The sequence below is a fragment of the Ictidomys tridecemlineatus genome, chromosome 11 (genome assembly GCF_052094955.1).
Source record: "Ictidomys tridecemlineatus isolate mIctTri1 chromosome 11, mIctTri1.hap1, whole genome shotgun sequence".
Lineage (NCBI taxonomy): Eukaryota > Metazoa > Chordata > Mammalia > Rodentia > Sciuridae > Ictidomys > Ictidomys tridecemlineatus.
In genome coordinates, this window is record NC_135487.1 from 95,450,054 (window position 1) to 95,594,232 (window position 144,179).

At 39.3% G+C, this 144,179-nt stretch overlaps 2 pseudogenes; one reads left to right on the plus strand and one right to left on the minus strand.

Annotated features, from left to right (window-relative positions):
• The first annotated feature begins 21,315 nt into the window (after nucleotides 1-21,315).
• On the plus strand, nucleotides 21,316-22,933 carry LOC101977632 (polypyrimidine tract-binding protein 1-like; annotated as a pseudogene).
• Nucleotides 22,934-37,824: 14,891 nt separating this feature from the next.
• On the minus strand, nucleotides 37,825-78,151 carry LOC106145479 (endoplasmic reticulum chaperone BiP-like; annotated as a pseudogene).
• Nucleotides 78,152-144,179: the final 66,028 nt, after the last annotated feature.

A 144,179-nucleotide genomic window follows, 5' to 3' on the forward strand; every position in this document is an offset into this window, starting at 1 on the left:
TACTTTCCATTCTTTGAAATTCAGAAAACTGGTCAATTTCAATTTATTGCTTCTTACTCCAAGCTGTACCTAAGTGATTTATATATTTGTCTGCTTGTGGGATTTGTTTGTTTGTTTGTTTTTGCAATTCAGGGGTTTGAAACCACGACCTTGCACACATGCTAGTTAAGCATTCTACCACTGAGCTATAGATCCCCCATGCTTGTTAAAATTTTGGGGCAGGGTCTCGATTTTTCAGGCTGGCCTTCCACTTGTGATCCTCCTGCTTCAGCCTCAGAAGCAGCTGGGCTTGATGGGTAGCTGAGCTGAGTATATTGCTAGGGCCCCTGGTTTGATGCCATGACTTTTAATGTTGGATCTAAACATATCTCCATCAGTAGAAGGTAAAATTCTTAGTTATTTTTTTTAATTATTGGGACTAGCTTGTGATTGATATTTTATGCAATTAAAATATTTTATAGGAATGAATGAATAAATGAATTAACTGGAAAAGAGAATTTTTCAATTACACCCTTTCAGAGGTTATTGCAAGAGAATCTTTGAGATTAAAGAATAATAGTCTCAGCTGAAAAACCTGAAGTTTATGTGACCAAGTCAATATACACTTTAACAAGATATTGTATGTGCTTATACAGGACAGTTAATTGCTATGCACGTAGCAAGATTATTTTTTTAAAGCTTACCCTGCAGAATTTGATTTTAAATATTTTCAATTACGAGTATGGGCAAATTTTAAAAGGGAAGGTGTGATTTTAACTCCTTCTATGCTCTTTTTTACCCTGGGTGACAAGCATTAGATAAAAGGAAAAAAAAAATAAGCCTGTATCAGTACAGGGCTGGGCACTTGGTAGGCCCTCAACACATTTTAATCCCTTTCTTTTTTTCTTTTCTTTACTTCATATTTTAAGGTTCGCGAATGTTGAGTATTTGAAAGAAGTTTTAGTTTTTGGATTTCAATTTGACTGAAACAATGTCACATTCTGACAGTCTCTATTAACTCTGAAACCAAGGGAAAGAAATCGCTGAAAGGGGAGGGGAAGAAAAGAGGAGGTGCAAAAACTGAAAGCAAAGGCGCCCAGTAAGCCATAGAAGGCAGCTTTTTTGGCTGCCTTTGTCTTTTTTTAAGCCAAGAGAGGCGTGATGTGCTAACTGCAGTCGCGGATTCCTTTCCCCCAGGAGACGCCAGCCTTCCCAGAATCTCCCCGCCCTCCAGGTGCCTCCTGCTTCCACCCCGCAGTGCACTGCAGATCGCGCCGCTGGGGGCGCCAGGGGCCTAGTCGCTGAGGTGGAAGATAACGGACCTTACTCTGAGCTTCCCCTCTCAAAGCACTCAGAAGGCTGGAGACAGTGGCGAGGTGCACAACAAAGGGCGCCCTTTCCTTGGGCAAGCTGCAGCACAACCGCTTGCCAAAGGCGGCTTGGGTGCATAACGAAGCCGCAGCCGCGCTCAGGTTCAGGCTGCCTAGAGAGGCAGAGGCTGTGGTCCTGGCCCCTGCTGTTCAGCTGCGCCCCAAGTCTGGGCAGATCCTGGGCTCAGCAGAGCTAAGGCGGCGCCCGCCAGCGCAGCCCGCTGGCCAGCGCCTGGCTCTCACAATGATAAAGAAGTAGTTTAAGGTGAACTTCGAGCTCTAGGTACCCTTCCTCAGTGGGGATCTCTTCTTCAAGATGTGGCTGCTGGACGGAGGCAGCTTCACTGCAGGTAAGGCGCCCTCTGTGCCTGGCGCGCCTCCAGAGCCCTGCCTGCGCAGCTTTGGCTGGTTCATGGACAGGATCCCTTCCCTTGGCCCCTTCATTCCAGCCTGGCAGCCAGCCTTGTGAGCTCCCTGTCCTGCAGGGACCAATCCAAAACCAGTCAAAAATGTATCCATCAGCACAAAATGCTTCACAAATGGGTTTAACTAGGTTGGCCTTGGCTTCTGCGTTCCTGGCTCCAAATGGTTCCTGGTGACAGCTCTTTTCTCCCAATTCTCTAGGAATGGGAGCAATGGCCAAAGGGAGAGAGAGGATGCTTCTTGTTTCCTTTAAAACATTTCCCTATTTGTAAAATACAAAGTGGAATTGGAGCTGTGGTTAAAAACAAAAAGAATCCAGGCTGCTCTGAGTTCTAAGAAAGCCCCCTGTGAACAGCCTGTGCTTGGTTGACACAAAGGGGGTTTTGTTCTCCCAGACTGAGGCTGAGGTAGGCCAGGTTGGCCTTAATTTAAGGCAAGTGCTCCTAGCAAATGAGACAACAGTCCATGAGACTGTAGATTGCATTTCCAGCTCCGAACTTATGCTCATCTAATTACCTGTCTTGAAGTGACCACTGTGAGTCTCAATGTGGGGGACTTAGAACCAGGAGGAGATCCCAAACTCTGTGCTCATTTTGAAATGAGCCTCTCCCTGTGTGCCCTGTGCACTCTCTGGGAGAGACATTAATAGGTTCGAGAATGCATCCAGGTGTGGCAATGTTCCTTGAGTAATTTCAGGGTTATTCACAGACTGACAGATTTGCCCTAGGGTGTTTTTCTACTTTTTTGAAAAGAAAAAAAAAACAAAACAAAAGTTTATCACTGAATTTTTGAGTTCTTGAGTTCGAGTAGAAGGGTTAAGGATCTTTGTTTAACCCAGATATATATATAGTGGTCACAGATTTTATTTTTACACTAAAATTATTGTACTTTCTTCTTATCTATAATCTCATTAAAATTGTAAAAGAAATAATGTTAATGGTTTGTGGAATTGGAGCCAGAAAATTGTCTACTGGGGCAATATTGAAGATAATGGCAGCCTGATAATGTCTGGTTAGCTAAACCAAAGGATGTGTAAAACACTATTGATTCTCAAAATTAATGAATAGTCCACTGAGGATAATTTTAAAAATTAAGTTTGGTAACAAATCTGAGGATATTCAGCTAATGAATGGTGCAAATAATATATGTGTGTTTGTGGGGGGGTGTGTGTATAAAACCAGCTCCCAAGGTTCGGAAAAGCCTATATCAATTCTGAGTATACTGTAGGTGAAAGTGACAGTCTTGTTTTTCTGCTAGGTTCTACCCCTTTACCTGGAGCAGATAGGTGAGTACTCCTGGCAATGGTGACACCTGGTGGTCAGGACACTTGCTGGCTACCTTTTGAATATAATTCCTTAGTTCTTTCTTTTCTTTTCTTTCTTTCTTTTTTTTTTTTTTTGTACAGGGGCTTTAACTCAGGAGTACTGGACCACTTAGCCACATTCCCAGCTCTATTCTGTATTTTATATTTGTACACAGGGTCTGGCTGAGTTCCTTAGGGCCTCACCATTGCTGAGGCTGGCTTTGGACTCACAATCCTCCTAAAATATACTATCCTATTTAATTCTCACAGCAAGCCTAGGAATCCACATTTTGTGAATAAATATTTCAAAGTCCCCACAGATGATATATGTAATGCCGAGATTGTGATACATGTATAACATCAAGCAGGGTAATGCCAGATAAAAGGAGAAAGTGTGTTCTGTGATGAAGAATTTCTAAATAGGCAGCTTCCTAATGGGTTTAAAGTGCAGTGGGTATCATTTGATTTGTCCTCTGCAAGAGATGGAAATAAAAACTATGCTGTGATAAGCTTCACCCTTTCTCTTCCAACTAAAATGTGACTTTAATCAAGGTAAACACTGTTAAGAATATTGCTTGATTTTTTCTTTCTTTTTTTTTTCCTTTTAGGCTGAGCAGAGAATGAGAAAACTCTGATTCTTTATTTATCCCCCCCCTTTATCCTCAATTCCTCTTTAATTTATTTTTGTAGTTGTAGATGGACAGAATGACTTTGTTTATTTTTATGTGGTGCTAATGATTGAACCCAGTGCCTCACACAGGCTAGGTAAGTGCTCTGCCACTGAGCTAAAGCCCCACCTCTCCACCTCAGTTCTTATCATTACAAAATTTGTATTTATGAAAAAAAAATAGTGCTTGGTACAGCCAAACAAACAAACAGAATTTGAGGGAAATGATTCAAAATAAGAAGTATGTGCCTTTGAAGTTAGATAGAGAGAGTTAGCATAAAGCTAAGAACAAGAGTTTGGAATGAGGTAGGTTTAAGCCTAATCCCAGTTCCACCACGGTACATATGGTTGTGGTTACTTAGGCTCTCAAAGTTAAAAATCTGTAAAATTGAAACAGTCACTGACACTTGAGGCGATTTTGAAGATTTAGTAAGCTGATGTGCCTAAAATTTGCCCAACAGTGCTTTGGCATCTAGTTGACACTTAAAGAGGCGATGACAAACTTATTCGAAAAGGTCTGCTTGCTTTAGATGTTATAGTTAATTCCTTTTTCCTGACAAGTACAAAAAAGTTGATTTAAGAAACATTCCTCATTTCACAAGGGAAAAAAGAAATCCAGAAATACCAGTGGTAAGTAAATTATTTCAAAATTGCATAACTCTTACCTAGTGCATGCCAGTCTAGGAATGCAACTGTGAATACATTCTAGGTTTTAATTTCTAAAAATCCATTTGTGGGACCATTTTAAATCAGAAACATTAAACACTATAACATTTCTCCAATAAATATGTGAAATCAATAATATGTAAAAGATATAATAAAGCACACTCAAAATTGCTGTCTTTAAAAAGGTTTACCAGGTCGTTCTTGGCTAGTGTCTGGGAACCTGAGTAGTAAATAGTTCTATACCTGATATAAAACTTCATCTAAATGATAAAAGCTGCTCAATGTGCCTAGACTGCACAAAGTGTGATTCTTGATAAACACCTTCTAAGAGTCATGTATTTGGGTCCATTAACTAAAGGGTGCTAAAGTAACCAACCTAATAAAAGCCTTCATCACTGAGTCTCTAATGAGTTTTCCTAGTAGACAACACATGCCACAATTTGATGCTAAAGAAATTGTGCATGAGTCTGCTTAGTATCCTGTTGCTGTAATAAATCATAGCCATGAAACAACTATATGCTGAGTCCTGTGAGTTCTCCTGAGGAATCTCCAAACCCAGGGATGGTCTTGGGAACCCCCCTACATGAACTAATGTGAAACAATATTTGTTTGTTAGAGAAAAGTCTTGGAGATATATAGAAAATTCTCATCTCTTACACACACATACACACACACACCAAACACTTGGCTTTGTATAAACCTAAACATGCAGATACTTCATTTTTCACCAAATATTAATTGTGCATTTACCAGTTTCTAGCTGTTAGGAATCGTGAAAAGTACAACAAATAAAGGGTCAACAAAAAATTACCTCAAGTTAATAAAAATAATTATAATTATTTGTCAGTAGGAGACAGTATGACTTGCTGCCCTGTCTATGGGTCAGACAATATGTGAGGGTTGTAGAAGTTATAAAGGAAAAGAGTTCATTTACAACTGTACTGGTTACTTCGAATTGTATTTGCATTTCAGTTGAGCATGCTAGGAGGATGAATTTGCATTGAAAAGAAAGTCAGGTGGGCAGACAGCTTGAGCAAGATACTCATATAATTGGTTCTAGATCATCCTGATTCCACAGAGTTCATGTGGAGAAAAAGCAGATTAGAAAAAGCCTTTGAATGTCATTATAGTTTGCTTTCCACTGCTCATAGAATAAAATTCAAGCTAGGATTCTTGAACTGAGTTATAGTATGATTAAAGTGATATTTGAGCTTCCTGGCAGGATTATGCTTTTGAATTTAAGTGATAATAGATGCGATGAGGAGAAAAATTAGGAGCCTATTAAAATAATGTAGGCAGGAGCTAATGAGATCCTAAACTCAAGTTTCTCATATGAGTGATTGATAAATGAAAATGCTGTGATAAATCCCTTTATGCCAGGAGAGAAATAAGAAAGTTCAGATAATTGAATATGGTGTTAGAAGATATGAAGACTTAAGTTGATAGCATGATAACATGATACATTGGGGGTGACAGTGAGTCTGATAAGCAGTCAAAGTCACATTTATATGATATATGTGTTTCTTAATTTCTAGTCTATGGGAGCCATACAAACCTGCTTATTTCTCATTTAGGTCTTCCTTATACTGTTTTGGCCTTTTAGTGACTGTTAGTGAAAATTAATTTTTTGAAGTATCCATTTTCTTCAGGGAATGTTTTCTTAGTGAAGAGGTAAAAAATAAATAAGACTCAAAAGGTATTTATTTGTAATGAATGATGTTGTTATTATGATTTTAGTACTGGGAATTAAACCCAGAGGTGATTAACCACTGAGCCTCATCCCCAGCCATTTTTAAGTTTTATTTTGAGACAGGGTCTTTTTAAGTTGCTTAGAGCCTCACTAAATGCTGAGTCTGACTTTGAATTTGGGATCCTCCTGCCATAACCTCTCATGCCACCAGTCATTGGGATTACAGGGGAGAGCCACTGTATCCAACTATAATTGTTATTGAAATGGTCAGGGTAAATAGTTAGATTTTACATAACCACAATTATTATAACATTTGGAGAATGCCTTGTACAATTATATTAGTCTATTCAGCTGAAGCCAAATTCTTGCATAATAAAATATTTTCAAATGTCTCTTAGACAAAATATTATATTTTAAAAATCTTTTTAGTGTTCTTTTTTTGTAAAAATTTAAATCACTTTTGAAATTTTATTAAGACTGTCAGGATAAATTTAATTGTTCTGTTTAAATAAAGAAGAAATTTTTTCTACATATTTTAGGCCAATTTTCCCTATTTCTTCAAGTGTATGGGTGGGTGGGTGCTAATAGATAAAGTAATTTTTCAGATTTCACATGAGTTTTTGGCAAAAACACATGTGAATTCAGGCAGTGTCCAGGAAGCTATTGAACACGTCTATGTATTGGATTTTTTACTTTGTAAACGAGCTAAAAAGATTTCTCTCTTTTTTTTGTCAAAAACTGTCTTTATATCTTCAAGATATTGTTTTTTTAACTTGTACAACAAATATTTATTATTTTAACTAAATTATTTATTCCAATTTGGTAAACATGATGGCAGAATAAAATGTATTTCATATTACATATATGGAGCACGATTTTTCAAGTCATTGATTGTACACAAAATATTTCACACTGATCATGTCTATGTACATGTACTTAGGGTAATGATTTCTAATTCATTTCACCATCATTTTTACCCCGGTCCCCCCTCCCTGTTTTCAAGATTTTAATTCACTTCATTGTTTATTTCTTTTTAGTAATTTTCCATACTTCAAAAGTAATACAGACTCATGTGCAAAACTTAGAAAAGAAAAAAGAAAAAAACAAAAATTGCATGCAAATGAACAATCCAGAAATAAACACTATTACTGATATTTTGGTGTATGACCTAGGAACCTGTATCAATCCCCACATATAAATACATGCATAGACATATATGCACTCCCCCTCTACAATCATCAGCTTTTTAAAAAAGAGATCATAATGTAATTAATACATTTTTGACATCTATATCATTAAATATTCAATGTTAAAGTGCTTTAAAATTAGCATACTATAGTGATCCATGCATACCAAAGTTTATATCAGTGCATTGCAAAATAGTGAAGTAATGGAACCAGTCTAGGTGCCCATCAGCAGATAAAAGGATAAAGAAAATGTAATATATATAATGGAATTTTACTCAGCCATAAAGAGGGATGAAATCATGGCATTTGTGAAGTAAATGAGACTCAGAAATCAAGGGCAAATGTTTTCTCTCATATGCTGAAGCTAGAGCAAAATAAGGGGGAAAAGGCAGGGGACCATGCAAATAAAAGGGAGACCAAAGTAGTAGAAGAGGAGGATTGAAGGGAAGGAGAAGGGACTGTAAAAGGGAGGATGCACAATAAATCGACCAAATTTATGATCTGTACATATATGATTGTACCATGATGAATTCCACCTTTATGTGCACCTATAAAGCACCAATTTAAAAAACAATAAATACATAGAAGGAAGATCAGCAGAGCAGAGGAAGAAAATAGAGCCAGGCAAGAAGGGAGAGAAAGAGAAAGTATCTGGGACTGAAATGGAGCAAATTGCATTCCAGTAATGTATGATTGTATCAGAATGAACTCCACTATTATGTGTAATTATAATGTGCTAATAAAAATGAAAATGTTTTAAATAGATGCATATCATTCTATTTTATTTATTTTCATAATTTATTGTACCAACCTTTTGTAGCAGTCAGGTTCTTGTTGTTATTTTGAGATGCTGGGTATTGGACATCTACCTCTGGGCCATATCCCCAGCTCTTTTTTTTTCTTTGTAATTAATATTTTTATAAATAAATCATCATAAACATCCATATGGCCCAATTTTTTGCATGATTATTTAGGATTAACACTTAGAAATGGAAATATCTAGTAATGCATGCATGTTTTTAAAACATTTGACATATACTGCCAGTTCACCCTTTTGCATTAAATCAATTGAGTTTTGATGATGAAAAAAACTAATAAATATTAAATATCAAAAGTAACCAATATTAGAAAATGCTCTTTGACCATATGACAGATAACTGTTTACACCCTGGCTCCAGCAATGGCCCTTCTGGGTATATATACAAAGGCATTTAAATCATTATGCTGAAGAGAAGTCTGCACTCCCACATTCATTGCAACATTATTCACAATAGCCAAGACACTGAAATAACCTGTCTGTAACAGATGAATGGATTTTTAAAATGTAGTATATCCAATGAAATAATATTCAGTCTTTAAAAAAAATAAATCCTTTCATTTGTGACAAGGTGGATGAACCTGGAGGACATTATGCTAAATGAAATAAGCCAGGCATAGAAAGTGTACATGTGTAACGTGAAAAAGGCCAACTTGTGGAAGCAGAGAATAGAATGGTGGTCTCCAGAGCATAGGGGTGGAAGGTATAAGGAACTTCTAAATTCTGTTAGAATGAATAAGTCCCAGATATATATTATATATCATAATCATTAGAGTTAATGTACATTTAGAAATTGCTGAGAGTGGATGATAAATGTTCTGAGAACAACAAACAAGTGAATTGGTAAAATTATTAACTTAATTGAACCATTTCACAATGTACACATATATCAAAACATCATTATACACCATGTAATAACACATTATGAAATAATATATAATTGAGTGCATATTTTTTGGTCAATTATGTATTAATATAAATAAAGATGTAAGAAGAACTCTTTATATCCTCACTGGAAATGAAATCATCAATTCACTTTATTATAATAGCTGTGATCTACTAGTAGTTAACACTTATTTTAGCGTTTTCCTAATATATATATATATATATATTTTTTTCAATTAAATTATATGTATAAGATCATGTGTATGTATAAAAGTACAAATTGCTCATTCATTAAACACCTTCTGAATACCTAGTAGGCACCAGACATTGAGAAGGGTGTTAGGAATCTCTAGTAATGATGACAGCGATACTGGGAATTAAACAGCAGACTTTTCTCTGGAGCCTTCTATGAGGTAGGCATAGAACAGGAATCCTCAACCTAATTTAGTTCCCATTTTATAACTGAAGAACAAAGAATTAGAGAAAATGTCTAATGCAAATGATCAGCTTCTCTTGCAAAGTGGTTAACTAAATTATTGTCTGTTAGGCTCAAAAACATATCCAGCTATGTCACACTGTCCTCATAGGGAAGACAGACATACTTTTCCCAAGACCAAAGGTCACAAAGTTCAGTAGATGTTTGGAGAGAGAGGAGAAACCAAGGTACATGCTGTCCTCCAGCAGGAACTTCACAGATCTCTAACAGAGAAGGGTCAGACCAATACTACAAGGTCCATGGATTTTCTCGTGCATATTTTCTCTATCTCCAATGCTTCATTTTTAAGTCCCTTCTTTCTGGGACTGTGAAGTCGACTCAGTCAGGCTGCTCTGGCCTGCAGGTCACAGGTGCAGAGGCTGCAGGACTCGCTGGATGCATGTGACATTAGGCTGCCCTGGGGCCTGTGTAGGGCAGAAGAGCACAAACCTGCTCATAACACCTTCTAGCTGGCCTGCTGAGCCAGTCCAGACTCTCTCATGGTGGGATACTAACAGAATGACCAGGGGTCAGAGAGGATAGAGTCTGTTTGTTCGGCCAGCAGCACCCCAGTGGAATCGACCACTTCTTTCTGCTGATCTCATCTTTTCATCTTTTCCAAGTCCTGATCAGTTTAGTTTTCTTTAAGTTGTGTTTATGTTAGTCACAAGAAGTGGCTGTTGATGAGCAAAGAACATAGTTAACAGAGGGTATCTACGTGCTGGAGCAACCAAGTGCTTTTCAGGGGTCTCTTCCTTTAATTGTCAGCAAAAGCAGATGTGGTAGAAAGGAAATTATGGGCTCTACATGAGAAAGCTGGGGTACAGAGATGTCAGGTCAACTTCTCCATGCCACAGAGCTAGGCAGTAATGGAGCTGTGACTCAAACTAGAGTCTGTCAGACCTCTGAGTTTACATCTGGAGCCTTCCTGCAGTCACCACCTTAGTGAAATGTCAGGTGCACACAGTGCTGTGGGACCAGAAAGATGGATGTAGTCAACCCAGCTTATGGGTCTAGAGGGACCTTGCTGCCCAGCTGAAATCCATCAGATGCATCCACAGAGAGGGGAAAAGTGGGCCAAGAACACTAAGTGACCAAGTTAGGAAGGACATAACAAGCAGAGCGCCTGTCCATGAGACCTGATCTCTTGCTGGTTTTCAAAAGACCAGGAACACGTATGGCCCAGCACTAGGTGATTCGTGGCTCCCCTCTTGGAATGTGGTTCTGCATTCAGCTGGATTCTGACATTTCACCCCAACTCTTGGGGTTCAGGCAAGCATTCCCTATCTTATCCCCCACCTCTAAGTTACCTGTTCTTGTGCCTGCTTTTTCCTGGGAATCCGATTACCTGTTGTCTGAGTCTACCAGCCACCTCTGCCTCAGGGGTCACTGGAACTAGTGCCTGTTTAGGGGGTGTTCATGGAAACCTCACAGGGTTCTTGGGGAGATGGGCTCCAGGTACCCCCATCAGATGGACCATGAACCAAACATGCAGTGCCCAGGGCTCCTTCATGGAAGCCAATGGACAATCCCAGACTCACAGAATAAAGGCTTGTTTGAACCCTTTTTGAAAACACACTGTTTGCTTTCTACACATGCACTGGTGGGAATTTCTCCAGGATTTTGTTCAGTTGATGCCCAGGGTTAAATTTTCAGCTTTGGAATGAATTCAGAGGTGTTGAATTGGAGAAGGTTTTGGAGTTAAACTTCAAACAGCTTCTCAAAGGATGCTTTCTGGGAAAGAGCAGCTGCTTCCATAGGCTTTGCTGTCACATTTCCGGCTCCTCACATGAGCATCTTCTCTTTTTCCTGATGGCTTACCTGACCACCCTTCAGTGCGACATGATGGAGACAGCATTCAGGCTGTCAGCCAGAGGTCTGGACACGGGGGTCAGAGAGCAAGCACTGGAGTTATTTTGGAAAGCTTACCTTGAATAGGCACTTGGATTTAGATGGCCAACACGTTGATCTTGGTTTTTACTGGAGGTCAAAGTCACTAATATGGAGCTGGGAAGAGTCATGTGGATCCCAGGCTTGGTGCTGAGGCCAGCTGTTCTGCTCTCTGTGTTCGTCTTACTCTTGTCCACGCCCCAGAGCCGTGTGTCAGTTGTGCGGAACCTGATGGCAAGATGCAAGGCGGCTGGGCCCGGCTTTTTGGGCAGATCATGGTCCAGAACTCGTGGTCCAACTGCAGTAAGTTCTGCTGATTAGTGTCATCTATGAACATTATTCCAAAGTACTCCTTTTGTTTCAGGTTGAAGTGTGAAGCCACAAGGTCCAGCAGCATTTTTGACAGAACTTTGGGCTAAACCAGCAGCTCCATCCTTCTGACATCCAGGAGCTGCACCTGTGGTGCCTGTCCTCTGTCATCTGGTATACTTCTGCAACCCACACAAGTCCGCAGAACCTGGTGGCAAGCCCGCCGCCGCGGCTCTGTAGACCATCTCCACAGCATGGACACTGTCAGGTTTTATAGGAAGGGGCTTCTGGTTAACAACAGGTCCTCCATGCAGCACATGAACACCGAGGCCATGCTCTTGGCTCCAGCCGGGGTCCCCACTGCCATCCCAAAGCCACCTCCGCGGGCAGCAGTGTCAAGCCTGTTCCCTGCCTGGTCTACAGTGTGCATCCCGGCTGGTTCTGGGCGCCATGCCGTGGGATTGGGCACTGGCCACCCAAAGGCGGCGCTGGCACTGGCAGCCATCGTGCGCACTGCCCGCCCGCAGTGCCCAGCAGGCTGCACTAAACTCCACCAACTCCTAATATATTTTTAAGTTTTTATGTTAATGTTCAAAATAATCCTATGAGGAAGTACTAATATTTTCTCATTACTATTGCTATTATTACCATTGTTGTTGTTATTACTATCATTTTATACCTGAAGAAATAGAAACACAAAGAATTGTTGAAAAGTCAGCTAGTAAGTGCAGAGCCAGGAGGCAGGCAGGCTCCAGGGTCCATTTTTAATCACCAGACTTTAATGCTGCTTATGTTTGGGTTGTCGGCTTTCTCAGCTTTATACTTTAGAAAACCAATACATAAATCTATGTAGTATGATTTTTCCTGAATGTTAGTTATAGGAAATTGGTTCCAATATGTGATACCACTAAATGGGTTAGTAGACCTGGACCATTTACATTTGCCTCAAGATAGTCATATATAAAAGATAAAAAAAAACATAATACTGATGCATATACTCTATTTTTCAAGCTTTCTGGTTCTAAGTCTGCAGTATTCTGTCTCATTACTAGGTATTCATGCCTTGTAAAACTTTTGCTAATGCCATTTTATGCCACTAAGTTAATATTCACCATTATATCATTAAACCATGCACACAAAGCAGGGGAATCTGAAATTCAAAACAAGTTCGATCCTCAGCACCACATATAAATAAAATAAAATAAAGTTAAAAAAAAGAAAAAAAAAAGAAGTAGATCTGACCTTACTGTCACATGAACACAACATGAGGACCAATAGGTGGGAGCTCCAGGGGAGTAGATTTATAATAAACCTAAAGAACACGTCCCAATGCTTTTTACTGACTGGACATGAATGGGTTTCTTTAAGAGGATGGTGGATTCCTAAGCACTGACTGAATAACTGTTTTGGGAAATGTTGAAGAGAGAATATTTGGAAGTTTTTTTTTAAATACTTTTTTAGTTGTAAATGGACACAATGTTTTTGTATGTATTTATTTTTATGTGGTGCCAAGGATTGAACCCAGTAAATCACACATGTGAGTCGAGTGCTCTATCACTTAGTTACCACCCCATCCCAGAATCTTTGCAAGTTGGCTAAGTATTCTGTTCCCCTCTCTCTGCAGTAGATTAAATACCTGTGGAACTCAGAAATGATCATATGACTTTCTCTCACCAATGAGATGTGAGAAAAAGTGATATCTGCCATTTCTAGGCAGAAGGTTTAAGAGAAATGATGCAGTTTGCTGTGTCTCTTTTCCTTTACTACAAACAGCTGTCCATGTGTGGTCAACCTGGACACTAAATGAATATGATATGGTTCAGAACCTCAGGTGACCTCCACTAGACATTAACATGAACAGAAACAAACCCTTGTATGTTTTTTGAACCATTAGAATTTGGGGGTTGCATATTAACTGAAGTACAATGGACCCTATCCTGACTGATACAGACTCTTCTTGATTTAGGTGACCTCTAAAACCAATTTTATACATGAAGTTTTCAGGATGTGATATCATCTGAAGTATATTTTAGTTGTTTACTTCCTGTATTTCTTCCTTATACTTGAGTTGTAATTGTCATAGGTTATAGAGTCAAGAAAAAAAATCATAAATTGTTGGGTTGTAACTCAGTAGTAGAATGCTTGTCTCATCAGCATGAAGGCCTGGGTTTTATCCCCAGTTCACCCCCTTCCCCCACATACACAACATACAAGAATCATGAATAGTCAAAGTTACCCTTGAAAATAATGAGAAATACCCCAAAAACCAAAACAATAAATGCAGTAGTATTTGCATATCTCTGTCAGTATTATACATAAATGTACAATGAAGTTGTTGGATTATTTTTAAAGAATAATATTGCATGACAATACATATCTTTAAATTCTAGAATTATACCTGTGTAGCAAGATGTGCATGTTTTAATATTTACCAGGAAACTAAGAAGAAAGTACCTGAAGAAATTAAAATTGGTGTCTCCCATTTCATGGTGACTGGAGGCTTGAGCTCTCTGAGTGGAGTGGTGGTGGAGACCCTGTGCTCTTTTTCCCCAATATGACTCTATGTGTTATGTTCCCTAAGTTACATGTGCCATGCCATGGTGCAATTGTAAGGTACTTCTTTTCTTCCTTATAGTTTGAGTATTAAGGGCTGGGGTTGTGGCTCAGTGGTAGAGCTCTTGCCTAGCACATGTGAGGCCCTGGGCTCAGTCCTCAGGACCACATAAAATAAACAAAGATACTGTGTCCATTTACAACTAAAAAATAAATACTTCAAAAAAAAGTTTGAGTATTAAAAAGCAGGCTTAGGTCCTGAACCAAAATTTCAGGTGACCACAGATTAGAGGAGACCAACAAATTTGGACTATATGTTCTTGTGTCATAACACATTTATTTTTAAAAAGTAACAAGAAGCTTAAACTAAATAGAAGTTTATTTCTCTCTTATATAAAGTCCAAAGTGGAATGGTAGTTCTGTCTTGTCAAGTTGTCAGGGGCCTGGTCTTTCTTATCTTGTTTTCAGGGTATTGTGCTTATCCACAGGGATTAACTTGGCTCACCCTACATCCAATTTCTAGTCCCAACCTTTGGGAATGAGGAAAGGGGATGAGAAGGTCCCTTTTGCTCACAGTCCATTGACCAGAACATAAGCAGAATGTCATATTCAATTGTCTTGAAAGATAAAAAAAATGTAATTATTGCTGGGTTCCATATACCTAGAAAAAAAAATCTAATTTCAATAAATGGAAGGGACAGCACTTATCAGGAGACAATTAGTTTCTGTACACCTCTGTTTTAGAGATGAGAAAGTTGATCCTCAGAAAATAATTTGTTCAAGGCCTCACAAAACTAAGATATTTGAAAAACTGTCCCAATAAGAGAACACAGAGTTATGCTGGGTACATCAGAAGTCAGAACCAGGACTGGTAGGGAGATGTTAAAGGAGGCATGTTTCTATACAGTTAATATTAGAACGAATAATTTTCAACATTTAGAAGAGTACAATAATGAAGTGGCTACCTCAGTGCTATTACCAACTGAATGGCCTTATCCATTTGTCAGGGATGTCATTCTTAGCTAGGCACCATGCCTGTAATCCCAGCACCTTGTTTGAGATGGGAGGATTGCAAGTTTGAAGCCAGTCTCAACAACTCAGACTCTCAGCAACTTAGTAAGACTCTATCTTAAAACTGAGAGAGATATCGATAGATATATATATAGATAGATAGATAGATAGATAGATAGATAGATAGATAGATAGATAGATAGAAAAAAAGAAAGTTATATCATTCTTCATTAGGAAGATGGGTCACTTGGGTAATTCTTAAATCTTTTCTAATTGCAAGTGTCTATAATTGAGCTTTCAGTTTTGTCTTCTAATACCAGTGATCCTAAACCTTTTTTTTTTTTTAACCAGGACCAGTCAGCTTATATTAGCCAAATATGTATGTGTTTGTTTCCTTGGTAACCTATCCTTTCCCTACCTCTCCTTCAAGCTTCTTTCAGTTAATTCATGTTCCAACCTTTCTTCAACATCTAAATGTAATTTAATGTCTCATCAGTTTGATTGCCACACCTGTCCCAACCTACAGCCTACCCACTTGTTTTTCTGCAACCCTTGGTGTACATACTAAATATGTTATTAATATTTTAGTTATTTGTTTAATGAATGAAGAAACTTCCTCACCATCCTACTTTGACTTCTCACTCAGTTGTTAAAATTCTTGTTCCTACCAGTCCCTTCACACCAAATTTGTTCTTCAAATTACCTTTATTGATAATTACCATGTCGTGTAAAAATTGCAGTAATACAAATATTAAGAAGGAAGAGGAGGAGGAGGAGGAGGAGAAAGAGGAAAGTAAGAAGTATTTGCTTTTTTCCCTTTTTTTGTGGAGGGGATTTAGGAGACATGGAAGAGATTTCTTTAGCAAAGTTTTTTTTTTTTAGTCTAACTGGAGGAGAAAATAGAGTGGCAGAAGGAAGAGCATACACAGCATGAGCAACATGGTATGTTGAGGCCACAGTGGTATTTTACTGATGCCACAGAAAGATAGGGAGAGGAAGTGGTTATTTCAAGGAATCTAGACTTTTGTGCATACTGTATTTAGGGAGTCAAAAACAGAAGAGTGACTTAAACAAGGTGATAGGTTGGCATTAGAATGAATTTGAAGGAAATTCTCATGTGACAGACCACCTTAGCTTTCTTAGCAATCAAGAAAGGTAGACGAAGGTACAATAAAATATCAGTAAAGCTTCTACAATTGATAGAATGGGAAGGAGAACAAAGGCAAGTCCAAAAAGCCCCACTGAAATTTTAAAATATGAATTTTAGTAAGAGTAGCATGCACATTTGTACAGTTTTCTTCAGCAATGCTCAAAGTTTAGGTGTAGGAGAAAATGGATGGTAGGATTGATTCAGGTTTAGAAGTTGATAGCTAGAAGGAAAGGTCAAAAGGCAAGGGATTAAGAGTGTTGAAAGAAATTTAAGCAATCAATTATGGGATTCAAATTGCATAAGAAAGGAAACCAGGACAGGAAGATAAATCTGGAAAGTATAGAATGTTTGGAAGATGAGGCCTCAGTGATGTCAAAGAAGGTGTGTATTTAAGCAGTAATGCTATGATGCTTGATTAAGCTGGAGGTGGGGTAGGAATTAAATAGTGGGACATTAAAGCCTGAGTTTCCTTCAGTAAAGCAGTGTAGAGTGGGCAAGGTCAAGGGTGTGGGTGTTGCTAAAATGGCATGAAGGCTTGGTCAAGACAAAAAACGCTGAGCCTAGGGTGTTAGGTTATTTGTCTAATGTTAAGGTAGCTAGTATGATTGCAGGTGTTGGGGTGAAGAGAGAGATTGCAAAACAGATATTTCAACTGTAGTATCAACTAGGAGAAGAGCATGACGTAACCAGACATGTTATACCTTCAGATTTTGAGTCTTAAGTTTGAAAGTAGAAGGGTGACAACCTGAAAGTGACAGGGTGCTGCAAAGTGCTGGTGATGCCTCCGGACCTGTGGAAGATGGAGGTGGAGAATTAACCTCCTACCAGAAGGGGCATAATTCCAGTGGTATCCTCTTGAGGTAGCCAGGTTTCAGTTGGGCAGTAAGTGGAGATTAGTGAAAAGACTGAGAATGTGAGGGTTTGTTGAATTCTGGAACAAAGGTTTCAGGTGGTGTGACAGAATGAGGGGAAAGAAATTTGCAACAAGAGAATGAATCAGAGTGAGGTTAGGTGTAGAAGAAAATGGATGGTAGGATTGATTCAGGTTTAGAAGTTGATAGCTAGGTGGAAGTTTCAAAAGGCAAGGAATTAAGAGTGTTGAAAGAAATTTAAGCGATCAATTATGGGATCCAAATTGCATACAGATGGCAACCATGCCAGGGAAATTTTTTAAATTCCAAAATAAAGAGTGAGAAAAGACAGAGCAGATTGGTAACTAAAAAAGAATAGGTTACCAGGACTTCCATTTTCATCTTCTCATGTGTATTGTGGGGATGAAATACATAGGTAGAACTGAGAAGCCTGAGGATGTCCAATATGGACATGAAATAGTTTATATCAAAGGCCCCGGAGATACAATGTGCCTCTCTCACCCCTCTATTTATGGACTCAATCCTCCTCATCATCTGCCTGTTAGCTCTCATTTCAGAAAAATAGTATTCCTACTATTCCCTGCATCTCTATATCTTTGACCCAATCCACATCTTATTTCCTTATCTTTGTTTTGGTATTCAATTCTGATTTAAATTCTGTGAAAAAATAATCTACAATTCCTATCTCTTAAGCATTCCTTTTCTCCCTTTTAACCCTTACTCTGAGTCCTGCTGTACCATTTGATTAAAAATATTATTTTGCTAATATCATCAGTCATCTCCAGTTGACATAACTAATCAATATTTTCTCATTTGTACCTTTGTGCTCTGCTCAGAACTTTATTATTACCTATTTTTTGAAACTTGAGTATTTTGGTTTCATGAACCATATTCTCTACTTTTACCTCTCACTTCTTTATTTCCTTTACTAAATTCTCTGAGGGTGTTCTCCCCATTTTTTAGAAATCAACTTTATTTTAAAAACAATTACATAGTTTCCATATACCTCCTGTGCTTCCACTCAAAGAGCCTTCCCCACCATGGTCATCCTGCGTTAGTTACAGTGGCATACTTGTTACATTCAGCAATCCACACTGACACCTCATTGTTCCCTAAATTGCATAGTTTCCGTTAAGGATCAATCTTGGTGTTAGGTATTGTATGAGTCTTGACAAATGTACAATGACCTGTATCCACCATTGTATTATAATAGTCAATAATTTAACCACACTAAAAATCCTCTGTAGGTTTCCTATTTTCCCTGTCTCCCCAACCACTAATCATTTTACTTTCTCCATAATTTTTCTTTTTATCATAATATCATGTAGTTAGAATCGAGCAGTATGGAGCCTTTCAGATTGGTGTCTTAGTAATATGCATCGAAGCTTCCTCCATGTCTTTTCACGGCTTCCTAAGTATTTTTGTTTTTTAGTGCTTAATAATATTCTGTTATCTAGAATTCAATTTATTTGTTTTAATCAGAACATCTTGATTGCTTTCAAGTTTGGGAAGTTATGAATAAAGATGCTATAAACATGTATAGTTAGGGTTTTATGTGGATATGTTTTCAATTCACTGGATTAAATACCAGAGAACATGACTGCTGAACACATGAGAAAGTGTTGTCCACCCTTTTTAAAGGCAAATGGTCCACAGGAGGCCAGTCATTAGTATTCTGCTTTGTAAATAGGTAACTTAAGGTCAAAAAAGTTAAATTACTTACCCAAGGATGTGTACAGTAATAAGTGATAGAGTAGGTCTAAACTTTGGGATTTCTCCCTACTGGTCCAAGACTTTTTACTATCTTATTGGCTTTCTCATTACATAACAGAAAAAATGTTTGAATTTCTTACCCAGGGGTCTAAGTCTAAAATTATCACACAGCTCAAAAACACTACAGTAATGTTGTACCTAGAACTGGGTGGGGAAAAAGTACAAGCTAGAAAAGTATAATATTTTAAGGCCTTTAAAAGTGATAATGATATTAAAGTTTCTAAAAAACCTAAGAGTTTTATTTATATTAAAACATGTTTAGATGATAGTGAAATAGCAACTTATAGGAAGGAAGAAAATATTTACAAATCACATATTCCATTAGAGTTTAATATTCAGAGTTGGGCTGGGTTTGTGGCTCAATCATAGGGCACTTGCCTAGCATGTGTGAGGTACTGGTTCAATTTCCAGCACCACATAGAAAAGTAAATAAAATAAAGTTATTTGTCCAACTACAACTAAAATATTTTTTAAAAATACCCAAAGTAATGGGCTTGAGTTGTGGCTCAGTGGTAGAGTGCTTGCCTAGCACGTGTGAGGCCCTGCACCACATAAAAATAAAGAAGTAAAATAAACATATGTGTCCAACTAGAACTAAAATATATATATATATATATATATATATATATATATATTTTAAAATACAAAGTGAATAAAGAACTCCTTTAACTCAACAACAATAAAACTTGATAAAAAATGGGCAAAGGACTTCTTCAAAAAAGTTGCACAAATTACCAATAAGCACAAAATTCACAGCATCACTTATCATTAGGAAAATGAAAATCAAAACTACAATAGGAACCACCTCAGACCCATTAGGATTGGCTACTATTAAAAAATAATAACAAGTATTGACAACAGAATGGAAAAATAGGAACCCTCTTGTGTTGTTGTTATATATTTATTAGTAAATAAGCCTGATTTAGAAAGTTAAGAAGCCAGTAACAAAAAGACCACATATTGTATGATTCCATTTATATGAAATATTTGAAATATTTTCTTTCGTAGAATGAAGTTTGACCAAAGAAAGGGCAAAAAGTGGGGGAGGACTCCTGTGAAAATAGAAGGGAGATCAGTGGAGCAAAAGAAGGGGATAGAAGAGGAGGGAGGAGGAACAGGAAAGGAGAGGAATAATGGAATGACATTGACCAAATTGTGCTATGTACATGTGAATACACCATAGTGAATTTTACTTTAATGCTTATATATAAAGAACAAATTTTTAAAATTATAAAGAAATAGAAGGAATATCAGTAGAGTAGAAGGGAAACAGGAGGAGAGAGAAGGAGGGGAAAAAGGGAAGTACTGGGGACTGAAGTGGAGGAAGTTTTATTCTATGATGTATAATTATGTCAAAATGGGCCCCACTCTTATGTGAAACTATAATGTACTAATAAAACATTCAGAAATTTAAAAAATATGCTGTCTTGATACAGATTTACTACTGAAATACCACTCTTTAAAATGCATTTTTTAATTTATTTTTAAAATGAGAGTGCAATACATTACAATTAGTATTACACTGATAGAGCACAGTTTTCATATCTCTGGTTGTATATAAAATATATTCACACTAATTCGTGTCTTTATATATTTACTTTGGATGATTATATGCAAACATAAGTCAAAATGTTATTCAAGTCAAAATGTCTGACTTTCTGTCATCTCATTTTCCCTTTTGTGGTTGAGTCCTTTCGCTCCTATTTCAAAACTTAGCTAACGTACCACTTTTTCTAAGTAGTCTTCTCTAATTTCTCAGCCAGAATTAACAGTTCCATTCTTTCTTTGAACTTAGACTGAACCAGTAAGAGGAAAGAGCATATGACTCAATAAGTCCCATAGGTATATATGCAAGAGAAATGAAAATAAATGTACATAGGAACTTGCATATGAATTTTATATAGCATTATTCATAAGAGCCAAAAAATATTTAAATGACCCCAGGATCTGTCAGCTGAATAAAATGTGGTGTATCCATAAAAGGGAATATTATTTGGCAACAAAAAGAAATGAAGTATTGATACATGCTGCACTGTAGGTGAAACACATTTTAAGAAGCCAGTCACCAAAAGACCACATATTGTATGATTCCATTTATATGAAATATCTGGAAAAATCAAAATATTAGAAACAATTGATGGATAAATGGTTGTCACTTGAGTCTGAGGGGTGGGAGGGAGGTACAGAATGACTACTAATGGGTTTCAAGTTTCTTTTGGAGGTAATAAAAATGTTCTAAATTTCCGGATCCTCCACTCCATCCCCTTAGGGTCTGCTATGTGTGCCATACACAGCATGGTCCCAGACATAGCAGTTGGCATTAAGTGGTCTGACGAGCTTTTCTCTACATGTGTCACTAATGGACCCTCTATCATGAGCAGCAACTCTGCTTCTGCAGCAAATGGAAATGACAATAAGAAGTTCAAAGGTGACAGCAGAAGTTTAGGAGTCCCCTCCTGCATGATCCATATCTGCAAGCTGCCCAGCGATGTCACAGAGGGCGAGGTCATTTCCCTGGGGTTGCCCTTTGGGAAAGTCACCAACCTCCTGATGCTGAAGGACAAAAACCAGGTTTTCATTGAGATGAACACCCAGGAGGCGGCCAACACATGATCAACTATTGCACCTCGGTGACACCCGTGCTGCAGCCAGCCCATCTACATTCAGTTCTCCAACCACAAGGAGCTCAAGACTGACAGCTCCCCAAACCAAGTGTGGCCCAGGAGGCACTGCAGGCTGTGAACTCAGTCCAGTGGGGGAATCTGACCTTGGCCACCTGGACCGCAGCTGTGGATGCTGGGATGGCAATGACTGGACAGAGTCTGGTGCTCAGGATCATCGAGGAGAATTTCTTCTACCCTGTGATCCTGGACATGCTGCGCCAGATCTTCTCCAAGTTCCGCACAGTCCTGAAGATTATCACATTCACCAAGGACAACCACTTCCAGGCGTTGCTGCAGTATGCCAATCCTGTGAGCGCCCAGTGCGCCAAGCTGTCGCTGGATGGGCAGAACATTACAATGCCTGCTTCCCGCTGCGCATGGACTTCTCCAAGCTCACCAGCCCAATGTCAAGTACAATAAGGACAAGAGCCACGATTATAGGCCCAGACCTGCCTCTGGGGACAGCCAGCCCTCAATGGACCAGACCATGGCCACGGTCTTCGGTGCATCTGGTTTAATCTCAGCCTCTCCATATTGCAATTCCTCCAGCCACAGGTCTGCCTGTTCCTAACACGCACGGAGCCCTGGCCCTATTGGCCATTCCATCAGCTGCAGCTGCCATGGCTGCCCGTAAGCCAAATCACCATCCCAGGCCTGGTGGGGTCTGGGAACTCCATCCTGCTGGTCAGCAACCTGAACCCGGAGAGAGTCACACCCCAAAGCCTCTTTATTCTTTTCGGCGTCTATGGGGATGTGCAGCTCGTGAAGATCTTGTTCAACAAGAAGGAAAATACACTGGTGCAGATGGCAGATGGCAGCCAGTCCCAGCTGACCATGAGCCACCTCAATGGGCACAAGCGGCATGGGAAGCCCATCCGCATCAGCTGTTCAAGCACCAGAACATACAGCTGCCGCCTGAGGGCCAGGAGGACCAGGGCCTCACCAAGGACTACGGCAACTCCCCCCTGCACCCCTTCAAGAAGCCGGGCTCCAAGAACTTCCAGAACATCTTCCTGCCCTCGGCCCCCCTGCATATCTCCAACATCCTGTCTTCCTTCACGGAGGAAGACCTCAAGGTCCTGTTCTCCAGCAACAGGGGCATGGTCAAGGCCTTCAAATTTTTCCAGAAGGACCACAAGATGGCGCCGAGGAGGAGGCGGTGCAGGCGCTCATTGACCTGCACAACCATGATCTGGGCAAGAACCACAACCTGTGACCTGTGAGTCTCCTTCTCCAAGTCCACCATCTAGGGGCCCAGCCCCTGGCCGGAGTCCGGAGGCACTTCTGTCATTCCAGAGAAAAGCCACTTTAAGAAGCAGCTGAAGTAACCTTAACAGACCAGAGATTTTATTTTATTTTATTTATAAAGTGAAATCAGTTTACCTGTTTATTTTTTTTTACTTGTAGTTGGACATAATACCTATATTTTATTTATTTGTTTTATTTTTTTATTTTTTATTTTTTTTATTGTTGGTTGCTCAAACATTACATAGTTCTTCATATATCATATTTCACACTTTGATTCAAGTGGGTTATGTATTCCCATTTTTACCCCGTATACAGATTGCAGAATCAAATCAGTTACATTTCCATTGAGTTACATATTGCCATACTAGTGTCTGTTGTATTCTGCTGCCTTTCCTATCCTCTACTATCCCCCCTCCCCTCCCCTCTTCTCTCTCTACCCCCTCTACTGTAATTCATTTCTCCCCCTCTTATTATTTTTCCCTTTCCCCTCACTTCTTCTTGTATGTAATTTTGTATAACCCTGGGGGTCTTCTTCCATTTCCATGCATTTTCCCTTCTCTCTCCCTTTCCCTCCCACCTCTCATACCTGTTTAATGTTAATCTTCTTCTCATACTCTTCATCCCTACTCTGTTCTTAGTTACTCTCCTTATATCAAAGAAGACATTTTTCATTTGTACTTTAGGGATTGGGTAGCTTCACTTAGCATAATCTGCTTCTAATGCCATCCATTTCCCTGCAAATTCTATGATTTTGTCATTTTTTAATGCAGAGTAATACTCCATTGTGTATAAATGCCACATTTTTTTTTATCCATTCGTCTATTGAAGGGCATCTAGGTTGGTTCCACAGTCTTGCTATTATGAATTGTGCTGCTATGAACATCGATGTAGCAGTGTCCCTGTAGCATGTTCTTTTTAGGTCTTTAGGGAATAGACAGAGAAGGGGAATAGCTGGGTCAAATTGTGGTTCCATTCCCAGCTTTCCAAGAAATCTCCATACTGCTTTCCAAATTGGCTGCACCAATTTGCAGTCCCACCAACAATGATGCACTAAAAAACAATTCAACTCCTACACGAAAATATAGGATCAACACTCCAGCATATAGGCATAGGCAATGACTTTCTCAGTAGGACCTCTAAAGCTCAGGAAATAATGCTAAGTGTTAATAAATGGGGTGGCTCCAAATTAAAAGGCTTCTGCACAGCAAAGGCAACAATTAGGAATGGAAAGAGAGAACCTACAGAATGGGTGAAAATCTTTGCTAGCTACTGTTTTGAGAGAGAATTAATATCTAGAATATATAAAGAACTCAAAAAAATCAAATAACCCAATTAATAAAAATAAACATACTAATGTATTAAACAGACACTTCTTAAAAGAAGAAATACAAATGGCCAACAAATATATGAAAAACATGTTCAACATTAGCAATTAGGGAAATGCAAATATCACAACAGTCAAAATGGCAGTCATCAAGAATACAAATAATAATAAATGCTGGAGAGGATATAGAGAGAAAGGGACACTTTTACACTGTTGGTGGGATTGTATATTAGTACAACCACTTTGGAAATCAGTATGGAGTTTTCTTAAATGTAACCACCATATGACACAGCTATACCATTCCTCAGTATTTATCCTAAAGAATTAAAGTCTTCATACTATAAGGATACATGTATATCCACGTTTATAGCAACACAATTCACAATAACCAACCAATGTATCTAGCCTTGGTGTCCATCAACAGATGAATGTATTAAGAAAATGTGGTGTACATACACAATGAAACTTTATTGAGCCATAAATAAAAAATATTATGTAATTTGCAAGAAAATGAATGGAACTAGAGACTATTATGTTAAACAAAATAAGCCAAACTCAGAAGATCAAGGGTTGTTATGTTTTTCTCTGATATGTAGAGGCTATAAAGAAAAAGGAAAAAAAAAGTTGGGGTGGATCTCCTAAAAATTATTGGGAGATCAAAAGAGGGAAGGGACCAGGGAGTGGGAGAAGGGGAGTGAGGGAAAAGTGCTAAGGAGTGATATTGGCTAAATTATATTTCTATAAAAGTGCATGCATAAACATGTAACAAAAAATTCCATAAATGTGTGATAGCTATGATACCCCAATAAAAATATCAAAAATAAAATTCAAGACACAAAAAAGAAAAAAAAACTATGCCACTAAACTATGCCACTAAAGAAATACCCCAACATGTGTGCTCAGTAAAGGCCTTTTATATATAGCCTCCTTGGAATCTCATCCTTTTACATTTGTGTAGATAGAGCCATTCCTGCCTCCTCCCCAGACCTTCCTTCAAAGTAGAGCTAGCTAGTAGTGTTGCTGTTTATTTGATGGTAATTTACTTCACCTGCAGGAGTTTGTATCCTTGTGATATCATTATCATAAGGATAACCCAGACAGCCAGAATGGACCTTCACACTAAAGTTTGCAGCACTCTTTGTGCTGTTTTGTTATGCTCCAATTGTCTCATTAGCTCTTTTACTCTTAATCTCAATAATGTCAAATTTTGCATTCTTCTCCTTATCTGTCTCTCCAAGAATGTCTTGGTGGCCTATACAGGCTTTTTTGACTTCACTACTTAATAATCCTTTTACAGAAACCCACATACATTTTACGCCTCTAGAATTATGTATTTTTCTTTTGATAAGAACTTTTGTGCTAATACCAGCAGAATACTTTCATAATACATATAAAAATTTCATTAAACTTTTATCCCTTGCTCCTGTATCTTTTCTTTACTATGCACCTACTACATACCTACATGTAGAAGATTCCAGGAATTTACCAGAACAAGAGAAATGTTTTAAGCAGGGACATAAGAAAATCTTTGGAGTGAAGTCTTAAAACAAAACATTTTGTGGTTTATGTAAAGCTTTATATGTATCTATAAAAACCAGTAAATATTCCTACTTAAAATTTTATTTTTGATTAATAAACTACTCACATATGTTTATGGGGTACCATGTGATGTTTCAGATAAATTAGCATATGCATCACCTCAGTATTTGTTATTTCTTTGTGATGAAAGCATTTAAAATTCTGTCTTAGCTATTTTGAATTACACATTATTGTTAATTATAGCCCTCCTTCTTTTTAACTTAGCCTTGTGCCTGTTTACCAAAGTCTCCCCTTTACCCCAGCTACCCTACTGGCTGACTCCTGCCACTCTGCCACACACATGAGACTTGGTCAACACCATTCTACTCTCCACTTTTATGATTTTGACTCTTAGATTCCACATGTGAGAGTGTACGTTTTTTCTCCTACTACTTGGCTTATTTCACTTAACATAATCTCCTCACTTAACATACTGTCATCCATATTGTTGTAAATGACAATTTTTTATTTTTGTAGGGTGAATAGTATTTCATTGTGGCTATATACCACCATATCACCATTTAAAGAATCCCTTCATGTGTTGAGGAACACTTAGGTTATTTCCGTATTTTTGCTATTGCAAGCAATGCTTCAGTGGACATGGTGGTATATATACACTAAGAGCCGCATGTTTTTTGAGAAAATTGCCCATAAAATAATAAAATATGTGATTATAGAAACTGCACACAGCTATTATTTTCACCTGTGCTTTTATAGTATTCACAAAGCAGCAAAAAGTCTTTTTGTTCAAATATACAGTACTTTTAAAATAACAGACAACCTCACTTTTTCTTAATTTTTAAGACCTAATTATTTATTTATTTTTTATGTTATTGTACATTTCTTTGTCTTATTCAGAAAGGTAATAGTTCTATGCATCTCTGGAAAACATTTTTACCTTCTTCTGAAAGGCATAGTTTGGACTAGGTATAGATGCCACAGTTCACATCACCTTCCGAGTTCTATATTCCCTTGTTGCTTTCTCCATTTTTTTTTATAATTGCAGGACTGGGATTGAACTTCGCACGCACTTCATTGTCCTTCATGCACAAAGCTAGATTCTCAATCCCTTTAACAAGTGTGATGAGATGTATCTGTCATACAGTACCATGCAGAATGTATCCACCATCCAGTACTACTACGTAGTGCCAGATAGAATAGTTCCATTGCCCTAAAAATCCACTATGTACCAGCTCATTTTCCTTTCTCTACTCAAACCCTGATTCCTTTCACTTTCTTTTTAGTTTACCTTTTTCAGAAGGTCACAGTTCATAAACTGTTTTCAATTTCCTATGTCCTTGCAGGATTTTTAAATCTTACTGAAATTAGGGTGTTTTGCTTGGTTTTCTAGACTGTGGTGTGTGTTCTCAAAATTTCATTATGAGGTCTTTTCTTGAATTAATCTAGGAGTTTTTCATCTTACTTTTTATTGTGTCTTCTGCATCTGTATTTTTCTTTGTAGAAAGTGTGGAATTGATGAATTTGTATAGCTGTAGCCAAATAAATTTATTTCATTTAATGAGTTTGACTTTTAGATTCTATACAAGTGAGATCAAGCAGTAATTTTCTGTGTCTGGGTTATTTCACTTGGCATAATATGCTTCAGGTTTATCTACATTGTTGCATATGGCAAAAAATCCCCCCCATACCTTGTTTTTTTAAACTTGAATAGTGCTCTTTGTGTATTTGTGTGTGTGTGTGTGTGTGTGTGTGTGTGTGTGTGTGTGTGTGTGTATACCTGACATCACCTTTTCTTTCTTCATTCATCCCTTAAGGCAGTTTCCCTATTTGGGCTATTTCAAATAATGCTGAGGTGAATATGGAGTTGCTGTTGTCTCTTCAAAATGTTAATTTTATTTCCTTTGGAAGAATACCCAGAGATAGGGTTGCTGGATAATATTATGGTTATATTTTTAATTTTTTAAATGGTAATGGGAATTTAATCCAGGGGTACTTTACCAATAATCTTAATCCCAACACCCCCCTTTTTTTAAATCAGGGATTGAACTCAACAGTATTTGATCACTGAGCCACATCCCTAGCCCTATTTTGTATTATATTTAGAAACAGGGTCTGAGTTGCTTAGTGCCTCTCTGTTTCTGAGGTTAGCGTTGAACTTGTTATCCTTCTGCCTTAGCCTCTCAAGCCAAAGGGATTACAAGCATGTGCCACCGCACGTGGCCCAACCTTTTTTATTTTTTATTTTGAAACTGGTCTCATTAAATTGCTGAGGTCTCATTAAGTTGCTCATACTTGTAATTATTATGCCTCAAAACCTCAAGGCTGGGGTTGTTTGTGTGAGCCACCAAACCTGGCTCCCAGCCCTTTTGAGACAAGTTTCACTAAATTGTCCAAGTCAGTTGTGATCTTCCTGCCTGAGCCTCCCAACTAGCTAGAATTATAATTGTTCAGCACTGTGCCCAGCTCTTTTTTATTTTTTGAGTAACTTCCATACTGTTTTGTTTTTTTGGCCATACCAGTTACATCCCCACCAATACTGTATAAGTGTTGTCTTTTCTCCACATCCTGGCAAGAACTTATTCTATTTTATCTATTTATAATTGTTGCTTTAATTGTTATGGAGTATTATCTCATTGTAGTTTTAGTTACATTTCACTAATGAATACTGTTAAGTTTCTCTTCATATTCCAGTTGGTCATCTATGTGTCTTCTTTTAAAAAAAAGTTTATTCAGATTTTTAGACCATTTTTAATTGAGTTTTGCTTTTTTTGGTTGTTCGTTGTTGTTTTCTGCTATTGAGTTGTGTGAATTCCTTATAAATTTTGAATATTAATCCCTCATCAGAGAGTAACACCTTCTCCTACCCCAGAAAAGGCATGCTATTTAAAAAATTTTTATCATTAGGATTTGTGTGATTCAATTTAAATATTTTCTTATATGAAGCTACAAAGATTTTTGTAAAATTATAAGACAATATGTATCACACCAACATTTGAGGACCTGCTACATGCCAAGTAGTGCTATGCTGTTTTTATGAAAGTTTTCATTAGAACAATTCTGGGCAATGAAAATTCAATGATAAATTTTACTATATCAAATCTTTTTCTTTTCTTTTTATTCCTTATAATGAAAAAGGATACATTCACCTGTCAAGCACCCATTCTCCTAACTGTCCTCTAAATCCCTTCCCTCTGACTTTCTCAGGACTTGATCTCCTCCATTATTCATCTTCATCTTTTTCCCATTCTGGTTCTTTCCCACTCCTATTACAGCACCCTTAATACTCTTAAATGTTAAAATGAATTCCTTCCTTTATGTCATATCCCATCTTGCTTCCACCCTGAATTCTCTCTTTATTACTCAAAGACTTTAGATGAGTTGTCTGTGTTTCCTGTCTCCATTTCCAATGGTCATCTGGCTTACACCTTTTCACTGAAACTACACTCACCAGTGTTATCAGTGACTTCCTTGTTGGTAAATTCAGTGTGCCCTCTTTAGTTCTACCTTACCTGACCTCTCTGCCACACTTGATAATGTTGAGCAATGCTTTCTTAAAAATATTTTCCTTTGGTTTTGGTGATAACCAAATCTTTGCTTCTTCCTCTGTTGACGTTTTAGTCACCTCTTTCTGCGCACCTTCTCCAATACCCAAAGTATTGGTGTTCCTTGGAGTTCTAGGCTTTCTTTTCCATTTCTGCTCTGTCCACTGTTCCCAAATGGCCTCACCCATTCCCATGTCTTCAGTGACCATTTACATGATTAGGACCTTCACATTTGTATTTTCAGTCCTCACCTCTTCTTTGAGTTGTAGCACTATATGTCTGCTGCCTACTAAACATTTCCAAATGAGCCACTTCAAAATCAGATCTATTTCTCTCCCTAATCCCACTAGCAAAATGCATCAGTGAAAAAATAAATAAAACAAAATATTTTTGTGTTCAGTTTTTCCCAATGAAGGATACTGCCTTCTACCCACTTAAGTCAAATAAAGACACCTCTGGATTTGACAGATTAATTTAACCTTAATGTTGCAATTAAGAACTACAATTTTACTTGTTTTTGCCTCCTCCCCAAAGGTTTCTTTTCTCTCTGTGTCCCAAGAAGCTACATCTCTTTTTACACAGAGATCTTAATTAATGTTGAGGAAGAAAATTCTCTTCTTACAAATTTGTCCATTGTTTTACTTTAGTGGACAAATTTAAGTGGACTTAGAACTACTCCACATATTCTTGATAACAGCAGCTTCTAAGATTTATATTTGAGACACACTATAAGCCAGAAACTGTTATGAATACTGTGTAATTATATTTCATTTCTCCAGATACCTTCTCTGTTCCTTAGAGGAGAAAAATTGAAATATGGGGAGGTTAGAGAATGTGTCTAGTGTGAGTGACAAGGGGCAGATAGCAGAGGCAGGATCTGAACCTGGCTCCGGGTATGATCTTTTAACCTTTGCACAATGCTACCAGGCAAACATCTTCATTCCTCATAGCAGTTTTTTAAAATTATTTTTTGAAGTTGGACATAATACCTTTATTTTATTTATTTTTATGTTGTGCTGAGGATTGAACCCAGGGACTTGCACGTGCTAGGAAAGCACTCTACTTCTAAGTCACAACCCCAGCCCTCAATGGACTTTTTTTTTAATCACTCTTTTAAAATGTTTAAAATACTTTGAATTACTAAGATATGATATAATTTGAAATGTGTGCCAAGAGTATACTTTTGCATATTGTTCTGAGAATAATAATGTAGTTTGCTGGTAGAATAAATAGTCACAAATGTTTGGTTCATAATTTTTATTCTATTTTAAATTACTTTTATTTTTAACATCTTTATAGATTTTATTTTGAGTGTTTTGAAATATAATCAATGGCCATAGCAACTTTATCTTCTGAATTCTTTGCTGATTTTACATCACTTACAGAAGCTGTATCATTTCATCTTATAAGTAACTAAGTCACTTTCTGAGCTGCCTACACGAGAAGTTTCTGGGAAACCATTTGAAGCAGAGTTTCTACATCTGCCATTGACAGCAAAGATGTTGTGGTTCCTGAGCCAGGGGAGTACTCATGAAGAAAATGTGGCATTTACCTCAGGTTTTCATACTGCCTTGACTGTATTTTCTGGAAGTACTGTAAATCAGGATGTCTGCATATTTAGTAAAAGAAGATTTAGCACTTATCCCAACTAAAGATGAAAAGGGGGAAAATTCTGATAGTGAAGTTTACTTGAGTAGAATCCTGATAGTGAAGAGAGATCAAATGTTTCTTGAAACTGTCTCCCTGACCCAAAGGTTTTTGATAGCAATTTGAGCAGTGTGGTTATCACCTGGGCCCCCTGAGGCTGTGACCCAGCCCTGAGAACTTTGCTATGTGTGACTCAGGCCAGAGAAGCACACAAAGGGAAAAATCTTGAAGCTGGTAATGCTGGAGCAGTTTTTGCAATACTACTCAAGGAAGCACAGAATTGGGTTCAAGAGTATCATTCAGAATACAGAGGGGGCAGGGACTATGCTGGGGGATTTGAAAGTGAACTGGTTGATCCTGAAGAGCTGATTCTATCCAATGATGGGAAGTACTAGTAGGAGGTAGTATCCCTAAGAGAATCTCAAAGAATATTGAGTACTGAGCTTCATGCTGTGGAAAACCAGCTCACATATGCATCCTGGACATTCTGTTCCCTGCGGCACTGTGATGATGACACTAGGCCTGAAATATCCCTCTTTGTCTTTGATAGTGCTTCTTTACTTAAAATCTGTTTTATCAGATGATAGTGTAGTTAGGTGAGCTTTTACATTGAGAGTTCCAAGTTTCTTTTTCCATCCTTGTACAAAGTAACAAAAAATTTGGTGATTCCACTTGCAAAAAAGGTCAGTAAAACAGGCAAAATTGAATACTATGTTTATGGAAAATTAAAACAAACAAACAAACAAAAATAATAATACTCAAGATAATGTCTGGGTGATGTGGTGCACACCTGCAGCCCCAGCTACTTGGGAGCTAAAGCAGGAGGATCTCAATTTCTAGGCCAGTTTGAGCAAGTTAGAACCTGCCTCAACATCAAATATAAAAAGGGCTGGGCTTTTAGCCCAGTGGTAAAATGCTTGCCTGCTATGTGCAAAATGCTGGGTTAACTCTAGCACCCCCTAGCTCAACCATTCACAAATGTTTACCCTGGTGGGGGAAGAAACAGGCCTGTGATTAAGGAGGGATGTAAGTTACTGATTAACAATCTGTTAGGGATATATGGTTAGATAAGATTTTATTTTATTCTTTTTCTTTTTTTTAGGTGCTAGGTTTAAACTGGCTGATTGTAAAGACATTTTAGAAAAGCATAACATATATGGTTTACTAATTAACTTATCACTATTACTTGAAATTTGTTACAGTCAAAAGTATAATCATACTTTATTTTATACAAATTATTTCTAAAAATGTAATAAATACATGCTTGTTTAATTATTTCTGGTAAATATGTATAACCATTGTTTTTTTAAACTTTCCTTAGTAAACTCAAAATTCAATAAATGCTCATTTTCAAAAGATAGTTGATTTGTTTTTTGCCTCTCTCTAGCAAATGATAGGGACCTAAGATTCCAATGGTGGGCTCATCAAGAAATTCCTTGGGGCTAAGAGTTCAATTAGTGTTGTCTGGGCTGCTGTAGTAGAGGTTATGTTTCAAGTGGCATTTCAGGGATCCATGTGGACACAACCAGTACAGCAATGACTGAGGACTGGATTTGGCATATTTGAGACCAAGCAGAATGAAGGAACAGTTGACCTTGTCAGGAAATTAAGGGAAAAAAAAGTATTTAGGATTAGAGAAGCCAGATTGGGATGTCTTCAAGCATCCCAATCCAGGAGAAAAGGGATTTACAAATATGGAAAGGTAAATAGTTGAAATCCCAAAGTATCAAAGAAGAACATTTAAATATCAGTGTGAACTCAAGGTTTTCAAGGTTTACAATGTATGCTTACATGAGAATGCACAACAATGTGTTTGTGTCTATATGTGTATATGTACAAGTTTGTCTCCCAATAGGTTTAAGCTAGTAACTTCCTAATTAGCTATGAATACTTCTCCAGTCTTGGATTCCATATACCATTCCCCACTTAAAGAAAACAGTGCTCTTTTGAAACTGTCTAATCTAGATCTGGGGTAGGAAAAAGCACAAGATGACCTTGTAACATTTTGATGTACCCAAAATAAGGAAGAATCCAAAAAGACATGTAGACATGTAAAAGGGACTTAGAAGATAGTGTAAAAAGATTCCCACAGACAAAACCTGGGAAATTTTCAGCATGAAAATAAATGATATATTATCAGCTATTTAAGTAAAATGAGAACCCAGAAGCCTAAACTGATCTAAATGAATAAACACATAGAGAAGGGAAGGTTCTTATTTACTATAGGATATCAAAGCAGAAGTGGTTGACTCACCACCTGGCAATCAAAATAGAAACTGATTCAGGAAAGAATTGTCAACAGACTCAAACTAGCTGTCAGCAATTCAGTAGGAATTAGAACATTTCATGGTCTCCAGGAATCTCCTAAATTACTAACTTTACAATGAAAAAACTTTGTAGATACTACCTAACCTAGTGGCCAAAGACCACATCACCTGTAAGGGGGCAAATAAACACTGTACATCTTCCAGTACAATACAATGAAAAGAATCAATCATAATTTTGGATATTTATGACACAAATGTATATCCCAACTCTAACCATGAGAAATATTACAGAAACCCAAACTGAGCAAGCAACACTCACTATATAAATTGGCTTACGCTCCTCAAGTGTCAAGGTCATGAATGAAAAGACCAAAAAAGTATTCCAGATGGAAGGAGACCAAAGAGATAAGACAACAAAATGCACCATGTGATCCTAGATTGAGATGCTTGAAGACAGCAGCATTATTGGAGCAATTACCAAAATGAGAATTTAATCTGTGGGTTAGATGTCACCATGTTAATGTCCGAGTTTGATGTGTATACTATGGTTAAAAAGGAGCATCACTGTTTATGTACACACTCAAGTGGTTAGAGGTAATGGAGAATTATGTCTTTAATTTTTAAATGATCCAAAAATATTTTGGATGGGATTATATTGAATCCATAATGTAAGTTACATGAATGTCTTTACAATATTGAGGCTTCTAATTTCTGATGTGGTGTATAATTTTATACCTTCTTATTCTTTTTTCTAAAGAGAGAGAGAGAGAGAGAGAGAGAGAGAGAGAGAGAGAGAGAGAGAGAATATTTTAATATTTATTTTTTAGTTTTCGGCAGACACAATATCTTTGTATGTGGTGCTGAGGATCCAACCCAGATTACAAAAATACCATGGTAGATACCTTAATTCATTCTTCTTATAAGCCTGTTTATCTGGTCTTCCCTGTTGCCAGCATCTCCAACTTCTACCAAATGAGTGGTCTTTTCTTCATTCCACCTCGTGGAGAAGAAAATTTTAAGGGCCACAGGAAGTTACTTGCTACTTTGGAGCATTTTCCAACAGTGTAGATCTTATGAATCAGATCTTCCATGCAGATGATGCCATATTTACCAAGAGATCGAGCAATCAAAGTGTTATCTGTCAAGGCAATTCATTTCTTATTGATTTTGCCATATCCACGCTTGTAGATTAGTTCATTCACTGATTCCATTTTTCATTTCATTATTAAAGAGATCTTAATTTCTGTTAGTGGCCCATATCCAGGAATAGGACAGACTACTCCATACTGATGGTGAAGGAAACTTTGCCAAACTACTGATATGCACTTAATTGTCCACATATTTATTTATACCAACACTGAACATTAAAAGTAGTTTAAAATACTCATAAATTCTCATGAAATTCTCAGCATATAAAATAGGCTCATGAAAGGAAATACTTCTCATAAACACGAACAATATCATTTTCACAAAGCTTTCTGGTGGCCTAGCAGCTCTAAAAAAAATCTCCATGATTTCCTTTCCCCTTGCTCACATCTGTTTCCAAGTATCCTAAAACAACTTTCCAATGAACAAGTTCTACCACATTATTGGTAGCAGGGCACTGTGTATGCTCTGGGTACTCTAGAAACAGCAACTCATTCTCCAGAGACACTTTGCTTCAGTGCCTTCAGGAAGCTGGAACATTCAGGCTGAAGGCTCCAAGCTGAACAAAATCCCAAGAAGGACATGAAAGTGCAACTTTATTTGTGAGGTTTGACTGGGTTGTATTCACATCTTTAAACTGAAGGAATTCAAATGTAAGTAAATTTTCTCACAGGATGATGAATAAGTTCTGGAAATGGACCCTTGAGTATAGTTGCAGAATTATGTGAATATAATTAGTGAACATATCAAAATAGTTAAAATGGCTAATTTTATGTGTATTTTACAATAAAATCATCGAAAGATGCATTTCCTAACATCCAGTGTTTCCTGCTATTATTTAGTAATCACATTCATTAAGAGCACTAACCACCTGGGCATACTGGCACACACCTGTAATCCTATTGAGAGACTGAGGCAGGAGGATTAAAAGTTGAAGGCCAGACTCAGCAGAAGCAAGGTGCTAAGCAATTTAGTTAGACCCTGTCTCTAAATAAATTATAAAATAGGATTGTGGATGTGGCTCAGTGGCCAAGTGATTAAGAATTCAACCTCTGGTACCCCCCCCAAAAAAAAGAAGCACTAATCAAAATTTGACAGCCCTGTATTTGAGATTTGGATCTGCTTGCTGCATCTCTGGAAACTATAGATATATCTGTTAGCTAAGTCTCAGTTTCCTCACCTGTAACACAGGAATTATAAAATGCTTACTTACCCATTATAGGTTGCTGTGAAATTTACACTTAGTAAAGTCTAAATTCTCAAAAGAAGCTCAATAAATGCTAGCTCTGATTTTATTTTTAAGTTCAAATCAATATGATTTTTGTACTTTGTATAAAGAAGGCTAACAAAATGGCTTTAGTATAAAAAACGCCATTTGTTCATTTCTCCTTAGTCCTTAATTTTATGGAGAATTATAAGACAACATGCCCTAAAACTCATTTCATATTATAGTCAAGTGATAAGCCCATGTGTTGACCACTGAGTCAATAGTTAATAATCTTAAGGTATCATACTCCAAGAGGCAACAATTTCAGAGAAGCAACAATTACTTGATATACTTGAAATAATTTACATATAATAATGAGTGTATAAACCTGTACATATAATTTTTTATCAAGTATAATATGATCAAACGAAAACATTGACTCACAATATAGTTCAAACATAGAAAAGAAGGCTATTTTATTTTCGTCCCTTTTACATCCTATTTTAGGTAAGATGATAAAACCCAGAAAATAACAGGAATGAATTAGTTTATAAAAACTGGGTATTTTATAAGTGAAACAAATTCAGTAATCTACATTTCTCGAATTGCAAACAATGAGACTTATTATACTCTCAAAATGAACTTAAATAAATTATTGCTCCATTCTAATGACATAAAAGTTTTCACTGGTTTATAGTCCAGGTAGAAAGAGTATGTAAAGTGATTTATAAGTAAAAACATTTCATTCAAAACGATTTTTTTTTGGTACTGGGAATTTAACTCAGGGACACTGAAACATTGAGCTGCATCTGCAGCCCTATTCTGAATTTTATTTAGAGACAGTGTTGCTAAGCACCTTGCCATTTCTAAGGCTAGCTTTGTACTTGAGATCCACTTGTCTCAGCCTCTGGAGCTACTGGGATTACAGGCATACATCCCTGTTCCTGGCCAAAAGGAATGGTTTTAAAAAAACCCACATGATCTCAAGAGAAAATACATAGAAATATTCATATAACATTCTCATTTATATTAATTTATATGATATATATTATTATTTTATTATGTATACATATATGTAAATTATATATATATAAATTAAATATATATAAATTATAATTACTAATATATAATTATATTGTTTTACATAATTTATATAATAATGTAAATTACATATAATATATACTATAAATTATATTATATGTTATATATTCATGTATTTATATATTATATATTTATATAAATTATATATAATATATTTATATACTTATATATAAATTATATATTAATATGTAAATATATATATATGTAAAGCATATATATGATATAAATCATATATTGTATAAATTTTATGTATTTCTATGTAAAATATGTATGATTTATACATATTTAATAAAAATTATTTGTAATATATGAAATATATATTTTATATACACATATAATAATATATAAACTAAATATAAATATATATTATTTTATTTTATATAACATTATTATCATATATCTAAATTTATATTAATTTATATTACTAAATATAGTGTAATTATATAATAATATAATTTCTATCATTAATAAGATAATTATATGATTATTATATTATAGTTTAATTTATATTAATATAATATATAAAATATATGGATTCTATTATAATTATATATAAATTACTTATAATATATCATGTATACATTTAATTCTATAATATGTAATATATAATATATAATACATAATACATAATATATTATATATAAATATAATTTAAATTATATAGTTTAGTTATTTGGTTTTACATGATTTTAATGCTTCTGATAGTGTTTTTTTTCCCTAGCTTTATCTGTATAAATTTTTATTTAATGACAGTTCCAAACTTTTAATACTTTTTTAAATAACAAACATTTATTGGTGTGACTTATGGTAGAAAAACGTTCCTACACTAGATGTGCATCACCAAATCATTAAATAGAACATTTCTGAGGTGAACACACATCCTAAGCCACGTTTTTATATCCAGTTTTTAAGATAGCCAATTCCTCCTCTCTCTCCACCCCAAAACATGTGAGCAACTGCTAATGGAAAGCAGTAAACAGCCACTTGGGTTACAACATTTTCAACTCCACTCTGAGGTGAAGATTCCCAGTACATTCGAGACTTAAGTTCTCTCAATTGTCCTCTAATCAAAGTTCCTGAGTCCAGTATTCACAATATTACAGCACTAGTAGATCATGGTCTACAACTCTTCTCTTTCTGCTGTATCCTCTTCACCAGCCTGGGGAGGGTCTGCACTTCCATAGAGTTTGCTGATAATTGGCTAAACAATTTCTTCTAGTTCCTTTTGTTTAGCTTTGAAGTCTTCAATGTCAACATCTTGGTGGCTTTCCAGCCATTTAATCTTCTCCTTTACAGCTTTTTCAATGGTCTCATTATCTTCAGAGAAAACTTTGCCTCCAAACTTTTCTTTATCTCTAATCTGATACTTTAGAGAGTAGCTCTTCAGTTATCCGTCAATTTTGGTCATTGGTAATTGTAATCTTAATTTTGTTCTCTGTACACTTGTCTTCAGCTGTCACCCCCAAAATACCATTCACATCTATCTCAAAAGTGACTTCAATCTGAGGGACCCCCTGGAGAGCAGGAGGAATTCCAGTGAGATAAAATGTACTCAGAAGGTGGGTGTCTTTTTTCAGGGGTTATTTACCTTCATAGACCTTGATTGGAACAGTAGGTTGCTTATCAGAAGCTGTAGAAAAGATCTGAGACTTTTTGGTAGGTACCACATTGTTCCTTGCTATCAGCTTGGTCATGACACCTCCCACAGTTTCAATACCAAGTGTCAGGGTACATACTTCAAACAGTACTAGGTCGCCTGCATGTTGATCACTGGAGAGTACTCTAGCCTGGACAGTGGCACCATATACATCAGCCTTATCTGGTTTTATGCCACAGGATTGTTCCTTGCCATTGAAGAACTCTTTAACAAGTTGCAGAATTTTTGGAATTTGAGTAGAGCCACACACAAGAACAATCTCATCAACATCAGGCTTCTTCAAGTCAGAATCCTTCAGTACTTTCTGAACAGGCTTCATGGTAGACCGAAACAGGTCCATGTTTATCTCTTCAAATTTTGCCCAAGTTAGGGTTTCAGAAAAGTCTTCTCCTTCATAGAAGGACTCAATTTCAATTCTTGCTTGATGTTGAGAAGACAGAGCCTGCTGGGCCTATTCTACTTCATGCCAGTGATTCTGCACAGCTTTGTTGTCTTTCCTAACATCTTTGCCAGTCTTCTTTTTGTACAGCTTTATCCATAACATGCTGGTTGAAGTCTTCTCCACCCCATGTGTATCCTTACTAGTGATCAAAACTTTGGAGACACCATTGTCAATGGTGAAAAGAAGCACATTGAAGGTTCCACCACCCAGATCAAACACCAGGATGTTCTTCTCTCCCTCCCTCTTATCCAGGCTATAAGTAATAGGAGCTGCTGTAGGCTCATTGATGATTCTCATAACTTTCAGGACAGCAATAGTTCTAGCATCTTTGGTTGCTTGTTGCTGGCCATCATTAAAATAGGCTGGTACTGTAACAACTGCATGCGTAAACTTCTTTCCCAAATAAGCCTCAGCAGTCTCTTTCATTATAGTGAAAATCATACCAGAAATTTCTTATGGAGCAACTAAGTTTGCCCACCTCCAATATCAACCTGAATGTATGGGTTTTTTTTTTCAACCACCTTGAAAGGCAAGAACTTGATTTCTTGCTGCACAGATGGGTTATTCCTAGTGTGAATGAGAGCCCCATGGTATCAAAGACTGTGTTCTCAGTATTGAAGGTGAGCTGATTCTTGGATGCATCACTGATCAGACATTCCCCTAAAGGGGTGAAGGTCACATAAGATGGCATGATGAGGTTACCCTGATCATTGGAGATGATCTCCACGTGGCCATTCTTGAGCACCCCAATACAGCAATAAGTGGTCCCCAGGTGGATGCCAACCATGGTACCAACGTCCTCCTTATTGTCTTCATCCTCAGCCAGGGCTGCTGTGCAGCACCCCAGCTACCAGAGAAAGCTTTATCTTGCCTTAGCTGTTGGCCACTTGCTCTTTGTCAGCAGCCAGAAAAGCAGACATCCAGAAGACACAGGCCATCCAGCAACAGGCCACAGCTAAGAGAAGTGAGGTTACGGGTCTGTCACACTGAGACACCTCAACTCTATCCATCTGTGTTGTCTCTGCCAATATCTCAAACTTTTTAGTATTGAAGTGCATTTTATTTCTACAATTGTATTGGCTACCATATGTAAAACTTGACAAGTAGTTAAATATAGATTCACAAGCATTTTGACCACTATGTAAATATTAAAATGTTAAGTGAATTGCCAATGCTTCCATACATACTATAACAACACAAGTGGTCAAAGATGCACTAGAACATTACGTGGGAAGAAATATATTCATACCCAATCAACATTTTTCAGGTACTTGCATTCAGAAGCATTTTATGAATCAGCACCTTATTTGCTCCAAAATAAAACTCATTTTCCCATAATGCCCCTATTTGTTGAGAACAATACCATACATTAAGGATGCATTTACATGGATCATTTTATAGAGAAAATCATTTGAAATTTAAAATTATAATACTTATTTTATGCACAATTTCAAAAACACAGAATTTAAAGACAATACCAGTGAGGCACTATAATTCTATATGACTAAAACACTACCATTTTATATAACTAGCAAACACAACACAAGGCCAAAAGGCAAAGTACACACTTTTGCCATCCTATATAAAACGGTTCTGTCACAACATTCTTTCCTAAAATAAACACAATACCAAAAAATAAAACAAGAAAAAGAAAAACTGAATTTTGTCAACCCTACACAAACTGTGGCATTTCAATTTCAAGGTTTTGTAACTCTTCCATTTCTTTTAGCCTGAGCCCTTGGCATATTAGATTCGTGTCAGGCAGGCCAACCACCTCAGAGTTCTCTTAGGCTCAGCAGCTAGCTTCAAAGCATAAGCTTATGTGCTGTCTGCTTCTTAAACAGATTTCTCCACATGACTAAGGGGAGTAAGGGCTGTGCTAGGAGGCACTGCTGCTTAAGCTGAAGCTGGTCTCTCCTCAGTCCCCTTGACTTTGCTGGTCAGAGAAGGTGGTTTGTAAAATGTTGTCTCTAGATGGGTCTTCAATATTCTGGGTGCTCTGAAAGGAGCAAGATGGTGAAAATGAGACGAATGTCTCTCTGATGCCTCTCTCTTGCTGAACTGGCTGGTGTGTTGGCCTGTGTGGCATCACTGGAATGGTCACCACTAACCCTGAAGCTCATTGTGACTTTTTCCTGGAGTGCACTTGGCACAATCACTGCACTCATGCCAGTTAAATTCTTTGGTTCACATTGTTGTTCCTGAGATTTTGTGGAATCTGCTGATCAAAGCCATTAAATTGGAAACCAGCAGTAGTAGCGGTATCTTTTCTATTAAGTACTTCAAAAGTAAGATTCCTGCAAAACTTGTCTGAATTCACATTTCCCACATTTCTGCTGTTTCTCTCATTAGGAGAGCTGCAATATGGAACCTATCTATAGGCAAATGGAAATGTCTTCAAATATTTTAAAATTATTTATTGTTATTACTATACCTACCTACAAATCCAATTTTTTTGGACATCGAAACAAGGTAACATTTAGGAATGAGACAGGATGAGGTTCAAATCCTGAATCAGCAATAATTTAGGGACATGACCCTTGGCATTATTTACCTTCCTGAGACTGTTAACTAAGGCTTAAATGAGGCCAAAATTCATAGCACAGAAATGCTAATAAGATCAAATCAGATAAATGGAATCAGTGAGTTCTGTGCTTTTCTTTGCAGAGGTAATGTAATGTCTTTGTTTTCAGATTTTATCAGGCTACTCATTAATATTTCATTAATTTAATATATTAAATTTAACATTTATGGGTATATGTTGAAAAATTTGGATTTAGCTCTACTAAAACAGTAATGAATGGAAGGTTTTCAACCCCCTTACCAGAAACCATTCACTGAAATAAAATGATCAAAAAATAGTGAACAAAAAGACTGGAGCCAAGAAAATGGGAGACATGTGTGCTTAATGTGCTAAAGGTAGGCCACAGGTAAAGGGACATAAAAAAACTTTAGGAGTCTATTTTTTTTTTTTTAGTTTCAGGAGTACAGCTTTTTTCTCCTTTGACTTTAATTGATTACAAAGAAGTAAAGGTGAAAACAAATTTCAGAAAAAGAACAGAAATAATTTATGAATTTCAAAATATCTTTCACAAGAAAGAAACAAAGCATGATATTCATCTCAATGATATTCATTAAACTTTCTTAATGGCTAGCAAAATTAACTAATAAAACCTTGAAGTTTTAACCAACCTCAACATAATTAACCTTTTTTTTAAAGAATGAGAATTGTAGATGGACACAATATTTTTATCCTTATTTATTTGTTTTTATATGATACTGAGGATCCAACTGATGGCCTCACACATGCTGAGGCAAGCATTTTACCACTGAGCTACAACCCCAGCCCTCACCTTGGTTTTTAATCATAACTTCTTGGCAAGGTTTGAAATATGCAAACATATATGTTACATGACCACTCACCAATAAGTCATGCATCCCATTTTTCCAATGCATTTTGCTTGCATTCTGATTCCTCAAATAATCTAGCCAATTCAAAATTTTCAATTTCAATATCTGCATTGTGGATATTCTATTGATACAAGAAAAGTGTTAAACTAAAAGCAAAACACATCTCAAAACAAAAAGTTCAAAGACTATTAACTTGTTAACATAAACATCACAAATTTTATGCAATTCTATAATGGTCAAAACTCACTTGCTTTGTAGAAAAATATTGTGACTTTGTGGAAAGTTCTGTTGATATTACAGGTTTGGAAGGAGGGCTTTTACCCACCGAGGTTCAACAACATAAGTACTACATGGAACATTTTGTGTCTCTAGAGACCCATTGAAGATCATCTGTGTGTTGGTAATGAGGAACTCTACCAACAGGGCCTGAATTGCATATGCAAAAAGGGAGGAGGAGATGGTACCAGGAGTCGTTGTATGCCTGGGCCTCATAAGACAGGGTCCAAATACCACCCCCATTTTTTTGAGTTCATCAGGTTTTCTTTAAAATGGTCTACAACCCTGAAAAGAAGAACACATAAAGTGTATTATATTTGCCTAAAAGAGGTCCTTAATGATAGTTTACTATGACTTGAGAAGGGTCGAGAAAACTAAGGCTGTAGAGGACTACAAAGGGTTTGTCAAGGGTCAAGTTTGGTGGGTCTAGAAAAAGAATCCTTTGTTTCATTATGATACTTACCACACACAAAACTGAGTTTCAGAAGTACTATATTAGGATAAATTCATGTAAGTAGAAGGAACTTCTGAACTCTTAGTAGGAGAAGGAAGAAAAATACCCTGAAAAATTGCTCCATCTTTATATGTGGGATATACTCCCCATTTCTTATACTGGAAACTGAAACAGCACTGTCAATTTCTCTCTCACAGCCCAGTTAGTTTTCTTTTTTTTAAAAAAAATAATTTTTACCTAGAGATGGACACATACCTTTATTTTATTTATTTATTTTTATGCAGTGCTGAGTATCAAACCCAGTGTCTAATATGTGCTAGGCAAGTGTTCTACAACTAGCCACATTCCCAGCCACCACAGCTAGTTTTCTAGCCTAGATGACTCATTCTCATGAACATTTCTCTATTCTATGGCCAACATCAATATTCTGGTTTTACTTCAAACACTGTCAGCTTGTTATTTCTATGACTATCAAAAAAAATCTGTCTCCACCTTGTTTAGCTATCAGGATGATACTAGCCTTATGTATGGGTAAAGAAGCTGTGATATATATAGTGAATGTGGTAGTTTTGCTATTTTTTCTTTCAGAGAATTCATCACTGATATATAAAAATGCATTTGATTTATGGGTATTGATTTTATATCCTGCTACTTTGTCAAATTCATTTATTATTTAGGAAGTTTTATCATAGAGTTTTTTGGATCCTCCAACTATAAAATTATGTCATTGGCAAAGAATGATAGCTTGAGTTCTTCTTTTCCTATTCCTATTCCTTTGAATTTGTTTTATCTAATTGCTCTGGCTAGAGTGGCAAGGATTATGTTGAACAATTTTTAGATGGAATGCTTCCAATTTTTCTTCATTTAGAATGATGTTAGCCTTAGGTTTAGCATAGAGAGCTTTTACTAAGTTGAGGTATATTCCTACTACCAATAATTTTTCTAATGTTTTGAACATAAAAGGATGCTGTGTTTTGTGAAATGCTTTCTCTGCATCGATTGATATTATCATAGGACTCTTCTTTTTAAGTTTATTGGTGTGATAAATTAAATTTATTGATTTCTGTATGTAGAACCAACCTTGCAAGCCTGGAATACACAACTTGATCATGGTGAATTGTTTGTTTCATATGCTTTTGTATGTGATTTGCCAGAATTTTATTGAGAATTTCTGCATCTATGTTCATCGGGGACATGGATTTGAAATTTTCTTTCCTTGATGTGTTTCTGGCTGGTTTTGGTGTTAGGGTGATACTAGCTTCCAGAATGAGTTTGGAAGGGTTTCCTCCTTTTCTATTTCATGGAATAATTTGAGGCCTTCAACAGATGAATAGATAAAAAACTTTGGTATATATACACAATGGACTCTTACTCAGCATTACAAGAGAATAAAATAATGGCATTTACAGGTAAATGGATGGAGTTGGTGAATACCATAAAATAAGCTAATTCCCTCAAACCAAAATCCAAATATTCTCTCTGATAAATGCTTATCCATAATTGGGTGTTTGTTGCTGGAGGAACATTTATTGGCCACAGGGGAGAGAAAGAAGAGGAGGGGTATGTGGTAGGAAAGACGGTGGAATGAGACAAACATCATTACCCTAGGTACATGTAAGATGGCACATGAGATGTAACTGTACATCATGTACAGAGAAATGAATATTTCGGCTCCATTTGTGTACAATGTATTAAAAATATTCTACTGTTATATATAACTGATTCAAACTAAAAAATAAATATTTTAAAAATTTTTATTTTATTTATTTATTTTTATGTTGTGCTGACCTTCGAACCAGGACTTTGCACATGCTCTACCTCTGAGCCAAACTCAAGCCCCCCCAAAATAAATTTAAACAAAATCTTAAAAAAGAGATCTGAATTGCTGTCAGAAAGGTCTAGCAAGAAAATCTGCATATGTAAAATTTCTGATGCCAAGTTCTTTAGTGAGTACAGAAACAATATGGTCAACTCATCTGCCAGGAAGGTAAGATTTTCTTATCAGACTTCTAGGAATGGTAGCACAGTTCCTGCTACTGTTTGCTATATTGTATCCTAATGAAATCAAATTTTCAAAATGCAAAATCATTTCTTGTCACTCCATGTCTGTTACCCTCTGCCTAGTATGCTGTTCTGCACATTCTCTACCAAATCATCACACAGTTTTTAAAGTTGAATTCAAGAGCTTTTGCCTCTTTTGCTCTATCCCTATCCCCAAAACTTTCTATGCATTCCTACAAGCTGTGCACAGCTAAAAGAAAAAGGATGATGATATACTGTGGTTATATACAGGTCTGTTCCCCACGATGATGAGCCCACAAATAGTTGAAACCCTGTGTTTTCATCCTAGTTTTCCCAGCCATAGCCTGGCACACAGGAGGCATCTAAGAGAACCATGTTTGCTGCATATAAATATATTCAATGTCTCCCTTTCCAAATACATAATAAAAACATCCTAAAAATCATTTGAAAATTATACCACAACAATATATATGTACTGAATACTATTGCCCTGTACAATTAAAAATGGTTAAGATGGTATAAAAATTCTTACCATTTAAGATAGACAACAAGGTATTGTAGAGTGTTAAAATTGGATGGTGGCAATTTTCTTAGAAGATCCTTGGTTTTGAGAAAAATTTGGTTGATTTCCATACACATATTTGCGTATGTGTTGTCTTCATAGTTGTCCCTTTTTGTGTCCTGTTCTTGGTTAATCTGTTAAATGACATTTGCAAGCTCCATAAATTCCTGGTACCATTGGAATAAAACCAATGGTTCTGGTAGCTAAAGAAACAAAATTATATTAAAAATACCTTTAGGCTGCGATTGTAGCTCAGAGGTAGAGCACCTGCCTAGCACATGCGTGGACCTGGGTTTCATCCTCAGCAACACATACAAAATAATAAATAAAATAAAAGTATTGCATCCTGCTACAACCAAAAAATAAATATTTTAAAAAAATCTGTTTTTTTTTCTTATAGTCAACTGTAAGTGAGAATTACTCAAATAATTTAGCATGTCCCTTTAAATTAACAAAATCTAAAGACAATCTGTATTCATTTATATCTTCTTCAGTACTGGGGGTTGAACATAGGACCTCAAGCATAATAGGCAAGCACTCTAGTACTGAGCTTCATGCCTTCCCATAAAATATATGTGTTTGGTAGGGAATTGACTTAGAAAGCAAATCAAAATATTGACTATAAATTTTATTTATGGTAGTAACAAATTAATAGATAATGAGTGAAATTCTAAACTTTAAATGAATTTTAAAATTTAAGCTTCATGATAGGATTTTAAAAGTCTTCATCATTATCCTGAACACATTATACTCACATTTGCCCCCAAATAGCATGATCTTCAGCTATTTTACTGGAACAAACATAGGATAGTGCACAAAATTAATAAAATGAATCAGAAAAGGCATGGATTTTATGACTAAGGGTTAAAAATATCAAAGTGCTTCATGGCCCAGATTTTACTTGGGCATGAATGAAGATCAGCACAAGATAATATGACCTACAAAAACATACTGTCAACATCTTATGAATCTTGAAAACAGGCTTATTTGCCATGAATAGATCAAAAGAAAAAGGTCTTACAACAAATATCCACTGCCATAAGAATTTCAATGTTTCTACTGATCTATAATAGAAAATTCAGTGAACCTTTAGCTACCTGATATCCTATAATATCTGTGGCAATTTAAGGTGTTGCTCCATGATCAGTTTTTATCTTCACAATTCTGAGATATGAAGCAAGTCACTTTACCTTTTGGAGCTGTTGGTCAATGAGTCAAATAAAGGCTACTCTCTGACACTATTGCAAGAACTGAGAACACTTTCCCAAATGAAAGTCTTAGACATACAAAATTTCTCAACAGAATGCAAGCTTATTATATTGGACCCTATTCATCTCCTCTCCCTGACTTACTAAACAAGATTAAGGATGACACATTATGAGACTTACAGTCATTCAAAGGTATCAACCTCCATTTCTCAGTTGATGTGTCTGTAAAATGTGATTAAAGAGTTATCAATGCTTTCCTGGGCTATCATTGTAGACCCAGCAATTTATACTTAATTTCTTTTCCTCCTTCAACACCACTAAGATACTGTAGGCTCATAAGATATAGGAAATAGAGAAAAATAAGCAACAAAATTCACAAGTAGAAGAGCAGATGAACAAGTCCTGATGCAGCATTTACAAGAGAGCTGACCCTTTGTCACTTAACATGATTTTCAGAATCCTAAAGGGACATGGACATTTACTACCAAGTTTAGGTTAGGTTGATCTTGGGTTAGGGTGCAGGTAGGCTAGCTGAGAAAGCTTAGCTCTCTATAGAATCTTGTCTCTACTTGATGTACTAGAGCAATATCTTTCCTAAAACTCTGGAAATTTTTTCTCTAAGCAATGTGATACAGAGTCTCTCTGAATTGAGGCAATGCCAAACATAAGGCACAGAGAGGTAACTGTCTTCCAATGGGGATTTGTTTCATATATGCACCCTGAAATCACAGATCTTACAGTCATCTTAGGCACCCTGGCTTCCACAGTATTGGTACTGTATCTCTAGGCAAGGAAAAAACCCTTTCCTGGGAGACTGGGGTTGTGGCTCAGTGCTAATGCACTCATCTGGCATGTGTGAGGCACTAGGTTTGATCCTCAACACCACATAAAAATAAATAAATAAACTAAAGGTATTGAGTCCATATACAATTAAAAAATGCCTTTTTAGAAAGATCACACCAGTGCCAAAGCAGGGAACTAAAGACATGTAGTTAGGCATATAACAAACAGTCCACCTAGACCACTTATAGTAAAGTTCAAAGTTTTTAAAAAGCCTTGATGTGTTCAAGTGCTTTCAAAGGGATTTAAAGTCAAAACTTTAACGTAAATAGATACCATGAAAAACAAAAATCAAAAAGGGTAGAAAAAAAACAAATTGAATGTCTAAAACAATGCTGTCAATATTCTGGCAACCAGTCAGATATGGTGAAAGAGTAATGGAAATGCAACTGATCTAAACTGAGATGTGCTCTAAATGAAAAATAGATACTAGATTTAAAAGAAGAAGAGCTGCAACACAAATAAATCAATAAAAGAAATGCCCTATAATTTAAAACACTAGATATTCAAAATGTTAAATGATATATTAAAATTTACTTCACCTAATTTTTAATTTTTTTGTGGCTATAAAAAACTTAATGTTATATATGAGGGTGACATTGTTTTTTTACAGAGGTTAGAGGCTAAGTAGAGAAAAGAACACTTAATGAGAAAAATTAATGAATTTCCACAGTAAAAAGCATAATATAATCTTTTAAAAAACTTTATCAAAGAAAGAGAAATTCAGAATTCTTGAAAATTAAAACATGATCTCACAAATGGAGTAATTTACATTAGTCAAGAAGAAAAAGACAAGGAAATGTCTTAGAAAGGTTTTGAAGAAAAAAATAACAATACAGGAAAGGTAAGGGAAGTAGAGAACATGTATGCTTGCCAGGCAAGTGCAAGACCCTGAATTTTTAATTTCCAAGATTACAAAATCAAATTTATAAATATTTATATATATTTATACACACCCACACATCTCCAAAAAAGAGCTTCATGTGCAAATTACAAAGAGAGAGGGTGGGTGGGGAAATGGGCAATAAAAATAAAGAAAAGTTCCAAGAACTAAAGTGCTCACAACTGACAGAGCTCATAGAGTGGCCAGAATATGGGATGGAAATATATTCACATCAGAGTAAATCATTAAAAAATCTTAGAATAATTGGGGGTGCAATATTTATATGAAATATAAAATATTTTCTCTTTTTATTTGATGATAGGTTTAGAATAAAAATTTAACCTGTTATAGGTGTAACTTTAACACTTCACAGATGTTATGTGAAGTAAATTGGGAGAGATCTACTAAATGCCTATTGTTTTCCAGAGCTTGACACAGTCTTGCCATTTTTGCCTTATTGCCACTGACACAATAAATTCCTTTGAAGAGAAAAGAAAATCACTATGAAATATTTTACTTTAGTACAAAGGGCTAAATAGAGACATCTAAACAGAGTTGATGGATCTACTTCAATTTTTTTGGTATTTAAAAAAATACAAGTTGAATCAAATAAATAAACATTTTCTAAAAAAATATAAATAAATTCAGTTATTACAAAGGGAGAGTGCTGATTTTTTTGAAGTCTCTTCTTCATTAAAACATATCAAAAAGATATTTATGTTTTTAGAGTGTTAAGAGTTAACAACATACTTCTAAACACAAGGCTGTCTTTTCAATCTCTGTAGAACACATTTTTTTTATTATGAAAAGAATGCCATCTTGCCCCTTTTGGCAATGCATGAGAATCCTGCTCCAAATAAGTGAGTTTTCCCCTGAAGTTTCTGATGTCTGCAATCAATGGCTAAGTTTCTCATGCATTTTTTATGGCAGACAAGAAGACACTAAAAGAAAATGATTTTTGAAAGATGATTGACACATCTTAAAATTATTCATATCTAAGCAAAATAGAGGCCGACTAATAATGACATAAATAAGTTAAGAAGTACTACTTGTGGTTCTTGAATTACATTTAACAGAAAAACAAAGTATAAAACTAAAAATAAACTGTGGGACTTTATTAAAAATGTACTGGCAGAGCCAGGTGTGATGGCATATGCCTATGATTTCAGCTACTTGTGGGGTAGAAAAAGAAGATCACAAGTTGAAGGCCAGCCCAATCTAGCAAGACCCCATTTCAAAACACAATTTTAAGAATGGGTAGAGTGCTTGTGTGGCATGTGCAGGACCCTGAATTTAGTTCTCAGGAGTACAAACAATATATATATATATATATGTGTGTGTGTGTGTGTGTGTGTGTGTGTGTGTGTTTGTGTGTATGCACACACACATCTCCAAATAAGTAAGATCAAAACAAAATAGTATATAGCAAAATTAAAAATTGTGATTCCAAAAAGACCTTACCACTTTGCATTTCACACCACAGAATATTACAATGCATTCACAGTATCTATATCTTCCGGGAAATCTCCATTTTCTGAACTTATGGGTGGCAGCTTCTTTTTCAATAATGGTTGCTAAGATTTTCCAAGGAAACTGGGTCCTTACAACAGAAATGTTAGTATGTAAGAATGGTTAAATGACAAAAAAACATATACCACATGATATTATACTTGGAATAATGTTTAGACTTTGAAATTTTTTATATATTACAAAAAGCTATTCTTTTGCATTTCTAATATAAAAAAAGCATCTCATTTATTGATCTCTTATAAAACACACATTTTTTCTTTTTTATTTACTTATTACAGTGGAATGTATTATAATTCATTACACATATAGAGCATAATAGTTCACATCTCTGGTCATATACAAAGTATATCCATACCATTTTTTGTCTCCACACATGTATTTAGCACAACGATGATCATCTCATTCCACCATGATTTCTAACTCCATTTTTTCTGCCTTCCCCTGCCACCCCTCTCCTCTAGTGTTGGTCTACGCCTCCCTTGTTCTCCACTCCCTACCCCACGATGAATAAGCTTCCTTATATCAGAGAGAACATTTGGCATTTGTTTCTTTGGGTTTGCTTAACTTTACTGAGCATTATCTTCTCCAGAACCATCCATTTATCATGATTTTATTCTCTTTTATTGCTGAGTTTATAGGATTTTGGAAAAACCCTGTGTGTATTTATGCAGAAATTAAGAAGTTGGTTCTAAAATTAATATGAAAATGTTAAAGATATGAAAGAGCCAAATAAATTTTAGAGAATTTAGACTGCTTAAGATTAACTTTAGACATACAGGATTTAAAATTTGAGATATTGGCCTAGAAAGAGACATGCAAATCAACAGAATAAAATAGAATCCAAAAGTAGAGACTCATGTATATAGAGAAGCTATTTCTTTTTTAAAATTGATTTTATTTTTTAAAATACATGACAACTGAAATGCATTTCAATTCTTACTACACATATACAGCACATCTTTTTGTATCTCTTGATATAAAATATGTTCATGTCAGTTTATGCCATTACACATGTACTATTTTTTTGCATTACAATTCTTAATGCACATATAAACAAAATTATTTTAATATCTCTGCTTGTATATAAGCTATGTTAACACCCATTTAAAGTCTTCATATATGTACTTTGTATAATGATGTCCATCACATTCCACCATCTTTGCTATTCCTCTTCCCCCTCCCTTTCCCTCCCAACCCTCTTCCCTATCTAGAATTAATCTCATCCTCTTATGCTCTCTCTATCTACCTAACTATGAGTCACTCCTCTTATATCAGAGAAAACATTCATCATTTATCTTTTGGGAATTGGCTAACTTCATTTAGCATTATCTTCTCCAAAGCCATCCATTTACCTGCAAATGCCATGATTTTGCTCTTTGTAAATGTTGAGTAATATTCCATTGTGTATAAATGCCACTCTTTTTTTTATCCATTCATTGATCAAAGAACATCTAGGTTGGCTTCACAGTTTAGCTATTGTGAATTGTGCTGCTATAAACATTGATGTGGCTGTGTCCCTGTAATATGCTGTTTTTAAGTCCTTTTGGTAAAGTGCGAGAGGATAAATAGCTTGGTCAAATGGTGGTTCCTTTCCCAGATTTCCAAGGAATCTCTATACTGCTTTCTCAACTGGTTCCACCAATTTGCAGTCCTACCAGTAATGTATGAGTGTACATTTTCCCCCCATATCCTCGCCAACACTTGTTGTTTTTCTTCATAATTGTTTCCATTCTGACTGGAGTGAGATGATATCTTAGAGTAGTTTTGATTTGCATTTCTATGCTTTCTAGAGGTGATGAGCATATTTTCATATATTTGTTGATTGATTTTATATCCTCTTCTGAGAAGTGTCAGTTCAGATCCTTTGCCCATTTATTGATTATTTGTTTTTTGGTGCTTAGGTTCTTAAGTTGTTTATATACCCTAGAGATTTGTGCTGTATCTGTTGTGTGAGGGGTAAAAATTTGCTCCCAGGATTTATACTCTCTGTTCACTTCAAAGATTGTTTCTTTTGCTGAGAATAAAAATTTTAGTTTGAATCCATTACATTTATTGATCCTTTTTAAAATTATTATGCTATAGGAGTCTTATTAAGGAATTTGGGGCCTAATCCCACATGATGAAGATTAGGGCCTTCTTTTTCTTCTATTAGAAACAGAGTCTCTGGTTTAATTCCTAGGTCCTTGATCCATTTGAGTTAAGTTTTGTGCATGGTGAGAGATAGGGGTTCAATTTTATTTTGTTGCATATGGATTTCCAGTTTTTCCAGAACAATTTGTTGAAGATGGTCTCTTGTCTCCAGTGCATGTTTTTGGCACTTTTGTTTAATATAAGATAATTGAAAGTTTGTGGGTAAGTCTCTGTGTCCTCTATTGTGTACAATTTGTCTAGTGGCCTGTTTTGGTGCCAATACCATGCTGTTTTTGTTACTATTGCTTTGTAGTGTAGTTTAAGGTCTGGTATAGGGATACCACTGGCTTTATTCTTCCTGCTTAGTATTGCTTTAGCTATTCTGGGTTCCTTATTTTTTTATGAATTTCATGATTGCATTTTTCTATTTCTATGAGGAATGCCATTGGGATTTGGATGGAAATTTTGTTCAACCTGTATAATGCTTTTGGTAATATAGTCATTTTGATAATTTTAATTCTGCCTATTCATAAACAAGCAATGTAGATCTTTCCATATTCTAAGGTCTTCTTTTTATTTTTCTCTTCAGGGTTCTGTAGTTTTCATTGTATAGTTCTTTCACCTCTTTTGTTAAGTTGATTCTCAAGTATCTTTTGTTTTGGGGGATGTTGTGAATAGAATAATTTTCCTCATTTCCTGCTAAGAGGATTTGTCAATGATATACAGAAATGCTTTTGATTTATGGGGATTGACTTTATATCCTTCTACTTTGTTGAATTCATTTAGTATTTCTTGAAGTTTTCTGGTGGAGTTTTTTGGGTCTTCCAATTATAGAACCATATCATCAACAAATAGTGCTAGTTTAAGTCTTTTTTTTCATATATTTATTCCTGTAATTTCTTTCTTCTGCCTAATTTATCTGGACCAGTGTTTTAAGAACTATGTTGAATAGAAGTGGTCAGAGAGGGCATCCCTGACTTTTTTCAGATTTTAGAGGAAAGTTTTTCAGTTGTTCTTTCTTTAGAATGATATTGGCCCTGGGCTTAGCATAGATAGTCTTTATAATCTTGAGATATGTTCCGGTTATCCCTAGTTTTTCTAATGTTTTGAACATAAAGTGGTGCTGTCTTTTGTCAAATGCTTTTTTTGAATCTATCAATATGATCATATGATTCTTATCTGTAAGTCCATTCATATGATGAATTACATTTATTCGATTTCTGTATTATGAAACAACCTTACATCCCTGGGATCAATCCCACTTGATCATGGTGCACAATCTTTGGATATGTTTTTATATTGGATTTGCCAGAATTTTTCAAGTATTTTTGAATCTATGTTCATTAGAGATATTGACCTGAAGGTTTCTTTCTTTGAAGTGTCTTTTTCTGGTTTTGAAATTAAAATGATATTGGCCTCATAGAATAAGTTTGGAAGTATTCTCTTTTTTTTTCTATTTCCTGAAATACATTGAAGAGTGTTGATATTAGTTCTTCTTTAAAGTTTTTGTAGAACTCAACTGTGTATACATCTGTTCCTTGGCTTTTTTGGGGTTGGCATTCTTTCGATTGCTTCTTCCATTTTTTCACAGGATATTGGTGTGTTCAAGTTGTGTATATCTTCCTGACTCAATCTGGGAAGATCATATGACTAAAGGAATTTATCAATGCCTTCACTGTCTTCTATTTTATTAGAGGATAAGTTTTCCAAATAATTTCTAATAATCTTCTGTATTTCTGTAGGGTCTGTTGTGATATTACCTTTTCATCTTGTATGCTGGTAATTTGAGTTTTCTATCTCTTTCTCTTCATTAGCCTGGTTAAGAGTCTGTCAATTTTATTTATTTTTTTAAAGAACTAACTTTTAGTTGTGTCTCTTTTTTCAATTGTTTCTTTTGTTTTGATTTCATTGATTTCAGCTCTCATTTTAATTATTTATTGCCTTCTTCTGCTTTTGCTGATGATTTGTTCTTCTTTTTTTAGGACTTTGAGGTATAATGTGACGTCATTTATTTGTTGACTTTTTCTTCTTTTAAGGAATGAAATCCATGCAATGAATTTTTCTCTTAGTACTGCTTTCATAGTGGCACAGAGATTTTGAAATGTTGTGTCTGTGTTCTCATTTACCTCTAAGATTTTTTTTTATTGTCTGCCTTAATGCCTTCTGTAATCCATTGTTTATTCAGCAACATATTGTTTAGTCTCCATGTGATGCAGAATATTTAATGTTTAGTTTGTTGTTGATTTACAATTTTATTTCATTATGATCTGATAAAATGCATGGAAGTACCTGTACTCCTTTGTATTTGCTAAAAGTTGCCCTGTGACATAGTATATTGTCTATTTTGGTAAAAATCCACGGGCTGCTGAGAATAAAACATATCTGCTTAATTCTGGTTGATATATTCTATATATGTCAGTTATGTGTAAGTTATTGTATTATTGAACTCGATAGTTTCTTTATTTAACTTTTGTTTGAAAGATCTGTCTAGTAGTGAGAGAGGTGTGTTAAAGACACCCAAGATTATTGTGCTGGGAGGAAATTTTGACTCTTGAACTTGAGAAGAGTTGTTTGATGAACATTTTTGCACCATTGTTTGTGGCATATATATTTATGATTGTTAAATTTTGTTGGTTTATGGTTCCCTTTAACAGTATGTAATGTCCACTTTATCCCTTGTGATTAGCTTTAGCTTGAAGTCTATTTTATTTGATATGAGTATAGAGACCCCTGCTTGCTCCCTCAGTCTAGGTGAGTGGTATGATTTTCCCAACCTTTTACCTTGAGTCTGTGTATGTCCTTTCCTATCAAATGAGAATCCTGTAGGCAGCATATTCTTGGATCCTTATTTTTTAAATCCAATCTGCTAGCCTATGTCTTTTGATTGGTGAGTTTCAGCCATTAACATTGAGGGTTACTACTGAGATATGGTTTGCATTTCCAGCCATATTTGTTTATTTTTGTTACTTAACTTGTCTTGGTTTCCTCTTTGATTAGTTTTTCATTTAGTGTACTACTGCCCTCTGCTGTTTTTTATGGTTGTTTTTCATTTCCTCTTCATGAAATATTTTGCCAAGGATGTTTTGTAGTGCTAAATTTTTAGGTGTAAATTATTTTAACTTTTGTTTACTATGGAAGTTTTTCTTTCTTCTTCAAATCTGAAGCTTATTTTTGCTGGATACAAAATTTAGTTGGAACCCATTGTCTTCCAGAGTTTGAAATATATTGTTTCAGGATCTTCTAGCTTTCAGGGACTGTGTTAATAAATCTGCCATTATCCTAATTGGTTTCCTTTTATATGTAATCTGATTCCTTTTTCTTGTGGCTTTTAAAATTCTCATATTTCTGAATGTTTGGCATTTTCATTATAATGTGTCTTGGTGTGGGTTTTTTGTGATTTTGCATTTTAGTCACCCTGTAGGCTTCTTGAATTTGGATTTCCATTTTATTCTTCATTTCTAAAAAGATTTCTGATATTATACCATTGAACAGATTGCTCATTCCTTTGGTTTGCACCTGTGTGTCTTCCTCTATCCCAATAACTCTTAAATTTGGTATTTTTATGCTATCCCATATTTCTTGGGTGTTCTGCTTGTGGTTTCTAATCATTTTTGCTGTGCTGCTACATTCTTTTCAAGATGATAGACTTTGTCTTCCTTGTCTGATGTCCTATCTTCTAAGTTGTCTACTCTCCTGGTGATGCTCTCATTTGTGTTTTTAATTTGATTTATTATTTATTTCATTTCAAGGATTTCTTTCTTTTTTTCTTTCTTTATTTTTTTAATACTTCAATATCCCTGTAGAGGTGATCTATTGCTTCTTGGATTTGTTTATGTAGCTCATTGTCAAAGTGATCTTTTAATGTCTGAATTTATTGTCTAATGTCTTTGAGATTCCAAAACATCTGAATAATGTTAATCTTGAAATGTTAATCTGTCATTTTTTTCTGCTGTTTCTGATAATTCTTTTAATGATGTGTGTCTTCAATAGTTTCTGGTATTTTCTTCCCTTGTCTTTTAATGTTGCTGGAATTTCTTTCCTGACCTGTGGGACTGGTGTTATTTCTTTTATCCTATATATTTGTAGTGCTCTTGTATACTCTAAGATCCTTCCTTTGTGAGGAAGGACAATGTTGACAGTTCTCAATATCAACAATATATCACCTAATTGTAAATTATTGCTATTAAGACATTCATAGTTAGTCTCAATGTCTAGTAATGTTGGTTTAAGTTATAATTTAAGATATAATCAGTAATTTCATAGAAGTTGTACACTTTCTGGTGGTGGACAGAGAACTGGGTGTGAGGTGTCTGATGATATGTTAACAGGGAAAGATGTGAGGGCAATGGGGTTAATAAAATTTAGAAAATTTGGAGGAGACCTCTAATCAAGAGTGTTAGTAGCAGGAGAATAAACAGGAGGTAATTTAGGGGAGAAAAGTAAATGGGAGGACAGTAGAATACATAAAAACAAACACATATATGTATTTAGAAAATTACAAAAAGTAAAAATTAGGAGGTTGAAAGAGGAAGAGAGAGAGAAATAAAAATAAAAAGAAAAAAGAGAACACAGAGAGAGAAATATAAAAGGGGGTCTTATGCAATTCCTCTATATGATATTATTCTGGTAACTCAGTTCTTAAAGTTCCATTTCATACAAAGGTCTTGGTTGCACATATGTTGGGGTTGTGAGGACCAGAGGAGGAGGGGTAGAGGAGAAAGAAAGAGGATAAAATGGAAGAGAAGAAAACAAAAAACAAAACAAACAAACAACAAATTACTCTCAGAGTTCCATTTTATTCTCTTCTCTTTCAGTAGGTGGAGTTGTCTATTCCAAGCATGAGTCTCTGCCCTCAGCATGGTGCAGGCAGTCCATCCTGAGGTACTTTGAAGTGAGCTGGGTGAGCAGCAACTCCTGTTCTTCTAGGGAGTTGTCCACAGGCACACGGACCTGAGAGGCAAGCAACTTCCTCATGTTCCTCATATGGTCCAAAAAAGGAGCACAAGCATCCAAGGTGGAGGATGCCCAGAAGCAGTGCACTTCCACCTTCTAGATACAGTCCAGCTGCAGCAGTCTCAGGACCTTCCTGGTGTGGCCAGTGGTTTTTTCAAAGATCTTCAGCCTCTTGTAACACAGGTGCTCCATGTCCCTTCTCTGTGTGACCCACAGGAACAAGTGGGTCAGGAATTCATCCAGGGGCCTTTCTGTGAGGCACAAGTCTATTACTACCTTCAAGTGTGGCTTAGCTGCCATTGCTGGACCATGGTAATTATTCGATTCTTCTTCATGGCCTCTGATGAGCAGGCATCGACCATGGCTCCAGACCAAGTCCTCCAGAAGTTCTGAAGAACATTCCGTAAATCCAGCACCTGCAGTTTCCACCTCCTTCGGGGATGAAATCAGAGTCTCAGCCCTGAGGCTTCTTTCTTCATCTCTCAACTGCTGCTCTCTGCTCCACTTCTTCCTTCTATCTCACTCTTCTCTATACCTTTCCCTTCCAATCCAGCATAGTGTCACCCCACTTCTACAGGCTGAGGAAGGGGCAGGTACAGCCTCCATCATGGGTCACCATAGCTGCCACAAGCACCTCCACATCCAGAAGCCACTCCCAGATGGGGCTCAACATGGCGAAGGTCTCTTCACCCCTCCTTGCTTGCAGAGTAGGAAACCCTTGGCCCACCCTTCAACATCCACTTTTCCTGGATCCATCAGTCATGGTCAGTTTCTTGGACCCCCAAGGTGTTCCCTTCCAGGTCACCTGGGTCCCCCTTACCTGGGGCTATCCTGCTGGGAAAGCAGAATGTCCAGCCCATCCAGTGCCACTTGGATCATGTCAAGATGTGGCTTCCTCATTAGGGCCCCCAGGGGCAGGCAGGTGAAGGGCTAGGCCTGCACCATTTTCTTCAGGACCTCAGTGTGTAACCTGCTGAAAGCCTCCACAAAGAGTGGTGAAAAGAGCTCTATGGGCTTGTCCTCCAGACCCAGAATGGCCCTAGACTTGTTGCTCAGCAGGCTGCTCCCTGCCAGCTCCAGCAGCATGGGAGGGGACTGGATGCTCAGCCTGGGGAGTGTGAAAGAAGAAAAATCCAGGAAAAAGGCCACTATCCCATCTCTTGCCAGAAACTGGGAAGGGGGTACCGGGGAGTCTAAAAGCACTCCTCACCCTTAAGGGAGAAAGCCTTCTATTATTATTTTGTCCTTGTAAAAGTGAAATTGGAGTTTCATGTGACCTAAGGCAGTAGGCTCCTCAGTTTCAGCAACTACCATGGCTGGCAGAGGACATGCCCTCACATGGGTGACATTAGTTTTAATTTTAAAAGATTAAATGAGCAATTGTAAAAGCACATGCCCATACCATCACACCCAGCAATAAAGTATCATTTTAAAGGCACACAAAGTAAATATCTTAAATATCAAAAAATAGAATTCCAATCAATTAGAATGATAGAGAATTTCAATCATTCTCCTTGGTTAAGAAATATTAAAGTGGCTTTGGCTGAAGCTCAGTGGTAAAGCTGTCACCTAGCAAGTGTGAGGCCCTGGGTTTGATTTTTATCAGCACATAAAAATAAATATATAATTGGCAGAGGATATAGCTCAGTTGGTAGAGAGCTTGCATCACACACACAAGGCCCTGGCTTTATTTCCTAGTACCACCTAATACATAGATAGATTGATAAATGTATTGTGTTCCTCTCAACTAAAAAAAAAAAAAGATTTGGGCCTGTTGCAAATGCTTGTAATTCTAGCAGCTAGGAAAACTGATAGGAGGATCACAGTGGGTTCAAGGCCAGCCTCATAAGAGTAGGTACTAAGAAACTCAGTGTGACCCTGTCTCTAAATAAAATACAAAATAGGCCTGGGGTTGTGGCTGAGTGGTTCAGTGCCCTGAGTTCAATCTCTGGAACAAAAGTTGAGAAAGAAAGAAAATTTAAATCAACATACACTAAAGTGGAAATTCTAATGTTCAGCATAAAGATAAAATCACACTGAGAGGAAAAATCTGTCTTAAATAAGTCAAAATTGTTCCTGCCTCCGCACATATGAGATGGGAACATGGTAGTGCTCAGGTTGGTGATTGGCTTACAGGATCTGAGCAGATGGGCCAGGCTGGGATCCTCAGCATGCCAGAGTTGGACTGCTGGGCTCCAAGACTCTAGTGTTTCTCCTCTGGCTCTGAAGAAGCTTTTATTGACCTCCCTGACCACGCCTCCAACTCCACCTTTTGACTAGCATGTAATCAGAAAGCCATATCTGATGACATTCCCCAATCTCCACGCATATAACACTGATTGGATTTTCATTCTCTAGATTAACTGATATAGTCAGATTTTCATGCATGAGCACAGAATCAGGGAGAGTAAGTGTCAGGGATGCCTCTGTCCATGCATTTCATGGACTGAATTTTGCTCATATTTGACCCTCCTGTTTCTGCCTGTGAGACATAAAAGCCCTTAATCCCTAAAATAATAAAAACTAAAACTCCAAAATATCATTGTAAAGGAAACCTTGGCCATATCAAAATGATTTAAAAAATAATTTTAAAAAAATTCCAGAGAGAAAAAAGGTTTTTGAAGACAGTAGCATCACCCGTGAAGAAAACAGAATGGACACCAGATATCCAACTGCCAACAGTCACATAGGTATCCAGTTACCGTGCAGCATATCTAGGCCCACTAAGAGAGGAGGCATGGACAAGGAGGGTGGAATTAGTCTTCAAAGCTTAGGAAAAGACTTCTTCACTTTTTCTCTTTGTACTGGAGATTAAACCCATTGGTGCTCTGTCACTGAGCCAGATCCCCAGCCATATATGTATATATAAATTTAAAGACAGGTTGTCACTGAATTGCTTAGTTCCTCACTACATTGCTGAGGCTGGCCTCGAACTTGCCATCCTCCTGCCACAGTCTCCTTTTAGTTTTTTAAAACAATGTAGGTACTGATTTAATTTTCTTTTTCTTTGGCACTGGGGATAGAATGCAGGGGCGCTGTACCTCTGAGCTACATCCACAGCCCTTTTCATTTCATTTCAATTAACTAATTAAATTATTTATTTATGTAGTTTTGGTACCAAGGATTGAACCCAGGGGCACTGTACCACTGAGCTACACTGCCAGCCTATTTTATTTGTATTTTTTTAAAAATTTTGAGACAGGTTCTTGATAAATTGCTGAAACTGGCCTTGAATTTGAGATCTTCTGGCCTTAGCCTCCTAAGTAGATGGGATAACAAGTGTACATCATCACACCCCATTTCAAATTAAAAATTTTAAAAGGTACAGCATTTGCTTAGCATGTACAAGGCCCTGGGTTTTATCCATAGCACCAAAAATAAATAAACCTGTAATCCAAAACCTGTGTTCAAGTATACTTGTTAGAGGTTGTTTGTTTGTTTGTTTGTTTTTCAAGAATCTGATTGTAGTTACTTTTAGGAAAAAAAATCCAAATGGTAATTCATATGATAAACACTTAGAAGAGTCATGGTTAAAAATCTGTTGGTAATACGCTGTAACCAGTTATTAACAAGGTGATTTGGTTGTTTTAATATAGTGTCCAGAAATATGTCTGACAACATGTTAGTATTTTTAATGAATATAGTGCAATTTTGAAGCAAATATTAAGAAACAGCCAAATAAATATAACTTAAAAAAGTTATGTCTTATTTCACAGGGTTTCCCATTATATCAAATTAGGCTAATTGGGTTAACGTCTCTCTTCTAGAAATCCCTTGAGAATTTCTGGAGCCCTCTGTAATATCCCAGTGTTAGCTAAAGGTCAAGTGACAATGTAGAATTTGATCTTAGAGAAGTTAGTCAACAATCTCAAAAAGTTTAAAGCACTTAGTGAAAGTAGGATCTTAGAGCATTATAAAAGATAAGTCATTTAGCCAGAGTGATGAAAGATTTTGAAAGCTAATACAGAAAGTTACGTCATAGAAAATAGTACTTCAACTTTTATCAGAGATGACTAAGTTTTTTCTTTTTCTCAAGTAATCAGAGACCTTGTTAAAACCAACCTAAAACTCCAGAGGCTGAAGGTTCAAAGCCAACCTCAGCAAAAGCAAGGCACTACTAAGCTACTCAGTGAGACCCTGTCTCTAAAGAAAATACAAAATAGGACTGGGGATGGAACTCAGTGGTTGAGTACCCGCCCTGAGTTTAATCCTCACTTTGTGCCCCACCCCCCAATAAACCTAATCTGAAGCATAAAAAGTTACCTTCCCCCAGTACTGAGCATTGAACCAGGGGTACTCTACCACTAAGCCACATGCTGAGTCATTTTGGTTTTATTTTTAAATAGGCTTGACAAATTGCCAAGTCTCATCTGAATCTTGACATCCTTCTGTGTCAGCCTTCTGGGAAGCTGGAATTACAGGCATGGCCCACTTCACCTGTCTTGAAATGCACTTCTTAGAGTGCAGCTCTTTGACAGCTGTTTATATGGAACATTCACATGAAAGCCATCACAATTTTTAATTATCTTTGATATCATTTGCCCACCAATTTCAAAATGTGCTTGAGAATGAACCATAATAGTCTTGGCTGGAGTGCAGAAGAAAGGCTCTCCTGGAATTTCTTAGAATTTGTGGGTCCCATTCTGTGTTTTATTAATCTCTTGAGAATCAAAGACAAAATCTTATTATCTTATTTTAAAAGTCAGGGGTTTGGAAGCATTTCTTTTGGATAAGGTGATGGTTTTGGCAGAGTCCTCCTGAAAGTTCCTTTGATCAAACTATCAAGCTTAAGACCTTCTACTGCATGATCTCTTGGCCTCCATTTTTGTCATGTTTTTGGTACAAATAAATTCATTTTGATTTGCAGACTTTCACAGTAGCAGCATCAGCAGGGACACTATGGTCATGGAATATTCTAAGCCATGGTCAGTGTTGGCTTCCTTGACTTGTGTAAATGTGATGGCAATCATTTGGTACACACATGGTTTCAGGACTGTTTGTGTGTGTGTGTGTGTGTATGTGTGTTTGTGTGTGTGTGTGTGTCTGTGTGTGTTGGTACTGGGGATTAAACTTGAGGTATTTTACTACTGAGCTACATCCTGAACACTTTTTTTTTAATTTGAGAGAGGATCTCAGTATGTTACCCAGGCTGTCTTGGAATCTTTGATCCTCCTGCCTCAGCTTCCCAAGTTGCTGGGATTATAGGTGTGCATCTTGCTACCTGGCCATAGAGCATTTAAAACCCTTGAGAGACTACATTGCACCAGTGGGCAAGTACCATACTTATAAGATGAATAATAGCCTTGGACTGCAAAATTCCTCTGGATGAAGCTTCTAGGGAACCCAGATTTATCCTGCTGAATATGTCAATGATGTAGGGTGTGCTCATTGATAAAAGGCTCTCATTTCTTCTTAAAAACATTTAGATTTTTATCAGAAATATCACTTTTTACTAGTTAGAGCACAAGTGACTTCCTGATGAACAGCAGGACAAAGAGATCACTTCTCCTCTGGAGTCCTCCTAGGCCAAATCCCTCTCAGATTGCACTGCTAGTAGACAATTCAAGGTGTTTCAAACTTTTTATAAAAGTTTCTAAAATATTAATAAGTGATTTCCTTTCCAATTTAGAGATTTCTACCTGAGGTACAATTTCACTTACAAAAGAATGAAATCCTGAGCCCTTTCTGGTCATAGGTACATTAATCCATTTTCTGTTACTGTTATAAAATACCTGAGACAGGCTCAGTTTATTTTTGTAAACAGATTTATTTATCCCACAGTTCTGAAAGATGCAAAGCCAAAATCAGGCAGCCCTGTTGGTTTGGCCTGTAGGAGAAAACCAGAGCAAAACCTGGGGCTCAGGCTCAGGCTTCTAAACAGTTCTCAGGAGGACTGACTCAGCATCCAAGGAGAGCCATTCCTTTCTAAGAACACACATCCAATGACCTTCCAGGAGATTCTGCCTCCTAATATCACCACAATGAGGTTGATCTTTCTAATACATGAAACTGCACCAAACCAAAGCATAGGGATACAGCTTGATGTGATCTGAGCCATCTCAGTCATAATGCTATTTTACCCACCAGTTAATCCTGACATATATCCCAAGCCCTGGAGGCTAACAAAGTTGTTAACAATCACAGAAACATGTTGTCCCAGTCTCTGATTTCCAGACCTTTACTTTTATTTCGCCATTTATTTTGTACTGGGGATGTAACCTGAGGGTGTTTTACCAACCATCACTTTTTATTTTTTATTTTAAGACAGGATCTCACTAAGTTGCTGAAGATCTTTCTGAATTCTCCAGATGTCCTTGAGCTTGCCATCCTCCTGCCTCATCCTCCTCAGCTGCTGGAATTACAGGCATGCCCCCACCCAGCCTGGCTGGACCTATTTCTTAATATCTATTGACATGTCAGACACATTATTGTTTTTGAGAATGTCCAGGTATCATCCCAGTAGAATTCCAGAATCATGTAGATGCCTGAGACATGCTTCTCTCTTTAGTCTCCAATAAATAGCACTGGATGCAATCTTGGGTCTATCTGTCCCTAGCATTGGTCTCACAGACCCACCTTCCTTGGGAAGGTTACATAAGTTGTTTTGAGAAAATTATCAAGGGCCACAAGTGTCCTGGAGTATAGTACAGGGCCATATTTCTCTGAAGCACACAACAGTTGGGCTTAGGAACACATTACAGACTAATCAGAGGTCATTTCATGTAGGACCTAAAGTTAGGGTTGTCACCAGCTTTTTAAGAGGCATCTCTGGCCTTTGCAGGTAGAAGACAGGATGAGCTACTGGGCTCTACCCACATAGGTGGAGAATTATATTTTATTTTTATTTTTTGTATGTGTGTTGTTGTCACACAAGGTGAATCATCTAGCATTAATGAGAGAAAGGGTCAAAGTGAATCCCATTATCAAACCCTTGGTGGTGGTATGATGTCACAATCCTTACCACATCTGCCTCTGCATATTGACAGGAGGAATGTATAGTTTAAGTTAGATACAAACAAAATTTTCCATGAATTTTATAAAGTAAATCCCATATACCATCTCTAATTAAGCATGATTGAGTTCCTCTTTAAATATACCATAAGCATCTATTTTTGAACCCTTATGCAAAGAAAAGACCACCAACTCCAATTTTAAAATTAATTAAAGCAAGCTTTTGTTTGTGTACATGATGAGACTGATCAGTGGCTGTCTCTCGCAACACAGGCTAAAGACCAGCCCCTCAGCACTCCAGGAACAGGGTTTTACAGCACAAAAAGTTGAAAAGGGGATGTCTTGAGAACTTACAGCTAACAGTATTTTGACAAGTATAATACAAAGGTAGATATTAGGTTAATGTTATACATGGCATGATATTTCAAAGTAGGGAGTAAATTTAAATCCCAATATTGGAATTTATGAGGCACCACTGAGGTTTCTGAGAAGGTTGTTATCTGGTCAGGGAAAGCCAGGTATGGGTGATATCAAGGCACAGGCAGAAATTGCAAACCAGTTTAGAAAATTACAGTAATTTATAGTAAAACAGAAATGAACTTTTCATGGCTTTGTGATGAGATGGTTCTCAATTTTAAGATGAAATCAGGCTGAGTTCATCACTATCCATCCCATACAAAAAACTATAATTTATCTTATAAAGAGAAATTATATTTGCCTCTAGAATTTCTTTTGAACCAATGTCTAGTTGTTAGTTTTCTTATGTGTGGTTGACAATATCATGGTTATGTTTTGATTTTATTTGTATTGTTAAATATGAGGGAGAAATGCTAATTATCAGAATATACTTGGAAAATACTTGAGTGTGCTTGGAAAATGACTAATTAATCCATTGGATGGATTAATCCACTGATTAGATTACAGCTCTCTTGATTTGATCATTTCTGCTCTTGCATTTATACAGCAGCTGTTTTTTAAGTTTAAAAAGCATTTATTACAGTGTATTTTTACATACTTATATACTGTAATAAATTGTTCTATTTTGGTTATCGTTGTTTTCTTATGGTGACTAATGTATGAAGCACACTTCCTCATGGATATGTGTTTGCAGGAAAGAACTCGGGGTTGCTGCTATCTGTGGTTTCAAGCATCCACTGGGGTCTTAAAGTGTCCCTTGAGGATACAGGAGAGAGACTGCTTTACTGGGATATGCCATCTCGGAAATTTTTGACAACAGGAGACCAAAGAATTCGTCCCTTGAATTCTCAAGTTTCTATCCATTTACTTAAAGAATTTACGTGGATATGCCAATATTATACCAGGGACACTGTGCAGGAATACGGTTGAGGAAGGCCAAGTTTGGCTCCATAAAATAAAAAAAGTAATAAAAAAATAAATAAAATGCAGGAAGGAAGAGAATTCCACGGTCGGGGGAAAAAAAGCCTAAATTATTTGAAACATTTTATTTCGGCTGGAGGCTACTTTACAGCGGCATGGTGTTCTGGGGCTATCGTGCGCACATATTCTATCACTGGATCTGCATCAACAGCCCTGTGCAGTACTGACCCATCAATTATGAAGAAGCAGACTTGGAGAAGGCCCCCAGCCTTTCCACCATTTCCTACATGGTTACTCCCAACCTCGTGGAGGCAAGGGGAGGGCAACCAGGACTTCTGACTCTAAAATGTTTGCTTTTTGCTAATGGCCCCTAAAATTGTAAGTAAATCTTATGTAATTTTTTTCTAATCAAACAAAGTGAGCAAGGACTTGAGGGGAACACCCAAACCACAGCGGGAACAGATGAGAGTCCTTGCAGGTAGCTTTCCTCCCAGGTGCGCTATCTGTGGTGTGGTCCTTGGGTTCCCAACCAGCTCTCCCTGCAGATCTGGACGTTCTGAAGTCAATGGCTGGCTTTCGCAGGCAGCTGAGGAAGTCTGTGCCTCCTGCAAGGACCTACAGCTTCCCCATCTGGACAGAAGAGCACTTCCTCACTTTCCACCCAGTTTGCTCCGACCCCTCCCCGGACCCGCCAGCTTTTCTAACTTTTTCCACACTGCCCTAGTCCGAGGGATTCAGGGTCCTTCTAAGGTCTTGTTCCAAAAATAACAATGCACAAAAAGAGCTTGTGATGAGGTGGCTCCTGCATTGCCCACCTCGAAGGAAGTGGGACCCCCAGGAGCAGACAGGGCAGTGCCATCAGGGGAGCCATCAATGCTGACAGCACCGAGCCCCTGGGAGCTGCTGGACACGTGAATTCTCGGTCACAGACACTGAGTCTGTGAGAGTAAGACCCAGGAATCTTTGATGAACAATTTCCTTCGTGGCTTTTCAGGCATGCTAAAATCTTGGGGACCAAGGCATCTCGCCAAGGAGTGGGCCATAGAAAGCACCTAAAAGCTCCTAAATCCTACGCCCAGGCAGGGAGACACTGGGATCCTCTGCTACTAAACACTGAAGTTGCTGAGGGGGGTTGATGACTTAAAGGGGCCTCTGGGATTTCTCAGTGACTTTGGATTTCTCAGTGACACGTCCTTTCCACATAAAGGGTGAGTAACCCTTCTTAATACAGCCGCTTTTAAAGGACACCTTATACCCAAACCATGACTGGGACACATGCTTTTGACCCATGTACACTTCTCCCCAACTTCTCAAAGAGCTTATAGAGACTGGACTCTGCCTGCTAAAGTCCTCTGACAAGACTGGTTTTAGCTGGGGTAATGGCAACTCACCACCTTGAACTAGGGAGAGCTGGGAGGTGGGGCTGGAGAGGTGCCCCCAGGGCAAAGCTTGCCAAGAGGCAGTTGGCAAGCTTGCATAATGTTTCAACATGGCCTGAGGTCGTTTTCATTTCCAGAAGGCTGTTGAGAGGATCAAGTTCCCCAGAGTGAATTAACAGGAAATAGGGACACTATCATAGGACTCAGTGGCACCAGTTAGGAAAGACTGGCTTGCACTTGAGTGACTTGGCACCCTGGGCAACTTGACTGAAGGCTGATGATTTGCACTACACAGAGGAGTAAAGCTTATTTTGGGTCAGGGATATTTCTGTAGTGACAAGGGTAGCAAGACTGGCCATTAAGGCAGATGGGAAGTTGAGGCCCTGGGTTCCCAGAGATGACATGAGGCCAGGCTCTGCCTGCAGCAGGAGTCACAGGATCTCTAGTCCAGGAAAAGCAAAACCCAGCAGGAAAGCTAGGTTCACAAGCAACTAGGATCCAGTTTTCCAGTTTCATCTACCTAGCAACCTCCAAGATGCCCCATATCTCAGGTGCAGAAAACAAGGTCTTAGGGCCAGCACCTTTATATCTAGCTGACAAAGACCTCAAAGTGAGCCCTAAAAGACTCGAAGGCCAACATTAGTTTGCATTCAAGTTCAAGCTCCCCAAGCATCAGGACACTACCCAGGGGCACCAACAGTGCTTCTTCCCCCACACACTGCCCAATAACAAAAAGAAACAAGCAGAAAATCACTTTCTGCGGTAGGGAAGATCTAGTTTTGAATTAATTTTCAAGTCTACTCTCCAGAGTCAACACCAAACACAGAAAAATGAAATATGAAGCCAGAGCCACCTGTAAATCAGCTACTAGGAGGCAGTCTTGTCCCAGTGCATTCCCTCTCCCCCAAGCAATTTTCTACTGCTGGGTTATAGAGTCAGATTTCATTGTGCCCAGTAGAGGGAATGGTCAGCTTGTGGGTGGACTTTGCCTCAGGTCTGGGTTGTCCATTTTCCCTTAGCTGGTTTATTTTTCTGTCCCTTATTCTCTTCCACCTCCTTATTGTTTTTTTGCCACTCTTTCTCCTTCCCCTTCTTCATCTCTTTCTTTCTTCATACTGGCATGAACTCAGGGGTGCTAAAGCACTGAGCCACATGGCCAGCTCTTTTTATTTTTTGTTGAGGCAGGTTCTCACTTAGCTACTTAGGGCCATGGTAAGTTGCTGAGCCTGGCTTTGAACTCATTATCTTTCTTTCACAGCCTCTGAAGCCACTGGAATTACAGACACTTGCCACAACATTTGGCTCCCAGCCATGTTTTCTTTTAAGACAGGATCTCACTGTTTTCCAGACTAGCCTCAACCTCATGATCCTCTGGTTTCAGCCTCTTGAATAGCTGGATTATAAGCAGGTACCACCATGCTCAGTTTAAATGTAAGCCATGCTAAAAGCCACATAGATATTTGAGAGCATTTGGAAATAAGAAATGAAAAATGTTAATTGTGAGATGAGGCTCGATTGTCATGTGTATCTTGTACACATGACAGTGTGCCACTGTGGAGTGAAATCCAGGGAAAGAAATAGATCAGAAGAGTCCAGCCTATTAAAAATATTGTGTAGTACCAGGTTTGGTGACATGCCTCTGTAATCCCAGCTACTTGGGTAGTTTAAAATGCCCTCTTCCTAGCACCTCCCCCCAGCCCTGTTTTTTCAGAGTTTGACATAGAGTGGTGTCATTTGGATGAAAACTTTCACCATTAGCTCCACCTGTAAGTACACAGGAGTTCACGGCTGATAGACATCCTCAGCAAGGATACAACCAGTGTTGGTTTCCTTGAGTTGTCTGAAACTGATGGCAACAGTTTTGAGTGTGTGTGGTTATAGGTGTTTAAAACCCTTTAAAACAAGGAAGGCAAGCATGGAGACTATAAAAGGAATAATCGCCAATGGCTGAGAGATAGGTATTCTGATCCAGCCTGTTTGCCTGATTATTTATTTATTTTTAAGATTGAAGATTGAACCCAAGGGTACTAAACATGTGTAGTAAAAGGTCGGTCTTCCCAGTGTCAATCCAATAACCAGGACACAGTTTTCAGAAAAAGGAAAAAGAATGTTGTTACTTTGCTAGCAAAGGAGAAACATAAGGGACTCCTGTCCCAAAGGCTGTGATCTGCCCATAAGCAGGAACAGGTTGTTTTTAAAGAGGTGTTTCGGAGAAAATGAGATTAGAAAGGAGAAACCAGGGAGGAGAAAATCAAGGAAAGGAAGTTCAGGGAGGAGAAGGTTAAGGGGAAACAATTAATTTTCAAAGCCACAAGGGATATAGTGAGAGACTAATATGACTCCATTTTTGAGAAACCAGCCTCTACCCCAGAGCAAAGCCTGTCCAAGGAAGGGGGCATGACCCTTGTCCTTGGAAAAACCCACAGAGCACTCCTAGGCACATACCCACCGCGCTGAGTTGTTTATCTACACATAACAGAAGAGATCTGTGGTGCCAGGTGTCCCTGACTCAGTTAGGCTAGGTGAGGACCCATAGCAACCCCCTAGCAACCACCAATCAACATGAGACAGGGAAAATACCTGGGATGCCAGATGACCCTTCCAGTAGTTTATGGTGATTGATAATATGTTGGAAAACCATGTAGTCCAGCACATACTTTCCTCGTGGCTTAAAGAAATCAGTTCAAAGGAATCCCCCTCTTGTACTCACCAATCACACCTACCCAAATTGTTCCCAACAGTGAATGTGCTAATCCTGTTTTATATTTGTTTTATGATTTTCTCTTGGCATGTGATGCTTTGATAAGAGATGCTATGATGTATTTGAAGTCCCTGCCTTCCCCAAAGAGTGTATAAAAAACTGCTCAAACCCTGGGCTCAGGGCCTCTCAGTGTCACCAATTGCTGTGTGCACAGAGGACCCAGCTAGCTTGCAATAAATGCCTCTTTGCTGCTTACATCGATGGCACTCTCTGGTGGTCTTTTGGGGGTCCCAAACTAGAGCATAACAATAATAAAATAGCATCAAGCGAAGCCCTGTTACACATTCCCAACCCCCTCTATTTTCGAGGAACTGGGGATTGAATGCAGGGTTGTTTGATTACTGAGCACATCCCCAGTTCTTTATTTTTTAATTATGAGACAAAGTCTCAGTAACTTGCCCAAATTGTCCTTAAGCTTGCAATCCTCCTGCCTCAACTCCTAAGTTGGTGGAATTACAGGTGTGTGTCACTGTGTCAAGTACAACCCATTTTTTTAAACACCCACCCCCAAATTTTATTCATTAAAGAAGATAACACAAGTAACTTTTTTAAAGAGAGAGAAAGAGAGATACTTATTTTTAAGAGAACAAGTTTTATTTAAATGATAGAACAGAAACAAACTTCTTTCATCACAACATCATACATGTATTCGTTAAGAGAGAGAATTTTTTAATATTTATTTTTTAGTTTTCGGTGGACACAACATCTTTATTTCATTTTTATGTGGTACTGAGTATTGAACCCAGCACCCTACACATGCCAGGTGAGCGTGCTACCGCTTGAACCACATCCCCAGCCACAAGTCACTTTTTTCTTTATTTGTCACCAGGGGTGAACCCAGGGACAGTTAACCACTGAACCATATTTCTAGTCTTTTTCAGTTCAGTAAATACAACCTAATGGAAGAGATTGAAGTGTAAGTTAGAAGTAAAAGATGGAGACCAGGCAGAGATATATAAGGGAGTTTATTTTTCATACTTGACAAGGAAAGGCCATCTCTCTATGGAGAGAGGACAAAATAGGCTTGAGTTCTGGGTCTTCTATGGGGGAGGCTCAGGAATCAGAGCTAAGTGGGTCCCAATGCTGGTGGTTAATGGTCAGATTGGAATGAGGGGGTGGTGAGCCTTTCTCAGAAACACCCTTGGGTGGGAAAGTGAAGCTTTTTCCTAAGATGGCAGCTATCAGTTAAGAGGGCCATCCAGGTACTCAGAAAGGACTTTATATTCCCTCTTTTTTTTTTTTGTTGGGCCCCATAGGGAACAGGAATGTAGGTCAATCCTCTCTAACTGCTTCCTGCTGGGAAGAGGCAGTGTTTGAATCATTAAGACAATGAGGGAGGTTCAGTGGTAGTGGAATGCTGTCCCAGGTGGCCCAGTTTTGGTGAGGGATTGGTATTCCTTCAGCAGACGAGAGCTGTGTTTTTCTATGTTCAAGGTCTTGCTGGAGTTGTTTTATCTTGTCCTTTACTTACCAGATTGATTGACATGTTAGTAGCATTCCTCCTGTAGCTTCAGATAAATCCACCTTTTTTGGCCATAAAAAGGTCAAGGCCCCTTTGATTCTGCAGAGCCACAGCAGCTAAAGAATCAAGCTGCCATTGTATGGCTAGTATGGTCTTCACAAGTTGCTGTAAGTCTCCTGGAAATTGGAATGGTAATCCCTGGTGGTGACACCCCTGGGAGGTGAGTGCAGAGTACGAGAGGAGGGCAACAATGAAAAAGGAAAGGATAGCACTCATGGTTCTGCAGTGTTCTTGTGGTCCTCAAAGACAAAATGAAGATTAGGGGTTGTTGTCTTGGAGAGACACAGAGAGAGCAGAGAGGACTGTCTTAAATGCGGGTTAGAAACTCGATATGGAATGCCCTCAAGGTGGGCCACCAAAGAAGTGGTAAGAATGACCTGATAAGGTCCAGTCCATTTTGCAGAGAAATGAGAAGAGGAGGCAGGGTTTTTGAGGGTGGTAAAAGTACCAGGTCACCAGGAGACAGAGTGGGAGAAAGAGAAGAGGCAGAATTGCTTTGCCAGAACACCATCCCTGTGTTGACAAAGAAGGTTCCTAATGTATGCAGGAAGGGGCAAGAAAAGATGAGGAGCAAGGGGTAGTGGAGAATCAAGGGTTTTTAGCTGAGCAGGGAGGTGGGCTGTCCATATAAAAGCTCAAAGGGGAGATGTTGAGTGGCTCCTTTGGGAGGGCCTGTGACAGAGAAAGAGCCAAGGAAGGAGTTTAGCCCAATGTAAATGTAATTCAAGGGACAGCAGATAATGAGGGAGGCTCCCTTTACCAAAGTGAAGGCTCTGATGAGGGCAGCAAGTTCAGCCTGCAGATATTGGGAGTGTAGGCTGTTCCACAACTGAGGCTAGAGACACTATTGCCTACCCTGTTCTGTGAATTCCCTCCTGAAGGAAGGAGGAGCCATCTGTAAACCAAAACTCAGAGTGAAATTGCCAAGGGGAAGGGATGGGGAGGTCAAGAATCTTGGTGCTGGGCCAAGATCTAAGTTAACTTTTGCGTCTCAAGAGGAGACTTGTCACTGCCATCTCTAGGGTGTAGACTTGTGAGGAGGAGGGGAGGAGAAGGGTAGAATCACTTCCCCAAGGAAACTGGTGTGTGGATAAAGAAGAAGATCACTAGGTGAATAGAAGAAGAAGGTGTGTGGTCCTTGTCCTGGTGAGAAAAGTTTTTGTTAACAAGTCTGCTTTTCAAAGAGAGGGATAGCATCAGCAAGGAGGGAGAGCAGGTGTTGTGATTGGGCAGAAAATGGAGGAGGTTTTGAGACAGATGTTAACCGGCTCATGATGTGAGGTGATAGAAGGACTGAGAATGTCCACCTCAGCAGTGGGTCATGGCAAGGCACTGGCCAATAGAATAGGAGATGGTCCTAAGGTAAGGGTGAGGGTCAAAAGAGCAGCAGGTGAGTCTGCATGGAAGCCTCTATGAGGGGAGAAGAAGAGCATAGCCCCCAACTTTGTGAGGATGTCCCTTCCCATAAGGGGAACAGGACACTGTGGAATGATAAAAAAAAATGAGTAAAAATTAGAGAACCACAAGCACAAACAAGGCTAGGTTACTGTAAGGGTTGGTAGTCAGCCCCCAAAACACGTTAAGGACTGAATATGTAGCCCGGTGTCTAGGAGGTAGGAGGGGCCTATTTGACATGTACAGTGTTACCCTGTTTTTCCATGGAGTGATGGTAGTTGTTGGGTGATGGGGACCTGGATCTTTTCAGCCCTCTGCAGCCAGTCCTAAGAGTTAAAAAGAGGAACTGAAAGGACAGATGTCTGGGGAGCCCCCATGTGCTCAGGAAATGTGAACAGCCCAGTGTCCCTCTTGATAACATTTAGGACAAAAATCCAGAAATTATGAGGCTTGGGACATACACAAGCCCAGTGACCCATCTGACCACATTTAAAACATGGTCTGATTGGTCCTGAGGGACCATCCCATGGGCCAGTGATACCAGGGACAGATGGCTTGAGCGAGCATCTGATATCTCAGCTTTCAATCCTTCTCATCTCTCTCATTATACACCTTAAAGGTCATGTCCAGAACCTCAGCTTTGAGATTTAGAAGCCCCTTCTCAAAGCATGTGTCACAAGGAGACAAAATTGCAATGTATGCAGTCCAGAGAGAGAAATAAAGAATGTCCACATTCTTCTGCCCCTTTCAGTGCTATGTTCACTCAAATGATTCAAGAAAATTTCACTCTATAGGTTCTTCTTTTTAATATTTATTTTTTAGGTGTAGATGGACACACATCATGCCTTTATATGTATGTGGTGCTGAGGATTAAACCCATGTCCTGCCCATGCTAGGTGAGTGCTCTACCACTGAGCCACAATCCCAGACCTCTATAGGTTCTTAATCAAGAAAATGACAATCCTTAATGCTAGGCACTGAAATAGACAATCAATTCACAGCAAACAATTCTAGATTAATTTTAAGCACTGAAAACACACTTAATCATGACAGGCTAATGACAGACATTCCCTCTGCATGCTTATTCTTCTCAAGCCTGCTTGCTGAGCCAGTCCCGCCAAAATACCTTTTACCTTGTAGGGGAACCAAAAATGCTTCTCCCTCTCTGTTCTCATGGGTAGGTTTTAGGAGTCTCTGCTGTGTCTCTAACAACTCTCTTCCAATTTTTGTCTTTTCTTTTTAGTACTTATAAGGTTCTTGCTTAGCACCTGGATGACCATCTTAAATGACAGCTGCCATTTTAAGGAAAACATTTCACTTTCCTGCCCAAGGGCGTTTCTGAGAAAGGCTCACCACTCCCTCATACCAACCGAACCCTTAACCACCTGCATTAAGGCCCTCCGAGCTCTGATTCCTGAGCTTCCCCCATAAAAGTCCCAGAACTCAAGCCTGTTCTACCTCTCTCTCTCCTACAGAAAGATGGCCTTCACTTGTCAAGTCTGAAAAATAAACTCATGTGTATCTCTGCCTGGTCTCTGTCTTTCATTTCTTGCTTATCTGTCTTTCATTCCTTGCTTTCCTTTCACCCTTATCCCAGGTTTTCAGTTTTTTTCTTTTTGGAAAATAATGTTTAAAGACATTAATTTTACAATCCAGTGTATCCAATTAAATGTATAAAGTATAAATACAAATTAAAGGATGTATTTCATTGTGTTCCTATGGGCTCTGATTCTCCTCACAGGTATACAATTTTCTTCAAATTAAAACTTCGCCCTGGGGTCACATCAATATTGGATTTATTTATTCATTTATTTGTTTATGTAATTTTGTGGTTCTGGGGATGGAACCCAGGTCTTTCTACATGCTAGGCAATTGCTCTGCCACTGAGTTATATCCCAATGACACCAGTTAATTTTTATTAGTTCACTCATTTCTGTAGAAAAGCATAGGTTCTGGGTTCCTAGATTGTACAGGTGAAATTAGCCAGATTTTCAGAAGGGGATCTAGAATCTTGATGTAGATGAACAAAAGAAGATGCATTGTTTAGTAGTACTCCAGGGAGTGGAACTCAGTCCCCTTCTGACCCAGCCACCCTTATACACCCAGTCCTGTTTATCATAACATCCTACAGTTGTGGGATGTCTCACAGCATAAATAAACCCAGAGTCAAAAGATGAGGAATTCAAAGAGAAATCTGGGTGCTTTATCCCCAGGGCTGTGTGGGGACACATGCAGCTCACAGTCCTCAATGAGTCTGGACACACCAGAAGGTCTTCAAATCCCTTTTTGGTCATGAAAACCCTTAAAACAACCAGTGACGACACATCTCATATTGCAGATCTCCCTTGCCTTTACTTGATCTTAGAATCCAGCAGCAGAGCAGAATGAATGCTGTTCAGAACTTTCCCCCCACCATACATGCAAGTTAGACATAGAGCCAGAGGAAAGAAAGTGTCATAAATAGGGGTGAGGCACACAAATAGCTGTGTGGGTGACAGATGGGCTGGCTTTGTAGGACCTGGACTCTGCTACCTGTTCAAGAGTGAGCTACAGTTTACTTACACATCCAACTGGGTTCTAGTTCACTGTGTATAAAGAAGCCTTAAGGCTTAAATAAGAACACATACACAGGCAATTTTAGGATAACTCAAAAGAAGATCTGGTGGACCTTCTTGCATGGGAAGGCAAGGCTAAGGTTACTGCATAACCCCACCAGCCTGAGTCCTGAGCAGGGATTGTTATTTAGGGGATCTCAGTCTAGGACCAGGCAGCATAGGCAGGGCCACCTTTTTTTCCATAGCCATCTTGTCCATACTCATCCTCTGATCATCTGCTGATTAAAAACCTTGTGTCCCTGAGTAGGGAGAGATGGGAAGTGTTAGGGGAAGATCTGTCCGTTATGAGCAGCCTTCTCCCCCACCAGAAGGTGATAATTTATTAAGTTTAGTTTAGAAACAGTTGCAAGTGTTATCTACCTATATAATTCTACTATTTTGATGAAATCTAATTTGGATGGTTTCACTGGCCATGACTACATTATTTCAGGAAAGACTGGGTAGCAGGATGACAGGCAAGGTTTTGTAAGGCCCAGAGACCCTATTTTAATCTCATTGCATCCAAAGGCCAAGATGCCAGGTTTGTAGGTCTATGTGGAGACCCACAAGGTTTTCATGACCAAAAAGCCTTGAGGGTCTGGGTGGCACTGAGATTGCCTAAAAAGGGCTTTTTGAAATTTTACTGTCTACTTAGAATTTTTCAGGCCTCCTGTGTTCCCCTACATGGATTATGACACAGTGTAGCCACAGATAATGACCTTATTTCAATTTGATGCTTTGAGTTTCTGGGAATGAACTTCATTGATTACCAAGTACTTGGTGGTATTTCTCCATTAGCCCCTGGACTATTCCAGTGTCAAAATCAGAAAACTAGGTAAAACCATCATGGAAGATGTCAGAGGACTAATCTTGAGATTCTGTTCATTTAAGACTATTTTTTTATGGACCCTCCATGAAACAAAATAGTTTCTTCATGCTCATGAAGCATATAACCCATTACAAAAATCCAGGTCCCTAGTTATGACTCTATACAGACACATATGGCTCTATACAGAAGGTCCAATCTTCAGGGGCTTCCTTCCAATGTAGCCCCCAGCATCTGATTTTTTTCCCCATCCACACTTCAGGCAGTGTCTGAAATGCTGGGCTCTGAGTTTCCTTCATGATCCCTCTACATCCTGGTTATACATCCAATTGCATATAGGGCAGCTTTTTATACACACTCAACAAGGCAGCTGTTCGACAGGAACAGTAAATGAGGCCCTGGTTGTAGAGAAACATGCAGCCACATTGAGGACATGAGACAGTACAAAAAATAAGGACCTTTGGCTGCCTAAAGTCCTTCAGTATTGCTGTGATCTCAGCACAGTGTTGGGAACATCTCCTGGGGTGGATGGCATCCTCGGCATCATAGCTCTCCAGAGGGGCAGGGTATAGCTCTAGGTTCAACTGGTTCATTATGGCAGTGTGACACAGTAGGTCCCTGTGGACCAACATAGAGATGTGATTCTGAAAAAAATCACAAGGCCCTGAGCTGGGAGCAGTGGCTCATGGCAGGCAGGATGGCTTGGACCTGGGAGTCTGTGATCTCACAGGCTTCCAAGTCCAGGTTCTTCAGGGTGGCTGCAACAGTCTCCAGAAGAAATTTGAGGGGCTCCAGACTAAAATTGGTCAGTTTGATGCCCTTTAGATCCAGATGTCTCAGCTGGCTGGTGTTTGGGCATCAGGAAAGATAATTTCAGTCTGAATCTGACAGAGGGCAGTTGTTTATTGCAAGGTCCTTCAGGGGCATCTTCAGGTGCCTAAGGAAGAACCAGGCAGTTAGTTCTGAGGGAGAAGATGAATTGGCCCAAACTCAAGATCACTGTGACCATATGAACATGGTTGACATTTTGTAGAATCTGCTCATTCAGGTCACTCCATTTCATCCTGAACTTTCATCACTACTTGTGTTACCAGGTGAGTCCTCCATCTCTATAAATGTCATCCTCAATGATAAGCAGAAAGCCACATATATAGCCACAGGAAGTCAGGAAGAGTCATGTATGAAAGACAATTCCAGGAAAAATGTGGAAAAACACACTGGGGTTAACCCCTGCAGGGCTCACTCCCTGTCCTCTCAGCAAGGTCACACTCCCTGCTCTTCACTCACAACCCCTGAGTCATTCCCTGGAGATGGTTGTAGAGAAACATGCAGCCTTCCCAGGTGGCCATTAGAAGTGGGCTCCTCTGCTCCCAGATAGAGGACACAGAGCTTCCTTGTTGAACAGGTACAGGTGTGGGGGCTTCCCCTTCTTCAAAGTCCTCACCTCTACCCTGCTTTGTACCCCTGTCACTGGACAGGCCTCCCATGGAAGGAACCTCACACCCACCTCACTAGCTTCTGTCCCTATCAGCTGGCTTCCCAGTATAGTGGCACTTCCAAGACCATGGACCTGGTTTACCCCTTTGCTCTAACACAGGTTAGGAGATCTAGCTTCAGGATACAATAGAACAGATGATGGGTTATTCACCTTCTAGTGACTTGTTCACCATGAGAGTGTCAGTGGCTGGCACACAGTAAGTGCCCTTTCATATTTACTGATACTCATCTGCAGAGGAAGCTCACCCTCCTTACTCACCTCAGCACCTGTTCCAGGTTGCCCTCGAGGAGAAGGACAGCATCTACGCAGAACCTCTGCAGGCAGTTAATCCTGAGGAACTTCGAGGTGAACTGGGCAAGCAGCCACTGCTGCTCCTCTGGGGAGGCGTGGGCAGATATGAGGACCTGGGAGACAAGCAGCTTCCTCAGGTTCCTCATCTGGCCCATGAAAGGAGCATAAGCAGCCAAGGTGGAGGGCACCTAGGTGCAGTGAACTTCCACCCTCTGGACAGAGTCCAGCTGCAGCAGTCTAAGGACCTTCCTGGTGTAGCTGGTGGGTTTCCCAAAGATCTTCAGCCTATTGCAACACAGGGGCAACCTGTCCCTTCTCTGTGTGACCCACAAGAACAAGTGGGTCAGAAAGTCATCCAGGGGATTTTTTCTGAGGCTCAAGTCTATGACTACCTTGAAGGGTGGCTTAGCTTCCATTGCTGGACCAGGTTTCAGTGTTTGATTCTTCTTAATGTCCTCTGGTGAGCAGGCATCAACCACGGCTCCAGACCAAATCCTGCAGAAGTTCTGGGGAACATTCTGCATATCTAGCACCTGCAGTTTTCACCTCCTGTGGGGACAACAGCAGAGTCTCATCCCTGAGGCCCCTTCCTTCACTTCTCAGCTGCTTCCTCCTGCTCCACCTCTTCCTTCTGTCTCACTTTTCTCCATTCACTTCCTGTCAATCCAGCCTGGTGCCCCCACTTGTACAGATTAAGGCAGGGGCAGGTACAGCCTCCTTCATAGGTCACCATAGCTGCCACAAGCACCTCCACATCTGGAAGCCTTTCCCAGATGGGGCTCAGTATGGCAAAGCCTCTCTACCCTCCTTGCAGGCAGCACAAAAAGCTTGTCATGCACAATTCAGCACCCACTCATTCTGCCTATACCCATCTTTTCACTGGCACCCAGGGTGCTCCCTTCCAGGCCACCTAGGTCCCCCTCACCTGGGGTGATCCTGCTTGGCAAAAAGCATATCCAGCCCATCCAAGGACCCTCAGATAATCTCCACTGTTGGCTTATTCATCAGGGCCTTCAAGGGCAGGCAGGTGAAGGGCCAAGCCTGCACAATTTTCTTCAGGACCTCAGTGTGTCCTCTGCTGAAGGCCTCCACAAAGAGTGGTAAGAAGAGCTCTATGGGCAGGTCCTCCAGATCCAGGAGAGCCCTGGACTTTTTGCTCAGCAGGCTGTGCCCTGCCAGCTCCAGCATCGTGGGTGGGGACTTGAAACTCATCCTGGGGGGTCTGAAAGAAGAAGGATCCTAGAAAATGGTCTAGGGTAAAGACCACTATCCTATCCATTGCAAGCCACTGGGAAGCCAATACTCGGGAGTCCAAAAACTCACTCCAACCTTAATGGGGGGAAGTCTTGGATAATTATTTTGGCTTTATAAAATGAGAATTGGCATGTCATGTGACCTAAATGGTAGGCTCCTAGATTCAACAACTATATAGCTGGGAATGGACTTATTCTCACATGGGTGACATTAGTTTTAATTTAAAAAAATAATGAGCACTTATAAAGCATGTGCCCATATTAAAAAACTCTTGGAAATTACAAAAAAGTCTCATGGATATCTGTTACACATGTGAGATTCTGCCATCTTAGGAGAATGTTGAACAAACAGAGAACAAACAGATCAGAACAGAGTCTGTGAACTGTTGCATGAGGTCATTTGAAGTTTTTGGTTTAATTTGTTTAAACAAATTATAATAGTACAAAACCGCATAGGCCATACAGTATACTCTTTTAGGTGCCCATATTGGCGACTGAATTTAAGACACTCAACCACTGAGCCACTTCCCTAACCCTATTTTGTATTTGAGATGGATACAGGGTCTTACTGATTTGTGTAGAATTTTGTGTTCTGAGGCTGACTTTAGACTCTATTCCTCCTGCCTCCTCAAACTCTTGAGTGGGCGAGATTATTGGTGTGTTCCACCACACCCAGCAAAAGAGTATAATTTATAGGCACACAATATAAATATTTCCATCATCAGAAAATAGAATTGCAATCAATTAGAATGAAATAGGTATCCAATCTTCTTGGTGAAGAAAGTGGCTGGGGCTCCAACTGGGCTTGATCCTCAGCAGCACATAAAAATTAATAAATAGTGACCTGGGGATATACCTCTGTTATTAGAGTGCTTTCCTCACATGTACAAGGCTCTGGGTTCAATCACCATACCACCAAAAGAAAAATAATAAATAAATAAATAAATTATATTGTACATATAAATGTTAAAAACCAACAACTAAACAAATGAATATAATTGGGCATTTGAGCCTACACCTATAATCCCAAGGGCTCTGGAGACTGACACAGGAGGACCAAGGGATCAAAGCCAGCCTTAACAAGAGCACATGCAAAGAAACTTAGTGAGAACTGTCTCTAAATAAAATTCAAAATAGGGTTGGGGATGTGGCTCAGTGGTAGATTGCTCCTGAGTTCAATATTGGGTACAAAAAAAAAAAAAAAAAAAAAAAGCAAAGAAAAGAAAATTAAAAGTGGCTTAAACCAAATTGGAAATCCTAATATCCAGCATAAAGGCAATACCACCCTGAGAGGCAAAATTGAAGTTCAAAGTTGGTTTCTGAGAAAACAGGTACAAAATTGTACCTGAATTCATACAGGTGAGGAGGGAAGGTGTTGGTCCTTAGTACAGTAAGGGACTTAATGGATATGGCCAGGTGTGCAGGTGCTCTGAACCTCAGCAGGCCAAGATGTCTCCCTGGGCTGCAAGACTCTTGTGCTTCTCTTCTGGCTCTGCAGAAGCTTTTATGGACCTCTCTGGCCACCCCTCCATCCCCATCTGATTGATCAGCATCCAATCAGAAACCAGTATTTGATCACCTTCCCCAATCTCCACCCACTTAATCATGATGGGATTTTCTTCCTTGCATTAGTTCATTGAATCTTATGGTCATGCAAGAGCACAGGATCTGGGAGATGTGAGAGTCAGTGATGCACTCCCCACCAAGGACTCATTTTTTGTTCATATGTGGACCTCCTGTTTCTACTGTGAGACATAAAAGTACATAATCCCTAATGTAAAAAAAACATTACTGGAAAATACCTTTCTACAGGGATATTAACCATATCAAAATTCTTCAAAAAAAAATAATTTTCAAAAATATTTTGAAAATTCCAGAGAGAAAACAGCTTTTTGAAGACAGTAGTGTCATCCACAATGATTAAAAAATTGAAACAATGTTTCCAACAGTGACACAAGTGTCAAGTTAACTTGTAGCAAATCTGAGCACACTAAGAGAGGTAGATCACACAGGAGGGTAGAATCAGTCTTCTAGACTTAGGGCAAGATTTCTTCTGTCACCTTGTATTATGGATAAAACACAATTGCCCTCTCCCACTTAGCCAAATGCTCAGCCCTTTTTATTTTTTGATTTTGTTTGGAGAAAGAGTCTCAAAAAACTGCTTAGGTCCTCCCTCAGTTGCTGTGGCTGGCCTCAAACTTTCCATCCCCCTTCCTCAAGTCTCCTGAGTTGCTGTGATTACAGGCACGGGCCACCATGCCCCATCAGATTTGGAAAAGTCTGAAGGACACTGAGGGTGGAAGCAGTGGGCAACTTGGGATGTTGGAGAGAAAGACACAGGGTTGGACAGCAGGTGTCCTTGACTTCATGGAGGCCACCAATTACAGAGCCTTCCTTCAGAATCAGGGACTTCCCCAGGACACATCTCCCAGAAAACCTTGGCCACAGGCACTTTCCAAGGCCTTTAGCCTGGAAGAAGAACAGAAGCAAAGGAAAATTTCAAGACTCTGAGTAAAATGAAATTCTAAAATTGAGGAAGAAGGGACAGAAAGAGATGGAATGTTTGAATAAGCCATGTGAGGTGAGCACTTCCAGGAAATACGTAGAAGGAATGGTTTGATGGGTGGTGGTTATACAATTGCATTTCTGATTTTTTGGTCTGTCTTTGTTTTAGTCAGCTTTATGGTGCTGTGACTAAAAGACTCAATGACAATAACTACAGAGGAGGGAAAATTTATTTGGGTGGCTTGTTTTCCGCAGCCTCAATCCAGAGACAGCACTTCCAAGTTGAGACTGAACATCATGGCAGAAGAGTGTGGCAGAAGGAAGAGGCTCACATTACCAGAAAGGAAAGAGAGAGAGAGACAGATGGACACTTGCACATACAAACTCTACACCCATATTCACACCCCAAAGATCAGCTTCCTTCAGCCACAGCCCACCTCCCCCAAATATCCTCCAGATAATTCCACCAGGAATTAATTCACTGGCTAGGTTAAGGCTATAAACCAATCATTTCTCCTCCAAAAACTTTGTCACATGTGAGCTTTTGGGAGACAGCATCTAAATTGTGATGGTCTTTTGGGGTATTTTGTTGGAAAATATCCCTGCTCACATCACATAGTCATGTTAGTAGGATACTTACAATTGGCTAAGGTTATATTTGGTTTCTATTTCACAAAATAAATTACCACAAATGAAACACATTTAATTTCATATGTGTGTGTTCAGCTATATAGCATTAAGGCTACATCCAACACTGTCTCTGGTTTTTATGCTCTACAACATATGAAATCTACTGTCTGATTTAATTTTAAGTTTCTCTGGAAATTGTGTGTCAACAGCTGAAAGGGTGACTTCATGCCACATCCCTGGCTTCTCTTATTACCCCTGACTTGGTGCATAAGACAGGTCAAAATTAAGTCACAACAGATAGTGGCTCTCCAAAGAACATGTGTAGTCAGACATAATAGGGCAGGAATGCAGGACACCTAATGAAAGATAAGTGAGAGCCCCATCCAGGAGGCAAAGGGAGACAGGGTGACAAAGCCATCTTTGAATCAATTATCACTAGCTCCACAATAATGTGGGTGACCTCTGTTCATGGAAAACAGGTGGCTACTCGCCAGGTGTCCTCCTAGACATCAGGGGGTGCATGTTGGGGTGGATTTTATTCACAGCTGAGGTTGGGGCTTACTGGTTTGTGATAGTTTCTGCCATCAGGAAGGGCTGCCCAGGAACCTTCCCTTTGCAGCACCCTATTTCCCCTTCATCAGGATTTGACACAGTTACTGCCTGTTGATTTGAGCACCATTTATGTTTCCCCCTTGGGAAGAAGATTTTTTCTCTGAATGCATCACATAATGGTTAGGGTTTGATTCTATCTCAGTGCCAGGATGAACTTTTCCTGGTTGGTCTAGTCCCTCATTGGAGGGAATTAATAGATGACTAGGAATCAATGTTGAAACTCATTGAGCCACATTTGAACAACCACTGAGCTACATTCTGAGCCCATTTTATAATTTTTTTTTTGTTTGTTTTGTTTGTTGAGACAGGTTCTCACTAAATTTCTGAGACAGGCCTTGAATTGAGATCCTTCTGCCTTAGCCTGCTAAATAGATAGTGTTATGGGGAGTCCCTTTAGAAAGCACTCTAAGTCTGAATTTCAAATCAAAAGAGATCTTTACTTACCTGACTAGGGACTGTCACCCACCACAGTGTCTCAGTCTCTGAGAGAGGACAGCAGCTTCCTGATCCATCCAAAGACATTATAAGCACAAAATCCACGACTCAGTGACTTGCTTATCCTCATGTAAACTAGCCAATCAGAGATATTAAAATAATAATAAGTGAGACCTCTGGGCTATAGGCAGGATCTAAATTTTCTATTCAGCAAGCCAGCACATTAGCTTTGCAGTGTAGTTGACCCCAGTCCTGGGTTCAAGCAGGTGTTAGACAGTCACATCCTGAATTTTGGTGGGAGTCAGTGGAGTGAGAATCTACTTTAAAGTCCTGTAGACCCACAATAACATTCAAACCCAGGATGTAGCTCTCCAGGACCACCAGTGCATCCTGAGTAGGGTACAATTTGTAGGATACAAAGTACAGAGATGCATTTGTTTTTGAATAAGAAAACAGCTTTCAATTCAGTTTCTCAGAAACAGCTCTTATAACAATTTTTCATAAGAGGGAGAATAGGCCTCCTCAGAACAGTTCTTGCTTTATAATTGTGTTATCTCACTTTTCAAATTTTATATCCATCATCTGTATTTTTTACTAATCTGGAACATATAACTGACAGGCATATTGATTGTATTTATCACTTCACACCACAGAACATGAGATTAAAAGTGTTCACCACCATACCCTGTTTTGAATTACAATTTTGAAAAGATAGAGCATTTGTCTAGCATGCATGAGGCACTGAGTTTGATCCCTAGCAACAATAAATAAAGAAATAAATAAATAAATGCATATATATATAGATAGATAGATAGATAGATAGATAGATAGATAGACAGATAGATAGATGAGAGACTTGGGTTCAAGTAAACTTGTTAGTGGTTTTTTTTCTTCTTAATCAATTATTTTTTTTAGTTATGTTCAGGGAAAATATCCAAATGATAACTCTTGATGATAAACATTTAGAATAGTCATGGTTAAAAATCTGTTGGGAATTTATGATAACCAGTTATTAACAAGGTGATTTGATTGACATACATTTTAATATAGTGTCCAGAATTATGTCTGAAAACATGAGATTTTTTATGAACTTTTGCCATTTTAAAGCAAATGTTAATAAAATATTCAAATAAATATAACTTGAAAAAGTTATGTCATGGGGCTGGGGTTGTGGCTCAAGCGGTAGCACGCTCGCCTGGCATGCATGCGGCCCCTGTTCGATCCTCAGCACCACATACCAACAAAGAAGTTAAAAATTCTCTCTCTCTCTCCTCTCTCACTCTCATAAAAAAAGTTATGTCATATTTGACAGGACTTCCCTGTTGAATATAATATCATATAATCTTAACTCCTTAAATTTCATAAGGTAAAATATTTGAGCACTGTTGCTGATTTCATATATTTGTAAATATAAAAAAAATTTAAAATTACTTTATGTTATCACAATAACTAGGTTACTAAAAGTTAAAAGTCTCAGTGGGTATAATTCCATATACAAAAATTCAAGAGGCTTCAACTGCATTTCAATTAGAGTACTATAAATATATTCCCTCTTATTTAAATGGACTAATTTATCTAAATTCAGAAATTGATGAGGGTTATTTTAAGGTATAAATAAAAAAGAGGATCCATGGGTTAAAATTTATTAAAAGGTTCTAAATATAAAAATATATTTCGTAAAAAAAAAAAAAAAACCATGTTTCCAGGTAAGAAAGCCTTTATATGGTAAAATCTAATTATAATACATCTAAGTAAACAATAGGTTCTAAGTAAGTAATATAAACATCTTAAATAAAAGATAAATATAAAAATTTTTCTTTATACCTAAGTTGTTTATATATGTAACACAAGTGTTAAAAGTATTCAAGGTTATTCCCTAAGAACAAATATTAATCTGCTGATATAAACCAAAGTTTGATTTACATATTAAAATGACAAACACTTCTTAAGATATTATTTACATTGTATCTTTTAAGTTTTATTTACTAGAGCAACTAACTGGACAAATGAAGGTTTGTACATCTCTGGTGAAACAGCAACTGTTATTTTAGAGTATTGTTCCCCATTTCAGAGTCTAAAACATGGTTAATATAAATACATAAATAAAATTGTACTACACTACTCTTCTTTACATATTAAGTGTTCTTGCTTACATTGGCTAGACCCCTAATCTCCTCTTTTGTGTGTTTTTTTTTTGGCTTAAATATGAGGCAAAAATGAAGGAGGTTCACCACTCTGACCATCTCGCTTTTAGAGAATAGAGTGTCTGCTGCTGGTTGGCAATAAAGGCTTAACTGGAATGGCAAAGTGTGTGTGGCCTGAGAGTTATTTAAGGGTCTTGGAATCTGTATAACATTCATCCAGAGGAATTTTTCAGTCTGAGGCTATTATTCTCCTTTTAGTTATGGTACTTGCTCCCTGGTGCAATGTAATTTTTTGAGGGTTTTAAATGCTCTGTGGCCAGGACCAATGTGCACACTTACAATCTCAGTAACTTGGGAGGCTGAGGCAAGAGGATGAGAGGTTCCAAGCCATCCTGGGCAACCTAGTCAGACCCTGTCTGAAATAAAAATATAAAAATTGTTGGGGGTGTATCTCAGTAGTAAAGTGCCCCAGGTTCATAATTTTCAGTACTGCACACACACACACACACACACACACACACACACACACACACACACAAAGACACACACACAGTCAAGCATCCACATGCATGCCAAGTGATTGTCATCAGATTCAGACAACTGACCATGTCAGCCAACACTGACCATGTAAATGCTGAGGATATTCTATGGCCACAGTGTCCCAGCTGGTGATGCTACTGTGAAAGACTGCAGAATCAAAATGAAATTATTTGTATGAAAACCTCACAAAAGTGGAGGATAGGGGACCATGAAGGAGAAGGTCCTTGAGCTTGGTCATTTGATAATAGAGGACTCTGCAAAAAACACAACATTACACACACACACACACACACACACACACACACACACACACAAAACAGAAATACTTCCAAACCCCTAACTTTCCAAACAAGATCATAGGATTTTTATCATTGGCTCTCAAGCGATTAATAAAACACAGAATGGGATCTGCAAATTCCGAAGAAACTCCAGGAGAGCCTTTTTTCTGCAATGCAGTGGAATCTATTATGGTTCATTCTCAAGCACTTTTTGAAATTGATGGGCAAATGATTCCAAAGACAATTAAAAGCAGTAATTACTTCCATGTGGAATGTTCCAGATGAACATCTCTCAAACAGCTGCACTTTAAGAAGTTCATTAAAGCCAGGTGAGGTGGGCTATGCCTGTAATTCCAGATTCTCAGGAGCCTGAGGCAGGAGGATGGCAAGATTCAGGCCAGACTTGGCCATTTGGCAAGCCTGTTTCAAAATAAAACAAAGAGAACTGGGCAGGTAGCTTAGTGGTAGAGTGCCCTTGGTTCAATGCTCAGTACTGGAGGAGAGAAGAGTAAGTTTTTAGGGTTCAAATTGGTTTTATCAAGTTCTCTGATAACTTGGGAAAAAGAAAACTGAATCATCTCTGTTAAAAGTTGAAATATGGGTTGAGAATGACGATCAAGTAGTTACACGCTCGCCTGGCATGTGTGGGGTTCAATCCTCAGCACCACATAAAAATAAATAAAGATGTTGCGTCTACTGAATACTAAAATAATAAATATTACAAAATTCTCTCTCTCTCTTAAAAAAGTTGAAGTATCATTTCATAGGACATAACTTTCTGTCTTAGCTTTAAATATCTTTAATCACTCTGGTTAAATGAATTATCTTTTATAAAGATCTAGAACAGCAGGTTTCATTAAGTGCTTTAAACCTTTTGAGATTATTGATTAACTTCTCTATGATCAAAATCTACATTGTCATTTGACCTTGAGCTAACATTGGGATGTTCCAGAAAACTCTATAGTTGCTTAAGGGATTTCTAGAAGAGAGACATTAAGGCAATTAGCCTAATTTGATATGATGGGAAGTCCTGTCAAATATAACTTTTTCAAATTATATTTATTTGTATATTTTATTAATATTTGCTTTAAAATGGCAAAAATTTATAAAAAATCTTATATGTTTTCAAACATAATTCTGGACACTATATTAAAATGTATGCGAATCAAATCACCTTGTTAATAGCTGGTTATAGTAATATCCTAATAGAGTTTTAACCATGACTATTATAAATATTTATCATCAAGAGTTATCATTTGGATTTTTTTCCTGAACATAAATAAAATCAGATTAATGGGTTAAAAATAAAGAAAAAAAAAAAACCTCTAACATGTTTACTTGAACATAGGTCTCTCATCTATCTATCTAACTATGTATTTATTCATTTCTTTATTTATTGATGCTAGGGATCAAACCCAGGGCCTCGTGCATGCTAGGCAAATGCTCTACCTTTTTAAAATTGTAATTCAAAACAGGGGGTGGTGGTGAACAATTGTAATCCCATCTGCTGTGCTGTGAACTGAAAAATACAATCAATAAGTGTGTCAGTTATAGGTTATGGATTATTAAAAAATATAGGTGATTTACATAAAATTTTGAAAAGTGAGGTAAGACAATTATAAAGCAAGAATTGTCATAGGCAGGCCTGAGATTCCATTTTGCTTCCTCCTATTAAAGACTGTTACAAGAGCTGTTTCTGAGAAACTAAAATGAAAGCTGTTTTCTTATTTTTAAAAATTGCCTTTCTGTACTTGTACCCCCAAAATTGTACCCTACTCAAGATGCAGTGGTTGTCCTGGAGAGCTACATTCTGGGTTTGAATGCTATTGTGGGTCTACATGACTTTGAAGTAGATTCTCACCCTGCTGACCCCCACCCAAATTCAGGATGCAACTGTCTAGCACCTGCTTGAACCCAGGACTGTGGTCAACTGAACTTCAAAGCTAATGTGCTGGCTTGCTGGATGGAAAATTCTGGTCCTGCCTATAGCCCAGAGACTCCACTTATTAATGTTTGAATTTCTATGATTGGATAGCTTACATGAGAATAAGCAAGTAACTGAATTGTGGATTTGTGCTTATATTGTCTTTGGATGGACCAGGAAGCTGATGTCCTCTCGCAGAGCTTGAGTCTCTCTGGTGGGTGACAGTCCCTAGTCAGGTAAGTAAAGATCTCTTTTGATTTGAAATTCAGACTTAGAGTGCTTTCTGGGGGAACTCCCCATAACACCATCTATTTAACAGGCCAAGGCAGAAGGATCTCAAATTCAAGGCCTGTATCAGTAATTTAGGGAGAACCTGTCTCAAAATAATTTAAAAAATGGGCTAGGAATGTAGCTCAGTGGTGTAGTTATCCTGCATTCAAATCTAAGCACCCAAGCTGAATAAATGAATAATTTATTTAACTATGTAATTAATTAATAAAAATGAAAAAAAAAATAGCTGAGGATGTAGCTAAGTGGTAAAGCTATCCCTAGTTCAATCCCCAGTGCCAAAAAATTTAAAAAAAAATTTAAAAAAATGAATTCAGGACCTAAATATTTTTAAAAGTGAAAATTTATACTCATAAAATTTTTGCAAAAGTCTAACTCTTTATACAATAGTAAAGGCCAAAGCTTGGAGATGAGATACCCAGGCCTAATTAACAGGCAAAATTTAATTTAGCAGCAACTTCTTGGTGGAGCGATGCTGAGAGCCACTTCCTCCAAACCCATCTTGTTGTTCAAATGTGGCTCAATGAGTTTCAACATTGATTCCTAGTCATCTATTAATTCCCTCCAATGGGGTCTGTACCAACCAGAAAAAGTTCATCCTGGCACTGAGATAGAATCAAACCCTAACCATTATGTGAAGCATCCAGAGAAAAAAAAATCTTCATCCCAAGTAGGAAACATAAATGGTGCTCAAATCAACAGTCAGTAACTGTGTCAAATCCTGATGAAGTGGAAGCAGGTGCTGCAAAGGGAAGGTCCCTGGAAAGCCCTGCATGATTTTAGAAACTATCACAAATCAGTCAGCCCCAACCTCAGCTGTGCATAAAATCCACCTTAACCCTCACCCCCCCACACACATTTTCTAAGAGGCCACCTGGGCAGTCGCCACCTATTGTCCTTGAACTGAGGCCACCCTGGGTACTGAATCTGTGGAGCCAGTGATAATTGATTCAAAGATGCCTTTTACACTGTCTCCCTTTGCCTCCTAGATGGGGCTCTGACTCATCTTTCTTTAAGTGTCCTGCATTCCTGCCCTATTATGTTTGACTACACTTGTCCTTTGGAGAGCCACTTTCTGTTGTGACTTAGGTTGACTGTAAGTTTGACCTGCCTTGTGCACCAAGTCAGGGGAAATAAGAGATGTCAAGGCTGTGGCAGAAAGTCACCCTTTCAGTTGATGACATACAGACAAATTCCCGAGAAACTTAAAATTAAATCAGAGAGTAGATTTAAAATATTACAGAGTCTAAAAACCAGAGACAGTGTTGGATGTAGCCTTAATCCTATATAGCTACACACACACATGAAATTAAATGTGTTTCATTTGTGGCAAGTTATTACGTAAAACAGAAACCAAATATAACCTTAGCCAATTGTAATTATTTAACTAACATATGATTATGTGATGTGAGCAGGGACATTTTCCAACAAGATATCCCCAAAAGACCATCACGGTTTAGATGCTGTGTCTCCCAACAGCTCACATGTGACAATGTTTTGGAAGGAGAAATGATTGGTTTATAGCATTAACCTAGCCAGTGAATTAATCCCTGGTGGGATTATCTGGGGAATAATTGGGGCAGGTTGGCTGTGGCTGGAGGAAGCTGATCTTTGGGGTGTGAATATGGGTGTAAAGTTTGTATCTGCAAGTGTCCATCTCTCTCTTGCTATTTGCTTTCTGGTAATGTGAGCCTCTTCCCTCTGCCACATGCTTCTGCCATGATGTTCAGTCTCAACTTGGAAGTGCTGTCTCTGGATTGAGGCCGCTGAAACCTAGACACCAAAATAAACATTTCCTCCTCTGTAGTTGTCGTTGGGTCTTTTAGTCACAGCACCATAAAGCCAACTAAAACAAAGACAGACAGAAAAAACAGAAATGCAATTGTCTAACCGACACCCATCAAGCACTTCTACGTATTACCTGAAAGTACTTACCTCACATGGCTGATCCACGCATTCAATCTCTTTCTGTCTCTCCTTCCTCAATTTTAGAATTTCATTTTACTCAGTCTTGAAATTTTCCTTTTCTTCTGTTCTACTCCCAGGCTAAAGGCCTTGGAAAGTGCCTGTGGCCAAGGTTTTCTTGGAGATGGGCCCTGGAAAAGTCCCTGATTCTGAAGGAAGGCTCTATAATTGGTTGCCTCCCTGAAGTCAAGGACACCTGCTATCCAACCCTGTGTCTTTCTCTCCAACATCCTAAGTTTCCCGCCCCTTCCACCCTCAGTGGCTTTCAGACTTTCCCAAGTTGATGGGGCATGGTGGCCTGTGACTGTAATCATAGAAAGTCAGGAGACTTGAGAAATGGGGATGGCAAGGTTGAGGCCAGCCTCAGCAACTTAGGGAGGAGCTGAGCTATTTAGTGAGACTCTGCCTCCAAATAGAAGCAATAAATAAAAAGGAATGGGGATGTGGCTCATTGGAAGAGATTCAAAGTGTTTCATGCCCAGTACAAAGAGACACAAGAAATATTTCTCTAAGTCTAGAAGACTAATTCTACCTTCCTGTGTCCTCTACTTCCCTTAGTGTGCTCATATTTGCTGCAAGTTAACTTGACACTTGTGTGACTATTGGAAACATGGTTTCCATTCTGTAATCTTTGTGGATGACACTATTGTCTTCAAAAAGCTGTTTTCTCTCTGGAATTTTCAAAATATTTTTGAAAATTATTTTTTTTTCAAATAATTTTGTTATGGTTAAGATCCCTGTAGAATGGTATTTTTCAGTAATGTTTTTTCTTACATTAGGGATTAAATACATTTATGTCTCACAGTAGAAATAGGAAAGTCACATATGGACAAAATGGAGTCCATGGTGGGGAGTGTATTGACAAAGGCATCATTGACTCTCACATCTTCCAATTCTGCTGCTCTTTAGGACCATCAGATTTAATGAACTAATGAAAGGAAGAAAATCCCATCATGATTAAGTGGGTGAAGACTGGAGAGCGTAATCACATACTGCTTTCTGATTGGATTCTGATCAATCAGACGGAGGTGGGGGCGTGGCCAGAGAGGTCCATAAAAGCTTCTGCAAGCCAGAAGAGAAGTACAAGAGTCTTTCAGCCTAAGGAGACACATCCAGACCTGCTGAAGCTCAGAGCACCTGCACACGTGGCCACATCAGTAAGTCCCTCATTGGCCTCAGGTACAGTGCCTTTCCTCTTTACCTGTGTAGTTTCAGGAACAACTTTTTTCCTGTCTTTTCTCATAAACAAACTTGGGCCTTCCATTTTGCCTCTCAGTGTGGTTTTGCCTTTATGCTGAATGATTTCTATTTAAGTTTACGTCACTTTCAAATTCCTTTTTCTTCTTTTCTTTCTTTTTTTTTTTCATACCCGATACATGAACACTGGAGCACTCTACCACTGACCAAATTCCCAGCCCTGTTTTGTATTTTATTTAGAGACAGGGTCTCACTAGTTTCTTAGCACCTGCTCTTGCTGAGGCTGGCCTTGATCCCTTGATCCTCCTGTGTCAGTCTCCAGAGCCTCTGAGATTATAGGTGTAGGCTCACATGCTCAACTTTTTTTTATTTTTTTTTTGTTTTTTAAGATTTATATGGACAATATAATTTATTTATTTATCTGTGTATTTATTTGGTGGTATGGTGATTGAACCCAGGGCCATGTACATGTGAGGCAAGCCCTCTAATAACAGAGGTATATCCCCAGGTCACCATTTATTAATTTTTATGTGCTGCTGAGGATCAAGCCCAGCCACTTTCTTCACCAAAAAGATTGGATTCCTATTTTATTCTAATTGATTGCAATTCTATTTTCTGATTATGGAAACATTTATATTGTGTGCCTATAAATTATACTTTTTGATGAGTGTGGTTGCACACACCAATAATCCCAGCAACTCAAGAGGTTGAGGAGGCAGGAGAACTGAAGTCCAAAGCCAGCCTCAGAGCTGGAAATGCTACACAAATCAGTAAGACCCTGTCTCCATCTCAAATACAAAATAGGGTTAGGGAAGTGGCTCAGTGGTTGAGTGTCCTAAATTCAGTCGCCAATATTGGCCCCTAAAAGAGTATACTGTATGGCCCATGTGGTTTTATACTTTTATAATTTGTTTAAACAAATTAAACCAAAAACTTCAAATGATCTCATGAAACAGTTCACAGACTCTATTCTGATCTGTTTTTTCTCTTCAACATCCCCCTAAAATAGCAGAATGTCATATGTGTAACAGATATCCATGAGACTCTGTTGTATTTTCCAAGTGTTTTATAATATGGAAACATGCTTTATAAATGCTCATTTTTTAAAAAATTAAAACAAATGTCATCCATATGAGGGCAAGTCGACTTCCAGCCATATAGTTGTTTAATCTAGGAGGCTACTGTTTAGGTCACATGACACTCCAATTCCCCTTTTAAATGGACAAAATAATATACCAAAGCTTTCTCCCATAAGGGTGGGTCGTGCTTGTAGACTTCCAAGTACCCCTTTAAAGAGGCTTCCAATGGATGGGATAGTGACCTTTTCCCTGGACCATTTTCCAGGATTTTTCTTCTTTCAGACTCCCCAGGATAAACATCCAGTCCCCACCCACGCTGCTGCTGGAGCTGGCAGGGCACAGCCTGCTAAGCAACAAGTCCAGGCCTCTCCTGGATCTGGAGGACCTGCCCATAGAGCTCTTCCCACCACTCTTTGTGGAGGCTTTCAGCAGGGGACAAACTGAGGTCCTAAAAAGAATGATGCAGGCCTGGCCCTTCACCTGCCTGCCCCTGGGGGTACTGATGAGGAAGCCACAGCTTGAGATGATTCAAGTGGCCCTGGATGAGCTGGACCTGCTGTTTGCCCAGGAGGATCACCCCAGGTGAGGGGGGCCTAGGTGTTGTAGAAGGGAACACCCTTGGTGCCAGGGAAGGGATGGATATAGGCAGGAAGAGTGGGTGCTTAATTGTGCATGACAGGCTTTCTGTGCTGCCAGCAAGGAGGGGTGGAGAGGCCTTGGCCATACTGAGCCCCATCTGGGTAAGGCTTCCAGATGTGGAGGTGCTTGTGGCAGTGGTTGTGACCCATAAAGGAGGCAAGTAACTTCCCCTGCCTCAGTCTGTACACGTGGGGGAACCAGGCTGGATTGGAGGGAAGTGGATGGAGAAAAGTGAGACAGAAGGAAGAAGTGGAGCAGGAGGCAGAAGCTGAGAGGTGAAGGAAGGGGCCTCAGGCCTGAGTCCCTTCTGTCATCCCCGCAGGAGGTGAAAACTGCAGGTGCTGGATTTGAGGGATGTTCCCCAGGACTTCTGGAGGATGTGGTCTGGAGCCATGGTTGATGCCTGCTCACCAGAGGACATTAAGAAGAATCGTACTTTGAAACTTGGTCTAGCAATGGCAGCTAAGCCACCCTTCAAGGTAGTCATAGACTTGAGCCTCAGAAAAAGAGCCCTGGATGACTTCCTGACCCACTTGTTCCTGAGGGTCAGAAACAGAAGGGACAGGCTGCACCTGTGTTACAATAGGCTGAAGATTTTTGGAAAATCCACCAGCTATTCCAGGAAGGTCCTGAGATTGCTACAGCTGGACTCTTTCCAGAAGGTGGAAGTGCACTGTGCCTGGGTGCCCTCCACCTTGGCTGCTTGTGCTCCTTTCATAGGCAAGATGAGGAACCTGAAAAAGCTGCTTGTCTCCCAGGTTTATGTGCCTGCCTACACCTCCCAAGAGGAGCAGGAGCAGCTGCTTGCCCAGCTCACCTTGCAGTTCCTCAGGATGGACTGCCTGCGGAAGTTCTGTGCCAATGCTGTCTTCCTCCTCGAGGGCCACCTGGAACAGGTGCTGAGGTGAGTAAGGAGGGGGTAAGAACCCTCTGCAGACCAGTTAGAGGAAATTTGCACCTACCAGCCACTGACACTCTCATGGTTAATAAGGTACTGGAAGGTAAATAACCCATCCTTTTTTTCCTATTGGATGCTGAAGCTAGTTCACATAACATGTGTTGGAGCAGATTCCTTAAGGAGGATCCATCGTCTGGGAAGTGCCACCATGCTAGAAATCTAGTTGGGAGAGACAGGAGCTAGGGATAAGATTGATGTTCCCTCCGTGGGAGGCCTGTCCAGTGAAGGTGGTGGAAAGCGGATAGAGAAGAGGGCTTGGAATGAGGGAAGCCCCCACACTGACACCTTTCAACAGGGAAGCTCTGTGCTCCCCAGCTGGGAGCAGAGGACCTGCCTCTATACTCACCTGGAGAAGGCTGTTCTGAACTTCAGGGAGTGATCCTGGGTGTAAGAGTCAGAATCAGGGGAGGAAATCTTGCTGAGGATATAGGGTGTGAGCCTCTCAGAGGGTTAACCCCAGTGGATTTTGTTACATCCTGCCCAAATTTTTCCTGCATACATGACTCCCCATGACCTCCTGTGGCCAGACCTGTGACTTTCTGCTTGGCAGTGAGGAGGTGACACAGAGATGTGGTGAAAGGCTCACCCTGACATGGGGCGATGTGAAGGACCAGATTCTGCAAAAGGCAGCATCCTAAGTGTGGACCATTGTCAGATCACCAGGGTGACTTTGGGTTTGGGCCAATTTGTCTTCTGCCTCCATGACATTGGTCCCCAGCACTAACTGTATGGTTTTTCCTTTAGCACCTGAAGACCCCCCTGGAGACCCTCTCAATAACCAACTGCCCACTGTCAGATTCTGACTGGAATTACCTTTCCCGATATCCAAACGCCAGACAGCTCAGACACCTGGAACTGAGGGGCATCAAACTGACTGATTTCAGTCTGGAGCCCCTCCAAATTCTGCTGGACAGCACTGCAACCACACTGAACATCCTGGACTTGGCAGCTTGTGGGATTACTGATTCTCAGCTCCAAGCCCTCTTACCTGCCCTGAGCCGCTGCTCCCAGCTTGTGATCTTGAGCATCCATGGGAACCGCCTCTCTATGTGAACCCTGAGGGACCTGCTGCTTCACACTGCCAGGCTGAGCCAGTTGAGCATAGAGCTCTACCCTGCCCCTCTGGAGAGCTATGATGCCCGGGGCACCATCCACCAAGGGAGATGTTCCCAACTTTGTGCTGAGCTGACAGAAATAGTGAGGGACTTTAGGCAGCCAAACATACTTGTGTTCTGTACTGTCCTCTGTCGTCGTTGTGGCTTCAAGTTAATGTATAACCAGGGTCTCATTCACTGCTTCTGTCCAATAGCTACCTAGTTGCGTGTGTTTCCAAAGGGTACTTCTAGGCAATTGTAGATATAACCAGGATGTAAGGTAACCTTAGAGAGAACACAGAGCCCACCATTTCAGACATTTTCTAAAGAGTGGATGGGGAAAGAAAAGCACAGCAGGGGTCTTAATTGGAGGTAAGCCCCTGGAGGATAGGACCTTCAGGACATGTGTCTCTATAGAGACATACATAGGGACCTGGATTTCTAGATTGAAATTCAGGCTTGATGGGCACAGGAAGATGCTACTTTCTTTCATGGCTGGACCATAAATCATCAGAAATGAACAGAATCTCAAAGTTAGTCTTCTGACGTCCTCTGCACTGGATTTACCTGGCTTTCTAATGAAACCTTGGGATTCTCCAGGTGCTGATGGAGAAAGAAGGCTTGGGGTTCTTGGTGAACAATGAGGTTCAGCCCCAGGAAGTAAAGGTATCAAACTGAAATCTGGTCATGATGTGTGGCTACTCTGTGGCTTAACACATGCAGGTTTACTCAGGTGGATTGGAACATTCTATGTTTGCACTAAACATGAGCCATTGCAAGAAAGCCTCTTCTAAGTGGACCTCAGTGCCACCCAGACATTCAATGCTGTTTCTTCCTCATGGGTCTCTATGTAGACCCAGAAAACTCAGGTCCTGGTCTCTGGGAGTGCTGGGCAAGGCGTTCTGTGATAAGACAGAACCCATCGTCCCACTCCCAGTGCTGCAGAAAGTGTCCATGCTGCACTTTATTAGAGCCTCTTGGCCTTACCAAACTATGCCTGTCATCCATTTAGGTAGTGTTTCCACAGTTAAACCTTTGGTGCCCCTTGAAGGACCCAAATTTCCTTTCAGCAAAATAGTAGAATCATATAGGTAGATAACACTTGTAAATATTTCAAAATGAAACTGAATCAATTACAAGCTCTGGTGGGTAGCACACAACTGAGAGATAGTTTCCTAACACTTCCCTCCACTGAGGACTTGGCTGATGAGGTTGTGCAGCAACCTTAGCCTTAGTTTTCCATCCAAGGATGAGAATGAGTCCACCCAGTCAGTCTTCATTTGAGGTATTCTAAAGCTGCCTGTGGAAGTTTTTAATTATGGCTTGAATAATTCTCCACACATAGTAAACTGGAACCCACTTTGATGTGTAAGCAGACTGCTGCTCATTTTTTGAACTGGTAGCAGATTCTAGGCCAAAAACAGCTGGTCTCTCTGTCACCCACAGAGTGATCTTTTTTCCTGGCTCTATGGCACTTCTATTTTTTGGGCTATAAGTCTAACTTGCACATGTGGGGCAGGTGGAAGGTTCTGAACGGCATTCATTTTGTTGGATTCTACGATCAAATAAAGTCAAGGAATATCTGCATAATGAGAACTGTCATCATGTGTTCTTGTAAGAGTTATCATGACTAAAAAGGGACTTGAAGATATTCTGGTGCCTCCAGACCCCTTGAACTCTGGAAGGATTGTGAGGGCGCTTTGTTTTCTCAGATGCCTGGGGATAAAGCACTCACCTCTCTTTAAGTTTCTCATCTTTTGACTCTAGGTTAATTTGTGCTTTGAGCCAGCACACAATTGTAGGATGTCATAACAAACAGGACCCGGTTTGAAATAGTGGCAGGGTCAGGAAGTTGACTGGCTTTCACTTCTTTGCTACTGAAAGATGCAGAGTCCTTTGTGCACCTGTATCCAAAGACTGTACAGCCCCTTCTGGAACACTGTCCAACTTTACCTCCACAATCTAAACACCAAGAATCCATGCTATTCTAGAGAAATGAGTGAACTTCATCAAAGCTAACCCAGGGAGCTGGGGACTTTTCTCAGTGGTGGAGCACTTGCTAGCATGTGGAAGGGCCTGGGTTGCATCTATGGCATCACAGAGATAAGTAAACAAATAAATAAATCCAAAAATGATGTGACCACATTGGGAAGGTTTAATTGGAATAGAGCTGTCTTTCTGTTAGAAATATTCAAAAAGAAAGAACCACAACCCACATGAAAACAATGGAATGCATTCTTTAATTGGTTAGGACAGGTGGGTCAAATTGATGTCCTGAAAGATTCTCTTCCAAAAACAACTGGAAAAGCTGGCTTGGTGGTGCTCAGCTGTAGTTCCAGCAGCTCAGGGGGTGAGGCAGGAGGATGCTGAGTTCAAAGCCAGCTTCAGCAATTTAGTGAGGTTGTAAGCAAATTTGTGAGAGCCTGCTTCAAAATCCTACCTGTAGATGGGGCTCACTGGTGTGGCACCTTTGGGTTCACTGCCTGTTCCCCAAAACAAAAACAAACAAGCATGAAAAGCCGGTTGCAGTGGCACATGCCTGGGATCCCAGCTACTTGAGAAGATTTATGATTTTTATACCTTCTCCCAATATTACTAACTTGTGCATGACCCATTGTCATTTTTTCTAGTTCCTTGAGATGCAATATTGGGCCATTTAATCGAGATCTATTTTCCTAATGAAGGTATTTTTTTGTTGAAGACTTCCCAGTTAGCATTGCTTTTGCTGTGTCAGCAGCTTTGACTATCTTGTGTGGCCCTGTTCATTGGTCTGCAGGCATTTTACACTTTCTTTTTTTATTTTTCTTATTTCTTACATACATGACAAAGTTTTGATTTCTTCAATGACCATTGGTTGCTGGGGAACACGCTGAAGAATTCCCATGCTTTGTAACTGTCCAGGTGTTCCCCCTGCTATAGATTCAATTCTTATTAAATTTATGAAGATTTATTTTGAGAATAAATGGAGAATGTGTCATGTGCTGTTTGCTCTGAAGAGGTTGGGTTAAATGGTCTGTAAATGTCTACTGTGTGCAGAGATGATCTGTCCAGTGCTGAAAAGGGGAGTCGAAGCCCCCACTGTTCTTAGTGTGTTGTAGTTGACTTCTTCATTTATATTCCAGTAATATTTCTTTTACACATGTGGGTGCTCAGGTGTCGGGCACATGTATGTGTAAAATTTCTGTCTCATGTTGCTCAATTGACTCTTTTATCATGGTGTGATCACCTTGTCTCTTTTTAATGTGTTTTAATCTGCAGTCTACTTTATCTGTCAGGAGACTAGCCATTCATTCTCTAGGTTGGTTTTCTTCCTGTGGAATATCTTTTCCATCCCTTCACTGTCACTCTGTGTGTTTCCTGAGGTGAAATGACTTTCTTGTAGACAGAAGGTTACTGAGTCCATTAAAAATAGAAAATTCATTCAATCACTTTACATCTTTAAATTGGGGAGTTTAATCCCTTTAAATTCAAGGTTTTTGATTGAAAGATACAGAATTATTTCTGAATGGTCTTATTTGTTTTTAGTTTCTTTTTCTGATTTCTCCTTATATCTTTTTTCTCTTTTTTCCTCCCTTACTCTCTAGTCTGTTTCTGTGGGTTGGTGTTTTCTTCTGGGATAAGTTTGGATTTCCTTCTTTGTCACTTGTGAACATGCTGTCATTTTTTTTCTTTTGGCTTCCTCTGGGATTTAGAAAATTTTTACAGTTACCAAAGAGCATTCTATGCTGAACCGAACCTTCCTCTTCTCTGCTACCAGTACTCTGGATTCCGTCTTTTTCCTTGTAACTTGTGCTTTGGTTGCCTTAGTTTTCTTCTCCTGGTTTGATGCATTCCTTAACCTTTTACTTTGGCCATGCTTATCACTCACCATTTTGTTTTTAACTTTTCTATTAGTTATTTGAACATTTAAATGTCTCTGATATGTAAGCCAGGTGCACTGTTGTATGTATGTAAACCCACAGGAAACTGAGGCAGGAGGATTGCAAATTGAAAGCTATCCTCAGCAACGTAGCAAGGACTTAAAAAACTTAGTGAGACTTCTCTCAAAATAAAATATAAAAAGGGCTGATTTCCCATTAGACCCAACCCATTCAAGAGCCTGTACTCTCACCTGTGCCCTGCACTGGAAGATATGCTGTGTTTCCTTCCTGCAGAAAGCTAGCTGTGAGATACACCAAGAAACAACAAAGCACAGAAAAAAATTTGAAATTCAAGGGCAGGCTAGTTCTGAGATCTTAAGAGTGCTGCTTCCACACTGGAAGGAGAGAGTGAGTGTGTGTTTTTATTTTTCTATGGGAGATACACAAAGGCTTTTCCATAGAATATGATTCACCAATTAAAGCAATGGATAGGCTGTCCCAGGCAGACAGGTAACACCCAACCCCAGAGCTACAGAGAAGTCTCTACATCTCCATCATGTTTCCCTTCTCTGAAGTCTCAAGAACTCTGGGAAGGGAGGCCAGCAGGACTCTTCAGGGGTAATAGAATAAGTTAGGGATGGTGCATACACACATATAGAGATAGGTATTATGTGTTAGTTTGTTTGTAGCTGAGGTGTAGTTTAGTTGGCCTCTGAATGAAAGCCCTTTCTGTATCAAGGAATTCCCCACCCAACCTGTGAGTCTCCAAGTAAGGCAGGTTCCATCATCACTTGATAGGAATGAAAAAGTCAAATGTATTTTTCTGCCTCCTGATGTGGTTTGGGGTTAATGCCTAAGGTATGACCTGTGTCCCCAATGTGCTATGTCACCTGGCAGCAGGTCCTAATCAGTATGTCTGTGGGGGCTCCAAGCTGTGGTCCAAGCTAGCTGTAAGGATGGCCTTAACCTAAAAATTGTCTAAGCCTAAGTAATTCCAGTTGAAAGTGAACCTGCAGGTTTACCAGGAACAGGCTCCTGAGCCCTCTAGCATGATTCAGGAATAGCCTGATGAAGACAAGTCTCTGTACACAACCCAGAAGAAACTCAGAGTGTAGTCATGGTCATTTGTTTTCACCCCGATGGGAGTCAGAGGTGAGAGGTCAGGGCAGAAATTGTCAAACCAGTGGTCATTACCTGAGAATGTATGACGTCACTAAGAAACAGTAATAGCAGATAGGGACTTAAAAGGTGAGCAGAGCCCCTAAATTTAGTAGAAATTATGGAGAAAGTGAACAGACATTCAGCCAGCTGCACTCATGGCCACATGCTGGAGAGCCTGTTAAGGTACTGCACTAATATCCCAGCTCTTGTCATTATCTGCCTGATCTGTGCATCGTCCTCACTGCTCTCAAACTCTACAGCTTCATCTCAACCCTGGTGAGAATGGTGACTTCCTCTTAAGACTGTCTCCTCAACCAGCTGTCACATCCAGCCAAGGAGAAGCCTCCATCGGTTCTTGACCTGATCACTGTCATCTGAGTGAGTGAGAATCTGCTGGACTTCAACCCTTAGACTTGAGACTCTAAACCTGGCACTTGAGCTGAACATGCAGAGGGAGTATTTGTAATGAGTCTGGCATGATTAAGTGTTTGCTGTGCCCAGAGTTAACTTAGAATTTTTAGTTTTTAATTAATTATATGTATTGCAGTGCCCAACATTAAGGATTATGATTTTTCTTGATTAAGTACCTATACAATGAAGTTGTATTGAGTGATTTGAGTAAATAAAGCATTGGAAAATGCATTAGTGTGTGAATATGATTTATTTCTCCCCTCCACTGCAGATGTCACACCTTCGCCCATGCCAACACTAGGCAGGTTTCTTTGGTCCCTGCCCACTTCCACAGCATTGTCCTAACTTTGCCAATAATTTTGTGGGCTTTACAACATGCTTACTGTACATTCTCTCTGCTTAAATTTACCTGGGTTAGTTTTGATACTAAGAACCATGGTTGCCAGTCACAGTGGCACATGCCTGTAATCCCAGTGGCTTAGGAGGCTGAGATAGGAAAATGAAGGGTTCAAAACAGCCTCCACAATGGCAAGGCAGTAAGCTCATCAGGGAGTTCCTGTCCCTAAAATATATTCACTATTTTGCTGGGGAGGTGACTCAGTGTTCGAGTGCCCCTGAGTTCAATTCCTGGTTCTCACCGCAAAACCAATGATTGTTTATGTGTGAAAATATGTAGGGTTCAAGTGACCTAGAGAGTAAACTCATATGGGAAAATTTTACTCCCTAGCCCAAGGCCAAGTATGGCATTTATTCAGTATCCACAGTGAATTTATTCCAGGACACCCCTCCCCCACTTTGTATACCAAACTCTCAACATGTTAAAGGTCTAGGTATAAATGATGAACTGTTTGAATATAACCTATGCAAATCCTCTGATGTGCTTTAAACCATTCAGAGATTCCTTATAACATTTAATACAATGGGAACATTATATACCAGTTTCCATTTTGCTGTTTAGAGAATAATGACAAGAAACAAGACTCTACACATTCAGCACAGATAAACTTATGTTCAACCATGTTCAATCCAAAGTTTATTGAGTCCAAAGATGCAGACCCTACAGCCTCAGAGCCCAGATTAGAGATGCAATAGCACAGAAGTTTGAGCAGAGGCAGAAGCAAACAGAGACATCAGATACAGAAGATGACCAAAGAACCAGGAAGAGCATCCTTGAGAATTACAAGCACCACAGCTCTGACATCTGCTGAGTGTTGGCACAAAAATACCTACACCCCTAGGGCCATAAAGGGCATTTCTGAGAGACAAATAAGACTAGAAAAATGCACATGGTAAATTATATTCAGTGCCTAGGTTTCAATAATGAAGGGAATTGTGTCTTTATTAATTTTCAATGAAACAGTTCAATGTTTCATCTTACCTGAAAGCAATAAGCTTCAGAAATTAGGAACTGAACTAGTAGGAAAGGCCTAATTTCCCAACATGTTGTATAATTAAACTATTCATTTCCTATAACTTGCATTTACTGAATTAAAAAAAATGCTAGAACTGTGGCTCAGTGGTTTAGTGTCCTTGGGTTCTACTCCGGTACTAATGGGGGAAAAAAAGAGAAAAAGAAAAAGTGACTTGGGAACCTTGTACTTTTACTGAATAAAATTTTGGGTGAAGAATTTTAAAAATGTGGAATTTTGTGGACACAGTTGCACACCCTCTAAGTCCACCAACTCAGGTGCTGAGGCAAGAGGATTGCAAGTTCACGGACATCCTGAGGAAGTTAGTGATAACCCTTCTCATTTTAAAAAATAAAATGTACTAGGGATGTGGTTCAGAGTGAAAGTACCCCCTGGGTTTTATCCCCAGCTCCTCCATAAAAGGGGGATTTAGGGTTCTGGTTCAGTGTTTAACAGGGGTTTGCTTGATGCTTTCACTAAATCCCTAGTGGCTTTGAATCTTACATATTTTTTTTTTCTTTTTTCAAAGTCTTCTCCCCAACTTCCTCCTCCCTGATCTTCTTTTCCCTTATGTTCTCCTTCCTGGTTTGTTCTCTCTAATCTAATTTTCTCAGAATCTCCTCTTTATAAACAACCTATTCAGCAATAATCTCTAGGGTATATAAAGAACTCAAAAAGCTAAGCACCAAAAAAACACATAATCCAATCAACAAATGGGCAAAGGAACTGAACAGACACTTTTCAGGAGAGGTTATAGAGACAATCCAAAACATATGAAAAGATGTTCATCATCTCTAACAATCAGAGAAATGCAAATGAAAACTACTCTAAGATATCATCTCACTCCAGTCAGAATGACCCCTATTATGAAGAGAAACAACAATAAGTGTTGGAAAGGATGTGGGGAAAAAAGCACACTCATATATTGCTGGTGGGACTGCAAATTGGTCCAGCCAATTTGGAAAGCAGTATGAAGATTCCTTGGAAATCTTGGAATGGAATTACTATTTGACAATGTTATTACTCCCCTCAGATTATACCCATAGTACTTAAAAACAGCATTCTACATGTACAGAGCCACATCAGTGTTTATAGCAGCACAATTCACAATAGCAAAACTGTGGAGCCAACCTAGATGCCTTTTAGTGGATGAATGGCATATATACACAATGGAATTTTACTCAGCATTAAAAGAGAATAAAATAATGGCATTTAAAAATAAATGGATGGCATGGAGAAGATAATGCTAAGTGATGTTAAAAAATCCCCCCAAAACTAATGCCAAATATTTTCTCAGCTTTCAGACGGCTGATTCATAGTGGGGTAGAGAGGAGGACAATGGGAGAAATTGATGAATTCTAGATAGGGAAGAGGAGTAGGAGGGAAAAGAAGGGGGCAGGGGATTAGCAAGGATGGTGGAATGGGATGGACATCATTATACAAATACATGTATAAAGACAAGAATTGGTGTCAACATACTCTATATACAACCAGAGATATAAAACATTGTGCAGTATACATGTAATAAGAATTGTAATGCATTCTGCTGTCATTTATTTTTTTTAAATCAATTAAAAAAACAACAACCTTTTCCTCTGATAGTCATAATGACAGCCTTTGGGAAGAAGACCTTCTGGTTATTTTTTTTTCTACCAAAATAGTAAACATTCCCTTTTCTTTTTCTCAAAACTGTGTCCTCATTGTTACATTAGCTTCAGGGATGAGAACAGAGCATTTGAAAACAAGTGATTTAGTGGTATAGGGCAACTGAGCTCAAAACAGAACCTTTAGAGCATCTACACTCAGACAGTTTTCCCTGGTGACCTACACCCAAGGAGTGGTAGCACATGCCTGCAAACCCAGCAATGCTGGAAACTGAAGCAGAAGAAGCACAAGTGGGAGGCCAGCTTCAGCAAGCTAGCAAGATCCTTTCTCAAAATAAAAAAAAAATTAAAGAAGGTGAAGATGTAGCTCAGTGGTAGAGCACCACTGGTTTCAGTCCCCAGTAGCAAAAAAAAAAAAAAAAAAAACACAAAATGGTGGCACATAGTTTGTGATGCAAAGAGAATATCACACATTTTTTTCTCTTCAAATGACCAGAGGACTGAACTTAGTGTCTCTACATGTAGTTTCCCTTCATCCCAATAGTTTTGATTTCTGCTTTGGTTTAGATCACATGAAACTTCTTTCCTTCTGTTTTTCTTTTCCTTTTTCTGTTGTATTTTTTGTTTGGTTTTGGTTTTGGTTTTGATTCTGGGAATTGAATCCAGGCACACTACACCACAGAGCTACATCTCCTTTTCATTTATATATTTTCAGTTTGAGACAGGGCCTAATTAAGTGGCTTAGGGTCACATTAAATTGCTGAAGCAATTTAATCCTTCCTTAAGCAATTTGATCCTCCTGCCTCAACCCCAAGTCATTGGGATTACAGACATGTGCCACCACACTGTGCTAAATTTCTTTATTTCCCCATTACAAATATGTGTGGGTGTGTTTTACCGGGTATTGAAGCCTAGGGATGCTCTGTTATAGCTACATCCCAGGCTTTTTCATTTTGTATTTTCAGACAGTGTCTTGTTAAATTGTAAAGGAAATTGCTTGAACTTATAATCCACCTGCGTCAGCCTCCCAGGATGCTGGGATTACAGGTGCAGGACACCAAACTTGAAATGACTCCACTCCAAAGTGGCACTATGTCACGTGTACAAGAAACACATGACAATGGAGCCTCATCAAAGAGTTAGCATTTTCCATCTCTACTTGCAAATGTTCTCAAATACTATATGTGGCTTTTAGCATTGCTTACATTTAAATGATGCATGTGGATACCTGTCTGAAATCCAGCTATTCAAGAGGCTGCAGCAGGATGATCATGAGTTTGAGACTAGTTAGTTTGGAGAACAAAGTGAGTTCCTGTCTCATCATAAGACAGGCCTGGAACCAGATGTGGTGGGCCATGATTGTAATACCAGTGGTTTAGGAGGCTGAGGCAGAAGGATCACTAATTCAAAGCCAGCCTCAGCAACTTAATGAGGCCATAAGGAGTTTAGAGAGATATTGCCTCAATAAAAATTGAAAAGAGCTGGAAATGTGTCTCAGTGGCTAAGTACTCTTAGTTAAAACACCAGTAACTAAAAAAGAAGAAGATGATGAATGGAGATGAGAAAGAGGGGTAGAAAGAGAATAAGAAGGAGGCAGAGAAGAATGAGAGAAAGAAAATAAAAACAGCTAAGGGCAAATGGACAACCCTGACTAATGACAGAGTCCACTGACTAGCTTCCCATTCCCTCCACTGGGCACAATGACATCTGGCTCTAGAACCCAGTAGTAGAAAGTTACTTGATAGGAACAGGGACACACTGGGACAAGCCTGCCCCCTATTGGCTCATTTGACACTAATTTTTAGGTGGCTCTTGCTTCAGATTACACTTTTCTGTGATTGGCGCTGACTGTGGAGAGAACAGACATTAAAATTAATTCAAAACCAATCTCCCCAACCCCCAAAAGTGATTTTCTGTTTGTTTGTTTTTGTTATTGGACAGTGTAGGTGCTGGTGGTGCACCTGGGTAGAGGCATCTTGGAGGGCCCTGGGGAGATGAAACTAGAAACTGGACCTGGTTGTTGGTGAATCTAGCTTTCCTGCTGGGTGTTGTTTCTTCTTGGACTAGAGCTCCTGTGAGCCCTGGTGCAGGCAGAGCCTGGATGCATGTGACCTCTGAGAACCATGGGCCTCAACTCCCTAACTCCCCCCAAGGCCAGTCTTACTACCCTTGCCATTGCAGGTTTTTTCCCTGCCCAGGAGAAGCTTTACTCCTCTTTGTGATGCAAAAGAGCAACCTCTGGTCAACTTGCCCTGGGCCACCTCCAGGGCCTGCCAAGCTTCCATGGTCACTCAAGTGAAAGCCAGCTTTTTCACCTTGGTTGCAATGATTCCTCTGATGATGCCTCTGTTTCTTGTTAATTCGCTCTAGGGAGCATGGTCCTCTCAGCAGCCTTCTGGAAATGGAAACAGACCTTAGGCCATGTTCCAACTCTTCCTAAGCCTGCCTATTGCCACTTAGCAAGCCCTGCCTGTGGCCACCTCTCCAGCCCCAGCTCCCTGCTCTCCCCTTGTTCTAGGTGATGAGTGGACTCCTATTGCCTTCTGTGGGCACCTCCCAGCCAAACATTCTGGTCATCCCCCCACACCTTCTTTGACTCCAGTGGCTTGGGTCATAAGATTATCTCCAGAGTCCTGACAAGGTATCAGAATGAAAGACTGTAGGATAGAAAGGACAGGACTCTTTGGATTTGGAAAAAGCCTTGGACAAACAAAAACTTCGGAGAAGACCCAGGAAGACTCCTGAAGAGAAAATTTGAATTTGTTCTGGTTGGGATGGCACCTACCTGGGTTATGAAAACCCTGCTAAAACCAGTCACTGTTAGAGGACCGTAGCAGCCAGAGAGTTCTTCTGAATCTGCATTTTGTTAATGATTATTTAGGATTGAATACATGTTAATTATTAAAATACCCCCCCACCACACACACACTCACACACAGAGAAATATATCCATTTGATGCATTAATCCACTGATTGGATTATAGTTCTCATGATCTGATCATTTCACCTCTTGCATTAACACAGAGGCTTTGGAGGACAAGTTATATCCAAACCATGTGAGAGACACTTGCCTTTGACATATATCTTCTGCTCCCCAACTTCCCAAAGGACTCACAGTTTCCACCTCAGGGGATTATGGAGACTGGACTCTCATATTTAACATACAATGGGACCCAAACCTGAGTGTTGAGGTCCTGAGAAGACCAAGGGAGTTCCTCTTTGGTTAATTTCCTTTAGGGAAGAATAAGGCCCTGTCATTTGTCTATATTCCATTAATTTTTTTCACCTTTGATTAGCAGGACCACCTCAGGAAGAGGGCCAGGAAGGTTTGAAAGTCTATATTCATTAAATTTATAATTTTTATCTGATATGCATAGGTTAATATGTTTTTCTGATTACATTCTGATTTGTTCTAAGGCCAATTTACAAGGGTTAATTCTCAGTATAAAAGGTTTTAACAACTACCGACAAGGCTTTTGTTTGTCTGCTTTGTGTAGGGACACCAGTGTACTGTCCATCTACATATATTGCCATGTCTACATATGTTTAGTACTAAAAATTGACATATGAGCTCATAAATTTAAATTTAAAAAATGGATACAAATATCTTTGCTTTATATGATTTAAAAGATTCAATTGAAATTTGGTGAATAAATAAAAGTAAAAATGTCTTTAAAGTTACTAATGCACAGTTTTGTTTCTAGGTGGTCAAACAGTAAATAAAATGTTAATGTCTCTTAAGTGTCAAATATCCATTGTCTCTAGGATTTTTCTTCAATGGGAAAAATTACAAATGCTATTCAATGCACTTTTCTTATACATTTTTTTAAAAAAATATAAATTAGATTTGACCTATATGAAATTAATCATTGATGTGTTTGTTAGAGACATCTGATTGGTTTACAAAATTTAAATGTTAACTGTTAAATGTAATATGAAGTAATCAAATTTCTTAAATTCCATAAGGTAAAATATTTAAGCAGTGTTGGTGTTTATATATATAGGTAAATTTTAAAAATTTAAAATTATATTACGTTATCACAAAAACAAGGTTACTAAAAGTTAGAAGTCCCAGCGGGTACTATTCTATATACAAATAGTCAAGAGGTTTCAACAGCATTTCAATTAAAGCACTATAAATATATTTTCTTCTATTAACATAGATTAATTTATCTAAATTCAAATTTAATACGGGTTATTTTAAGGTATAAAAAAAGAGGGATCCATGGATTAAAAATTATTAAAAGCTTCTCAATATAAAAATATATTTAGTAAAAAACATGTTTCCAGGTAAGAAAGTATTTGTGTGGTAAAACATAATTTTTATACATCTGATTAAACAATAGAGTCTAAGTAAGTAATATAAACATCATAAATAAAGGATAAATATTAACATGTTTCTTTATTCCTAAGTTGTTTATATATGTAACACAAATAATTAAAAGTATCCAAGGTTATTCTCTAAGAGCAAATATTAATTTACTGATATAAACCAAAGTTTGATTCACATATTAAAGTGACAAACACTTCCTAAAATATTAATTACATTGTGTCTCTTAAGTTTTATTCTCTAGAGCAACTAATTGGACAAATGAAGGTTTGTACACCTCTGGTGAAACAGCAACTGTTATTTTAGAGTATTGTTAAACATTACAGAGTCTAAGACTTGGTTAATATAAAAACATTAATAAAATTGTAGTACACTACTCTTCTTTACATGTTCAATGTGCATGCTTACTTTGGCTATACACCGAAATCTACCTTTTGTGGTGTTTTTGCTTAAATATGCGGCATAACTGAAGGTGGTATGCTACTCTGACCATCTCGTTTTTAGAGAGTAAGTGTCTGCTGCTGACCAGCAATAAAGTCTTAATTGGAATGGCAATGTGTGGTCTGAGAGTTATTTAAGGGACTCGGTATTGGTATAACACTCATCCAGAAAAATTTTGCAGTCTGAGGCTATTATTCTTCTTTTAGAAATGGCACTTGCTCCCAGGTGCAATGTAATCTCTTGAGGGTTTTAAATGCTCTATGGCCAGGTATTGATGTGCACACTTACAATTTCAGTAACTTGGGAGGCTGAGGCAGGAGGATTGGAGGTTCCAAGCCAGCCTGGGTGATGTAGTCAGACCCTGTCTCAAATAAAAATATAAAAGGTATTGGGGTGTATAGCTAAGTAGTAAATTGCCCCAGGTATATAATTCCTAGTGCTACACACACACACACACACACACACACACACACACACACACACACAGTCCAGCAGAGACATGCATTCCCTAGCACTTTCAAAGAAAAATTTATATGGGATTGAGCTTGGTATAAGGGATTGAGACTGGGGAATTTGCCAATGAGCTACATCCTCAGCCCTGCTCTGAGGAATAGAATATGAATATGCTGGAGTGCTGCTGAACTGGGACCTGGAGAGGAACCTAACACATCTGGCAGGCTGTGCTTTCTGCCCCTTGGAAGCCACTATCATGTAGGAAGCTAAGCCCTCCTGAGACCACCAGGCTGAGAAGTGCACCCAACAGGGGGAGGCCCTGGTTGGAAACAAACCAAATACAGAGAAGACCAGAGGGCACTGTGGTACATAGCTGTATTCTCAGCAACTCAGGAGGCTGAGGAGGGAGGATCACATGTTGGAGGCCAATCTTTGTAACTTGAGACACTGTGTCAAAATAAATAATAAGGACTGGAATGTAGCTTAGTCATAACACTATGTATTAAGCACTTGTGTGGCTAGTCAGAGGGGTCAGGTAGGGTCCACTTGGATGAAGATGGCAGGTGAGTCAGTCTCTGGGACTGGCCACCTATAAGAAGCAAAAGTGTGCAATATGGCCAACTGTGATCCATTCCTTATATTAAACAACCATGAGTGGATGACGGAGTGTTCAGGGAGGACCTCTGAGGTGATGTCAACTGAGACCTGGAGGAGGAACCAGTATAGTATTGGGGAATAGGGGATATATGGGGACAGCAGAGAGCCCCCCTGCCTGCCCATTTCACAGCCAGAGCCAGGCACCACAGCGGTTGAACCCCTACTCCAGCTGCTACTCCTGCCTGGCAAGTAGCAGATTTTCACCCCAAGAGGGAGAGAGAGAGCCAGTCTGCATGAAGGAGAGTGACTTCAGCAACATGCTGTGGCTGCAGAAGGTGACAGCACTTTGATTTTTCTTGACAGTCCTCCCAAATTGCGACCTGGCTACAATTCTACATATCTGAATCCCCTTCAGAACTCTTGTCCACTTATTCTGGAAGCTGCAGATGCTTGAAGCAAGGAGAGAGTTATTTGATCGCAGAAAGAATAGTTGATAAATGGTTTGGTTAAATCCACCAGAATGGGGTCCAGGAGTGTCCTGCTTCATTGATCACACTGGGCAGATTGTCAGCAAATGACAAAATAAAAAAAAATCCATTTTGAGCTCCTACCAAACAGAAAACACTCCTAGTCTTGAATCTTGTTCCTCAGTTATGCCAGAAGAAAGCCTTGAACCTCCAGTGGTGTCTGAATTAGGCAACTGGAACGTTTTAAAAATAGCCTTGTCACATAGTGTAGATTAAAATTTTAAAGTACCTATGGTTTCTATCCTCTGACCTTGGCTATGGTTGTCTGATCTTTCAGAGTTAACCTCCCCTTTCACTTCCCTGAACAAATCTGATGGCAGCACCAGGCTTGCAAGACTGCTGGTCTGTCTTTGTAGCTCAGATTTGGTTCTTTGTCCTGAGCAGAGGCACACACAAAAAAACAGGGCTTCAAACCCAGCAAGGAGGGTATGGCAGTTATGTTACATGCTTTTAAAGGATTACAAATTAGCAGCCAGGTGTGGTAGCACACACCTGTAGTCCCAGCAGCTTGGGAGACTGAGGCAGGAGGATCAAGTTCAAGGTTAGCCTCAGTAACTTAAATATGTCCTGGGCAACTTGGAACCTGTCTTAAAAAGGGTTGGAAATGTGGCCTAATTGTTGAGCACCTTATGATTCAATACCCACACACACAAAAATATCATCATAGCATTGAAAATTTAGTATATTTTTATTATGGAATAATAGAGCCCCAAACCAACTAGCATAATAAAATGAAGGCCCTGATACCTATCTTCCTGAAGGCCCGTTTTTCAGGGGTACTGGGGATTGAAGCCAGGGCATTTGTCCAGAGTGACATCCCCAGCCCTTATTTTGAGATGGTCTTCCTGAGTTGTCAAGACTCAAATTTGAGGCCATATGGACACATGAACCCCATTAGACATTTATAAGAAACATTTCTTGAGGTTCTGGAGATCAAACTCACAGCCTCATGCCTGCAGGGTGCACTCTACCTGAGCCTCACCCCCAGCCCAAGAAAGCTAATGTGATGTGCATGTCAATAATTCCCTGCCTACTGAATTGCCACTGGGTTTAAAGCAATAAAATCTGTATGTTTGAGGTGAAGAACACAATCATAAAAATAAATCTTGATGTCGTGGACAGGCCTGATGTCCTTCACCAGCTTCATCAACTCCTTTTGAACTTGGTCAAATTTGGTTGATCTCAGTCCAGAAACCCCAGAGGATTTTATCAAAGCTCTCCAGAGGGGCAGAGTACTTTGCTTGTTCCAGCGGCAGGCTAGCGGTGTGGCTCAGCAGGTTCTTAAGAGCAGTCAGGGAGATTTGGTTCCAACAGAAACTGAAGGTTTTGAGCTTCGAACAGTGACCCACAGCTGGTGAGATGGCATTTAGCTGGGACTTTGTTATCTCACAAAATTCTAAGACCAGGATCTCAAGGGTGTGTAACTTCTCCAGCAGGACCCAGAGGGGCTCAGGACTCATATCTTTCATGGAAAAAAAGCTGAGATCCAGACACTTCAGTTGATCAGTGCTCAGACACTTGGACATATGCTTTAAATCCTTCTCCTTGAGCGGACAACCTCTCAGTGAGAGTGTTTTCAAGGGGGTTTGACTCAAAGAGAGAAAGCAAAGAGTTACTTCTGGTGAATTAAGGAACCAAGTGGATATAGTGGGAAATGGTAGAAGAGAACTGTTTAATCTCAAACCCAAGGTCGCCCTGTTCTTCTGATGATGGTGGACCCCCATGACACTGTGGGTTGCAGAATCTGCTCCTAACCATCACCCAATTTCAAGGTGAGCCTTTCACCACCACTTGAGTGACCAAGTGAGTCCATCATCTCTAAGGCTCCTCCCCAAGGAGGAGCCAAGCCCAAGGCCACAGCTCTGGCAACAGGAGGTCAGGAGGAGTCATGAAGGACAAACCAAGGCAAGATGAAGAAAACCAACCAGGGTTATCCACCTGAGAAGCTGACACCCTGTACCCTCCATCCCAACTCCTCACCCTTAACTCCAAAATCACCACCTGAGGCTCAGAGCAGCCTTCCCCAGAGGGGCATTGGGGGCGGCTCCTCTGCTCCCCTCTGGAGTGCACAGAGCTTCCCTGTTGCAAGGTGCAGGTGTGGGGGCTTCCCTCCTCCAACGCCCTCTCCTCTGCCTTGTCTCTCACCTCCTTCGCTAGACAGGCCTCCTAGGGAAGAAACCTCATCCACCCTCACTAGCTCCTTTCTCCCCCAGCTGGCTTCCTAGCATGGTGGCACTTCCCAGACCATGCACCACGGTTTAGCCCTCTGCTTCTGTGTGGGTGGTGTTGAGACCCTCCTTCAGGAATGAGCAGGGGACCAGACCTGGATTTCACTGGGTCACTCTCCAGCATCTTCTTCCCTGACATGGCCAGTGGTCGGGACACAAGCCCTTTTAATGCTCGGTAAGCAAAAATTGCTTTTGCTGCAATGCGAACCCCTCGGACTTACAGGAGGATTTTGTGAAGCGCTTCGTAGAGGAAGAAGACGTTGTTCACATAGAGCTCGTGGAGTTTTTTCACCTTCCGCAGTTGAAGGCTGAATCTGTGGGAAAACCACCTGTTTACTGAGTGGCTGGTGAAGACCTGTGGGCTCAAGTCGGAGAGATGGAGGATGCAAAGTTTCCTCATCTCAATCAGGCAAAACCGAAAATGTTCCATTATTTCTCAAGTCTACTGCTGAGCATTCACCTCCAGTTCCTGCATGTAGTACAATGGCAGAGTTCTCAGGAATTTAGAGAGTTTCAAGTAGAAACGCCCGATCTGCAGCTTCTGGCAGTATATAGGGACCAATCTCTTTCTCTCCTCCACCCACTCCCTGAGGCTGCCAAGGAATCATTGGAAGACTTTGTCCAGATCAAAATCTATGAAGATCTTCAAGTGTGGCTTCACTACTCTTTGGGGAGTGAACCAAGGGCTGAATGCATGCCTTATCACTGATCCCAAACCTAAACCTCACTTAGGACCCCCTTAAAGAGAATAGAAATGTCAGAGGGCCAATGCCCAGCTTGGTGGCACAAGCCTGTAATTCTAGCAACTTGGGACACTGAGGAGAACTACAAGTTCAAGTCCAGCCTCAGCAACTTAACAAGACCCAAGGCCCTCATGAGAGAACCAATCAGAATAAAAAATTAAAAGGGCTGGAATGTGGCTAAGTGGTAAAGCACCCTGAGTTTAATCCCCATTATCAAAAAATATTTTTTTAAAAAATGAGAACCTCAAGTTCAAGGGCAGACTGGGAAACTGAGAAAGGCCTTTCCAAAGCTCAAGATGTGGTTCAGTGGTATTGAGCTTGCCAAGCATGTGAGGCCCTGGGTTCAATTCACTGTACCACACATACACACATAAAACCATATGCATATGTGGACATGTACAGATGTAAATCTACATATAGCTATAGCTTAGGGCTGTGCTGAGGATGGTAGCTCAATTATATAGGAGGTTACTGAGCCCACATATAGCCTTGGGTTAGATCCCCATTAGACAACAAAAATGAAAATCAGAACTTTTTGTTGCTGAACTTAGAGGAAGTTTTTTGGGGGTTCCTGGTTTCAGAGGTTCATTCCATGGACAGCCAGCTCCATTGCTCAAGAGGCAGAAGAACATGACCAAACAGAGCCTCAGAAAAGCTGACCAGTACAGGGCAGCCTGAAGAGGTAGGCACGGTGCCAAGAAACTTTAACAGGGGTTCACGGGATGCTTTCACTATATCCCTTGTGGCTTTGAAACTTATATGTTTCTCCCCCACCCCCTGCATCTTCTTTTCTCTAATCTTCTCTTTCATGATCTCCCTGATGTTTCTTTTGATCTCTCCTTCCTAGTCCCATTTTCTTGAATCACCTCTATATAAGCCCCCTGTTCCTGAGAATAGGCAGAAGCATAGGTTTGGGACACTAGTCCCTGTGTTTCTTCTTTGCTAGCAAAACAATAAACCTTTTTTCCTTTTTCTCAATATCTTGTCATTGCTTTTGGATCGGCATGGAGGATGGGGACCAAGCCTTTGGTTGCAAAATTATAAACCCAATGACACACCCACAGGGACCTATTTTCTCCAGCCACCTCACCTGCCTAGAGTTTATCAACTAGTATGTAGTCCTATCAAATCTATTAAATAGATGAATGTACTGATTATGGATTTTTCAACCCAATCCTCTCACCCCTTGCACCCCTTGAACCTTTGGGAGAATACATTCTATCCAAACTGTGACACCAAAATCCCATAATAAAACACTGAAATAAAATGTATACATCACATACATGCACACATATCCCTTTGTTTTACAGTGATGGGGTTTGAACCCAGGTCCTCGTACTAGGCAAGTCCTCTAACACTGAGCACACCCTCACCCTGTTTTAAGCTCTAAATATAAAATAACTTGTAAAATCACAATACCACAAATTCCATGAACTGTCATTTAAAGGAATATAGACTACATATGCAAATTGTCAAGACAATTAAAAATCAAATAGATAGCTCTAACTTAAAAATTTTGAACTGGGCTAGGCGCAGTGACATATGCCTGTAATCCCAGCAGCTTGGGAGGCTAAGACAGGAGGATCTTGAAAGCCAGCCTCGACAATGGTGAGGCACTAAGCAACTCAGTGAGACCCTGTCTAAGCAACTTAGTGAGACCCTGTCTTTAAATAAAATACAAAAACAGGGCTGGGGATGTGGCTCAAATTGTCCAGTGCCCCTGAGTTCAATCCCTGGTGCCCAAAAAAGAAAAAAAATTGAAGTGCAATGGTGCATGCTGGTAATTCTAGAAATTTAGGAAGCTGAGGCAGGAGCATCAAAACTTTAAGGCCAGCCTTAGCAATTTAGAGAGATTCTAGGCAACTTACTGAGGCCCTGTTAAAAAAAAATTGTAAAAGTTGCTGGAGATATAGCTCATTTGTTAAGCAGCCCTGAGTTCAATCCCAGTCCAAAAAAAGTCAAGTTGCAGGCCAGCCACAGAACCTTAGCAAAAAGTTGACCAACTTAGACCCTAATTCAAAATAAAAAACAGGTCTGTGGAGTTGTGGCTCAGTGGTAAAGCATCCTTGGGTTCAATCCCTAAAGAAGAAGCAGCAGCAGCAGTGGGGGCAAACTGAGCTGCAGCTGTGGGTAGACAGGGTTGCACATCCTTAGGGAGGGCTGTCACTTACCCTATCTGCACATCTGGATGGAATGATAAGGTTCTCCAAGTGTCAACAGATCCAGGCAGTGACTCCTGGTCCAGGATTCTCTGGAACCTTCTCTGGATGGTCTGAAGCTTTTATTCCTCCTCTCCAAACCCCTCCCTTCTAATTGGAAGCTCATATCTGACTAGATTATCGAATCTCATCCAATTAATCCTGGTTGGATTTTCAGTTTATTGATTGGTTTTAGCAGATCTCCAGGCAGAAAGGGGAAGGATTCTGGGTGGGGTGGAGATCCTCTCATGGATTTCTTTCACAGACACAGGGTCACCCTCAGTTCTGAGCATGAGACATCAATGGATGTAATCTGATATTGGACAGAGAGAAACACCTGAAAGCTCATTGTTCAGGGTTCCGTGGCCACACTAATATTGTGAACATGTTCTAGAGTTAAAACCTCTTATGTGTGATGGCTCACTTCTTTAATCCCATCTACTATGCCAGCAGCCCCAGAGGCTGAAAGAGGTCAATCCCTAAAGTGAGGAGCTCTAGGCTAGTCTGGTCAGCAGGGTGAGAACCCATCTCAAAAGCAAAAAAAAAACAAAACAAAATGCATTATGAAGCCGGGCATGGCAGCACACACCTCTAATCCCAGTAGCTCCAGAGGCTGAGGCAGGAGGATTGCAAGTTCAAGGCTGACCTCAGCAATTTAGCAAGGCCCTGAGCAACTCAACAAGACCCTGTCTCAAAATAAAACACAAAAAGTGACTCTGTAAAAAAGAAATTGGAAAGGAGTTGCTAGAGACACAACAGAGACTCCTAAAACCTCTTGCTACACTTGAGGACAGGGAGGGAGAAGCAGTCTTTTGTTCCCTTATGAGGTATAGGATGTTTCAGGGTGATTGGCTCAGCAAACTGGCTTGAGAATATTTTCACAAAATATGAGCTGGGACTTGAGACCAGAGAGCAGCTTTGACTACCATTACTAGGAAGGCCACTTTTCCATGTCTGAAGCCACTGAGGGTGGAAGCTCTGGGTACCTCTCAGGATGTTGGAAAGCAAGAAATGTAGGTCAAAGTGTGGGTCTCTCTCATCATGATAGCCACCACCTGGAGCCTTTCAGTGTCAGGGTTCTTCCAACAGGGGCATTTCCCAGGCAATGCTGAGCCCCACACAGTGCCAGGGTCCTTTATCCTAGAAAAGCAAAGTATAAGTAACAATGACATTTTAAAAAGTGTTAGATAATAGTGAGGCATGGTGGTACAGGTCTGTAGTCTGAGAAACTAGGGAGGCTGAAGCAGGAGGATTGGAAGTTTGAGCCTGCCTCAGCACTTGAATTTAGTAAGACCATCAGGAGCATATCAAGTCTCTGTTTAAAAATAAAAAGGACTGGGGAAGCCAGACACAGTAGTGCATGCCTATGATTTCAGTGGCTCAGGAGGCTGAGGCAGGAGTATCTTGAGTTTAAACCAGCCTCAGCAATGGTGAGGCACTTAGCAATCAGTGTGACCATATCTCTAAATAAGATACAAAAATAGGGCTGGGGATGTGGCTCAGTGTTTTAATGCCCCTGAGTTCAATCCATGGTACTCCCCCCACAAAAAAAAGGACTGGGGATGAAGTTCAGTGGTCAAGGGCCCCTGGTTTAAATTCTTGGTATAAATAAAAGCATGTCAGATAAGAGTTATATGAGGTGGCTATTTTGGACTATTATATGCTCTAGGCTCTAACAGACTAGACTGAAAATCAAAATTCAGTAACACATATTAACACTCAAACAGAAATTAAGTTGGTATATGACCTTTGTAAAAATCAGGAGAGAAAGAAGACAAAACCTGAATTCCCAAACAGTCCTGTGTCAATGTCAATCCTTATTTCTTTTTGTGCAAAAATTCAACCACAGGAACCAGGCATAGGGGCACATGCGTGTAATCTCAGTGGCTTAGGAGGCTGAGGCAAGAGGATAGAGAGTACAAAGCCAGCCTCAGCCATTTAGAGAGGCACTAAGCAAATTAGTGAGACCCTGTCGTAAAAATAAAAAAAAAAATCAAAAGGGCTGGGGGGATGTGGCTCAGTGATTACGTGCCCCTGAGTTAAATTCCCAGTACAAAAAAAAAAAAAAAAGAAAAGAAAATCAATAACAGGGATAGGAAATAAGCTCAGTGAAACAGTTTGCCTAGCGCATGTAAAAAAAAAAAAAATTGCTAGCAAAAATTCTATTTTTTTTTTAAATGTATCCTGGGGATTGAACCCAGAGGTGCCTTACAAATGAGCCATGTTCTCATTTTTTTTTATTTTTTATTTTGAGACATGATTTCAGAATGTTGCTTAGGGTCTTGTTAAATTTCTGGGGCTGGCCTTGAACCTATGATCCTCCTGCCTTAGTCCCCTAGGAAGCTGGGATTATAGGTGTATGATACCATGCCCGGCTTTGTCTCATAAGTTTTGACAAAAATCATGAAGTGTTTTGTGCTGTGGGTATAGCTCAGTGGTAGAGTATGTGCTTTGCAAGTGTGGTGTTCTGGTTTTGATCCCCCGTACCTCCCCCAAAGCCACAAAACTTTATGATTTATTCTGTGATAGAATTCAGTGGATTGTGAGGGCTACTCTTAAAAACTTATGACCACTCTTTTTTTTATTTTTTTTATTATTTTTTTTATTTTTTTATTTTTTTATTGGTTGTTCACAACATTACAAAGCTCTTGACATATCATATTTCATACATTAGATTGAAGTGGGTTATGAACTCCCAATTTTACCCCAAATACAGATTGCAGAATCACATAGGTTACACATCCACAATTTTACATAGTGCCCAATTAGTAATTGTTGTATTCTGCTACCTTTCCTATCCCCTACTATCCCCCCTCCCCTCCCCTCCCATCTTCTCTCTCTACCCCATCTACTGTAATTCATTACTCTCCTTGTTTATTTTCCCATTCCCCTCACAACCTCTTATATGTAATTTTGTATAGCAATGCGGGTCTCCCTTAATTTCCATGCAATTTCCCTTTTCTCTCCCTTTCCCTCCTATCTCATGACTCTGTTAAATGTTAGTCTTTTCTTCCTGCTCTTCCTCCTTGCTCTGTTCATAGTTGCTCTCATTATATCAAAGAAGACATTTGGTATTTCTTTTTTAGGGATTGACTAGCTTCACTAAGCATAATCTGCTCTAGTGCCATCCATTTCCCTGCAAATTCTATGATTTTGTGATTTTTTATTGCTGCATAGTACTCCATTGTGTATAGATGCCACATTTTTTTTATCCATTCATCAATTGAAGGGCCACTGTGCCTGACCAACAAACTACTCTTTTTACCATGTCGACCTCACTCAGAAATACTTAATATTTATTTTAACTAGATTAACTTGTTTCATGAAGCCCTATCAGATGAAAGAAAACTAAATCCAGTATTTAAATTATGTTTCACTTGATTCTAGATGTAAAGATATTTAAAATTAAAAAGAATTTCTGAAAACTAAGTCTGTTTAGAATCACAAAAAAATGGAGTATATGCGTATGGACACATCTAAATAATTCAATTATTATTAAGTTTAATTTGTTTTTAGATAGGGGCCTCACAATGTTGCTTATGCTGGCAGTGTTCTTGGAATCCTTCTGCTTAGCCATGGGGGACCAGTTTGAATTATAGGACTGAGCTACAATGCCTGACTTCAGTTTAATGTTATACCCCTTCCTTTCTTTCTTTCTTCCTTCCTTCCTTCCTTCCTTTCTTCCTTCCTTCTTTCCTTCCTTTCTTTCATTCTTTTGTGTTGTTTGTTTGTTCTGTTTTTATTTTTGGTACTGGGGATTGAATCCATAGGTGCTGTACCACTGAGATACATCTCCAGTCCTTTGTTTGTTTGTTTGTTTGTTTTTGTTTTGTTTTCTTTTGAGACAGGGTTTTCCTAAATTGCTGACTTTGAATTTGCAATTATCCTGCCTCAGTCTCCCAATTTGCTGGGGTTAGAGACGTGCACCACTGCATCTGTCTCTATTTGAAAATATGGGAAGGACACAAAGTAGCCACAATAATTATATAATTTTAAAGAGCACAACAGGGGTTCACTTGATGTTTTGACTATATATGGCCCATGGGGCTTTGAAATGTATATATATATTTCTTTTTCTCTAAACTTCTCCCTGATCTTCTTCTTCCTGATCTCTCCTCCTTAATCTCCTTTTCTCTGAATCACCTTTATCCCCTAACCCTTTCCTGTGAATAGGTGAAATCACAGCAATACACCTTCTTTTTCTTTTTTCTCAAGACCTTGTCTTATTATTAGATTGGTGTCCAGGATGAGGACTGCGACAGGGGGATATCAAGTTTGAGGCCAGCCTGGGCAATGTAGGGAGACCCTGTCTCACAACAACAATTTTGTTTTTAAAGCCTGGGGATAGAGAGCTCAATGGTGGAGCACTCCTCGATTGGATCTCCAGCACTGTAACTAAACAGAAAATAATAAAACAGAATTAGAAAACCTCCATTGCTTTAAGAAAAGCAGAAGTATGAAAACTCTTTCACCTTTAATTTCCTTTAACTACAGGAAAAAGAGGTGTCTATGGCATGGGAGTATGAGACTTTATCTTTTAATCCCTAAAAAAGTGACTTGAAGTAGTCTAGGGTTAACCAATCCGTGATTTTTCTTTTGCTCCACCTCCCCAGCCCCTCCTTACAGGGAAAATAACTTTGAAACTCTCAATCTACTTTAAGCTCTCCTCTTACTGCCTTTGGGGGTTTTTGTGGTACTTTTTTTTTTGTGGAACCTAGGGGTTCTGTACCTCTAAGCTATATCCCCAACCCTTTTTAATTTTATTTGAGAAAAGCTCTCACTAAGTTGTCCAGGCTGGCATTTAGTGTGTGATCCTCCTTCCTCAGCCTTCGAAGTGGCCCGGACTACAGGGAGGTGTGCACCATCAGGCCCAATTATTTTGCAGTGAGCAACTCCTCTACCATAGAGTTATATCCCCACCCAATATGGGTATTTTCTTTTAATCTAATGAACACTCTTTTCTTGTTTCAAGAAAGAAACATTCCTAAAGTCATAATGTTAAATATTAAATCTAATACATTTACAAGATGAAAGTTTATTCGACTAAAAAGCAATCCATGACCTGGGGAACTCCATATTGAAAGATAATTTCTGGCCAGGTGCGATGGCACACACTTATAATCCCAGCAACTGGGGAAGTTGAGCAGGAGGATCACAGCCTGGGCAATTTAGCAAAGCCCTAATTAACTTAGTGAGAGCTTGTCTCAAAATAAAATAAAAAGGGCTGGGAAGGTGGCTGAGTAGTCAAGCCCCCAGGTTCAATCCATAATACCAAAAAAGAAAAAAAATATCCAAAATAAATACAAGTTTATAATTTTTAAAAAAAAATTACACGATTTAACCAACTAATAAATCAATGGTGGAGGCCTGCTTATAAGATTAAAACCTTGTGTTTGTTCTTCAAGGTGTTTAAATTTTGGGTGATGCCAGGCATCGTGGCATACCCCTGTTATCACAGAGACAGGAGAGGCTGAGGCAAGAGGATCACAAGTCCAAGGGAAGCCTCAGCAACTTAACAAGGCACTCATCAACTTAGCAAGACCCTGTCTTAAAATAAAAAATAAAAGCTGAGCATGGTGGCACACACCTGTAATCCCAGAAGCTCAGGAGGCTGAGGCAGGAGGATTGTGGGTTCAAAGGCATCTTCAGCAACAGCAAGAATGCTGTTGTGATAAGCAACTCAGTGAGACCCTGTCTCTAAATAAAATAAAAAATAGGGCTGGGAATGTGGCTCAATTGTTGAGTGCCCCTGAGTTCAATTCCTGGTACAAAAAAAAAAAAAAAAAAAGAAAAGAAGAAAAGAAAGAAAGAAAGAAAGAAAATTGAGGGTGATAGTGCTTTGTTAACAGGAAAACATCAATTTTCATCTATTAGGGTACAAGTTTCTTTCTGTTAAATCGAATAAAATAAAAGAAAGCAAGAACTACTATTGAGCCCAAGTTATTCAACTCAGATCACACTGCTGGAATAGAATCCAGAGTATTATTAAAATGCTCAGGGGACCTGGGCGGAGTTCAGGGACTATGGGTCACAATTTATGTCCTGAGTGAACTACAGAAAATACCAGGGTGCTCCGGTTGGCCCCTGGGGATGGCATCCTCTTTACTGCCAGTTTTGGGAATCTCTAGTGCACCCCAGTCCCCAGAAAACCCGTGTGGACCTTCACAGTGCCAGCCCACATTGTCCACCAGTTTTGGGTGGGAGAGAGGGCTGAACAGCTGGAGCACCAAGGGACTGTAAGCTGTGAATTCTTCTGCATGACTCTATAGTGGTGGATACAATGTTGTTGGGCATTTCTAAACCCAGAAGTGTAGAATCTAGAACCAGAGTCAACTACGGACTTCAGATTTGTGGGACCCCAAAAGACCTCCAGGAGCTGAATCTGACACAGGCACACAAGAATCTTATTTTCAAGCTCGAGCCTGGACTCACAACCGTTTCCAATGCCACTGTCTCTAGGAGTGAGTCCTGGTCTTTTGTTCAGTGAGATTTTATAAGTTTTTGGAGATATTCTATGTGTTACAACATCACACAGCAAATCATCACACACCGTAGGAAAATCAAACAACTCTTAACACTTAACTCTTAACTCTTAACACTGGCAGGAACAAGTTGGGTAGGGGTGATTGGTTAGTTGAAGAGGGTGATTCCTTTGAACTGATTGGTTTAATCCATGAGGGGTGTATGTGCTAAACTACATGGTTTCCCAACATGTTATCAACCACCAAGACTACTGGGGGTTCTTCTGGCATTCCAGGTATTTCCTCTCTCTCATGCTAATTTGTGGTTGCTAGGGGGTTTCTCTGGGTCCTTACCTAGCCTAACTGAGTCAGGGACACCTGGTGCTGAAGATCTCTCTTGTTACTTGCAGTCAAAAAACTTAGCAGTGTAGGTATGTGGTTAGGAGTGCTCAGTGGGTTTTTCCAAGGATAAGGGTCATGCCCCCTTTTTCTGGACAAGCCCTGAGATAGAAGCTGTTTTCAAAAATGGAGTCACATCGGTTTCTCAGAGGCATGAATTGTAGAATAAGTACCACTCTGGTGTGAGATGCTGGTCCTGGAGGAGGTTAAGAAGGCAGAGGGATTTGGTAACCATGGAGCTTCTGGTCAGTTTTTATGTGGTTTTAAAACTACTCTAAAACAAACGAACAAACAAACAAAATCCAGCCTATGTTAAAAAAAAGGGGAGGGAGTAGGGTTCCAGATCTAATGTTGATCTCTCTTTCTGCTTACCGGGAAATCCTTGCTTCCCCAAATGCCAAAGTATAATGCCAGAGAGGCACACCCAGGCAAGGCTAGAGGGTACAGTGGAAGGTGATTAGCCCAGCCTAATTCCATCTTAAGATTGAGAGCCATCTTGTCACAAAGATATAAAAAGTTAATTTCTGTTTTACTATATATTACTGTGATTTCTAAACTTGTTTGGAATGCCTGCCCATGCCTGAAAATCACCCATGCCTGGCTTTCCCTGACCAGATAACAACCCTCTCTTAAACCTTAGTGGTGCCTCATAAATTCTGGTATTAGGATCTAAATTTACTCCCTAACTTGAAATGTTGAGCCATGTAGATAATTTACCTACTACTTGTCTTTGTATTATGCTTGTTAAAATCCTGTAATCTGTAAGTTTCTAAGACCCCTCCCCCCTTTTGTAACGTTTTGTGTTATAAAACCTTGTTTCTAGAGAGCCGAGGGACTGTCCTCTAACCCACGGGTTTCAGGAGAAACAGTGCTGGCTGGCCAGAATACAAGCTTACTTTAATTTGATATAAAATTGGAGTTCGGGGTCTTCTTTGCCTCAGCCTCTGGAGTTGCTGAAATGACAGACATGAGCCACCACGCCCAGCTAACATTTTACTATTTTGAATGCTTATTTAAAGAAATAAATCTCACTCATTTATGTCTAAGATTATTTTTTTTATGTCTTGTTTGCTTTGAGAGAGCAAATCAATTTAGACATTTATTTTAAATGTAGTATTTGAAAGTACTCGTTATGGTTTGGATCTAGAAATGTTCCCCTAAAAGCTCACATTTTGAAAAAAAAATGTGATCCCCAGTGCAGCAAAGTTAGAGGTGGGGCTAAGGCAGTGATTCGGGCTGTAGTTCCTCGTTGTTTAATCTACTGGATGGGCTAACAATCTGATTGAGTTACTGAGCTGTAACTATAAGGGGGAGGGCATGCCTGAAACTGGAAGGTCACTGGGCAGCTGGCCCATGGGGGATTGTGTCTTGTTGCTGATCTCTTTCTTGCTTTCTCTGCTTTCTGGTTTTCAGGAGCTGAGCAGCTCTGCTCCACTAGGCCTTTGGGACATGTTGTTCTGCCTCACTCAGGGGCCAGAACAGTGGAGCTGGCTAACCCTGGCTGAGGCTCTCTACCTGTGAGGGAAAAGAAATCTTCTGCCTTTTTTCTTCCCTAAAGATTGAACCCCGGGATTCCTCTAACACTGAGCTACTCCCCATTCCATTTTTATTTTATTTAATTTTTTTAATTTTGAATCAGGATTTCACTAAGGTTTCAAGCTGGCCTGGAACTTGTGATCCTCCTGCCTCAACCTCCTGTGTTTACAGGTGAGCACTTTCATGCCCATTTAATTTTTTTTTTTTTTTTGGTGGTGGGGTTTCAGGGATTCAACTCAGGGGCACTCAGCCACCAAGTCAAATCCACAGCCCTATTTTGCATTTTAGAGACAGCACCTTACTGAGTTGCTTAGTGCCTCACTTTTAGTGAGGCTGGCTTTGAAGTAGTGATCCTCCTGTCTTAGCATCCTGAACCACTGGGATTACAGGCATGTGCCACCCTGCCCAGCTCTGTTTTAAGTTCTTTATGTCAGGCATTTTGGTTACAATAAAAAAAGCTAACCTAGTACTAAATTTACCTTACAATTTTGAAATCAATTAATATTAACATTATTTTAAAAATCAGAGCACAAATATTTATACTCAAACATCATTTTACAGTACTGAGTTTTGAAAAATACCACTCAAAAATAGTCAATAGTAGTTATTCTTATAAAAACTCATGCCATGAGTTCTGAGCTACCAGTAGGTTACATTGGGTCACTGGCATCAGTTCACTAGTTCATTAGGCAGGTTACATAGTTAGCAACACTATGCAGCTTAATCCTCAGTTATATACTACATTTGCTGTGTGAAATGTTAGGAGCTTTGTGTAGCTCTCAAGAAAGTCTGTTGTTTAAAGTTGCTGTTATGTAGACAGGTTAAGGTGCAGCAAAACTTGGTGAAACATTGCATCTGTGAAACAAGAGAATTTCTTTATTCCCAGAAGCTGTATGCCTGAGATCAAGGTCAAGGCTAATAAGACTCTAATACAGAGCCTCCTAATGCTGGGCATTTGTATAGCAGCCAGGCATTTCCTATTTTCCAGGCATTCTGTGTCTGCACAGAAACGTCCTTAGCCACCAAGCATGCCACACTAATGAAGCTGTCAGAGACCCCAATCCAAAACACATAAACCTTACACCTGTTGTCTCTGGTTTTCTTTTCAAAAAAAAAGTTTATTTGCCTCTCATGCTGACTCATTTTATGCCATAGAAAAAGTTCAAAGGAAAACATGCAGATTTATGGCTTAGATCTGCAGCCTCTCTGCTGATCCACCTGTGTGTAACTTTTTAGAATACAAGATAAAATAATAATAGCTGCATTGAAACAGTGCACAGAAAACAATACCACCTACCATTACAAATAATCAAAATGAGTATTTCCTTTATAATTTTTAAAACAAAAACAGCAGTTTACATCTAACCACATGAACTCACAGCCTTTTAATAAAATCAACACCACAACTTCGAGTTTTATATGAGGTTCATTACTTTAATTAGGTAAAATCCTCCAATATATCTCTTCAGTCTCACAATCATGAAGGCTACAGAATGGTAAATCACCAAGAAAATGCAGAAACTGATGGTTATTTAGACTGTATTCCCTCATTCTTGATACTAGTATGGAATACTATAAAGAAATCTTTCTCAAAGGAGAACTTGGGGAAGGAAAAAGAGGAAGGCAGGAGAATACAGTAATGAACAATGACATACTTTTACCTGAGGTGTTAAACTGTCCAGAGAGAGTGTCCTCAAAATAATCCATCTTCTGACATGGTGCAGAATCAACTGCGGTTTGACAATTTCTGCCCTGACCTGTCACCTCTGGCTCCCATCAGGGTGAAGGCAAATGAGCATGACTACACTCTGAGTTTCTTCTGGGTTGTGGACAGAGACTTGTCTTTATCAGGCTGTGCCTGATTTATGCTAGAGGGCTATGGAGGCTGTGCCTGGTGGACCTGCAGGTTCATTTTCAACTGGAATTACTCAGGTTTCAGCCATTTTTAGGTTAAGGCCATGCTTACAGCTAGCCTGGACCACAGCAGGGAGTACCCACAGACATCCTCATTAGGACTTGCTGCCAGGTGACATAGCACATTGGGGGCACAGGTAACACCTTAGGCATTAACCCCAAACCACATTAGGAGGCAGAAAAATACATTTGACTTTTTCATTCTTATCTACTGATGCTGAACCCTGCCTTTCTTGGAGACTCCCATGTTGGGTGGAAAATTCCTTGACACAGGAAAGGCTATTATTCCAAGGCCAACTAAACTACACCTCAGCTACAAGCAAAATCTAACACATATTACCTATCTTTATATGTGTGTATGCAATATTCCTAACATATTCTATTACCCCTGAAGAGTCCTGCTGGCCTCCCTCACCAGAGTTCTTGAGAATTCAGAGAAAGGGAACATGATGGAGATGTAGAGACTGCTCTGTAGCTCTGGGTTTGGGTGTTACATGTCGGGCTGGGACAGCCTACCCATTGCTTTATTTAGTGAATCATATCAATGAAAAATCATTTGTCCTCCTGCCTCCTAAACCACTTTAGTTGGCGAGATTATTAGTGTGCGCCACCACACCCAGCAAAAGAGTATAATTTATAGGCACACAATATAAATATTTCCATCATCAGAAAATAGAATTGCAATCAATTAGAATGAAATAGGAATCCAATCTCCTTGGTGAAAAAAGTGGCTGGGGCTCGAACTGAGGATCAACCTCAGCAGCACATAAAAATTAATAAATAGTTACCTGGAGATATACCTCTGTTATTAGAGTGCTCTCCTCGCATGGATTTAATCACCAGATAAATAAATAGATAAATAAAAAAATTATATTGTCCATATAAATCTTAAAAAAATTAAACAAATCAATAAAAGTGGGGCATGTGAGCCTACACCTATAATCTTAGGGGCTCTGGAAACTGACTCATAAATATCAAGGGATTAAAGCCAGCCTCAGCAAGAGCAGGTGCTAAGTAAGTTAGTGAGACCCTGTCACTAAATAAAATACAAAACAGGGCTAGGGATGTGGCTCAGTAGTAGAGTACTTCTGAGTTCAATACCTGGTACTGAAAATAAAAGGAATTTGAAAATGACATAAACCAAAATAAAAATTCTAATATTCAGTATAAAGGCAAAACCATACTGAGAGGCAAAATCGAAGGCCTAAGTTGGTTCATGAGAAAAGACAGGATAGAAATTGTTCCTGAATACACACAGGTAAGGAGGGAAGGTGCTGTTCCTTAGGCCAGTGAGGGACTTATGGAAACTAGCCAGGTGTGCAGATGCTCTGAGCTTCCGCAGGTCAGAATGTGTCTCCTCAGGCTGCAAGACCCTTGTGTTTCTCTTCTGGCTCTGCAGAAGCTTTTATGGACCTCTCTGGCCACGCCCCCACCTCCATCTCATTGACCAGCATCCAATCAGAAAGCAGTATGTGATCACATTCCCCAGTCTCCACCCACGTAATCACGAGGGGTTTTCTTCCTGGCATTACTCTATTGAATCTGATGGTCATGCAAGAACAAAGAATCAGGAGATGTGAGAATCAGTGATGCCTTTCTCCATGCACTCCCCAGCATGGACTCAATATTGTCTATATGTGACCCTCCTGTTTCTACTGTGAGACATAAAAGTACTTAATCCCTAATGTAGGAAAAACACTACTGGAAAATACCTTTCTACAGGGATCTTTGCCATATCAAAATTATTTGAAAAAAAAATGATTTTCAAAAATATTTTGAAAATTCCAGAGACAAAACAGCTTTTTGAAGACAGGAGTGTCATCCACAAAGATCACAGAATGGAAACCATGTTTCCAACAGTGACACAAGTTTCAAGTTAACTTGTAGTAAATCTGAGTACACTGAGAATGGTAGAGCACAAAGGAGGATAGAATCAGTCTTCTAGACTTAGGGCAAGATTTCTTCTGTCTCTCTGTACTGGGGATGAAACACATTGGCCCTCTTCCACTGAGCCACATCCCCATCCCTTTTTATTTTTTGCTTTTATTTGGAGGCGGAGTATCACTAAATTGCTTAGGTCCTCTCTAAGTTGCTGAGGCTGACCTCAAACTTGCCATCCTCCTTCCCTAATTCTCCTGAGTTGCTGTGATTACAGGCAAGAGCCACCATGCGCCATCAGACTTGGGAAAGTCTGAAAGCCACTAAGGGTGGAAGCAGCGGGAAACTTGGGATGCTGGAGAGAAAGACACAAGGTTGGACAGAAGGTGTCCTTGACTTCAGGGAGGCCACCAAGTAGAGAGCCTTTTTTTCAGAATCGGAGACTTTTCCAGGGCACATGTCTCAGAAAACCTTGGTAACAGGCACTTTCCAAGGCCTTTAGCCTGGGAGTAGAACAGAAGCAAAGGACAATTTCAAGAGTCTGAGTGAAATGAAATTCTAAAATTGAGGAAGAAGGGACAGAAAAAGAAGAAATGCTATAATGAGCAACGTGAGGTGAGCACTTCCAGAAAACATGTGGAAGGAATGGTTTGATGGGTGGTGGTGAGACAATTGCATTTCTGTTTTTTCTGTCTGTATTTGTTTTAGTCAGGTTTATGGTGCTGTGACTCAAACACCAAACTACAACAACTACAGAGGAGGAAATATTTATTTGGTTTTCTTGGTTTCAGCGGACTCAACCCAGAGACAGCACCTCCAAGTTGAGACTGAATCTCATGGCAGAAGTGTGTGGCAGCAGGAAGAGGCTCACATTACCAGAAAGGAGAGAGAGAGAGAGAGATAGCCACTTGCAGATACAAACTGTACACCCACATTCACACCCCAAAGATCAGCTTCCTCCAGCCACAGCCCACCTGCCCCCATTATCCCCAGTTAATCCCACCAGGGATTAATTCACTGGCTAGGTCAAGGCTATAAACCAATCATTTCTCCTCCAAAAATATTGTCACATATGAGCTGTTGGGAGACACAGCATCTAAACCGTGATGGTCTTTTGGGGTATCTTGTTGGAGAATATCCCTGCTCACATCACATAATCATATGTTAGTTTGATAATTACAATTGGCTAAGGTTATATTTGGTTTCTGTTTCATGTAATAACTCGCCACAAATGAAACACATTTAATTTCATGTGTGTGTGCAGCTATATGGGATTAAGGCTACATCCAACACTGTCTCTGGTTTTTATGCTCTGCAGTATTTGAAATCTACTCTCTGATTTAATTTTAAGTTTCTCTGGAATTTGTCTGTGTGTCACCAGCTCAAAGGGTGACTTCATGCCACATCCCTGACTTCTCTTATTGCCCCTGACTTGGTGCACAAGGCAGGACAAAATTACAGTCAACTTAAGTCACAACAGAAATTGGCTCTCCAAAGAACAAGTGTAGTCAGACAAAATAGGGCCGGAATGCAGCACCCCCAAAGAAAGATGAGTCAGTGCCCCATCCAGGAGGCAAAGGGAGACAGGGTGTCAAAGGCAGCTTTGAATCAATTTTCACAGGCTCCACAGATTCAGTACCAAGAGTGGCCTCAGTTCAAAAACAATAGGTGGTGTCTGGCCAGGTGTCCTCATAGAAAACATGGAGGGGTGAGGGTTTGGGTGGATTTTATGCACAGCTGAGGTTGGGGCTGACTGGTTTGTGATAGTTGCTGCCATCAGGCAGGGCTGCCCAGGGACCTTCCCTTGGCAGCACCCTGCTTGCCTTTATAAGGATTTGACACAGTTACTGCCTGTTGATTTAAGCACCATTTATGTTTCCTTCTTGAGATGGAGATTTTTTTTCTCTGGATGTATCACATAGTGGTTAGGGTTTGATTCTATCTCAGTGCCAGGATAGATTTTTCCTGTTTGGTCAAGTCTCCCATTGGAGGGAATTAATAGATGACTAGGAATCAATGTTGAAACTCACTAAGCCACATTTGAAAAAAAGGTGGGTTTGGAAGGAGTGGTTCTCAGAGTCCCTCCCCCAAGAAATCACTTTTAAATTCAATTTTGCCTCTTCAGTAAGCCTTGGGTATCTCATCTCCAAGCTCTGGCCTTTACTGTTCTATAAAGAGTTAGACTTTTGCAGAAATTTTATGAGTAGAGGTGATCATATTTTGAAAATATTTAGGCCCTGAATTTATGTATTTTTATTTTTTATTTATTGACACTGGGGATTGAACCCAGGAGAGCTTTACCACTGAGCTACATCCTCAACTTTTTTTTCAATTGTATTAATTAATTATTTAGTTAATTAAATTTTAATGTATTCAGTTTGGGTGCCAAGGTTTGAACCCAGGGGAACTACACCACTGAGCTACATTTGGAGCCAATTTAAAAAAAATTTTTTTTTTGAGACAGGTTCTCACAAAATTACTAAGACAGGCATTGAATTTGAGATCCTTCTGCCTTAACCTGCTAAATAGATGGTGTTATGTTTAGTTTGAATTTCAGATCAAAATAGAGCTTTACTTACTTGACTAGGGACTGTCACCCACCACAGAGTCTGAAGCTCTGTGATAGGACAGCAGCTTCCTGATACACCCAAAGACATTATAAGCACAAAATCTACAACTCAGTGACTTGCTTATTTTCATCTAAGCAAGCCAATTATAAAAATTAAAACATTAATAAGTGGGGCCTCTGGGCTCTAGGCAGGATCAAAATTTTCCAGTCAGCAAGCCAGCACATTAGCTTTGCAGTTCAGTTGAGCATGGTCCTGGTTTCAAGCAGGTGCTAGACAATCACATCCTGAATTTGGATGGGGTTGTGAAGATGAGAATCTACTGCAAAGTCATGGAGACCCACAATAGCATCAATCCCAGGATATAGCTCTCCACTACCACCAGTGCATCCTGAGTAGGGGACAATTTGTTGTGTACAAAGTACAGAAATGCAATTTTTTTTAAAAATAAGAAAACAGCTGTCATTTCAGTTTCTGAGAAAGAGCTCTTATAACAGTCATTCATAGGAGGCAACAAAATGAAGTCTCAGGCCTGCCTATGAGAGGTCTTGCTTTATAATTGCCTTATCTCAATTTTCAAGATTTTATATGCATCATTTGTATTTTTTACTAATCTGGAACCTATAACTGACAAAATTATTGATTGTATTTATCACTTCACACCACAGCAGATGGAATTAAAAGTGTTCATAACCACACCCTGTTTTGAATTCCAATTTTTTAAAAAATAGAGCATTTTCCTAGCATGCATGATGCCCTGAGTTTGAACCCTAGCAACAATAAAGAAATGAATAAATAAATACATAGATAAATAGATATATAGATAGACAGATTGATAGATGAGAGATCTGTGTTCAAATAAAATTGTTAGTGGGTTTTTTCTTTTTAATCAATTAATCTGATTTTAGTTATGTTCAGGGCAATAATCCAAACGAAAACTCTTTTTTTTAGAGAGAGAGAAAAAGGAATAGAGAGAGAGTGAGAGAGAGAATTTTTAAATATTTATTGTTTATTTTTTGGCAGATACAACATCTTTATATATACATGATGCTGAGGATCAAACCCAGGGCCGCATGCAAGCCAGGTGAGCACGCTACCACTTGAGCCAAATCCTCACCTAAATGATAATTATTGATGCTAAACATTTAGAATCCTCATGGTTAAAAATCTGTTGGGAATTTATGATGACCAGTTATTAACAAGGTGATTTGATTGGCATACCTTTTAGTATAGTGTCCAGAATTATGTCTAAAAACTTATCAGATGTTTTATGAATTTTTGCCATTTTAAAGCAAATATTAATAAAATATCTAAATAAATATAACTTGAAAAAGTTATGTCATATTTGTCAGGAATTCCCATGATATCAAATTAGGCTATTTGTCTTAATGTCTCTCTTCTTGAGATCCCTTGAGCAAATATGGAGTTCTCTAGAACATCCCAATGTTAGCTCAAGGTCAAATGACAATACAGACTTTCATCATACAGAAGTTAGTGAATAATCTCAAAAAGTTTAAACCACTTAATGAAACCTGGGGTCCCAGATCATTATAAAAGATAAGTAATTTAACTAGAGTGATTAAAGATACTTAAAGTGAATACAGAAGTTATGTCCTATGAAATAATACTTCAACTTTTAACAGAAATGATTTAGTTTTGCTTTTCCAGTGTAACCAGAGAACTTGATAAAACCAACTTGAAGCCTAAAAACTTACTCTCCTCTCCTCCAGTACTGAGCATTGAATCAAGAGCTAACTGCCAGTTCTCTTTGATTTATTTTGAAACATGCTTGCCAAATGTTCAAGTCTCCACTGAATCGTGCCATCCTCCTTCCTCAAGCTACTGAGAATCTGGAATTACACCTCACCTGGCTTAAAAAAAGCAGCTGTTTGAGAGATATTCAATTGGAACATTCCACGTGGAAGCCATTACAGTTTTTAATTGTCTTTGGAATCATTGCCCACCAGTTTCAAAATTTGCCTGAGAATGAACCATAATAGATTCCACTGCAGTGCAGAAGAAAGGCTCTTCTTATTGGAAGTTGCAGTTGAATTCAGTGTTTTATTAACCTCTTGAGAGCCAATGATGAAAATCCTGTGATCTTCTTTGGAAAGTTAGGAGTTTAGAAGCCATTTTTTGGTGTAATGTTGTGGTTTTGGCAGAGTCCTCTTGAAAGTCTATTATCAAACTATCAAGCTCAATGACCTTCACATGAATGTTCCCCTGCCCTCCACTTTTGTGAGGTTTTAGTACATAAATTTCATTTTGATTCTGCAGTCTTTCACAGTATCATCATCAGCTGGGACACTGTGACCACGAAATATTCTAAGCCATTACATGGTCAGTCTTTGCTCCCTTGAGTTGTTCCAATCTTATGGCAATCACTTGGCATGCATGAGGCTGCTGGACTCTCTCTTTCTCTCTCTCTCTCTCTCTCTCTCTCTCTCTCTCTGTCTGTCTGTCTGTCTGTCTGTCTGTCTGTCTCTCTCTCTCTCTCTCTCTCTCTCTCTCTCTCTCTCTCTCTCTCTTTCTTTGTGTGTGTGTGTGTGTGTGTGTGTGTGTGTGTGTGTTTGTGTATGTATGTAGTACTGGGGATTATGTACCTGGGGCAGTCTACTACTAAGCTATACCCACAACACTTATATTTTTATTAGAGACAGGGTCTGACTATGTTGACCAGGCTGGCTTGGAATCTGTGATCTTCCTGCCTCAGCCTCTCAAGTTACTGGGATTTTAAGTGTGCACCTCAGTACCTGGTCATAGAGCATTTAAAACAATCAAAAGATTACATTACACCTGAGAGCATGTGCCATAAGTAATAGGAGAATAATAGCCTCAGTCTGCAAAATTCCTCTGGGTGAATGTTATACGGATACCAAGACCCTTAAATAACTTTCAGACCACACATTGCCATTCCAATTAAGCCTTTATAGCTGGACAGCAGCAATATAATCCAATCAGTGGATTAATCTATCAAATGGATATATTTCTGTGTGTGTGAGTGTTTATGTGTGTGTGTGTGTTTGTGTGTGTGTGTGTGTGTGTGTGTGTGTATTCTGTTAATCAGCATGTTTTAAAACATAGATATCTATTGACAAAAGGCAGTTTCAGAAGCCCTCTCTGGCTGCTAAGTTCCTCTGACAATGACTGGTTTCACCTGGGTTTCCATAACCCAGGTATGTGCATCGCAACCAGAACACAATTCCACTTTCCTCCTCGGGGGTTTTCCTGAATCTTCACCCTCTAAAGGTTCTGTTTTGAGCTCAGTTGCCCTATACCACTAAAGCACTTGTTTTCAAATGCTCTGTTCTTGTCCCTAATGCTAATGTAATAATGAGGACACGGATTTGAGAAAAAGAAAAGAAAATGTTTACTATTTTGGTAGAAAAAAAAACAGAGTGTCTTCTTTCCAAAAGACTGTCATTCTGCCTATCAGAGAAAGAGGTTGTTAGTTTTCTTTTGCTTGATTTTTTTTTTAAATAAATGACAGCAGAATGCATTATAATTTTTATTACATGTATACAGCACATATTTTTATATCTCTGAGTGTATATAAAGTATGTTGACATCAATTCTTGTCTTCATACATGTATTTGTATAATGATGTCCATCCCATTCCACCATACTTGCTAATCCCCTGTGCCCTTCTTTTCCTTCCCACTGCTCTTCTCTATCTAAAATTCATCTATTCTTCCTATGGTCCCCCTCCATTCTGTTTTTACATCCTTTGAGTATAGTCTGAGGAGGGTAATAGATTCCTCAAATGGTAATTCCATTCCCAAATTTTCAAGGAATCTCCATACTGCTTTCTGTATTGGCTGCACCAATTTGCAGTCCCACCAGCAATATATGAGTGTGCCTTTTTCCCCACATCCTTGCAAACACTTATTGTTGTTTGTCATCATAATAGCTGCCATTCTGATTGGAGTGAGATGATATTTTAGAGTAGTTTTCATTTGCATTTCTCTGACTGCTAGAGATGATGAACATCTTTACATATGTTTGTCGACTGATTGTATATCCTCTTTTGAGAAGTGCCTGTTCAGGTCCATGGCCCATTTGTTGATTGGATTACTTTTTTTTTTTTTTGGGTGCATAGCTTTCAGAGTACTTTATATACCTTACAGGTTAGTGCTTAACAGGTTGTCTTTTAGAGGTGATTCTGAGAAAATTAGAGAGAACAAACCAGGAAGGAGAACATCAGACACAAGAAGATAATGAGAAGGAATTAGGGAGAAGCCATTGGGAAAAGAAAAAAAAAATGTAAGATTCAAAGCCACAGGGATTTATTGAAAGCATCAGCAAACCTGTGTAACACAGTGAACAGCATCCAAACTCCCTCTTTTGTGGAGGGACTGGGGATTGAACCCAGGGCTACTTTAACACTGAGCCACATTCCTAGTACATTTTATTATTATTATTATTATTTATTTTGAGAGGGGTTATCCCTAACTTGCTCAGGATGTTTGTGATCTTGCAATCCTCTTGCCTCAGCTCCTGAGTTGGTGGAATGAGAGGTTGTGCCACTGTGTCCACTGCAATCCACCTTTTTTAAAACTACCCACCCCTAAATTTTATTCAGCAGAAGAACAACGTACCCAAATCACTTTTTCTTTTTCTCCTCTCCCCCGACACCTTTGTTACTAGGAATAGAACCCAAGGATACTAAACCAGTGAGCCACAGTTCTAGAATTTTTTTTAATTCACTAAATACAAGTAATAGGAAATGAATAGTTTAATTATACAACATATTGGGCAATTAGGCCTTTCCTATTTGTTCACTTCCTGATTTCTGAAGCTTATTGCTTTGAGGTAAGATGAAACATTGAACTGTTTCATTAAAAAATTAATAGAGACACAATTCCCTTCATTATTGAAACCTAGGCACTGAATGAAAATTACCAGGTGCATTTTGCTAGTCTTATTTGTCTCTCAGAAATGCCCTTGTTGTCCCTAGTGGTGTAGGTCTTTTTATGCCAACAACAAGTAGATGTCAGAGCTGTGGTGCTTCTAATTCTCAAGGCTACTCTTCCTGGTTCTTTGGTAATCTTCTGTATCTGATGTCTCTGTTTGCTTCTGCCCCTGTTCACACTTCTGTGCTATTGCATCTCTCATCTGGGCTCTGAGGCTGTAGGGTCTGCATCTTTGGACTCAATCAATCTTGGATTGAACATGGTTGAAAATAAGTTTCTCTGTGCTGAATGTGTAGAGTCTTTTATCTTGTCATTATTCTACAAACAGCACAGTGTAAACTGCTATATAATATTCCCATTGTATTAAATGTTATAAGGAACCTCAAGATGGTTTCAAGCACACTGGAGGTTGTGCATAAGTTATATTCAAACAGTGCATCATTTATACCTGGGCCTTGAACATGTGTAGCATTTGGTATACAAAGGGGGCGGGGGTTCTGGAATCAGTTCACTGTAGATACTGACTTAAGGCTGTACTTGGCCTTGGGCTAGAAAGTATAATTTTCAATATGTGTTTACTCTCTAGGTCACTTGAACCCTATTATTTTCAGCATTAACAATCATTGGTTTTGTGGCGGTCACCAGGGTTATAACTCAGGGGCACTCGACCACTGAGCTACATCCCCAGGACAATTGTGAATATATTTTAGGGACAGGAACTCCCTGATGAGCTTAATGCCTTGCCATTGCTGAGGCTCTTTTTAAACCATGATCATCCTATCTCAGCCTCCTAAGCCACTAGGATTACAGGCATGTGCCACTGTGACTGACAACCAAGGCATGTTTTAAATTCTAGATATCTATTGACAAAAGGCAGTTACAGAAGCCCTCTCTGGCTGCTAAGTTCCTCTGACAATGACTGGTTTTAGCTGGGTTTCCATTACCCAGGTATGTGCCATCCCAACCAGAACACAATTGAACTTTCCTCCTCTGGGGTTTTCCTGAATCTTCTCCAAAGCTTTTGTTTGTCCAAGGCTTTTTCCAAATCCAAATGGTCCTGTCCCTTTTGTCCTACAGTCTTTCAGTCTAATACCTTGTCAAGATACTCCAGATAATCTTATGACCCAAGCCACTGGAGTGAAATAAGGTGTGGGGGGATGACCAGAATGTTTGGCTGGGAGGTGCTCACAGAAGGCACATAGAAGACCACTAATAACCTGGAAATAGGGGAGAGCAGAGAGCTGGGGCTGGAGAGGTGGCCCCATTCAGGGCTTGCTAAGTGGCAATTGGCAGGCTTGGGCAGTGTTGGAACTTAGCCTGAGGTCTGTTTCCATTTCCAGATGGCTGTTGATAGGACCATCCTCTCTAGAGGGAATTAACAAGAAACAGAGACAGCATCAGAGGAATCATTGCCACCAAGGTGAAAAAGACTGGCTTGCACTTGAGTGACCATGAGCAGCTTGGCAGACCATGGAGGTGGCCCTGGGCAAGACCGGAGGTTGCTCTTTTGCACCATAAAAAGGAATAAATCTTCTCTGGGCAGGGAAAAAATTTACAGTGTCAAGTGTAATAAGACTGGCCTTTGGGGAAATTGGGGAGTTGAGGCCCTTTGTTCCCAGTGGCCACATACAGCTAGGCTCTTCCTGCACCAGGGGTCACAGAAGCTCTAGTCCAAGAAAAAAAAAACACCCAGCAAAAAAGCTAGATTCAGCAACAAATTGGGTCTAGTTTTCTAGTTTTGTCTCCCCATTGCCCTCCAAGTTGCCTCTACCCAGGTGCACCACCAGCCCCTACACACCTTCCAATAACAAAAACAAACAAACATAAAATCACTTTTAGGGGTGGGGGAGATTGGTTTTGAATTAATTTTCATGGATACTCTGCACAGTCAGTGCCAATCACAGAAAAGTGTAATCTGAAGCAAGAACCACCTAAAAATCAGTGTCAGAAAAGCCAGTAGGGGGCAGGCTTGTCCCAGTGTATCCCCTTTCCAATCAGGTGACATTCTATTGCTGGGTTTTAGAGCAAGATGTCATTGTTTCCAGTAGAGGAAATGAGCAGCTTGTGGGTAGACTATGCATTAGGTCAGGGTTGTCCATTTGCCCTTAGCTGTTGTTATTTTCTTTCTTTTCTCCTCCTCCTCCTCCTTAGTCTCTTTCTACCCCTCTTTCTTGTCCCCATTCATCATCATCTTCTTTTTTGGTACTGGTGTTTGAACTCAGGGTACTTAACCACTGAGACAAATCCCCAGAGCTTTTGAATTTATATTGAGGCCAGATCTCACTAAGCTGATAATGGCCTTGTTAAGTTTCTGAGCCAGGCTTTGAACTTTCGATCCTTTTGGCCTCAGCCTCCTAAACAACTGTGATTACAATCATGACCCAACAAATCAGGTTCCCAGCCCTGTCTTATGCTGAGACAGGATCTCACTTTGTTCTCCATACTAATCTGAAACTCATCATCATCCTGCTCCATCCTCTTGAATAGCTGGATTACAGACAGCTACCAACATGCTCCGTTTAAATGCAAGCAATGCTAAAAGCCACATATAAAATTTGAGAACATTTGCAAGTAAAAGATGAAAAATGCTAACTCTGAGATGAGGCTTGATTGTCATGTGTATCTTGTACATGTGACAGCGTGCCACTTTGGAGTGGATTCCTGAGAAAGAAATAGATCACAATAGAGTCCAGCATATAAAAAAATATTGTGTCATTTCAGGTTTGGTGACCTGCACCTGTAATCCCAGCTTCCTGGGAGGCTGAAGCTGGTGGATTCAGAGTTCAAGCAACGCCCTTGGCAATTTAACAAGACACTGTCTGAGAATACAAAATGAAAATGCCTGGAATGTAGCTGCAATAGATCATCCCTGGGCTTCAATACCTGGTAAAACACACCCACACATACTTGCAAAGGGGAAATAAACAAATTTAGCATAGTGTGGTGGCACGTGTCTGTAATTCCAAAGACTTGGGGCTGAGGCAGAAGGATCAAATTGTTTAAGCAAGGATTAAATTGCTTCAGCAATTTATTGAGACCCTAGGACACTCAATTAGACCCTATCTCAAAGTGAAAATATATAAATGAATAAAAGATGTAGCTCTGTGGTGTAGTGTGCCTGGTTCAATCTTAAGAACCAAAACCAAAACCAAAACAAAACTAAAAATACAACAGAAATAGGAAAAGAAAAACAGAAGGAAAGAAGTTTCATATGATCTAAAGCAGAAATCAAAACTATTGAGATGAAGGGAAAGTGCATGTAGAGACCCTAATTTCAGACCTCTGGAAATTTGAAGAGAAAGAAATGTGATACTCTCTTTTCATCATAAACTATGTGCCACAATTTTGTGTTTATCTTTTGGTACTGGGGTCTGAACCCAGTGGTGCTCTACCACTGAGCTGCATCTCCACCTCCTTTTATTTTTATTTTGAGACAGGATCTTGCTAATTTCTTAAAGCTGGCCTCCCGCTTGTGCTTCTCCTGACTCAGCCTCTGGTGTTGTTGAGTTTGCAGGCATGTGCTACAACTCCTTGGCTGTAGGTCACTATGGAAGATTGTCTGAGTGTAGACCCTCTAAAGGTTCTGTTTTGAGCTCAGTTGCCCTATACCACTAAAGCACTTGTTTTCAAATGCTCTGTTCTCGTCCCTAATACTAAAGTAATAATGAGGACACAGTTTTGAGAAAAAGGAAAGAAAATGTTTACTATTTTGGTAGAAAAAAAAAAACAGTGTCTTCTTTCCCAAAGACTTTCATTCTGCCTATCAGAGAAATAGGTTTGTTAGTTTCCTTTTCCTTGATTTTTTAAAAATAAATGACAGCAGAATGCATTATAATTTTTATTACATGTATACAGCACATTTTTTATATCTCTGGTTGTATATAAAGTATGTTGACATCAATTCTTGTCTTCATACATGTATTTGTATATTGATGTCCATCCCATTCTACCATACTTGCTAATCCCCTGCACCCTTCTTTAACCTCTAACCGTTCTGCTCTATCTAGAATTCATCTATTCTTTCTATGGTCCCTCTCCATACTCCACTATGAGTCAGCCTTCTTTAAGCTGAGAAAATATTTGGCATTTGTTTTTTGGGGGGATTTTCTAACTTCACTTAGCATTATCTTCCCCAATGCCATCAATTTACCTGTAAATGCCATGATTTATTTCTCTTTTAATGCTGAGTAAAATTTCATTGTTTATATATGCCACATTTTTTATCCATTCATCCAATGAATGACATCTAAGTTGGCTCCACAGTTAAGCTATTGTGAATTGTGCTGCTATCAACATTGATGTGGCTGTTTCCTTGTAGAATTCTTTTTTTACATCCTTTGAGTATAGTCTGAGGAGGGTAAAAGATTTGTCAAATGCTAATTCCATTCCCAAATTTCCAAGGAATCTCCATACTGCTTTCTGTATTGGCTGCACCAATTTGCAGTCCCACGAGCAATATATGAGTGTGCCTTTTTCCCCACATCCTTGCCAACACTTACTGTGGTTTGTCATCATAATAGCTGCCATTTTGATATGAGTGAGATTCTATTTTAGAGTAGTTTTGATTTGCATTGCTCTGATTGCTAGAGATAATGAACATCTTTACATATGTTTGTTGATTGATTGCATATCCTCTTCTGAGAAGTGCCTGTTCAGGTCCCTGGCCCATTTTTTGATTGGATTACTTTTTTTTTTTTTGGTGCATAGCTTTTAGAGTTCTTTATATACCTTACAGGTTGGTGCTGAACAGGTTGTTTTTTAGAGGTGATTCTGAGAAAATTAGAGAGAAGAAAGCAGGAAGAAGAACATCAGGGACAAGAAGATAATGAGAAGAAATTAGGGAGAAGCCATTGGGAAAAGAAAAAAAAATGTAAGATTTAAAGCCACAAGGGATTTAGTGAAAGCATCAGCAAACCTCTGTTACACAGTGAACAGCATCCAAGCTTCCCCTTTTGTGGAGGGACTGGGGATTGAACCCAGGGCTACTTTAACACTGAGCCACATCCATAGTACATTTTGTTATTATTATCTTTTTATATTGAGAGTGGTTATCCCTAACATGCTCAGGATGTTTGTGATCTTGAAATCCTCTTGCCTCAGCTTCTGAGTTGGTGGAATGAGAGGTTGTGCCACAGTGTCCACTGCAATCCACCTTTTTTAAAACTACCCACCTCTAAATTTTATTCAGCAAAAGAACAAGGTACCCAAATCAATTTTTTTTCTCCTCTCCCCCCACCCTTTTGCTACCAGGAGTAGAACCCAAGGATACTAAACCAGTGAGCCACAGTTCTAATTTTTTTTTTAAATTCAGTAAATACAAGTTATAGAAAATGAATAGTTTAATTATACAACATATTGGGCAATTAGGCCTTTTCTATTTGTTCAGTTCTTGATTTCTTAAGCTTATTGCTTTGAGGTAAGATGAAACATTGAACTGTTTCATTAAAAAATTAATAGAGACAAAAATTTCTTTCATTATTGAAACCTAGGCACTGAATGAAATTTACCAGGTGCATTTTGCTAGTCTTACTTGTCTCTCAGAAATGCCCTTTTTGTCCCTAGTGGTGTAGGTCTTTTTATGCCAACAACAAGTAGATGTCAGAGCTGTGGTGCTTCTAATTCTCAAGGCTGCTCTTCCTGGTTTTTTGGTAATTTTTTGTATCTGATGTCTCTGTTTCCTTCTGCCTCTGTTCACACTTCTGTGCTATTGCATCTCTCATCTGGGCTCTGAGGCTGTAGGGTCTGCATCTTTAGACTCAATCAACCTTGGATTGAACATGGTTGAAAATAAGTTTCTCTGTGCTGAAAGTGTAGAGTCTTTTATCTTGTCATTATTTTATAAACAGCACAGTTTAAACAGCTATATAATATTCTCATTGTATTAAATGTTATAAGGAACCATAAGATGGTTTCAAGCACACTGGAGGATGTGCATAGGTTATATTCAAACAGTGCATCATTTATACCTGGCCCTTGAACATGTGCAGAATTTGGTATACAAAGGTGGCGGGGGTTCTGGAATCAGTTCAATGTGGATACTGACTGAAGGCTGTACTTGGCCTTGGGCTAAAAAGTATAATTTTCAATATGTGTTTACTCTCTAGGTCACCTGAACCCTACATATTTTCAGCATCAACAATCATTGGTTTTGTGGCAGGCACCACGGTTATAACTCAGGGGCACTCGACCACTGAGCCACATGTGCAGCACAATTGTGAATATATTTTAGGGACAGGAACTCCCTAATGAGCTTAATGCCTTGCCATTGCTGAGGCTCTTTTGAAACCATGATCTTCCTATCTCAGCCACCTAAACCACTAGGATTACAGGCATGTGCCTCTGTGACTGACAACCATGGTTCATAGCATTAAAATCTAACCCAGATACATTTAAGCAGAGAGAATGTACAGTAAGCATGTTGTAAATCCCACAAGATTATTGGCAAAGTTAAGAAAATGCTGTGGAAGTGGGCAGGGACCAAAAGCACCAGGCTAGTGTTGGGATGGGCAAAGGTGTGACATCTGCAGTGAAGGGGAGAAATAAATCATATTCACACACTAATGTATTTTTCAATGCTTTATTCACTCAAATCACTCAATACATCTTCATTGTATAGGTTCTTAATCAAGAAAATGATAATCCTTAATGTTGGGCACTGTAATACACATAATCAATTCAAAACTAAAAATCCCAAGTTAACTCTGAGCACAGCAAACACTTAATCATGCCAGACTCATTACAGACTTTCCCCCTGCATGCTCAGCTCAAGTGCCATGTTTAGAGTCTCAAGTCTTAGAGTTGAAGTCCAGCAGATGCTCACTCATTCAGATCAAAAAGATCAGGTGAAGAACCAATGGAGGCTTCTTTTTGGCTGGATGTGACAGCTGGTTGAAGAGAAAGTCTTAAGAGGAAGTCACCATTCTAACCAGTGTCAAAATGTGGCTGTAGAGTTTGAGAGCAGTGAGGACAATGCAGATGATCAGGCAAATAATGACAAGAGTTGGGATATTAGTGCTGGACCTCATCAGGCTCTCCAGCATGGGGCTATGAGTGCAGCTAGCTGAATGTCTCTTCACTTGCTCCATCATTTCTACTAAATGTTGGGGCTCTGCTCACCTTTTCAGTCCCTATCAGCTATTACCATGTTTCCTAGTGACATCTTACATTCTCAGGTCATGACCTCTGGTTTAACAATTTCTGCCCTGACCTGTCACCTCTGACTTCCATCAGGGTGAAGGCAAATGAGCATGACTACACTCTGAGTTTCCTCTGGGTTGTGGACAGAGACTTGTCTTTATCAGGCTGTGCCTGATTTATACTAGAGGGCTCTTGAGGCTGTGCCTGGTGGACCTGCAGGTTCATTTTCAACTGGAATTACTCAGTTTTACTCCATTTTTAGGTTAAGGCCATGCTTACAGCTAGCCTTGACCACAGCAGGGAGTACCCACAGACATCCTCATTAGGACTTGCTGCCAGGTGACATAGCACATTGGGGGCACAGGTAACACCTTAGGCATTAACCCCAAACCACATCAGGAGGCAGAAAAATACATTTGACTTTTCATTCCTATCTACTGATGCTAGACTCTGCCTTACTTGGAGACTCTCATGTTGGGTGGGAATTTCTTGACACAAAAAGGGCTTTTATTCAGAGGCCAACTAAACTACACCTCAACTACAAGCAAAAACTAACACATATTACCTATCTTTATATGTGTGTATGCAATATCCCTAACATATTCTATTACCCCTGAAGAGTCCTGCTGGCCTCCCTCACCAGAGTTCTTGAAAATTCAGAGAAGGGAAACATGAGGGATATTTAGAGACTGCTCTGTAGCTCTGGGTTTGGGTGTTACCTGTCGGGCTGGGACAGCCTACCCATTGCTTTATTTGGTGAATTATATTCTATGGAAAAGCCTTTTTGTATCCCCCATAGAAAAATAAAAACACACACTCACTCTCTTTTTCCAGTGTGGAAGCAAAACTCTTAAGATCTCAGAACTGGCCTGCCCTTGCATTTAAACATTGTTTCTGTGCCATGTGGTTTCCTGGTGTATCTCACAGGCAGCTTTCTGCAGGAAAGGAACACAGCATGTCTTTCAGTGCAGGCCACAGGTAAGAGTTCAGGCTCTTGAAGGTGTTGGATCTAATGGGAAGTCAGCCCTTTTTATATTTTATTTTGAGACAAGATCTCACTACGTTGTTTAAGCCCTTGCTAAGTTTCTGAGGGTAGCTTTCAATTTGCAATTCTCCTGCCTCAGTTTCCTGAGGGATTACATCCATACAGCAGTGTGCCTGGCTTACATAACAGGGATATTTAAACTTTCAAATAACTAGTAAGAAAGTTAACAACAAAATGGTGAGTGTTAAGCATGGTCACAGTAAGAGGATAAGAAATGCAGGAAACCTGGAGAAGAAAACTAAGGCAACAAAGCAGAAGTTACACTAGAAAAGACGGAATCCACAGTACTGGTATCAGATCAGAGGGAGGTTCTATTAAGCTGAAAATGCTCTTTGGTAACTGTAAAGTTTGCTAAATCCCAGAGGAAGCCCCAACCCCCCCCCAAAAAAAATGACAGCATGTTCACAAATGACAAAGAAGAAAATCCAAACTTATCTCAGTAGAAATCAGCAACCCACAGAAACAGACTTGAGAGGAAGGAAGGAAAACAGAGAAAAAGATCTAAAGAGAAATCAGAAAAAGAAACTAAAAGCAAATAAGACAAGTCAGAAATAATTCTGTATTTTTCAATTAAAAAAAAACTTGAATGTAAAGGGAATAAACTTCCTAATTTTAAGATGTAAAGAGACTGAATGGATTTTTTTTGTTGTTTTTAATGGACTCAGTCGTCTACTGTCTACAAGAAAGTCACTTCACCTCAGGACACACACAGAGTGACAGTGACAGGATGGAAGAGATATTCCACAGGAAGAAAACCAACTTAGAGCAGGAATGGCTAGACTTATGTCACATAAAATAGACTACAGATTAAACACAATAAAAAGAGACAAGGTGATCACACCATGATAAAGGGGTCAATTCAGCAACATGAGACAGCACTTGTACACACACATGTGCCCGACACCGGAGTACCCACATGTGCAAAACAGATATTACTGGAATGTAAAAGAATAAGACACAGTAATACAACACAGTAAGAACAGTGGGGGCATCAATTCCCCACCCTTTTTTTTTGACAGAGAAAGGGAGAGAGAGAGAGAGAGAGAGAGAGAGAGAGAGAGAATTTTAATATTTATTTTATAGTTTGTGGTGCTGAGGATGGAATCCTGGCCAAACACATGCCAGACAAGCGCACTACTGCTTGAGCCCCATGCCCAACACAGTCAAATCCCCTTTTCAGAACTGAGTATATCATTTCT